Here is a 117,636-nt window from a genome sequence, read left to right on the forward strand (position 1 = left end):
GAAGAAATGAAGCCTGGAATGCATGCAAGTTCCCAGATAATGGAGTGGAGAGGAGCGGCACCAAATTAATCTCCTTATTTACAACTGAAAAACTATCCACCAGAACCAGGAAGAGAGTTTATAGTTTATAGATAATGTAGATCTTTGCTTTCACACTCGGCTGCCCTGGAAAGCCTGAGCTGTCTCCAACCTGCTGAGCTACTTCATAGCAACTACAATTGCAAGTTCAGTTGTACTAGGTGTTCAGTTTATACCCTCCTAATTGCAGTGTGTACCTGTGAACTTTAAAAAAAAAAAAAAAGAACAGTTATTTGCATCTCTCTAGGCTTTTTTTTGCTGACATGGAATAAGAAGTGATGCAATGATAGCCTGATGAAAATGACTTGGAACACACAAGTCCCCCCATCCAGCCATGAGCCCTTGTGATCACAATTACTTTATGATGAGAGGAGGGGGCAGTGCTCTCTGGCTGCTTCTAGGGTCAGTAATTGCCTCCTGAGTTTCAACAGAGAGAAACAAAGAATGGTCAGGACATGATTAGTCTTAAGTGGTCACTGATGTCAGTGTCAGCACCTTACCTGTGGAAAAGAGGCTCAACTCTCCCCAAGATGTGAACACAATACAGCTGATAGAATCTTACCACTTTCCTTTTGAATAGACTTTAATTGAGAGCAAAGTGAAAAATGCAGGTTACATTTTTAGTGTTATCATCAATATGTTGGAAGATCAACACCAAAACAGTGATACATCTAACATTTATACATATCCTAACTTTAGCTGTCAAAGAGCAAATCATTATCAGATATATATATTTACACAATAATTTCAAGCAACAGTAAATAATAAACTCCCTCCCTTAAAAAATAAAAACAAAACACACACACATACACCCAACCACCTTTAAACAATGGATTTCCTCACACCATTAAGTCTCATTTTTTTTTTTTCACATATACTTGGAGACCCAAAGTTATTTAAGTTACTTAAGAACAGTCTTATCAGTGGAAATTCTGGACCAGCCCTTATGTTCTTTTAGAGTCATTTTAATTTTTACAACTTGAAGCCACATAACCAGCATGGTCTGTATACTATAAGGACACCCCAAATGATAAAAATGAATTCCACTTCCTTTGTGTGAGGAGATATGTACATCTCTGAAGATGTATATGATTACAACTCAAAAGTCAAACAGAAACACAAAAACAAAATCTCAGATCCTCAAGCACGATTTCTTAAGAGCATTGTGCTAACATTAACAATGAATTAACTGAATGCTAAGATTCTTTTAGATATCTCTGCAGAGGTACTGGTTAGTTCTGATTCTTTTTTTTTCAGCTGCTTGAAATGCTTGAGTTTTAAAAGTTGCCTGGTCCAGGTTAGCAGCCTGCCTAACCTCCGGAATGTCGGACAGGACTCACCCCCAGTGCCTTGCTCTCTGATTTATTTCTCGCTGTTGCTGTTAGTAAATGGAAACCATGACAAAGTTTACATTAGCAGACACATCCACATGCCTGGGCCCATAAATATTCTATGATGGAAAATGGTACAATGACTCCATTCCTCTTGAAAATGAGCGTAAAGTGAGAAGGGGCAGGGGAACATCACCAACAGTGGCTCTGCTTACAGTGGAAAATCCAGACCAAATGGTGACGGGCTTTTAACTAACCGGACACTGAGAGCCACTTCTCCAGGGCCTTACCAGTCAACTCAAAGTTGGCTAAGCAGAGACCAACTCCTTTGGGCAAACCTGGTAGAATCCAGTAGTACAGGCATCTTGTCTCAGACGTTGGATGAAGAAAGATCAACCGCCGTTTCCTTCTCCGACAGGCGAGTGAGGAGGAATCTGAAAGTCAGCTTTGAGAGGAGCGCGCACTCGGTCCTGCCTGGGGCGCGGGACGGCGGCCGGTGGGGACCCCTCAGAGCGCCAGCTGCAGCTTGCTCATATTTCTCTGGTGCATGTTGTGATGGCGGACCAATTCGTCTGACCGGGCAAACTTTTTCTGACAACTGGGCCACCGACAGCTGAAGGGCTTCTCACCTGTTGACACAATGGCCAGTCAGAGACACTTGCCGTGGAGAGACGGAGCTGCAAGTTCAACTACCAGAGGCCTGAGTTAAATCATCACAAGGCACCCACTCCACATTCCCTCTAGCTTTTTCCCTAAGCTCACACATCTAGTTCATCTCACGAGGCGGCCTTGACGTGGCAGCACCTCTGGGGCCTCAAGGATTAAAATGCTGTGACAATTACGAAATGTCACTGAGTCAGAAGACTTGGGAAATGGGAGAGACGGAGCGAATCAAGGTAATGGAAATGTCTGGGTGCTTCATATTTAATCAAGGGGGGAAAACACTTGGTAAAACACAACCCCTGTCATTAGACGGTTTTGTGAATTGTGCAAACGCTTCCCGTTTGCTGTTTAAGGAGGGCACTGAGCTTAACTGGAAGGCAAGGGCCTTAGGATCATCACGCAGGATACTGTTAATGGACCGCCACCCAGTAGCACAGCTGCAACTAGAGCTTTAACATCTCTGTCTGTATACATATTCTGGACGGGCTGGGCATGTTAAATAAATCACTGACCTCAGTACACATGGTATTTGCTTCTTTTACCTTAAAGGGTTATTTAGAGAGTAATACCCATTATATAGAAGATTGGAGGTGAGGCATGGTTTCAAGATTTTTTCAAAGCTTGCCAAAAAATCGAGGCTTCTCCATCTAAGGAGGCCTCAGAAGTTTCTTCCAAGTCTCATTTTGGATGGGAAAGATAATTAGCATTTCTGAATGCTTATCTATGTACTAAGCTCTGTGCTGGGTTATCATATATATATATATATATAAATTATACATAATATATATAATTTCATGTACTCTTTCCAACAACCTGTAAGGTAAGCATTATTATCCGCATTCTACAGATGAGGCTGGAACCTCAGGTGAGTGCAGACACAGGCAAGACTTCTTAAACCTGGGTCTGTCTGATTCCAAATCCAGGTCTGTCTGTAGGACACACTTCCTGGGCCTCGGCATAATGGAAATACAGCTGTGGCTTTATCCTAAGTAAAAACATCACAGGAGCCAATTCCTCCACCTGGGGAGGTTCTCAGGATATAGCTAGTCCTTCTCTGAGAAATACTGGAAGGGATAAGCACTGAGAAATATCCCAGGGGAGGCACTGTCCCCGGGTCAGAACTGGAGGCTAATCAACTATAGCTCCCAGTTAGATATTAAACAGTCTGCGAGTGACATAGGTCATTTTGTACATCGACAGATATGCATGAGGTGGGGCGCAGGGTACCTCTTCCCCACCAAATTATGAGTTCAGGACTAAGGCAAAGAAGTGACATTAAAGGTACTCGAGTCAGGGAATGAGCTGTCCATCCCACTGACTCTGGGCCACAGGTACTCTGACTGCCTACAAGTACAGCCTGCTGGGGCTGAGAATCCAGGACTGCACGGCGGATCACGCCTCATACTTCCCTCGCCTCCCACTCACTGTCCCTCGGCCCTTCCTGATCTGGCTCCTGTCCCCTGCTCCCACGGCCAACCGTGCTGTCAAAGGTCACCTCCTAATGGACAAATCCTAACCGCTTCTCCTGTCGGTCATCATCCTCCTCAAACTCTCGAGGGAACTCAACTCTGCTGACCAGGGGGTCTCCTCCTGATTCTCTCTCCTCCCTGGGCCACAAGGTGAACACAGACTCTTTCCCCAGTAAAGAAGCAGTGGGCAGGTGGGCTGGGAAGAGACAGATCTGGGGTTGCTACTTACTAGCTTTGGGATTTTAAACAAAGTTATTTCATCATTCTGTGCCTCAGTCTCCTCATCTGTAAAATGGGGATGAAATGTTACCTATCCTACTTATCTTCTGAGGATGTTGTGAAGATAAAATGAGATAAACTAAGCATTGGTCCTCCCTCTAAAGCTAGAAAATACACAACGAAGATGGTGCTATTTTCATTCTGAATCATACCAGCCTTGTGGAGAAGCAAAAACTTTCAGCAGCTGTGAATAAATGTCTTTTCTCTCTCTACTCCTTTTGTTTGTTTATTTTTACTTTTTGGCCATGCAGCATGTCGGATCTTAGTTCCCTGACCAGGGACTGAACCAGTGCTCCCTGCATTGAAAATGCTGAGTCTTAACCACTGGGCCAGAGGGAAGGAGGGGAAGTGCCTCCCTCTATTCTACTATGAAGGAAATAATACCCACACACCAATATGAGTCTGGCAGAAACCATGCCTGCTCCTGGGGCATTAACTTTTAGCAGAGCAAAGATTCAGGTCTCTGAAAACAGTGTTATAAAATGCAGACTTTCAGGAGTACAAGTGATTGGCTTGCTAGAATTTCTGCTATTTTCCTCCAAGGCTGATTATCCTATCAAACTGAGCGATAAAGATGTGATGCAACAAACTGGGAACAGCAGGGACTTAGCTTATCTCTTCACTTCATTCTGGACACTCCTGAAAGCAGTTCTTTTCACATCTCTTCTGCTCCATACTTCCCACCCCCATTCCTTCTTAAACAATGTTATTATTTAAAGACATCCATGCACTGTTCTTTCTCCTGAATCTAAAGCTGTTTAGAACTTTTCCACTCATCTTTTCCAATCTCTCACATCACAAGCAACCCCATTCAACAGTAGTTTAAAAAAATAAAGAAAAATAAATGTGAAGAAAAGTTTACGCACTTGTTTTACCTGTATGAGTCCTGGTGTGGGTCTTCAGGTGGTCGGAACGGGAGAACTTTCGCTGACAAGTTTTACACTGGAATGGTTTCACACCTAAACGGACAGAGAAGGTCTAGCCGCGGCCCTAACCGTGTGGGGGCATAGCAAGGCCCACAAGGCCCGCTTCCCGGTGGCCTGAGGAGTTGGGCATTTCCAGCCATACCTGCAGTGTCTGGCTCGCCCTCGGATTTCCCCAACACCCCAGGCCCAGCAGGAGCCACCTAATACCGCACAGTAATCCTTGAAGACCTGTTGTCTTGGGAACAACTATTGCTTAACCACAAGTGTCCAGCTTCTCAGAGAAGTTTCAGCTGTGTCTGAGACTGAAAAAGTGAATCACACACTACAGATGGGACTTTGCTCTCCCCCCACCCGTGTTCTTTACTGACACTCAGTGTATCATCAGCAAATTGCTAGTGGGAATATCATGATTCTGTGGTTTTCAGGGGAAATGTGGGACGTTTCCTTTTCTTTTCTTTCTTCTTTTTTTTTTTTTAAGAGAAGGTAAATCCCCAGCAATTAGGAGGGAAAATTATTGGAGAAATTAAAAAATGGCTGACCCTCTCACACCCATATTGAACAATAAAAAGAATCACAAAATCAACAATGACCCAAGGGAACACACTGCCAGCAACGAGAAGGGAGCCTACAAACCTGTGTGTCTCCTTTGGTGTCTTTTGAGCTGGTCTGAACGAGAAAACCTTCGTTCACAGTCCTTGAAGTCACACTGGTATGGTTTCTCACCTTGGGGAAGATACGTATTCCATTGGAAAATGATATTGGAAATAAAGATCTCATTAGAGGCAACTTCTCTTATTGGGACTGAAAGGATCCCAAAATGCTGAAAGGCATTTGGGTGGAAGGTTTCAGGGATATGCTGTCAACCTTAGGGGGCTTCCCAGGTTGCTCTAGCAATAAGAAACTGGCCTGCCAATGCAGGAGATGGTAAGAGACGCAGGTTCAACCCTGGGTCAGGAAGACGCTCTGGAGAAGGGCATGGCAACCCACTCCAATATCTTGCCTGGGGAATTCCCAAGGACAGAGGAGCTTGGCGGGCTATTATCCTTAGGGTCACAGAGTCAGACACGACTAAAGTGACTTAGCATGCGTGCATGCCAAACCACAGGGTTAGGAGGAAGTCCCACCTACATACATATATTCATGGGCAGGAGGCATGGAATTAGGGGCTGGGTGAATAAGGCTGAGTTGGAAGCGAAGGGAACTCGGGTTCTGGAGTTTGACATGGTGGGGAATATCCAGCTCTTTCAATCTGCTGGGTGAGGTGTCGTTTCCTCACTGTGAAACGGGGCCAATAACCTGACAGCTTCCAAGGACTTGTAAACAGATTACAACAGACCAGCCACAGAAGGGCTTAGCCTAGAGCCTAGCACAGAGGCAGTGCTCAAAAAATACTGGCAGCTAATATTTAAACAAATAATAAACCAAAGCGGTCTTAAGTCCAAGACTTGAGTTTGTGGCAGAATTCTGGGATGGATGTCCCCTAGAGCTGGCCCCGTGGAGTAAGTACTTTATGTTTTATGGCCTAAAGCTCTGGTATTCTCTGCTACTGACTTCCCAACCCTGAGTTAGGTATAAACAACTCCAGGGTTGTAAGATGTTCAAATTAAACCAGGAGCCAGAGCCTTAGAGTTCTGGGTATCCCTTTACTCGAGAGAAGACAGGAATGGGATTACACAACCTCCTGCCTCACAGTGAAGCCCTGCCCCTGTCTTTGCAGGAAAAGTTCAGCCAAATCCCAGGAACTGCGCCCCCTGAGTGCACTGAGCAACCCTGGACCGTCCCACCTTCTTATGAGAATTCTGAGTCACCAGCATTCTGGGATGGAGAGCAAGCGATCCCATGATCAGCCGGTTCTTTCTGTTGTTGGGCAGTTCCTGGTTCCTTTCCAGCCTCAAGACCTCCTCTGCTTCCCTGATTCATCTATACTCCTGCTCTATAGAGCTCACCATTCCTGAACCCTGCCTTATACTTCGCTCACACTAAACATCCTCCATCCCTATCTCCAGATTCCTAACCCATCATAAACTCTATGGCACGTCCCTCTCAAATGCTGTTTCCTCTGTGATGCCTTCTTGGAAGCTTCCTGTTCACATAGAAAGCCTTTCCTTCCCTCATTACAGAATGGCTGACATGGGGCCTTGTCAGATCCACCGTCTGCCACAGACTGGAAAATCCTGAGAGCAGGAAACTTTCCTCAACTTTCTATTGATATCCAGCCTAGTGCCTTAACTTCAGCTCTTCAAGCTGGAAAAAGCAACACTTCTATCCAGTCTCATGTCTTTTTTCTGCCTTTCTGCTTATGCTCATCCTTTACTTTCTCTGCCTGACCCTGCCTACCCTTTATTGGTTAATCCAAGCCCTTCCTTCTTCAAGAAACAAACGATGCTCACTCAGAAAAATACCCTCTGAATGAATCTTTACAGAGCCTCCAGATTCACTCAATCATCACACAGTCTCTTCTCCCTTTTCACTTTTGTATGTCTTGCCTCCAAAACAGACCATCGACTCTTTGAGCAAGGGGCTTGTGACTTGGAGTTAAAAGGCATGAGTTTGAGTCTTCCCTATATCCTACCCACCGGATAATTGTTTTGTTTGTGATAATAAAATGAAATAATGAATGTAGAGAATTTGGCCCATGGAAAGTATTTAATAAAAGGTTCTTAACATAATAGTAGAGAAGACTATATACATGGACATCACCTGATGGTCATCACCAAAATCAGATTGATTATATTCTTTGTAGCCAAAGACAGAGAAGCTCTATACAGTCAGCAAAAACAAGGCCAGGAGCTGACTGTGGCTCAGATCATGAACTTCTTATTGCCAAATTCAGACTTAAATTGAAGAAAGCAGGGAAAACCACTAGATCATTCAGGTATAACCTAAATCAAATCCCTTATAATTATACAGTCAAAGTGAGAAATAGATTTAAGGGCCTAGATCTGATAGATAGAGTGCCTGATGAACTATGGAATGAGGTTTGTGACATTGTACAGGAGACAGGGATCAAGACCATCCCCATGGAAAAGAAATGCAAAAAAGCAAAATGGCTGTCTGGGGAGGGCTTACAAATAGCTGTGAAAAGAAGAGAAGCGAAAAGCAAAGGAGAAAAGGAAAGATATAAGCATCTGAATGCAAAGTTCCAAAGAATAGCAAGAAGAGATAAGAAAGCCTTCTTCAGCGATCAACGCAAAGAAACAGAGGAAAACAGTAGAATGGGAAAGACTAGAGATCTCTTCAAGAAAATTAGAGATACCAAGGGAACATTTCATGCAAAGATGGGCTCGATAAAGGACAGAAATGGTATGGACCTAACAGAAGCAGAAGATATTACGAAGAGATGGCAAGAATACACAGAAGAACTGTACAAAAAAGATCTTCATGACCCAGATAATCACGATGGTGTGATCACTGACCTAGAGCCAGACATCCTGGAATGTGAAGTCAAGTGGGCCTTAGAAAGCATCACTACGAATAAAGCTAGTGGAGGTGATGGAATTCCAGTCGAGCTATTTCAAATCCTGAAAGATGATGCTGTGAAAGTGCTGCACTCAATATGCCAGCAAATTTGGAAAACTCAGCAGTGGCCACAGGACTGGAAAAGGTCAGTTTTCATTCCAATCCCAAAGAAAGGCAATGCCAAAGAATGCTCAAATGACTGCACAATTGCACTCATCTCACATGCTAGTAAAGTAATGCTCAAAATTCTCCAAGCCAGGCTTCAGCAATATGTGAACCGTGAACTTCCTGATGTTCAAGCTGGTTTTAGAAAAGGCAGAGGAACCAGAGATCAAATTTGCCAACATCCGCTGGATCATGGAAAAAGCAAGAGAGTTCCAGAAAAACATCTATTTCTGTTTTATTGACTATGCCAAAGCCTTTGACTGTGTGGATCACAATAAACTGTGGGAAATTCTGAAAGAGATGGGAATACCAGACCACCTGATCTGCCTCTTGAGAAATTTGTATGCAGATCAGGAAGCAACAGTTAGAACTGAACATGGAACAACAGACTGGTTCCAAATAGGAAAAGGAGTACGTCAAGGCTGTATATTGTCACCCTGCTTATTTAACTTATATGCAGAGGACATCATGAGAAACGCTGGACTGGAAGAAACACAAGCTGGAATCAAGATTGCTGGGAGAAGTATCAATCACCTCAGATATACAGATGACACCACCCTTATGGCAGAAAGTGAAGAGGAACTAAAAAGCCTCTTGATGAAATTGAAAGAGGAGAGTGAAAAAGTTGGCTTAAAGCTCAACATTCAGAAAATGAAGATAATGGCATCCGGTCCCATCACTTCATGGGAAATAGATGGGGAAATAATGGAAACAGTGTCAGACTTTATTTTTTTGGGCTCCAAAATCACTGCAGATGGTGACTGCAGCCATGAAATTAAAAGATGCTTACTCCTTGGAAGAAAAGTTATGACCAACCTAGAGAGCATATTCAAAAGCAGAGACATTAGTTTGCCAACTAAGGTCCGTCTAGTCAAGGCTATGGTTTTTCCTGTGGTCACGTATGGATGTGAGAGTTGGACTGTGAAGAAGGCTGAGTGCCAAAGAATTGATGCTTTTGAACTGTGGTGTTGGAGAAGACTCTTGAGAGTCCCTTGGACTGCAAGGAGATCCAACCAGTCCATTCTGAAGGAGATCAGCCCTGGGTGTTCTTTGGAGGGAATGATGCTAAAGCTGAAACTCCAGTACTTTGGCCACCTCATGCAAAGAGTTGACTCATTGGAAAAGACTCTGATGCTGGGAGGGATTGGGGGCAGGAGGAGAAGGGGATGACAGAGGATGAGATGGCTGGATGGCATCATTGACTCGATGGACATGAGTCTGAGTGAACTCCAGGAGTTGGTGATGGACAGGGAGGCCTGGCATGCTGCGATTCATGGGGTCGCAAAGAGTCGGACATGACTGAGCGACTGAACTGAACTATTATTGAGAATAGATACAAAAAGATGGCACTCTTTCAAGAAGGGGACTTCAGTGATGTTAAATACCCTTCCCTCCTCGTCTTCTGCACGGAAGAGTTTCTTAAAGGCTCCGGCAGGTCTGAAGGTCATGGCTATCTTTCTTACTGCCTTCCCTTCCCACAGACATCTAACCCTTACTGTTTTCTAAGTGCCTCTTTTCCATTATAATTTCTACAACCATATTGCCTTCAGTGTATTCTCTTGTATTTATCTAGGCAGAATTTTACTTTATCATTTTCCTTATAATCAGATACGTTGCAAATGATCTCATTTGGGGAAATACATAACAACACAACATGCAACTTCTCATCTTCAGCTTAAAGCAGGCGGTCTGCTGCTGCTGCTGCTGCTAAAGTCGCTTCAGTCGTGTCCGACTCTGTGTGACCTCATAGACGGCAGCCCACCAGGCTCTGCCGTCCCTGGGATTCTCCAGGCAAGAACACTGGAGTGGGTTGCCATTTCCTTCTCCAATGCATAAAAGTGAAAGTGAGGTCTCTCAGTCGTGTCTGACTCTTAGCGACCCCATGGACTGTAGCCTCCCAGGCTCCTCCATCCATGGGATTTTCCAGGCAAGAGTACTGGAGTGGGGTGCCACTGCCTTCTCCGATAATCAGATACTTTTCAAATGATCTCATTTGGGGAAATACATAACAACACAACATGCAACTTCTCATTTTCAGCTTAAAGCAGGCGGTCTACTGAGTATAAACTCAGGTCTACGCCAGAACTGTAGCCTTCACTGTAGCCTTCAGACACAATGGCTTAGCAAAGACCAATGGTCTAAAGAGATCTGAACCCAGCTCATTTTCTTCTTCAGCTTCCCCAAAGAAAAGTCCGCAGTAACAATAAAACAATGAAAGTGAAAGTCATTCAGTTGTGTCTGACTCTTTGTGACCCCATGGACTATACAGTCCACAGAATTCTCCAGGCCAGAATACTGGAGTGGGTAGCCACTATTCTTCTCCAGGGGATCTTCCCAAGCCAGGGATTGAACCCAGGTCTCCCACATTGCAGGCGGATTCTTTACCAGCTGAGCCACAAGGGAAGCCCAAGAATACTGGAGTGGGTAGCCTATCCCTTCTCCACCGGATCTTCCCAAGCCAGGAGTCAAACCAGGGTCTCCTGCATTGCAAGCGGATTCTTTACCAACTGAGCTATGAGGGAAGCAATAATAAACAATAATGGTACTTAAAACGAAGAAGCTACCTTAAATCGTGGGGAAAAAATGGTACCAGCTCCCCAGTAGGAAAGCCTGCGCTTTGCCCTGATTTCCTGTAGGAAAACTCAGTCACATTCCCATCTAGTGCCCACAAGGCCAACCAAGAACAGACATTTGTGAAACTGATGTTCACATTCCCTGTGGCCAACAACCAAACGTGGCCAGTTCTTTCCCAGAGGCACACCCTGTAACCTGTGGGAAAATCCAGTTTTCTTTAAAACATCATAAAAAATCATCTTTTTCAGGGGGGTTGAAAACAAAAATTAAACCTAGAAGCCATTTTCCCACTCCTACCTGGTTGGTTACTACTAACCCAAGCAGTTAAGTTCTTCTTTGGACCATCTCATTCTAAGTCTCCAGAATAATCTTGCACATCAAGTTCCTAGAATCATCTAACTACCAAGCCCCAAGGCTAGCTCCTCTCCCGTAAGAGATGCTAATACTATTATAAAAGTTAGAGCGTTTATTCAGACTTACTGACACAGGGAACTGGAAGAGATGGTTCATATCTCTAATTCCTTTCATTCAATTTGATTTTAGAAGTTAATCTAGTCTCAACAATTGTATAAGGGAGGCTATCATCTCCATTTTCCATGTAAGGCAGATGAAGTTTGAAGCGTGGTTAGTAACTTGCTCAAGGTCACACCACCTGGTGGTGAAACCAGACTTCAAGCCAGGTCTCTTTAATTCTGTGAAATTCTCTCTCTACCTACTCTGCTCTTCCCTTTTTAAATAAAGGATAGAACTTCAGGATACATAATGGCCTGGCAGCCTTTTTCCATCCCCTGAAAGTAGTGTCTACTTTGCATTCCAGAAATCACCTGTGTCCTGACAGTGACAGCAGGAAGCAGGGCCTGCCAAGCCGCCCCTGAGCCACCAGAACCAAGACTGGACAGTGAATGCACTTACCAGTGTGCTTCCGGCTGTGCATCTGTAAGTGGGACAGCTTAAAATATCTCTTATTGCAGCCTGGGTAAGCACACATGAAGGGGCGCTTCTCACTGGTCTCAGATGCCGACCGGACAAGAGTCGGGGCCACTCCAGGCACACGCCGCACATCCTGCAAGCAGAGCGTAAGATGAACAGAGGCTTTAAGCCACATGTGAACATTCACATTGGTCCCAAGGAAAGTGAGCTTTGAAGTATTCCCAAAGGAGGGATAGTGGATGTGATGCCTGAAACCACTCCCCCCAACATCTGAGGTGCCCAAAGCAGACATCGCTAGTGGATGACAGAGCAGCACATTCAACAGTGCACTGCCCTAAGATCATCACTGCTGATCAACCAGAACCGGGACCTGAGATGAAGTCAGTCTTAGGGCTGCTGATCCAGAGCATCTGGAAAAGAAATGCTGCACACTGGGAGAGTTCCCAATCTTTCCTGTCTCTCAGCTTCTCAATCTTGAAGCAGAGAGGTCTGGAAGTCAAAGCCCCAGGTTCTACTCTATTCCCTCCCACTCGGACACCAGGCCACATGACCTCGGGCCCTATCTGCAATGGGTTGGGAAGTCCTTATTAGAGAAAAATGAGCCCCCAACTGAGCAACCTTCCACGTGTGAGTCAATGACAAGGAAGAAGAATACATCCTGGGAGGTGAGGGTTCTGTCTGTGAAGGGAGCTGAAACCACAGGAAGCCCACAGCATTGCCAGCACGATCCTTTACTAGAGACACCAGGAAGCACCGTGTGTGTGCCCTCTGCCCACTCTATGTCCATCACAGGGCATTCTGTGGATCACCTTTATCCTGTAGGAGTGTGTGTGCATGGTTTGGTCCTCCATGAGAAGAAGCTAGAGGGAAACAGTGAGGCAAATGCCCCTTAGGCTCTGGGGACCAGTGAGTCATAAGCAAAAGCAACGCAAGTGCCTGAGGGGTCACTGAACCCACCTCGTCCTCACACAGATGTGCAGGTCAGGGCCCGAGAGCACATCCACAGTTTGTCTTAAGACCTGGGACCACTTCTAAGCTTACCCACTCCTGCCCTGGGCACTTCCCCCACCACCTACAAGCATACGTTCAAGTTCCTATTTCACCTCTTGCTGCGCGATCTTTTTGGAAGTAAACATACAGTAGTACCATACGGCTGGAGAAGGCGATGGCACCCCACTCCAGGAGAAGGCGATGGCGCCCACTCCAGTGTTCCTGCCTGGAGAATCCCATGGATGGAGGGCCTGGTGGGCTGCAGTCCATGGGGTCGCACAGAGTCGGACACGACTAAGCAACTTCACTTTCAGTTTTCACTTTCATTCATTGGAGAAGGAAATGGCAACCCACTCCAGTGTTCTTGCCTGGAGAATCCCAGGGACGGGGGAGCCTGGTGGGCTGCAGTCCATGAGGTTGCTAAGAGTCAGACACGACTGAGTGACTTCCCTTTCACTTTTCACTTTCGTGCATTGGAGAAGGAAATGGCAACCCACTCCAGTGTTCTTGCCTGGAGAATCCCAGGGACGGGGGAGCCTGGTGGGCTGCCGTCTATGGGGTCGCACAGAGTCGGACACGACTGAAGCGACTTAGCAGCAGCAGCAGCAGCAGCAATACCATACGGCTCTACTACTGACGGGCCACAGTGTCTTAAGGCAAAAGATGGAATAAGTTTAAATGAGGAGGCAGCTGTGTCTGATTGGTCCGCTCTGGAGGAAAATTAACACAGACCACGACAGTAAGTCTGATAAACTGGGCTTGGTGAAAAGGAAGGGAAAAGGAGTTTCGTACAGGTCCTTTAATTCACCCCAGAGGCAGCGCACCGGGCAACAGGAAATAAAACAGAGTTGTCAGTGTCAGCCAGTCCTGGTGGAGAAGGCTGACATTACTTGTCTGACTTCCATCAGATGTCCATGTTTCTGTCACCCTCACTTTTATTCTCACCACTGGAAGGCTTGGGGATGAGGGAACACGCTGTTCTATCCCCATGATGCCTCTGGAAACATTCTTCAGAACATCTCAGAGCACTTGCTCCACACATCACGTGGGAACTTGGCCCACACACAACTTATTTCTAATGTGCTGACTACTCTGGAGAAAGTATCTCAGCCGTTACTCATGTTGTTGCAACCACAGAGTCACACGCCAAAAGGCACAAACACAAGCCCTTGGTAACTGTGCGTGGTTCTGAATGCCCAAAAGAGGCTCCGGGAGATGGCCTTCCGTCCAATTTCCATTTTACTTTCCTTTCCTCACTCTCCCTTAGCAAAGACGGAGTCTACCTTTGGGCACTTCACCGTGCAGAACAAGTCTTAGAAGTCCACAGTCCAGGTCATTAATTCAAGCTCATTTAGCCCCAACGTAAGATGTGCATAGCCTACCCTAGAGAAGGCGAATTAAACAGTGAAGGAGGAAAGAAGGGAATTCTGCAGAAAGCACCCTGGTCTGAGTGAGGCGGCTGCATGCACACCGGCCTCTGGAAAGGAGAAGACCTCCCAGCCTGCCCCAGTGGAAGAGGGGGGATCCCTGCTGACACAGGAGCCTATGGTTAGGAACAGACTTGCCAGGGCCAAACAGCCAGCAGCGAGGACGTGAGAGGCTGTTGGGAAGGAGAGAGGCAGCCGGGGCCCCGTGTACTCACCTGAATGCCCCTGAAGACGCCGTGGGTGTGTATCCGGTACTGGGCGCCACAGAGGATGGGTGTGGTGTGGTTGTCACTCTCGTACCCCGTGCCATGGCTGCAAACACAGAGAAGGGAGAACAGGACTCAGGCTGCTTCACAGGCATCAGGGCAACGCGCCTCTGCAGTGAGACAAATGTCCTTTCAGAGCCCTCGGGACAACTCGGTTGGCCTCTGCCTCCCTCCACTGGGGCTGCCCTGGAAGCAGTGCTTTGTGAAAGGCAGAGCTGCCCGATCCTTGGGTGACCCCCAGGCAGTCCCTTACCCCCGCACTCTCCAGGGCACACCATCTGGGTCCATGCCTCTCTCAGACAAGCCAGGGAAAAGTCACAGTGGCAGGAGTTCATTCCCAGCAAGTTGTTTACCATCAAGACAGCAGGGCTGACAGCTGTGAATATCTCAGGAATGAGCAGATGCCTCAAATTTCACATTGAATGCAAGGGATTTTTTGTCGGCACCTCATGACTCAGTTTTTACCAGATAGCACCAAGAAAGCGATGACGCTTACAAGAAGAGATGTCGCATCCTTAGAAGCGGGGATTACACATCTGGGGCTCTGCTCCACTTCAACTGCAGATCAGGTTTCCAGACCAACTTAACTCTTTGCAGCCAAGCCAGATCCTAGGTGGACACTTCCTCCAGCATTAGACTGACCAGTCCCCGAGCCAGAGCTCAGTTAGCCTTGGACTACTAGCGAGAGCTGAGGGATGGAGAAGGTTGGAAAGAACACCTTGCAAGGGGTGGATGCTCTGCTCTAAAAATATTCTCTCCTTTGCGTAAAAGCTGATCTCTGTTCTTCAGTTGTTTTACTTTCAAATGAGGCCAAGTGGACTTCCCCAGGAGTCCAGTGCTTAAGACGAAGGAGGAGTGGGTTTGATCCCTGGTTGGGGATCTAAGCTCCCGCATGGCCGCAGGGTGCAGTCAAAGATTACGAAAACTACAACCATCACCACCAAATGAGGCAGGGTGAGAACTGCAACCCACAGGGCAGCACATTATAATCGCAGCTAGACTCACCACGGGGAGCTTTTATGAAATGCCTCTGTAAAATGGTGAAGCTGCTTTGAACCACGTCTGGCAGTTCCTCAAAAGCTTAGATGTAAAGTTACCATGTGACCCAGAAATTCCGTGTCCAGGTGTATTCCCAGGAGAAATGAAAATATATTTCCCCACAGAAATTTGTAGCCATTAGCAGCATTACTCGTAATAGCCAAAAATGAGAATCAGCCCAAACGCCTGTCATCTGATGGTGGATAAACAAAATATGGCATATTCCTAAAGTGGAATATTATTTGAGGATAAAAGGAATGAAATACGTGATGAAGTACGTGACAAACCTTGAAAACATTATGCTAAGAGAAAAGTCAGTCACAGAGGACTGCTTGCTATATGGTTCTCTTTACAAAAAACGTCCAGAAGAGGCAAATTAGAGATAGAAAGTAGATAGGTGGTTGATTGCTGAGGACTGAGGATTCTGAAGGGAAATGGAGGGTGACTGGTAACGTGAAACTGAAAGTCACTCAGTGGTGTCTAACTCTTACAGTCCACAGAATTCTCCAGGCCACAACACTGGAGTGGGTAGCCTTTCCCTTCTCCAGGGGATCTTCCCAAAGCCAGGGATCGAACCCAGGTCTCCCGCATTGCAGGCAGATTGTTTACCAACTAAGCTATCAGGGAAGCCCGTGATTGTTAAAAATGTCCTCCAATTGTGGTACTGCTCATACAAGTCTGTGAATATACTAAAACCCCTGAATTGTACACTGCAAATGGGTGAAAGGTACACTGTGGAAATACATAAAGCTCTTAAAAAATTAAGATGGGGGAAAGGATAAACTGGGAGATGGACTGACATACACACATTACCAAATATAAAATAGATAATTAATAAGACCTACTAGGAGCTCTATATTCTGTAATGGCCTAATGGGAAAAGAATCTAAAAAGAGTAGATACATGTGTATGTATAACTGATACACTGCTATACAGCAGAAAGTAACATAACATTGTAAATCAACCATACGCTTAATAAAAATTAAAGTGTGCCAAAAAATTAAATCGCAAGTATTTATTTTTTTTAAAAATTACCTCTGGGGACTGGGGTCCATGCATTTTTTTAAGCCTCTGGGTGAAAGTTAACTGTCAGAACTGAGAACTCCCACGCTCTGCCTCTGTTACTCTAGAGAGTCCCAGGGGCCCGATATAGGAGGCAGGTAGCCCACTCCATCCAAGGCTGGCTCAACTCTCACTCACCCAGGGGAGAGAATTCCTGGAAGGGAAGAGTGTCAGGACGACGCACACGTCCACACACCCTGCGGCCACAGCAGCTGTGGCATTTCACCTCTGGTTCTGGCTCCAGGCTTTCAAGAAAGAACTGCCTGTCTCCTTCCTACAAAGCGATGAGAGCAGTTGGGGGCGGTGGGTGGCAGTTCTGCTCCCTCTAACCTCCTACACCTCATCTCCACATCCTTCAGGTGATTTTTGACATATCTGGGGGGAAATGTCCCAAAGAGCTGACCCAGGGTCAGACGACACACAAAACTGGGAGGAAATGCCAAACTCAGGTAATGTCTGCCTTTTGGAACTTTAGAACGCGTTTGCCAAAAGAAAAAGGTCCCGTCTGGCCTCCTTACAACTGCATTCTATCGACGGTGGGGAAGGGAGAGCTGATGAGAATGGTGGCTCGGCAGCAAAAAGAAGACAGAACGAGAATGGTGCTACCAGAACATTCTGCCTCCCAGGCTGCCTTTGCTTGGTTCAGCCTTCTGCACGGAGCCCAAATGTGACATACATGTTTTCTAGGGCTCAGGGACCCAACAATAGAAGTCTGAATTATTTTCAAGTTCCAGTATCAAAAGGGAAGGTCTTCTCTGGTGGCTCAGTGGTGAAGAACCCACCTGCCAATGCAGAAGACCTGGGTTTGATCCCTGGGTTGGAAAGATACCCTTGGAGGAGGAAATGGCAACCCACTCCAGTGTTCTTGCCTGGGAAATCCCATGGACAGAGGAGCCTGGCAGGCCACAGTCCGAGGGGTCGCAAAAGAGTTGGATACGACTGAGCAGCTAAACAACAATAACAAATCAAACGGGAAGAACCTGGAACCTCCAGTCTCAGCAGCTCATCTCTGGATGTCACCTGGATTCCTGGAGGTGAGAAATACGGGAAACCGACTTTTCTTAGCCTACTTGTCCCAGGAAATGAAATGTTGCCCCACTCAAATGGGATGCCATGATCCTCACAACCAGATGCAACCAACAAACAAAGGCAGCAAGACCGTACCCGCCAAATGTGCCACTAGATTCTTCTAGCAGGTCCGTGAACGAGAAAAACAGCCGGGTCCGTTCTCATTGGCCCCATAAAACAAACACACCAATGCAATTCCACCTGGTGGAAACTATGCCACCTCACACTCTTTCCAGCATGGTCCACCCAGAACACAGAGTTCAACCCGTGGGCATTCAGCTTGGCAACGACTCTCTCTGGTTAAGAAAAGCAAAGCCAGTTGAGGGGCTTGAACCATAGATTAATAGAGGCAGAAAAGTCATCTGTTCTGACTTCCTCCAGCTCCTCTTTACCAGCAGGACAACATGACTGGTGACTAGTTTTCAAGGCAGCCCACTCCACTTGTGTTCTTCCCGACCCAGGGACGGAACCTGGGTATCATGCGTTGCAGGCCGATTCTTTACTGTCTGAGCCACCAGGGAAGTCTAACTGTTGGGAAAGGCCTTTCTAAACTGGGCAGAAATCTGCCTCTTCATTTATGTCTCCTAGAGACCCAGAGTATCACTATTTTACAGCCATCTGTGTGTGTCTCCTCCACTGTACCATAAACACAGCCTTGAAAACAGAGAGCAAGCTGCTCCTTTCTGCACCTCTCAACTTTAACTCAAGTAAGGTGCACAGTCTAAAACAGTTCCTTAAGATGGACCGAATCTAACTCCTCTTCCACATGACAATCCTTCAGGCATCTGAAGACAGCTCTCCAGACTACAGACCTGGGGCGCTCTCAACTATAACAACACGAACTGGCATCTAATTTCCATGCCATCCAAAACGTCCTCTTCTTCATCCCCTTCATTTTATTAAGTCCCTCTCAAAGAGCAGGCTTAGGGTGGACCTTAGTCCCGGAGAACTGTATTTATATAAGGGACTGAGAAGGGAGGATCACAGAAGTCTTGAGAATCACCGAAGTGACAAACACCTAACACTGGAGAGCAATGCCTCACCCAAAGAAATTTCATTCCAAAATAGTTTAAGTCAATATGCTAGTCAATATGATGCATTATGCCCACCAGCTGCCAGGGCTCAATCCCTGGGTAGAGGGTCTGGGGCTTCCCCTCTCAACCTGGACAAAGCATTGCTGCTAACACACGTAAGAGCACATCCTCTCTTAGCACTCAGGTCACGGTGATCTTCTTAGTCAAATGAAATCTCCAACTCCCATCCTAGCATGTACCACAGTTAAGCCAGGTAGTCCAACCTTGAACCTGAAGGCATGATTTTTGTCTTTTATTGCAATTCAGGACCACACATTTATCCTTCAAATTCCATTCTATTTCCTTTAGAGAGTCATCCTCAACTGTTGAAATCTTTTTGCTTTGGCTTCCAAAGCATTTGCTTTCCATCCTGTTACACGTTATTTCAATATTTTAAAAGTACCTTTTCAGTGTTTTCATAAGAAGAAAGGCTCTTCCTTGTTGCTGCATATATTTACAGTATGTAAAACTGGTCTCTGATATTCAGGCAGTGAAAAGATTCTAAAAGGCCTCTCCATGAGACGACCTGAGGGAAGCTATCATAAAGAATCTAGTCATTTAGATGGGGTTAAGTCCAAGAGCGCAAAAGTCATCAGCAGGAATCAATCTGAGAAAGGGCTCAGGAAGACAGCAGCTGCCGCTGCATCAATAGCCATTGTTAAGAACCAGCTGCTCATTTAGATAGTCAAGTGAAACCAAGCTTTATCCCCAAAGAGATCAGCCAGTACAAGTTATAGTAAGTATGTTGTGGATGAACCAAACAGGAATGAGAGTAGGACTCCTGGAGGTCTGAAACCATTAAGCCTTTCAAGAAGGGCAAGGAGTTACCAGCCTAGAGAAGAGATTTCTGGGGCCAAAGATGCTCCTTTCAAGAAAGGAATCACAGAGCCCCAGAGGTGGGGTAAAAACTTGTCATGACCCAGAGACAAGGGTATTATTATTCATGGAGACAATCGGTATCAGAAGGCAGGTTCTAGAGACAGCATGAATTGCACCAGTCCCACATCTCCCTTGGGGTCGAAATGCACACACAGTGATTCCTTGCAAACCAAATAATGAGAGGAACGTAAAGGAGCCCTGGCACTACGTACAGCGTGGCACGTGACCCAAGCCTGAGAGAAGCTGGACTTTCTTAGGAAAAAAAAAAATGGTGCATAAAATGTTTTCATGCTTTGTTGCCTCGCGAAATACTCTTTGATAGATAAAATACTGGACTCGGCTGAATGGCAGAGAAAAAGGATTTGATGACTCTTTGGCCAAGATGAGCAGGGGGACGCACAGGGATGGACAGTGAGGTGTCACGAGGGCAGCCATGGGGCCAGCAGGTGAGAAGAGTCGGTGGGTCTGGTGCAGGCAGGGGACCATATGGAAAAGGAAGCTGAGAGTAACGCAACTGCTGCTTTCTTCCCACCCTGGAGCACTACACGAGAAATCACTCATCAGGCTGATAAAGACACTTAACTCCGCTCCTCAGGTTTTGTTGTTCAACTAGGCACAAATCACTCACTTAAGTACTTAGCTTATAACTATCCACCAAGACATCAAAAAATAACTATTGTGTCTTTTTGCAATAAAGATCAACTACATTAGTGACCTTCCACAGAGACTAGTAATTCTAGAAACAGACTTGAGCGTTGCCTTGTGCATGATTAACACATCTTTGTTCTAAACCCTTGTTTTCTTCCCTATGTGCTTTCCAAAATCCAGCTTAATAGCTTTACCAACACAACAACTCATGCTAATCTCACTGCTCTATGGTTTCCAGCGGGGCGGGGGGGGGGGGGGGGGGGTTCTTCCTATTTAAAAACTAAGATATTTGCCTCAGTTAAGCAAAAACTAAGGCAAAGTCTCAACTCTTCAGTCACCTCTCTCCATGAATTTCCATGATTATCAGCCAATGGTCAATGATTTCGCTAAACTGTTCAGAATATGGATTTGGTCTTTTTCCCTTAAAGCAAAGCCACAAACTCAGGTACCTACAGGGGCCAAGCAAGTGAGAAAAATAAATGACGAAGGTCCTGGAAAGAAAGATGGCATCAAACTGACAGGGACAGCCAGCCCAACCACCCCACCCCTGCCCAAAGGAGGCAGCGAGGAACCCGATCTACCAGCCAAGTACTATTGATAACATAACCCCAATGTTGCCAGATATTTCCATTCTCCAGAAAAGTCAGAAATCACAGCTTTTATGTGAGATCACTTGAGTTTTAAATTCTGGGAAATAACTGAAATTGTAAAGAACCACTGTCAGGTCAAACAAAATCTATCTCTGGCCTAAGGGCAATCAATTTGTAACCTCTGCTTTAAAGGTTGAGCAGTGAAGTTTAAACTGCAAGCTGGAAAACTCCCTCTGGATTCTGTTGCCTCCTCCTACCTGGCAACAGAATGGAGCTGGCGATGTGTCTGATTCTTTAAGTACTGAGTCATTAGAATCTTCCAAACCCTTGAAAGTTTGAAAGGATGCATACTTGAACAGCAGGAATGGTCAGTGCTCCTAGACCAAAATCCAGAAGTTATCATCTATAGGGGTCAGCGGTTTACCTCTAAACATCACTGGCCCATTTCAAAGTAGGCTTAAGCACTGACTTACAGACAGAAAACTGCAGTTCTTGCGCAGTAAGTTTAAGTATGGGGCTTCCCTGGTGGCTCAGACAATAAAGAATCTGCCTGCAATGCAGAAGACCCAGGTTCGATCCGTGAGTCGGGAGGATTCCCTGGAGAAAGGAATGGCAACCCAATCTAATATTCTTGCCTGGAAAATTCCACAGACAGAGGAGCCTGGCGGGCTACAGTCCTTAGGGTAGCAGATCTGGAACAACAGAGTTGACTAACACACATACACCCACATACACACAAGTTGAAGTGTATCTGTTTTCCACAGATGCTGTAACAAATTACCACAAATTTGGTGGCTTGAAAGGACACAAATTTGTGCTCTTACAATTCTGGAGACCAGAAGTCTAAAATAAGCTTCACTGCACTAAAGTTTATGTGTTGGCAGGGTTATTTTCTTCTGGAGACTTCAGGGAGAATCGCTTTCCTTGTCTTTTTGAGCTTCCAGAACTCACCCGCATTCCTCGGCCCCTCCTTCACATCTCTACATCACTCTGACCTCCTGCCACCTTCACCACATCCCCAGTCACTCTTCTGTAGTCCAATCTCCCTCTGCCTCCCTTTTATGAGGACACTCATTACAGTGAGGGCCCACTCAGGTATTCAGGACAGTCTCCCCATCTCCAGATCCCTAACTTAGTCACGTAGGCAAAGTCCCTTTTTGCCACAGGAAGCAACATTCACAGCCTCCAAGGATGAAGACTTGGATATCCTTGGGAGTCATTATTCAGGCTACCATACCAAAGGAACTGGATTTGTTGGTTTCTTTCAGATATATTTGACAGAGCTAAATTAACCTAGATTCTTTAGATTAACCCAAAAGATCAGTCTGAAAAAACATGGGTTTTGCATCTGAATGCCTGTGTTCCAGCCCACGTCTATCATTTATTTACTCTGTGGTCATGGGTGAATCATCTAAACTCTGACTCAGATTCCTCCTCTGTAAAATGAAGCAATAACCAATTTTATATACTTGCTTGAAAACCAAAGAGCTAAGCTATATGAGGAGCAAAAGTAAAAAATCACTCAGTAACTTTATCCTAACAAAATGTTCAGGTCTACAGTTATATGCATGAGGTTACTAACAACCCCAGAAATTATTTCTCATATGCTTCTTTTAAGCCTGGTAATTGAGATCTGGACTTCCCTGGTGGCTCAGACAGTAAAGTGTCTACTTACAATGCGGGAGACCCGGGTTCAATCCCTGGGTCGGGAAGATCATCTGTGTGTGTGCTTAGTCACTCAATCGTGTCCGACTCTTTGCGGCCCCATGGACTATAGCCCACCAGGCTCCTCTGTCCATGGGGATTCTCCAGGCAAGAATACTGGAGTGGGTTGTCATGCCCTCTTCCAGGGGATCTTCCCAATCCTGGGACTGAACCCAGGTCTTCCACATTGTAGGCAGATTCTTTACCATCTGAGCCACCAGGGAAGCCCGACTAAGATCTATAAAACACTTTTTATCCTTAGCACAATGCTAGGAGTCACTAAGGGCATCACTTGAGGCAAATGACTTAGCCTTTCTGGCCTCAGCTTCGTGCACAATGAGAAAAACAGTACTTCCCATCAAACCGTTACAAATGAGATTAGGTAAGTAAAGCACTGCTTGGTGCATGATATGCCCTCAACAAATGGCATTTAACAGTGCGATCCCCGTTTTAAAGCAAAGAATACTGAGGTTTAAGGAAAGATCGAATTATGTGCCTAAAGTCAGATAGATGGCAAGCAGCAGACAGGGCGTTTGCATCCAGGTCAGTGTAGCTCGTCTTCCTTCAAAGCCAGCTGGACAATTCTGGTGGTGCAAGCCCAACCTGGGTTCACTTCTATCATCATGACACCTGAATAATCCCTAGCTCCTTTCTCCTGGAGTATGAATGAAATTATCCATGTCTGAAGGTTTGAAAAATGCAGTGGGAGTGGGATAGGAGAATGGGGGCTGTGAGGGGCAAGTTGAAATATGTACTCTTAGCACACCTGAGCTTCTGCTTGGAGGCACAATATTTATTTGGTATAAGAAAGGGCAAAGTACGCTGAAGGAAACAGTCTGCTTGTGTGCAATAGAGCAGTTGACGGTGAACAAAATTTTTACAAGAAAATTTCTTTCTACCTAACTAGGAAAATAAACTAAGCAGAAGAAATTACCAGCAGAGCATATATCTCATGACTCCACTTTTGGCTGTGACACGGACTGTACCTTTTCCTAAACAGCTTTAAAATGCATTAAAATGTATCCTAAGAAAGTTTGCTTTTCCTAGACAGCTTTAAAATACATAATCATGTGACCTTAGAAAGTTTGTAAAAACAGGAAAATGTCCCTCATATAACACAACTTATGAGCCCTCTTCCTGCTAAAAACTTGTACACTGAGGTTCGACCCAGAAAAAACTTAATGTTTTAAGAGCAGCTTCTTTAGAAATGATTAATTTTGATATTTCACAGGCACAAGAAGATTAATAAAAAGGAATTGAGGTTTTACAGATGAGGAAAACCAGAGCTGCCCTGAAATCCCTTATCAACAGAAGAAGTTTTAAAAAAAAAGAGAGAGCCTTTTGAGGGCAACTAGCATTTGATATGCATATTCAAAAAGGGGAAACCTCCACCTGTGATTTCTCTCTCCCACCTCTAATCTTTGGCCAGGTGAATAACCCCCCATTCTTCACCTCCTTCTTCTTGTCTCTGCAGAATTAATCAGATTTAAAGGGAAACACCTGGGAAAAACTCATACTCCGGTGTATCTAGAAAATGAAATTTACTCATCAACCCTTCTGGCTCCATCTTTGCTACTTAGGCTTATATATGAGACGCTTAGATGCCTGATTTTTTTTTTTTTTTTTTTTTTTGGTGTTGAAAATACACTGTGCAAAAAGAAAATATACTTTGTTGCAAGCCTTGAGAACCATCACCCTTGTCTAGTGTGCCAGTTTTGAGGGAAAAGAGCAATGGAATCACGTTTTAAAAGTTCACTTCCTGAAAGTTTAAACATAAGAGATGAAACTGAACATACCACCATTCCTCAATTATTCTTGCCAAAAAAAGAGGAACCCAAATCTAATCAAGGCTTCAGATCTAACTACTTATTTATAGGAAAAACAGGGCATGGACATCCCAAGTTAAAAGACTTTAAGAGGAAGCAATCTGCCAAGCCTGATTGTGAAATATTCTACTGACCAATTGACCTGCTATCTTCAACAAATCAGAGTATGAGAAAAGAGAGGAGGTGGGGGCGGGGAGGGCAGTTACAGCATAAAAGAGACAAGCTGCTGCTGCTGCTGCTGCTAAGTCGCTTCAGTCGTGTCCGACTCTGTGCGACCCCAAAGCAGCCCACCGGGTTCCCCCGTCTCTGGGATTCTCCAGGCAAGAACACTGGAGTGGGTTGCCATTTCCTTCTCCAATGCATGAAAGTGAAAAGTGAAAGTGAAGTCGCTCAGTCAGGTCCGACTCTTAGCGACCCCATGGACTGCAGCCCACCAGGCTCCTCCGTCCATGGGATTTTCCAGGCAAGAGTACTGGAGTGGGGTGCCATTGCCTTCTCCAAAAGAGACAAGAGAGAACAATTATTAACAAAAAACCCAACAAAACAATAACCCTATGCACAAATGCTCACCATATACACGGACCAGCCAGAGGCAGTCGGACTTGAACTGATGAGTCCTAGAGGCTTAGGGTCAAGAAGTCCCCTGGGAAGCCTTCGTGGTCACAACAGAATGCTTGGGTTTAAAGCTTTACTGAATGAAAATATAATTTCCCTATAGCTGGAACAAGCATACTGAAAACAAAGACTGAAAGATGCAGTTTCTTTAACTAATCCAACATAGAAAGCAGAATATAAAAATGAAACAATCAAGTTAAACTTGACTGAGTTTAAAAAAAAAATAAGTAACTGATAATTTACGAGTATCAGATTTCCTCAGTAGTCTGCAAAAAACAATCAGCCATATTTTTACTTGAAAAATTTATTTTCTTCCTGCCTTCAGGTGTTTCATTTCAGTTCAGACCTCAAGAAAAAGACCTATTATTTTTTATGTGTAATTAAAATATTTGTATATCATTTTCCATTAAAAATTATACTATACTAATAATTCTTACTATTATGCTTTTTAATGAACATTTTTTCATGAGCATTAGAAAGAAGGCTCCCCATCCCGACTCCATCCTTATTTTCTATCCAGGTCTTGTACATCCCTGCAGCATCCCGCTCCACATCATATCTGGAGGGGAAGAGGACCCACTCCGCTTTCACTAAGCCTGACTTTTCAAATCCCTCGAGTGTCCCTTTATCTTTTTGCCCACCTTCCTCTGGAAAAATAGACCTCTTCTCCATTCAGGGAGCCACCCCTCTCGAATCCACCCTCAGGCTCCAGGAGTGAGTACATGCCTAGGACTTGGCCAATCAGATCACCGTATTCTCTAGCTACACAATCCTGGCCAATCAGAGCCTTCCCTGGGTCCTTTGGTGGAGAAAGACCAAAAGGGAGGCAGTCTTCTTATGAAACTGTAGGTACCAAAAACAGCTATTTTTGTCACAACAAAGAGAGCCTGTCTGAGAAGAGAGCCAACACAAAGGAGAGCAGAGGCAAAGGACAATGAAAGTGTCCTAAAGACACTGTCTCAGCTCCTGAATCCATACGCGGGGATTTAAAATACAGTAAGCCGCTAAATTTAAATTCCCTCTTTGACCTAGGCCAGTTACAACTGAAGTTGTGCCACTTGCTATAGAAAAAGCCCTGCTAATATATAACAGTTATCTAAAAGTAACCGGATTTATTTTTCAACAAACATACCAAAACACGATACCTATAAGTGAGTACTGAGAAAGGTTCTTCAAAGTATTACCTTCTGGAGAATGACCACTTGTTCCAACCATGTTAGCTATTACTACTGAAACTTGTTTGGATTCCTGTTTCAAGAGCTTCATTACAGTCACAGTTCATGTTTTCACTTTCATACAGTCTAGTCGTTGGCCACGATTTAATAGGGAATATAGGCTGAGTGGTTAATAGCCTGATAACAACGTTTGTATAAATCAGCCATTATGAACCATCAAGCTTTCCTCACCATTTGAAATGGTATACAAACCTCCTCCAACTGCCTTTTCTCTCTTTTACACTCAGAGCAGAGCTAAAAGCAATTTAAAATCTAGTTTCCCACAACAGTTTGGGGAGAATACAGCTCCCCTTCAAAAGAAATCCCACTCTACTTACTGACTGCTACTGCTGGGAAGAATATTTTTAGGCATGCTTCCTACTTCAACACATACAAACACAGGAACTCATGTTCTCACAGACAACCTCACCAGACCATAAAAGAAAGAGCTGGGTCTCCCCTTACATGTGTCTGGTATTGAAGTGCTAGTTCATCAGAGTCCCAATTTCATCTAACTCACTGGGTTCTATATTCTCAGTGCTTTGGCTCTATGGCCAGAGACTGCTCCTAGCTTCACCCTAAGAACAGGCGTCCCAAATTCACATGATAGACAAATTCTATGTGGGGAAAATTAGCAGGATCTTTTTCAGCCTGAGTTCTCAAAGGCTCCCACCCAGCTTGCTCATACACTCTTAAATTAAATCTGAAAATTTTTATTCAAGTACTCTCAATTACCAAAAAAAAAAAATCCTCTCTAAAACCTCAGAATCAAGCTCAGGGGTGTTAAGACTAAGCCCTTTCCTGCTTCTCCAGTTGAAATGGAGATTGGTACATGTGAAGGCCAGTGTACATAATTATCTCTTTCAAAGGCACCACATTACAGCTGACATTAGGGCTTCCCTGGTAGCTCAGATGGTAAAGAATCCATCTGCAACGCAGGAGACCCTGGTCTGATTCCTGGGTCAGTAAGATTCACCTGGAGAAGGGATAGGCTACCCACTCCATTATTCTTGAGCTTCCCTGGTGGCTCAGCTGGTAAAGAATCCACCTGCAATGTGGGAGACTTGGCTTTGATCCCTGAGTTGGGAAGATCCCTTGGAGAAGGGAAAGGCTACCCACTCTAGTATTCTGGCCTGGAGAATTCCATGGACTGTGTAGTCCATGGGGTCACAAAGAGCTGGACACGACTGAGCAACTTTCACTTTTTCAGCTGACATTAGTAACATAAAGTATTTCAAGGTGAAGAAACAGAAGAAAAACCTTGTAATACGTTAAAAGGAATCACACTCGTTCTCAAACAAATGTTTGAAGCCAGAAGCATTAAGATCATGAATCTTTTCAAGATTAAAAAATCTTGAAAAGGAGGAAATTCAAAATAGGGACATCTGACATACATAGAATGAGACAAGAATTGATAAAGGTAATAAGGATGGATTATTCAAAGCAGTTTGGGGATAGGACTAGTTAGAAATAAATTTAGAAATAAATTAAGGTGGAATCCAGTTGTCAAGTAAGTTCAGAATAAATTAAATGTTAAGAAGTCAATCAAAAAAATATACCAAAAGATAGAAAGTAAATTAAAAAAAAAACAACAACTTGGAATTGGAAAAATCTTCCTAGGCATAATATAAAAGCCAAAAGTTGAAACTATGAAACATAAGCTGATCATTTTTACTATGACAATAAAAATTTTAACAGAAAAACATTAATAATGTTAAAATGTAATACAAAACAGAGGAAATATTTGCCGTATATATGACAAGCAAAGGGTTAATATCCTTAGAAACAAAGAGCTCTTGGTAACCAATATTACCACTAGATGAACTATCTCAGCTCCTAGGTGCCCATGAAGCCTCTTCTCTTTCAAGGACCCTGTTCTAGCAATTCTATCCCCTCCCATCATTAATTTCACCTTTCCTGATCATGTCTCAATAGCAAACAGGCAAGTGCTTCCATCTAAATATAAATAAAACAATTTTTAAAAACCCAACTTTTCCTGACCCTCTCTCCCTACTGAGCTAGAACCCCACTTCTTTGCTTCCTTTTGCTGCAAAACTCCAGGGAAGTGTGTTGTTTTAATACAATGTCTCCAGCATGTCTCCTCCTAGTTCTAGTGCACGCATGCTCAGGCTTGTTCACCTCTTTGCGACCCCATGGGCAGTAGTTCACCAGGCTCCTCTGTCCATGGAATTTCCCAGGCAAGATTACTGGAGAACATTGCCATTTCCTTCTCCAGGGGCTCTTCTCAACCCAGGGATCAAAGTCACATCTCCAGCATTGCAGGGGATTCTTCACCTGCTGAGCCGCCAGGGATCTCTTAAACTCATCTCTATCAGGCTTCTGCCCTTTCCCTCTAATCTTTTTAGAGGCAACTACAGTTAATAGTTCAGTAAATGTTTCCAGAATTTTTTTCTCTGCAGATACAAATATACCCTAATATGTTTAAAAACTAGTTATCTCTGTGTGGTGAGATAACACATGACTTTTCTTTTTTCCTTTATAATGTTTTGGTACTGTCTGATTTTTTTCATTATATAATAAGCCTGTGTTACTTTTATAATAAAGGGGGGAAAAGCTGTTTTCATTTTGATAAAGTTACTATCTTAGCCTTAAAAACACTACATCTGTAGCTTTGCTTTTAAAGTGAAGAGTTAGAAATAAAACTAGAATAAATGAACGTGTTCACTTTCAATAGGAAAAAACCCTACTAACATAGGCAGCAGCCCCTCATTCCAGAGGTGTATTTATTTGGATGACATTTCATGAGTGCAGCTTCTATACTGATGTTTTTCTAGTTAGAGATTATAATGGGGGATGGGGGTTGATGACAGGGAGAATAATAAATGGTAAAGCAGAGGGTCTCAAAAAGGCCCATGATGGAACCATAGACATGAGAGGTCCAAAAGACTCCTTGAGGTCATGAAAGAGATCCACCATTCACCTTATATACCTTGTGAAACTCCAACACACACCTTTATCAACAGACTGGGACCCTCATTAACCCCTTCCTGCACCGAGTCCACCATGCTCCTCATTCCCAGCTGGACCCCCTTCATCACCACCTTCCTTTTGTATGATTCCCGCTCAGTTTCTTTCTTCTCCTGACCTGAACAGATCTGTTATTTATCCTTCTGTTTACAAGATAAAACTCATTCCCTGCTTTAAAACAGAATAGTTAGAAACACAGTATGGAGGCGCTAAGTCTATAAAGCCCCAAATGCTTTTTAAAGCCAAGTATTTTTAAGAGGTTGAGAATATTTTCAAAAGCACTCTCATGAAGGTCAAAACACAGAACTCTGCAATGGCCTACAGAACTACCTTTGCTGAATCAGATCTAAGTCGAAGCCAATCATTTGTTATAAAAAAGAAAAGGACACAAATGGGAAAAGGTCTGAAGGGTATGCAACATGATATTAACAGTAGTTTCATCGGGGCTGCTGCAGGAAGTGTTAATCTCCTTTCCTATAAAATTGGATTTTCTGTTCTATAAATTTATACATGAATTGAATATATGCCCCAAGAGAAAAGGGGGAAAAGATGAAAAGCTAGAGGCGGGAAAGAAGCAGCAGGGAAGTGAAGTGAAGACAAAGAAACCACTGCACCAGTCCACGCTAAAAGGAACAGGAGAGACGGGACTAAATCAGTCCTCATCTCTATCCTGCAAACCCAAGAGAGTCCCCTGCTTTGTTCTGGGAAGTCCAGCTAACGGACTCTAGCCAAGTCCAGCACAGTTGAAATGTATAAGTGTAACCATATAAAAGAAGAAATTAACAGCTTTATCCTGGGAGTGGAGGTGGAGGAGTGCCCTCAGGAATGCTGATATTCCTAGAGCCGCTTCTCTCCACCTTTGTGTTTGCATCACAAGCTCCAGGAGCCCCTGAAAAGCAAGCTATCCATTTTCGAGAAGTAAATCTCTTGGACGGATACCTTCTGTTCACGGGCTGGAGAGGGAAGGTGCTGGGCTATGTGTTGGAACTCCCAGCCAGAGGAGACAGCTATCTCTTCTGGCACAGGTTCTCAGGGATGAGACCATGTCTAGTGGGGATTTTCTCCAGATTCGACAGCCTTGGCCCTACCCAAACACGCAGCTTTGTTTTCACCATACATCACTCATCCTGAGATCTTTCATTTTTCCTTTCAAGCATCCACAGGTCAAATACTGTGTGTTCCCAACAGTCTGAACTTCTTGGACCAGCCAAGGGGACATTCATTTTGCTCAGCACTCCTTTCACATTGCTATTGTCTTCAATTTCCCACTCCCCCTACCCAAGTCCCCAGAGAATAACTTCTTCCTTGTTTTAACAACTTGGACCACGGTCAAGGTTGATGTGTTTCTCCATTTTGCAGGATATTTTCTTCAGAAGAGACAAAACAGAGGCTGACAGAGGAGCTGGGCTTGGGAGCAGCGTTAGGAAATCAGCAGGCATTATGAACGCACAAAAAATGCTTCGAAAGAAATACAAAGCAGACAACATTGCAAGGTGCCACACACAGAATTGTTCAGAAAAGTGGACTAGCGCTGAGAAAGAGTTCCCTGCCATTTTTTCTCCCAATGACCCACTTAGAAAATTTAATCTCATTGTTTGTAGGTAAGGAAAGCGGTCAGAGTGAGCAAAGTAGCTTCATAAGGTATCTTCTCTTTGACTTAAACTGAAATACAACATTCTCCCACTTGACGTCATGAAAGCAGCTCTGATCCTTACGGGCGTGCAGAGATGAACGTGAGTAAAGGGAGAAGGAGAGAGAGGAGTAAATCAGTGGCAAGATTCTTTCCTCCCCCTTGTGTGGGTGCTTAGTTGTTCAGTCGTGTCCGATTCTTTGCGACCTCATCAACTGTAGCGTGCCAGGCTCCTCTGTCCATAGGATTTTTCAGGCAAGAATACTGGAGTGGTTGCTATTTCCTCCTCCAGGGGAATCTTCCCAACCCAGGGCTCCAACTCACATCTCCTGTGTCTCCCACACTGCAGGCAGATTTTTTACTGGCTGAGCGATCGGGAAGCCCCTCCTCGCCCATGTTTCATGTTTTCTTCTTATCTTGCCCTTGCTATCCCTAAAATTCTATCCCCACCCAGTATAACACTGCTTCCCAACATCTGATGAAAGATGTCTCTGTGGACTTGCTTAGGACACAAGGAAACAAGCTTATTCTTTTTAAAAAAGTATGATTTTCAAAGAAAGAAGATGTGAACAAATATTTAGTGGGTATTAGTCTCAGGTACACAATCTTTTAATAAAAATGTGATAATGCTTCTTTTTTATGAGCGATTTAGAAATTATATCTTTTTTTCCCCCAAAACATGACTCAGACGTCCAGTTTCCCTGTTACCGATCTACGCTGTCACCTTGACTTTTCACACCACTGATTTCAGATAGTGTCCAGACACTAGTTATGGATTAATGCAAAAATACAGTTAGTTCTCTTTGTCTTTCTTTGCAGAGTATCTTTTCCCAAATTTTCCATGAACAGCCTTTTCATACCATGACAAAGGGAAACAAATTTGGTACAGAGAATAAAGACACCTACTCAGATTATGTACCCCCTGGGGAAAACCACTTTCTACTGGGATATTAGTTTCGATTGTATCCAGTTCTCAGCTGTTCATGGGCTTGAAGGAAAGAGCTAAGGAGTTGCTATTTTCAGAGCTAAAAGAGAGGCAAATTGTGGGTCATGATACATTAGTGAGTTGTAAAATCACAACCAGCATTTTTTAAGATGATGTGCAATAAAGTAGAAAACATCAGTAAGTAAAGCATGTAGTATTGTTTTGTGAAAATGTGTGTGTATGTGTGTGTTGTGTACATTCAGTCTCAGTGTAAAGGTATTTTAAACTGTGGTCACAGTCTAAAAAGTTTAAGAAACTCTAAGCTAGAGCCCAGATCCTGCAGTCAGACAGAAGTGGGTTCCAACATGGCTCTGACACTCACTCGCTAAGTGAACTTGGTTAGGTAGCATAACCTCTCAAGCCCTCATCTGAAAGATGTGTGTGACTACAGGATTGTCGTGAAAACAAAAGAGAAGTACATAAAGCCCTTCATATCTGGCCCAATAAGGTTCACACCCATCTTTAGATAAATATTCAATTCCCACACAGAAGCAAACATTTAGCTGACTTACAGTATGTGCCAAAGAGATCAAAAACCCAATGTGAGAGAAGATAAACCAGACAATTGTAACTTTTTGTTCTCCAAAGAGTTACAGTACTCTTATAAGACTATCTATTGGAGTCACTTGATTTCAAGAATCCTTTTCCAAAATGTAAACACCAGATCAATGAAAACTCTTCTAGCTTTTGTTTCTTATACAGGATTGAACAAAACAAATTTATTCTCACTTTGAACTTCATCCTTATAGCTTCTGACTCTCTAGCAAGTGACTAATACCATGTGCCTGAAGATTTTAAAAGATACCAAGATTATCTCACCAATGGAAAGACCCAGATTAAAATATATGCCAAGATTCCTTATACATAATTCTTGTAATTAAGTAAACAAACCAAGCCTATATTCCATCATGAAGAAATTAAAAAAACTGAAACATACTCCTCACTTCGCAATCATGTTCTATCTATTCTTGGCATGTAGTTTGGGGAGAGTTACTGAATTCTGAGAGGAGGAGAAGAAAAGTAAGGGATTCAGAAAGAAAGGCTGGGACCAGGAAAGATAACATAAGTTGCAAGTAGGTGGAAAGATACAATGCTGAAATTGTCATCAACCCTTGGATGGAAGTGGGGAGAGAAAAATTCCCAATAAACAGCAGACTTTTATACTTCAGATCTAGAGAAAGGAAGTGGAGATTTGGTTAAAATAGTTGAAAAATTGGAGTGTGGAAAGAAGGCTTTAATAGTTTTAGAAGATGAAAAACAACTTTGCTGATCACCAAAGGATGATCCAAAAAACAGCACAGAACCAACAAAAGAAAGAAGGGCCAGAAGAGGGAGGCTGGTTCTGGTGTTTAAGCAGAGAAAACAAAATCAAAAGAAACAGTTACAAAAATGTCCCAGGGTGCAGGCTGTAAGACTCTGGAAAACACAGATGTTTAGGAATTCTAAAAAGTCTTTGCAGAAAAGTCTGACCATAGATTTGGGGTAAAAATTAAGTTCTCCCTGAGAGATTTAAAGGTAAATAGAGAAAAGGCAAGTTAAGTATGGCTGAAAGATTTGACCGATGTAACAAGAATATGTGTAATACCACAAATTAAATATTTTTTTTGAAACATTTGCCAGGAAATGAGCAGGGTTCCTAAGGCATCATTTCTTAAGTTGTTTTCCAGGGGTATGCTGATGAGAAATGTCACCACCTCCATTTTTACCCACATACATATCTACAGTAAATAAGAGGCAGAGAGAGAGAGAGGGAAAAAAAAATGGATCACTTCTTCCCATCCCTGTGCACCAGCAGCTGCCCTGATTTCCCGCCGTCAGTCCTAACTCCTACATCACCCCAGCTGCCAGTCAACAAGGCCTACATGGTTTGCTTTGCCAGCATCGCATTGTCCACTCACTTGCTCTGCCCTTCTGTCCATTTCACTGAGCTGGAGCTCCCAGCAGCAACTCTAGAAAAGAAGAAGAGGTGGGAATGGGGACTGGAGCATGCATGGCTCTAGCAAGCCCAGATCCCACAATCCAATGAGAAGCCACTAAATACACGGAGACGAGGTGCCAGCTGTCTAGTCAAGAGTGCTGAACTGTGACCCTGATCCCACACGGGCTGATGGTGGGGGTGGGGAGTAGAAGGCCCCACAGGGATACTGGAAAGAGCCTTTGCTTTGGAATCAGAAGTGGACTTGGATCTCAGCTCTATTGCACACATGGTATGATGTGAGCTTGGGAAATTACTTAAATCTCTGAGCTTGATGAACTTCTTTGAAAAACAGGATAACAGTGCCTAGGAGGCATGATAATGCCATTGGGAAGACAGGATGAGGGGACCCAGATGAGTACCTGTTACACAACAGGGGCTTCGTGACTGTCGTATCTGACGGCCTATCCACTCAGATTCAAAACTGAAAGTGACTTCTTTCACTGTTAAGTCCCACCTTGATTTTTTCATTTCCAGGTGCAAAGCGTTGCCGCTACCTATGTTTGACTGCTGTGTTCTCTGTATTCTGGTTGTGTATCAAATGTGATAAAAGCCTCCTGAGGCAACAAGGTGTGACCACATCTGACTTTGGATGGTCCAAATCACCTTCAGATACAAGCTTAGATCTTGGACTTTGTCAACTCAAAGCATTTCTCGGGAAGATGATGTAATGATTAACCTCGGTGATATCACAAGCCAAACATAAATATTAAACAAGGTTGAATGGACACAACTTTGAGGAACTCTAAAACATTCAATAAGGAAAGGCCATATGGAGTTTTCCCAGTATTCTCAACCCACACATTCTAGACAAAAACATCCCCTAACCATATTCCTAAAAATTTAATACTGAACAAAACTGACCAACTGGGAGAAGGAGGCAAGCATCCTAATTCTGTAGAGAGCCACGCCTATTCTACAACTGTGCTGTCTTCCCATGGAATAAGGACCTTGAAAATGGTTCAAACAGGTGTAAGTTACTGTTGACGGGAAACAGAGTAGAGAACTTACCCCTTCAATGTGGCTCCTAAGTTCATCTGATTCCAGGTCATGCATTCAAGTTGGGAGGTCATCTGGTATAAATTGTCACTGTCAGAAAAACGTCCAGAGTTAGAAATTCATAGTATACAACATATATATATGTGCAATTTTTTTTTTTCCAAAAAGCAATAGACTTTTAACTTTTCTTTACAGTGAAAGCCTCCATATTTTCCAGAATGGACAGAATACATGAGTCTAAAATGATTTTCATTTCATCCCACTGATCTCCATGTCATTCACTTCACACACAGCAAGAAAGGATGTGAGAACAATTTGGAAGCCTTTAAAAAACCTTAGTAGAGCAAACACTGAAGTTTCTAAAGAGGTATTAAACCTCTGAAGGGAAGAGGCTAAAGGGAGTGAAACTTTGAAAGGCAACACAGGCTGGATAGCTCAACATTAAAGTTAAAAGCCTGGAGCTGAAAGTAGAAAGACAGCAGATTAATTATTCGTGAAAAGGCCATTAACTTGTTTTAATCAAAAGGATAAGTATCATGTGGATTATGAGGGCCTGAAAAGTCAAAGAGTGATGGGTGATGGATGGTCTAATACTCAAGGATGTGACAAGCAGAAGGAAGAGGATGATAAACTCTAGATACAACTCAAGGAATCATTCTCTATAAATTTTATGGTCATGGTATAAGTCAAACGGAGTTTTTTTTCAAAGGCCCCAACCCAGACCTTTATTATATAAGGGAAAACAATGGCTGATCATTTACATTAAGATCCCAAAGGAAAACTGTATCACCATATAAACCAACCAAAACTTATTCTCTTTTTTTCACATACAACTTTTAAAACCATGTTTATTGCATACGTCTTAAAACACTTCTCTAAATGCATTATAGAAAAGCGTATTTATTTCCTAAAATAACACTCTTCTCAAAAGTATCCTGCATGGTATAACTCAACATCTTTATTACATGCTTTTATTTTTACTAATTCATTAATTTCATATTTATCTCCTTCCTAGAAAATTAACATACCAACCGATCACCAGAAATCTCCTACATAGCCAAGTTCTATTAGGGATACATTTAGTCCTGAAGTAAAATGGTTAATTATGAAATTTGAGGCCCAAGAGATGAATGGTTTTGTCTGGGAACCTTTGGTCTAAACACATTACAGACCATTTCCATTCCACCTTCATGGCAGAAGGGAAAGAAGGTAAGAAACTTTCAGTATCTAATGTGTGTGATACCAGATCGCAAATTCTGGACAATCTCCACCTTGTCACCGCATTCCTTTGGGCTGCTTCATCCAGCGGGCAGAGGCAACACCAAGTTTAATTAAGAGAAGGTTTTGTCAGGCCAGCCAAACAGGGAACCTGTGGAGGGGTGAGGGAAGTAACAGCATGTATCCCTTGGAATAAATGAACCCTGTGCTCTCTCTCAACATCGCTTGATAAATCATGGTAGAGTCCATCTGCCTCTCATAGAATGACTCTGAAAATTATTTGGAACTCCTTAGTGGCGGGCACACAGAATAAGGAGGAAGTCAGATTCCAGGAGGGAATTTTACATATGAAATGTGAAGTGACTTCAAACTCCAAGTATGTGCAGTTTCATTAGTCAGTGCCTATCTGGACCCCATCATTCATCCCCATGTCCAACTGGCTATTATGCTACTACAATATACTACATATCAATGAAAAAAAAAAAGATTAGTTTCTCCAGCAGCTTCTCTGTTCGCAGCAGCGGCCGGTGCTGGTCTGTGCCACTACATTTCGCAATTCCACGAATTCTTGCTGTAAGGCCAGTGTAATTAATTCCTGAAGGACCCCAATTTTTATTAGAAGTGCCAGCCTGCTGCATTTAACACAGGAGTTTCTTGAACTTTCTTTGGGCTGACAGTTCATTAATAAGCGGCCTCCTCCACAATCTCTACTGGTTTTTGTTCTCCTGTGCCTTTTCATCAAGCAATCCATTTATTAATCTTGCCATTAATCTCAGCCAACCGGTATTGTATTCCCCAGGCAGCTCTCTGTTTTTGTCACTGATTTTTTAAAAATTGTTCACCAACTTAAATCACTCAGCCCCGGATGACAATTTTCCTAGGTCCTACTGGGATTGGGATCTTTCTGAAATTATTTCATCCTTGCATAAGACTAACAACACTGTAATTTTCAAGAGGTCTGAGAAGCAAGATGGGTGACAGGAGTTTACACATATGGGTCAATGAGTCCCAAATATCTAACTTTATGATTCTGGAATTTTCTCACAGACTTAAAAAATAAGTCCAACAGATTCCTAAAGAGAAAATAAGTTTTTAAGTACATTTTCTTGGCCCCCAGAAAGCAAACCTTCTTAAATACAGAATCTATGCCTTATATATGGCTGTTTAGAACCTGAAATATGGAGAGTGCCACAGGCTGAAATAAGAGTTGGGCTTTTGGGGTTAAATAGAATATTTTTAAATTTTCTGTTTCTAATTTTTTAAATGTGGCTACTGGTAAACTTCAAATTAAGTAGATGACTTACATTATGTTTCTATTGAACAGGGTTCCTCTGAAGGTTTTAGGACCTTGAGCAAATCAGTTCAAGTCTCTGCACCTCAGTTTTCTCATCTGTTAAATGGGAATTTTAATCTCAATCAGTCTAACTTTACAGGGATGTTGTGAAGCTCTGACAATAACTCTTTCAAGACTACACAGATAACATATTTCACTTTTTCTAATCCATCAGATTTTGTACAGTCCACTCACACATCACCGATATTCATCACAACAACTCTGTGAGGCAGGCATAACTGTGACTGCCTTATGGTCGTCATTTATCAGAGGAGGACAGAGGCTCAGAGACTTGCCTAGTGCTGACCTGCCTGATGCCCCCACCTCTACTCTGCCCTGCCCCTTTAATGGCTTCTTGGCATTATTTGAGCTCTGAGCCTTGTTCTCTCACTGCTATTTAAACAGCAGTAGAAACAATACGATAATAGTGCAGACAGGAGTCTGGAGGTGAAGGGGATAGTGTGCCAAGGTCCCAGGAGGACCCCACTGCTGGATTTCAGTAGTCCTGACAGTTCAGCCTGCAAATCCTCTTAAGAGGACAGAAGGTGGAAAGGGTCCCAAGGAGAAGGGCTTTCAGAAAATTCCCAAGCCAAAACCAAAAAAAAAAAAAACAAATAGATTTCCTGAGGCTGGCCATAGAATCAGAGCACAATTTTAACCACATCCTGCCTTCTGCTGGCTGGGGCTCCTCAGTGGCTCAGTCAGTCAGCTTGGTTGGCACCATCTTCCAACTGGAAGTCAATGACAGTAATGACAATAGCTGCTGCTGGGAGAGGACAAAATGTGAATCTGAGCTAAAAATACCAGGCCCAAGCTCTGATCTCTTCAGGCGATCGGTCAACACCCAGCTCTCATCATGAAAACCCACAGAAAGAGGCAGCACCAGTTAAGGAATATATGACCCCTGGCAAACAAAGCATCTAATTACTAAATAACCACTGGAGGTGTCGACCACCTCGTTCCCAGAGGAGATCAGATAAGCAGGTGGTTTGGCTCACAGCGACCACAGTGGTCACGTAGGCATTTCAGCTCCCCATCTAACTCTGTCTGCTCGGAAAGGAACGCTGAAATTGCCGGCTGCCAAAATATATTCCAAAATATATGGTCATGGTGTCTTTTATATTTTCTTTCAAGTAGATCTTGAAATTAAAAAAAAAAAAGTTACTGGTTTCCTATGTAAGAAATGTTTGAAGTTGGAAGCAAGGGAGAGAGGAAAGAAACTTCTATAACTGGGATTAATGCAAGTTGGAGTAAAATAAAAGGAAGTCAGTCCTAGCAAAAAGGGGAACTTAAAAGGAAATCAGTAGTAGATCATATAGAGTTTGTTTTGGCCTGGACTCCAGGATTACTGAGTTCTCGACCTCTGCACAAAGAGAAAGGAAGAGAAAAGCTCTCTGCTATTATCTGGACCAGAACTCCCTCACTCTTCAAATGTATGTGTAATTCAAGTACATTTTCATCTTTAAGTGTGTTTAAGTATATTCAGAAGAATGAGGTAGAAACATTCTTTTTGCCACTGGAATAGGGCTGCTGAAGACTGATTACGACCGGAGTTGCCTCTGCCAGACGGCGGTTGTTGTTTAGTCACTGAGTCGTGTCTGACTCTTTGTGACCCCTCGGGCTGTAGCCCACCGGATTCCTCTGTCCATGGGATTTCCCAGGCAAGAGTACTGCAGTGGGTTGTCATTTCCTTTTCCAGGGTATCTTCCTGATCCAGGGATCAAACTCACGTCTCCTGCACTGCAGGCGGGTTCTTTACCACTGAGCCACCAAGGAAGCCCCCTGCCAGATGGTTATCAGCTGGCAAACCAGCATCTTGGTGGAAGAAAAGTGTTTCCCGGGGTGAAAAAAAAAAATTCCCAATAAGAAAAAGGCACATGTAAGTGGCATCTGTGCTCAGAATTCATGTTCCCAGAGTTTTCTGTAATAGCTTTGCCCCAAACTTCTACCTGATAACCAAGGCCCATGCACAGAGGCTGCAGATAAATTTCCACGCAGACCTTTTCCTGCGTTCTTCCCTCTGAGGCGCCATGGAGGCGGCCTGTTCAATAATTTCTGCCCAGCAGGCTATGGTGAATAATCATTTTACAGTCAATCTCTTGGTATTGTCATTTCTCTCTAGCTCACCAGTGAACCAAAGAAAAACCCACCGGGACTTTAACTTCTATTCATAAACACTTGATCAGCACAAAAGTTGCAGGAATATTTGAAACTAGGTTTTTCCCGCTCCCTGGAGACAAGTTCAAGTCAAACCTTTCTTTGATAACACTGCCCACCACCCTGGAAACCACTTCAGACTTTCTGCCTTCATGTCTACCTATATGGGAAACAAGTATTGTCTTAAGTGAAGCTTGTACAGCATATCAAGTATTTTTAGACGTACATGTAAAAAGAGACATTATTAATTATGATTTTATTTCTTCAGGTGAGCGCTCTTCTCTGATTTAATTCTACATTGAAGGCCAACCTAAATGGCAGATCATGTACTTCCCACTGACTGGATTCCCCAGAAGCTCTATAAGCTGCTAGAAGCTTCTCTCACATGAAAGACAATCTGCATGGTAATAGACTCCACTGTCAACTTCATCACTGGTGAATCATCACCATTCAATCAAAAGTATTCAAATCAGCAACTATTGCTTCTGCATTTGAAGTTTTACCTGACAAGGGGCCAAAGGAAATAAGCATTCTCATTTAAATTGGTAGCACAGTTACTAAAAATGTATACACAAACCTAGTAAAAGAACAAAATGAAAAGGAAACTATAATGTCTAAAAAGATTAGTGCGTGTGGGAATATTTTTCAGGCCCAGAACTCCTTTTCAAAGTAGCTGTGAGAATCAACCCATGAAATGGGCATGGTCAAGGACTGCTGGCTTTAAGGGGCTCAGCAAGCAGCCGAGAGAGGGGACTTGTGGAAGAGGATTCAAGGGAAGTGAGTAGGGAAAGCCCTGCTAGCTGCCTGTTATAGGTCAACATCAGGAGAAAACTGTGCTTAGTGCAGTTGGACTTCACTATTTCTTCCCCTCATAGGAGCATGAAGGTCCCACCTTCCCTGAGACCTTGTTCTGGGCAAGCACAAATCAGGGTGGCCCTGGAAGCTGTTGCTCCCCCTGGGTCTGGATGGATGAAGAGAAAGGTCTCTGCCCTCAGCGTGTTTCTTTAGGTGCCTGGACTGAACTTCAGTAGTTCTCACTACTGGTAAAGGCAAAGCTGGAGGAGTCGGGAGTTTGAAAGACGGAGGCTTGGTAAGTTAAAGACTTTTTGGAGTGAAAGCTCAAGTTAGCTCTTACAATACTGACTGATGAAAATACTGCCTCTGATCCACAGAGCGATTCTGATTGCAAACTATGGGTAAAACCAAAGGATAATGGGGTTTCTTTCACAGATGTGAGGAATAAAGACCTTCCTCGAGCAAGACCTAGGGCAGACAGCACCTTTGGAAAGGAAAGCGCCCTTAAGCATCAGGACAGGCAGCCGGGTGCCAGGAGAGAGGATGGATGCAGAGCCTCACACCTGTTCTGTCCCATACTGCGTCTCACCAAGCAAATTCACCTCCAAAGGCCTCAGTTTACCCCCCTGCAAAATGGGGGTGATAACCTACTGAAACTCTCAAAAAGTTTCAGATTAAATGTAAGTCTTACATTTAATTACAGATTAAATGTAAGATTAAGTGCTTAGAATGGTTTCGGGAGGTAGTAAGCTTATATAAGCATTTGCTTTTATCAATTATTAGCAAAGGTGCTATACAAGGGGAATGTTTCAGGTGGAGGACAGTGAGTGACCTGGAATCCCTGTGGGCTTTAAAGACAAGAGAGACTGAGAATCAAATCCTAGTTCTGATTCTCACTGCTAGGTAACTTGGGCAAGTTACTTTGAGTCTCTGAATCTATCTCTTCTTTAGCAGAGTGGGGATGGGAGTATCGACCTCAAAGGTAATCAGAAGAAGTAAATGAGTCAGTTGAATGAAGCTGTAGCACAGTATGCCACAGCATAAAATATGCAATAAAGCCTAGCGATTATGTAATCGGGGCTTGCATGATCTCTGGGCTCCAGAAGGGCTGAAATCTGGCTCCAGAATCCTTAGTGACCTTCAGAATAAGCTCTGCCCACCCTCAATATGAGGGATGAGGGGGGCAGAGAAGGATGGAGAAAATGATCTCTTAACACTTTCCAAAAGTAGACTGGGGTCATTTTTTATACACTACTCATCCCATCTGTATATAGCTGTACATCCTCAGATCTGTTACCTGAAAGAGAGGAGTCACTTTACCGTTCTCTCCAAATAGAGAATTTTGAGAATTTTCTCATAGCAAATTCACATTGTGTGGTGCTTATTTAATGTCAGTGTATATACCAAATACACTAACCCCAGGCTAAATCCAAGACTGGGGAGACAGAAGGAGCTTTGGAAGGGCAGAACAAAGAGTCCTGGCAGGCTGCCTTAGCAAGTGCAACAAGGCAAACAAAATACAAATTCAAAAAATACAAGCAAGCCTTTCCTAGGAGGTCCCAATTTTAGACAGAAAAGGGAACAGAGCCAGGGACCAGTAGAAGAACCACTGAATATCTAAGTGATTAAAGTTTAGTTGTGTTTCCTATGTTTTTCAAAAACTGTGTTCACAAAAGCATTTAAATAACCTTTCAAACTTTTTTAGAAGTAGGAAAGAAGGAAATGACACAACAGCAGTAATGTGGATGCACATATTCTAAAACATCCCTACACCTGTACATCCATCATTACTGCAGGAGAAGTATCTGATTTTGAAAGGTGATTAGAAACGTTGTGAATTTAGGGTGGATGGAGCTTCAAAGACTCAGGCAGCACCAACTTCAAGGGAGCAAAGTTTTCCTACAGGGGTCACAAATTTTTTTTTCAGGAGATGTTATTACTTAGAAATTTTTCTATAACAAGAGAAAATGGTATTTTTATGACATTCATACAAAAGTGAGCAAAGAAGTTCCAATTATGTAGAAAGAAGAAAGGAATAAGCAAATAACTCTGAAAGATGAACCTGACAAAAGTGCTTTATACAGCAGCCAGTTAGAAGATGGATTCGAAAATGTGAAATTTTTATGTATAAAATGCAATCCAAGTGACTTTTCCTACTTTCATAGCAACCACAAATTCAGACGCAAGTCAAAATCCACCACAGGGACTCAGTTTGGAGAACTGCTGTTAAGCCAGAGGTTGTGATCACTTTATCCCAGACTCCTTTCTAGGCTGTTCAGCCCCTTCTTAGAGACCCACAGGGTGGACTTAGGCTTGAAAGAGGGGGGAGTAAGAAACGTGTGTAGCTGTGTCACTACTGAATCAGACTCCAAAGCCCCCCAAGTCCCCAACCTCCAAGGAGGTATCCCAGCCCATTTAAACAGCACCCATTCCAGCATCAAGGTCTTCCTCTCTGCGTGGGGTGAGGCATCAACCAGGAGCCAAGGAGGAAGGACTGGGCCAAAGTCATCCCACCAGGAACCATTCCAAAGCCCATCCCACCCCAAGGCTAGAATAAGAGCAATGCCAATCTGGAAACAGGCAGAAGCAGCTCCTTAAAAAAGATGGCAATGATCCCACCATCTCAGTTTTGCTTGGGGAGGTGCTTTACAAAGAGATTTCAGATTCTGTACCCATTCCAGTGAGCTGAACCACCAAGGGCAAGTGCAGAGATGTCTGCCAGGAGCAGATCCCTGAGCCTGCTGTACCAAGAACAGAACTGGGTTCTGCCAGCTAGGGAGGGAGACAGGAGAGTGAGAAGGTGTGATCATTCAATCTCTACCTGGGCAAGTGTTAGTAGCTCAGTCGTGTCCTGACTCTTTGCTACCCGATGAACTGTAACCCACAAGACTCCTAGGTCCATGGGATTCTCCAGGCAGGAATAGTGGAGTGGGTTGCCATGCCCTTCTCCAGGAAATCTTCCTGAACCTGGGCAAACTGCATGATTTTTTTTTTTTTTTTTCCCCTGCCCTCTCCCTCTTAAAAAAAAAAAAAAATCTAGTGGAGGTCGGGCGTAAAAAAAGAAAAAAATAAATAACAAAACGTGATCTTAAATCCAAGATCAGATTAGATATGCCGGATTTCCCCAGTCAAAAGGAAAGGTTTCCGAAGTCTGTGTACTCTAGGCCTAGAGAGGTAGGTGGGCTGGACCCAGTCCTTCCCCAGAATGGGAGAATCAGACCAGTGTTCTAGGCTCGGTTTCCTACATACTCCGGGGCGTTGGGTTTGGGATGAGCCGCTGCGAGCTCGGAAACGAAGACCCCTTCCCCTCCTCCACCTGTGGGACTGGAGGGCCCCCAGGCGCGGCCATTCCTTCCACCAATCTCCCAGGGCAGGCGCTTTTCCTTCCTTCATTACCTCACTACCTCCTTCCCTTGACGTCAGCCCCGGGTCTTCCAGAGGGGAGGGAAGATGGAGATGAGTCTGGGGCAGTCGGTATCAGGATCCCCGCAGCACCGGGTCGGGGGTAGGGGTGGAAAATGAGGTAATGCGCGCCCAATCCCCGGCCTCAAAAGGCCGCTAGCGGCCACTTCCCTCCCGGCTCCGGCGGGTGTAGTTACTAGGCAACCCTATCGGCGACGCGGGATGCCGGCCAAGTTCACCCAAAGTTGAAGAATAAATTTGGGGGAAGAGAAGGTGGAGGGTGGAGCAAAAGCAGAGGAGGCACGAGGGGCAGGAAAAGAGCTTGGAGGGAGAAGAAGCTGGTTTTCCGCCTCCCAGGATCAGGAAGAAGGGCGGGCGCGGAGGCACCGCAGCCGCCCGCCTGCAATCCCGCATCCAGTATGGGGCAGCGGGGCTCTGGGGAAGACGCCCCCAGGGCGCTGCCGCACCCGAGACTCTGGGGGACTGGGGTGGGGAGAAGGTGGTGGCCCGAGTGTACGCGCCCTGGAAATGGTCCCAGAGAAGGCTGGCGAGTGTGTCCAGCGCGCGAGGAGGGGGCTAGAAAAGGGAGACAAACTGGCTGACTGGGTGGGAGTGGACCCCGGGTTTAATCCTTGATCCCGAGGAGGCTGAAGTCCTCCTAGCAAAGAGCCCTTACCAAAAAATAAAAATAAAATCCTCAAAGTTCTGCTCTTCAGCTCCAAACGGTAACCGCCCTCATTGATATTCAAAGTAAGACCACCAGGAGACCGGGAAACCTACGTCTTTCAGATAGGAACCAAGAGATGGGCTTTAATTTGCTTCAGGAAGCCCAGTGGGTTCGAGGCGCCCGTGGCCTCCAGGACTCGCAGGCGGGGCCGCCCGGCGGCGGACACCGCCCTCCAGCTCGAGCGCCCCCTCCGGGGTCGCGGGGACCCAGACCCGGTGCGGAGCGCCTTCCTACCTGCTGTAGGGCGTCCTCAGCAGCAGGGCCTGGCTGCCTGTGCAGCTGTCGGTGGGCGTGTGGCAGCCGTAGACTGGGGGCGGCACGGAGTACTGCTGCTCCCCTGCAGAGAGCCAGGAGAGCCGGGTGAGAGCGCGGAGGGCTGGGGGTGCGGGGCCGCGGGGGGGTGGGGTGGGGGCTGGGCCCCCAGGCTGTGCAGGGCGCACGGGGGCCTGGATGCCGGGGCCGTGCCGAGAGACGGGTGTCCAGATCACAGCGAGCTAAGCTTCTCCCTTTACCTTCTTTTTTAAGCAGTCACCGCACAGAACACGGAAAAAGACCCTCTGGACATTCGCAGTGTCGGCGGAATGGGGCTAACATACTAGGGAGTGGGAGAAAACAATCTTTTCTTTTGAGATTAGGCTATTTTTAAAATTCTTCTAGCTGTCCTCTTCTCCCTTCCCCAATTTGCTGTGAGTTGTAAAGTCCTGGGGAGGCAGGGGTGGCATGGAAGAAGGGGAGAAGGCCCCCACCCCCACCCCGGCTTACCCAGAGAGCCCTGCTGGCCCATGGGGTCCTCGTGCTTGAAGGAGTGGTTGGGGAACTGCGCCGCGTGGTGCGAGGGCGTGTGACCGTAGCTGGGCGTCCCGTCGAAGGTCACCGTGCTGTATCCTGCGGACAAGGCCGAGAGAGAAACAGCGTCACCGGGGAGTCAGGGACCCTGTGAACCAGAAACCGGGCGAGGAGCACCCAGCCCCGCATTCGGATCCCGAGTCAATCAGCCCCCAGGGAAGCCGGGCCCAGTGTGACCTCGGGACATGCTCCCCGCCCTTTCCCGAGTAAAATCCAGACCTCCCCAGAGTTTCCCAATTTATTTACGCCCTTGTCTTTCACGACGTCCGCGGCTTCTGCACCGAACCTCGCCAGTATGAAAACTTTCAGCCGCTCGGCGGAGAAAGTCGTTCTCCCCCCAAAACAAAACAGCTCGGTTCTCCCGCAGGGGCAGCGGCGGGCGACCAAAATGGATCTGCTCGGCTGACCCGGCGCTGACTCGGAGCCGTAAATCAGAGGCCCGCGCACCAACTTTCATTAATTACTCGGGGCCAGTTAAACGGCCTGGGCTTTAAATGGGGGAGAGTAATTACTGAGTAATGTTATCTGTCTGAGGCTGCGCGACCCGACACCACTGACACCCAAAGCCCTCGGGAAAGCTGGTGAGGGGCAAAAAAGAAGTGGCCTTTCAAGTTGGGCCTGCGGGCCTCGACCCTGCGCCTTCCTCGGACCTAGCTCGCGCCCTGAGGATCGGACTGTGACCATCATTGCAGGGGCCGACTTCCTCGCGTCCCAGGCCGGGAAACCTGTTTGTTTCAGAGTGTGTCTGACAGTGTACCTCCCTTTCCCTACATGGTACGCACGGGGTCCAATGCCTCAGTTTCCCTGCCGAGAAACCGAAGGCAATGTCGCGGCATTCTTCCCCAGCTTTTCGAAGGTGGAGGGGGGGGGGGCGGGGAGAACACGTGTTGGTGGTTGAAAAAAACGTAGTCTCCTGTGATTACTGTCACCAAAGTACTTAAAATATTTACCCCACTGACTTCTGCAAAACTGTAGCTGCCTCTGGGGGAAAAGCATCCTCCAGCTAAGATTAGGATCAGTTCTGAGTCCTAAACCCAATGGTGGGGTCCTTTCCTGTGCGCAGGCTCCGTAGTCTCTGAACTGAGGTCCTGGCCAAGTGAGGAATCATATTAGTCCAGAAGCTCACATCGGCTCCCTGCAGGGCCACTGGGCTGAACCCAGTCCCCCCACCCCGCCCTCGCTGGGCCCCGCCTCCTGCACTGAGCTGAGCCTCCAACCAGCCCCCTCCTCAATTCTTGGGAGTGGGGTGAGTCAAACAACCCCCATTCTCCAACTCTTGGCCCAGGCATAATCAGGGCTCTACAACAAACGTCCCTGAAGACTTAGATTGAACAGTGAAAGGTAATACCCACGTCTTTTAAACGCCCCCCTACCACCCCGCAAAAAAAAAAAAAAACAACCCATAACCAAGCTTCTACAGTCCACTTCGGGGAATGTGATGTGTTAAAGAGTCGGAGGGAAGGTTGGAGCAGGTCTTATTAAACGAATTGTACAAGTCTCTCGCACCAATTGGCGCCACAGGTTGACAACTTAAGAAGCCACCAGCTTTAGCAATTTGCATGACCCCAGAGGCCTCTATTTCTGGCCTGCTAAGTGGGCAAAGATAACCCCCGGCCCGCTAGCTGTCAGGAGTGGGTGAGCACGCTGGCGCTTCCAGGCACTTCCTTTTGGGAACGGAGGCCGCGCTGTTTGAGGCCTACCAATCAGCTGACAAGGGAAATTTGGCTCGGAGCGCCCAGTTTTACAGGAGGAAGGCCGAATTTTGAAAGAACTGTTTTTTAAATAAAGAGGAGAAACAGGAGCGACAAAGAAGTTGTCTCTAGATGAACCCTTCTCCATTCCTTAGCCGGTGGCCGGAGCACCGTGCTGTCCCCGGAGGCGGCCCCCCGCCACCATCGGTGCGCGGCGAGGGGCAAGGGGTTTTGGGAGGCCGCTCCTGCATGGATCGCCTCGACTCCGCGCCCCGCGAGGCTCCCAAGCCCCCCCCCCCTCTCCGGAGAGGGGGTGCACATCGATAAAAGCGCCCTCATAGAGGAGGGGAGAGGGCCCTTTAAATTAGAAGCTTATCAGATGCGGGACTGATTAGAGCGCGTGGTCCCGGGGCCTTGCACTGAGACAAGCGCGGAGAGCCCGGAGGCGGGGGCCGGGGGCCAGGGGCCGGAGGAGAGACAGCTGCCGGCCAAAGGGGACAGCTTATTCAAAGATTCCTTGTATTGTTACAGGCCTTAGAGGGAGAGGCTCGAGCGGCCAAGGTAGCGCCTTTCCCACGGTTCCTCTCGGCCCGGCAAAGCAGCGCAACCTTGACCGCGTGGAGCAGCGACACAGGCTCTGCGCTTCTCTCCCCCGCCCGCCGCAGCGGAGGAGTCCGGGAACAGCCTGGCTGGGCCAGGCCCCCGCGGGAGCTGACGGGTGGAGGGCACAGCAGGCTCAATCAGGAAGGTGGTCCCCAAGGGCTGAAAATGATGACTCCGCAGCTGTGGCAGCGGCAGCGTATGGGGAAGGCTATCTAGCAACGAAATACCCTCTCCAAAGCGACCCGAGGGGGGCGCCCTTGGCCCTAGGGCTGTGCTGGTGTCCCCGTGTGACACTAGGTGGCCCAGTAATAACCAGGTATCCTCCAGGGACAGGGTTCTGCGCGCCAGAGGGGCTGGGGAAATCGCTCAAGACTCTCAGGCAGTCTTCCTCTTCCCTTCCCAAACTTCGCACTTAAGTTTGGGAATGCATGTCCTCACCCTCCTGACAAATTCCCCAACGGTCACACACAGACTACAGTGGGTTCGGTGCCCGTCCAGCAGAGAAGAGGAAATCCATCTCAACAGGGGGGCCAAGATCCCCAGAAACGGAGGTTGAAATAACCTAGAATGGTCTGGGTTTGAGTCCAGGTTCTGCCAGAGAGAGATCTCCCGGACACCTTATCTCTTAGAGTCTAGATTTCCTCCAGTGTCAGGCTGTGAGCTTCTTGCAAAGGCTAAGACATTCTCTCTTAACATTCAGTCTCCAGTGCCTGGCACAGAATAAGTGCTCAATAAATGTTTCCTGAATGAGTATTTATAAGCAAGATTAGAATACCAGGTAGTATATTTAAGAAACTCGAAAAAACCCCAACTGAGGTATGATACCTTGGAGTGGGGGGATATGCAAGAGTGCCAGCAATTGTCTACTCCCCTGAGCCATTAAAGGTTGCCCTGCCTAGAGACTGGGATCCAGAATCTTGACTCCTCTCCCCTGGAACTGGCCTTGGCCAGCTGATGGGCTGTGGGGAAGGAACTCTTGCCCTTGCTTTCCCCAACTCACGCCTCCTGCCAAGACTCTGCATTTCTAGGGGAGCTGCAGGAAGCCCAGAAATCAAGAGAATAAATCTGAAATCTCAGGGCCCAATCTTGTTGACAACGCCAGGGCTGAGCCATGAGTGGCTTCTGACATTCCACCCCAACTCCCAGCTGCCAAGTGACTTACAGAGACTGGGCGAGCATGACCCTTTATGTTTTTATCACAGGAGAAAACCCAAGCCTAAAGACAGGAACCAGCTTACAGGCTGTGGCCTGGGTCTGTGGCCTCTCTACTGAGCAACTTCCCAGGATGTTGGGGCGGGGGAGGCTCCTTTACCTATTAGTCGTGGTCCCCAGCTCCCAAGCCCCTTCTCTTTGACATTTCAGGCCTATCCTCTAGAGAGGAATTGAGATTTTATTCCCCTTACGTGTAGTGCTGGCTGGCTAGGAAGCCCACAGTCTCAACCCTGAGACTTGAGTTGATGGAATTCTGGGCATCAGATGACCCTGTAGAAGTTTGGACACAAGGACCCAACCAAAGCCAAAGAGTCCTGGTTCCAAAAACCCTACAGAACCTAGATGGACTCAAAATGATAATGGTATTTTGCACACGGGGTACTTAAATGGTTTCTAAGGTGTCTTCAAATAGCTCACAACCAGAGACTCACTTATCTCATACACCTGCCTGCCAGTCTTGCCCTTTTAGGTCCAGCCAAGTTTAAGCGGCTGCTGCCTTCTGTGTTTAGAATCCCGGTTGGGGGGGCGGGGGGCGGGGTCGGACTTATGTGGCATAGAACTTCAAACCAGAGTCAGACATCAGGTTGGGCATCTTATAAGATAGAGAAACTGAGATCTGGAGATTTACCAAAGGTTACACCAACGTGCTAATTAGAGGTGCTACGATCAGAGAACAAGAGACTGCAATCCTCACTGAACTGTTCCAATACTCCATGAGTTCCAAACACTAGCTTTCCTTTACGAAAGACTTAGAGTGGAGGGACCTCATGGGTGGGTTTGAGGTTTGAGGACATGGATCCCAGATTCCCCGAACGAAGAGAGGAGGGTGGTTTCGGTTTCGCCAGGGCTTCTGGCGGGCCAGGTGCTCTCGGCTGGGTGTGAATAGGGTCGCGCGAAAGAAGATACGCGTTTAGAACTTGCGCGGGAAGACGGGAAGAACATCGCCCTTCTTCCGCGCTCCTTGGGCGCCCCAGAACCTCCTGCAAACAGAACGCACTCTTCTGCTCCCAACCGAAGCATTCCAGAAACAGACTAGTCCTAGGCCCGAGCGAATTTTTGCTCTAGGAAAAGCATCCGCTCCTGCGTTTTTAAAGCATTTTCTAAAACATCGAATCAACCAGAACTGGTTTAGGTTGACAACAGCGCATATGTCTAATAAACAAAATAAAATGCAGAAGTTCGGCGTAATTGATTCTACTTTGGTCCCTGAGAAAAAGCCGGCGACGGCTCAAGAAGAGAAACCTACGGCTGTGTCCCTTGCTGTATGAGGACTGAAAACGGAAAATAAACCTCTCTTTCTTTGTTTTAACTTTCAAGTCTTGCAAAAACCTTTCTCCAGCTACAACCCGGGTTCAACGACTAGGAGGCGCCTGAGGCGGGCTGGAAGGAAGCCGGCGCTCTGGCCTCATTTCATCGCCTGTGGTAGGACCCCGTCGCGCAGGGTTTGGAATCGGATAAACGGGGTTCTCCTCCAGCCCTGGAGCCCGCGTGGCCGCACCTGACCTGGCACCCAGGAGCTATCCACTTCTACACTACTATACACTAGAGCCAAACGCAAACAGGGACATGGATCTAGGAAAGCCACTATTTTGTCCCCAGCTCATTCATTTACTCATCCTAGGGCTCCAAGGTACTTATGGTGCCTCCATTAGGGCCAGAGGGGCTCCTGGCATTTTTGGCGGGCAGACGCAGCAAGGGCTGCTCACCACGCGCTGGTCCCACTCCGAATCCAGGGTCTTAAAACGCCAATGCTTGCCGACAGTTTGGTGGTGCCTTAGGCGACAAAACTTCTTCCCGAGGTAGAGCCAGGCATTGAACGGGTTCCCGCTTCCCATCCCCACGGGGATCTGAGAATTTCCTGGGGTCCAAGGACCCCCAGATGACCTCCCGGCTCAAGCGAAGGGTCCGGTTCCCCGCCCTGGAGGATGTCGGGAACCCACGCCGTGGACTTCCTCCTCTCCCCGGGCCTCCTGTCTCCCCCAGCTGCGGCTTCCTCTACCCTCACAGTCCTTGGGGAGGTGACCGGGTAAGAGCTGTGGTCAGGGAAGGGGTAGGACAGGGGAGTGCCCTGTCCTACCCCTAGCCCAGCCGCCACCGCCCCGCGTGTAGGGGGCGCTCCCCAGCCCGCTTACCCTGGTTGCGAATAGCGGGCTGGCTCTCGAGGCAGCTGGGCAGGTAGGGCGCGTTGGGGAACATCCTGGCCTGGCCGGACGACGCCTGGCTGGGCGGAGGAGGACCGAAGGGCCCGTAGCGACAGGCTCCAGCCGTGCCGGTAAACTGGCCAGAGAAGTGGACGGTGAAGGCGCTCAAGCACTGCTCCTCGTGCGGCTCCGCGCCTCCCCAGCTCGGCTCCTGTTTGATGAAGGAGTGAGGCGGCGGCGGCGGTGGGGGTGGCGGCGGAGCCGGCGGCGGCGCAGGGCCGCCCAAGGACCCGTAAGCCGAGGCGCCCGGGGGCGCAAAGTCCAGCACTGGCGCCCACTGCGCCGCGCCGCTCACGGGCAGGGCGCAACCGCCGCCGCCGCCCAGCGAGGGTACGGCCGGCAGCAGCGCGTTCAGGTCCCGCACGTCGGAGCCCATCTGCTGTGACTCAACCCCGGACGTTCCGCGGGCCCTCCGGCTTTGCAGACGCTCGGCGCTCGACTCCGCCTCGCCTAACTTGGCCCAGATGCCTTCCGGACCCCGGATCCCCGGCAGCTGGGGCTGCTGAAGGCACCCAGGCCCGGGCCGGAGCGTGTGCGAAGACGCCGGCTCCGGGGCACACGTGGACGCCGGCTCTTGCCGCAGGAGGAAGTCCAGGATCGCGGCGAGGAGGCGGCGGGGCCCCGGCTCCTGGGCTGCCGTCCGGGCTCTGGGTGGGTGGGTGAGTGAATGAGTGGGAGGGAGGGAGGGAAGGGGGGAGCGGATAGGCGGTCGAGTTGCGAGAGCCCCCGAGTGTGGGCGCTGCCTTGAACTCCTTACCCCAGCTGCCTGGCTGCCCCCAGCTTCTCAAAGCTCAAATAAGAGGGGCCGGCGGCGGGGGAGGAGGAGGAGTCAGGAGTCTCGGCGGCTCCATTCACACCGCAGCCCTAGCGGATCCAGGCAGGGCGCGCGACTCCTTGGGGGCGTCCTCGCAGTGCGGGTGGGGGGCGGGCCAGAGGGAGCGTCCCTCTCAGAGACACCCTCCTCTCCTACCCGCCACGCGCTCTTCGCTGGCCTGTGGGACACAGGCCTCCCCCCCACCTCCCCTTCTCGGCCTTCGCGAGTGTGGGCGCCTCGGGGCACTGGCGAGCCGCTCCAGGTGAGCAGGGAATGTCCCCCCTGCATCCCTGTGTGGTGAGGGTGGGGATGGGGTTGTTAATCGGGGAGGGCGGGTTGGAGGGAGGGGCAGGGGGCTCCACGAGGGCGGAACTTCGGAATAGCTGCAGAGAACTTTTCCTGGACTTCAAAAAGGAGGATTCCTTGCTTTGCGCCCGCGAGTCCGGCTCTTGCTTCTAGAGCCGTCAGACTGGACTGGTGGTCATAATCTCAGAGTCACTGGGGAGCGGGGTGGCTTTTTGTGGATTCCAGAGGCCAGACTCAGGCGTAGGTGGGTGACCTGGAGGTTGCATCAATTTAATAAACGGAGCGTAATTCCATTGACTGGTGACATGGTGAGGTTTGCGCCCAGAGAAGGGCGGTTTCCACGTACCTGAAATCGGTGCCAGCGACACTTCGTCTCCCTTTCTAGTGAGGAGTATCTAACTCTTCGACGGTGACGCCGGGAAAACAGAATGGCGGCTAGTTTGGGAGGAAAGAAAACCCTTAGGGAAATGCCCAGATTCCGGTTGGAGAATCCTGGCGCCGAATGTGGAGGGTAGGGGGTGAGGAAGGTTTGGATACAAGTCCTTGGAGGTGAGATTGGCTCCCGGGGCGGCTCCTGCTGAGCTCTGCCTCCGCTCATTCCAGTCGGGAGTACCACTCTGGATGCGCGGTGACTGCCCAAGAGGCACAAGCCAGGTTAAGGGGACGGAGAACCTCAAGCGGCCCAAGGCAGGGTTCTTACCGTTGGGAGCTCCCAGAGCCTGGCGCAGCCAAATCAGGTTCCTGGCTCTACCTAGTCATTCTTTGGGAGTCCCGCGCCCCAGAACAGGTGTTTGAGGTTTTGTTTAGTTTTGTTGGTTTTTCTAAAATAGCCGGCTTCTATCGGAAACGAGACCCTAGGCTAGAAGCGCCGGGAACCTGGATTGGAGTGCGCTTCAGGGGCGCGTGGAAACGCCCAGGAGGCAGCGGCGACGGCGCAGCCTGGGACTGCCAGGAGCGCCGGGCGCGAAGCAGCCGGGTGCCGCTTGGCCTCTGACGTGAGACTGGCCGCGGATGGGGCCCGAAGATTTTCAGCCAAGCTCTCTGCAACAATCAAGGTGGTTGCAGTTTTATAAAGAACCTGGGCGTTTTTAAAGCCTTGATTTACTCACAAGGAGCTTTGCTTTTAATTAATTCGCACTAAGTAAAAGCCAGGAGTTCTGGGTGCGGACCCGCAGCGTGTGTGGCACCTACACGCTAAGTACAGGTCCTTCCTCTGGAGGTCGCTTGTCCTGGAGGCGCAGGAAACCTTGAGGGCAAAGGTCGGGAACAGGCGCTACCCATTTGATGGCCGGACCACGTTCGCAGTGATAGACACCTTTCTGCGCGACTTTGGTGCCTGACTTTTCGAAGTTTGCGCTCAGAAGCTTTTTCTTTCTTTTCTTTTTAAAGAAGTGAAAAGGCTGTCGAGGCCAGCTCCTTCTCGTCCACACTCGTTGTGGGCCGCCCACTCCTCTCCCGCACGCCGCATCTGTAAACCTGAGCGGGGCTCCAGCGCTGGGCAGAGGACATGGGCTTTATGTCTTTTTGATGGAGAAAGGCCCCTCGCGATAAGACTTCTCAGGCCAAGTTGCCCCCTAGGACGCCCCAAACCTCTGTCTCACACCCTTCGCTCTTACTTATACTTCGAAGTCGTTTTTTCTTCAGGAGGACTCGCTCTAGTGCTGTGAGGGAAAGCGAGCCATTTATGAAAAGCCAGGGATTTCCACTTCTAAACGGGAAAGCTTGAGATTATTTCTTTTTTTATCCTTCTTTGCAGTTTGTTGGGGGTATTTGGAGAAGGGTGGCTTGATTGTGACCTTTTGTGGTTTTGAATCCTAGAGAGAGCAAGGGCGCTTAACTCTCTAAGGGGGGAAAAAAAAGTTTTTGCCTGGGGGTGTGGTGAAAGGAAGGGGAGGGGGGGCTAGGAAATTTAGGACTCTACTTGTTGCCTGAAAATTCTTGAGGGAGGGAAAAGCAGTGATGCGATCCCCATTTCGACTCTGGGGTACCCCCTCGCCCCGACCTTGTAGTCCGAAGCGGTGGGAGGAGTCCCCTGCAACCCACAGCGCAGAGAAATAAGTGCTGTGCATCCGAAGCCGCAGCCTCCCCCGAGATGAGGTCTTCGAAGGTCCCTCGGCCTCGCCCGCGTCCGTGCCCTGAGCCCAGGCGCCCCGGAGCCAACTCTGGGAAACCCGCAAACTATTGCGCTCAGCCGGTGCCCTACGCTCTCCACTTCTCCCTCCGCTAGACAACGTTCTCAGCGGGCGCTCGGCGGTTCCCCAGGCGGACGCGCCCGCTGGGCTAGCCTCCGTGCCCTGAGCTGGGCAAGCAGTCTGGTGGGAAAGAAGGTCCAGCCTCTGCCCTCCCCAGCAGGTAGGGCAATCGGCGGCATCTCCAGCAGCTCGAGACCCGCCCAAGGTCCCAGGGATCTGAGGGCTGCGGAGACCTGGCCACTTCTTTCTCTCACACACCTTCCCAACCCCAGATAGCGAGGAGACCTCTGGCAGAGGATGTGGTCTGAACCACCGATTGGCAGAGCTAGAAATTCAACTCCTGTTCTACAGAAAAGGAAACTGAGGCCCAGGCAGAGGGAGGAGAGGCAGCTGTGGCGTGCAGTGGCGTGCAGAGCAAGGGATTGGTGAACAGAGAAAGGGATCGCAGCTCCCCACCAGGTAACCAGCAGCTTGAGGATCATAGACGCGGTCTGTAGCCGCTGGGAGCCTCGGTTTCCTTAGTGGTCACATGGAATAATGAGTTAACAGTACCCACCCTCAAGGGGTCTTCAGGAGTAGACAGAAAACAGTGTTGGCCTACGTCCTCGATGAACATTACAGTTTCTTGTTATTATTGTCCAAGGACATTGAACAAATTAGTGGCAAAACCGAGCTGGAACCCAGGTTCCTCTCAGAACTTAACCCACCACCCTCTGCCTCTTTAGAGCTAATGGAATGGGGAGTAAAGGAAAGGAGATGCTGGAAACCTACGTGGCTTTGGTGTCATTGGTAACGTTCATCCTGGCCTGGAAGGGGTTTAATTATTCCAAGATTTTAAAATCGAGGCTGAGTGGGAGGGGGAGGGAGGTCTTCTAACTCCCATCCCTACCCCCACCCCCACTCTGACCCCGGCGCTGTCAACTGGATCTGACCAAGCGCCCAGCCTGGCCCTGCAGCCGCGGCCCCAGGGACCAGACCGTACTCCGGAGCCGCGCTCCGGGCGTCACCCCCGCGGCCGCCGACAACTGAATAAACACACCGAGTCGCTGCGATCTGTCAAGGGCTGGGGCCGCCTGCCCGCGCCCGGGGCCGCAAACAGCAAAAATGAGTGGTGGGCTGCGCGGGAGGAACCAGCGCTCGATTTTAGCGCCTCGCGCAGAGGCCAGTGCCAGAGCTCCACGCGTCTGACCGCTGCTCCTCTCCTCCCCGCCGACTCCAGCTCTTAGCAGTCTGCCTACCCCAGGCCGCGGCAGGCGCTTAGGCTGGTTTCCATCCCCGCGCCGGCGGTGGAAATCCCAGCTTCATTTATCTAAATTGAAAAAAAGAAAAAAGAGAAGGGCTTTTGTTATTGTCTACCCCCCGGCTTCCTCCGTTCATTTGAAAATTAACTGGACTTTTTGGCCAATCCACCATCTCCAGTTCAGACTCAGTTGATTTGGGGTCCCAGGACCGGTGCGCGCTACCGGGTACGCAGAGCAAACTCCCCTTTCCTCCACCCCCGGCTCGCAGTGTCTAAAGCGCTCAGGGTTACCCGTCTGTTCTGATGCCACCGCGAGAGGGTCCCCAATGAGAGGATTCCGCAGCGCTGCCTCTATTATTATACCGTAAATCTTTTTAAATTCTGGAACTAATTATATAGAGGATATGTCTCAATTTGTTCTGCATTAATGCCACAGTGGGGATGGAGGCCGGGCCGTGGCCAGAGCAGATACGCAGGCCTATGAAATTGATGAGCTGAGAGTTGCTTCTAGTCCTGAGCGCACCATCTGGAATTCCAGTCTGAGGTTACAATTAGAACTCCTGACCCCAGATTCAACTTTGCAAACAACAGGAGAAAAAAAAAAAAAAATGGGGAAAAGAAAAAAGACCAAGAGGAAAAAAAAAAAAACCCCAAACTTACTCTGCACCTGTAAAAAAAAAATATCCTCACACAATCTTAAAATCTTCTCATCTTAGAAGATTCTTTCCAAGAATTTCTTTTAACCTATAAAAGATAATGGAATATATTTTATAGATTGGATTTTATCTTATCCCCTTTCCATCTCCAGGCTGCACTCGATTTTAATAGTTGTCAGTTTTCCCTCAATGTTGGATTTAATTATATAGGAACAAAACTTTCCTTAGTAAATTAGCTTGCTAAATATTCTGTCACTTTTGTGATTCTGCCTTTGAGAAATAGCTTAATTACGGAAATCTATCTGAATCTAGGATTCTTTTTTTAGTTGCCCCACCTTAACTGTAATCAGAGATGTTATTTGTGTTGTAATTTTATTTGTGTTCTAAATCAGTTGTGCCAATTTCTTCCTTCTTTCTTTAGTAACACGCTGCTTTATTTTCCTCTCACTTTGACCCCCTGAAGAAAACGAAGGACCAGGCAGTAAGGGGGAATCTGTTAAATTTATTAGCACAAATACTTAGACAAAACGAGATATAAATCATTCAGATGAATTAAGCCATAAAATATCCCAATGAACTCAGTCCCTCGCCAGGGTCCTGGTGTATAAATGTTCATATAAAACAAGGTATCGGTATTATCTTTCAAACTGAATACGTTGTAAAAATATCCAAATGTTAAGCAAGGAATATGGGGGCCATGGCAGGGCACGAAGGGAATATTCTTTAGAGAAGCCTGTTAGCACTGTGGTGCTCAAGATGTGTGACAGGAAGGAAAAATCTGAACAGTTTGCATTTGGAATATTCAAAAAAGACGTTTTTTCTTTTTAAGGATATATTTGATCAGAAGCACAGGAGTAAGGAAAGAAGAGATAAAGAACAAAAGACGTTGCTTTCTATAGAATGTTTAGCTTCAAAAAAAAAAAAAACTGCTCAGAAAGGCACTGGCTCTTTATACAGATAACGGATGAGCCATTAGTGCAGAGCCACCTGGGCCTTCGTCTGCAAACCCGGATATGCAGCTGGTCAGCAGGAGAAGGATGTGTGTTCACTAGAGGTCGACTGGGAGAAGAGGTGTGGGGGAGCGAGGGAAGGGAATTGCCAGAATTCCTAGCAGAGGTATACCCAAGACAAAAATCGATAAAATGTTTAAGGAGCAGTGGCTTGAAAAACCCATAACCAAGGCTCTCTGTAAATCTTGGCAAAGCAGGGCATTTTGTTGTTGTTTTGTTTTCAGAATGATTGCTCTGAAGCTTTTTTTTTTAAATCATGGAGTCAACCAGAAAAAAGGAATAATCTCCCCTTTATCTCCAGCAGGGGCATCCTTATCCTTTCATTTCTATTCATTTTTTCACCACACAGCAGCTATTCATTGGCACATCTTATATGACAGGCATTGTAGCAGGGACTGAGACTAAAGCAATGTGGGGACAAGGTCTGCCTTGCTCCCATGGATCTTACATTCCAGTAGGAATGACAGCCAAGCTGCAAGTCACGTGCTTTCATATCGTGATAACTGCTATGAGGAACGAGGAGGCCTGGGGATGGCAGCACCAAATCACTCTCCCTTCATTCTGCCCTCTACCCACACTGCCGTATTTTAATGTGCTTAGTAAGTATCCCACCCTATTGCCAAGACACAGGGAGATTCTGAAGGATTTGGAATACTTGGTCTAGATAAGTTTCTGCCTACCAGGCGGCTGGACTTTGCGGAATCAGTCAGGTAGCTGTTTAGGTGGAGCTGCATTAAAATTGTCAGCGCTAGCTGAGGGACTGAAAGGTACTGAAACTCTGAAAAACTTGACTTTCTCCTTTTCAAAGGTAAAAATAACAATACCTATTCAAGTTGTGAGAACCAGATGAGATAAGGCGTGTAAACTTTTTAGCCCATAGGAAGCACTCCATAAATGGTGGCTGTTATCTATATTAACATACAGTCTGGTTTTCTTTTGCTTTGCCTTTTGCTTCTAACTATGAAGAACTAATGAGTTCTAGACTTAGAGCTGGTGTTGGTGTGAGTTAAGAAAAGGTAGCAATTTTTGGTCTTGTTGGATCAGGGAGAAGGCCAGGAAGGGAAGCCCTTTGCTTAAGAGTCTGATCTCAAGCAAGGATGTTGCCACCTTAAAGTAAATTGAAATCATTGTGCCCTACATCTGGGCCCTGAAACGAGAAATATGTAACTTTCCTTCAAAATCAACTTCTCTCCTTTCAGTACAGAAGGCTTAAGGCTAAAGTCAGCTTGAAAAGTTTAGGATTGCCTTCTTGTAGTCACATTTCAGGTATGTAGCCAGGTCCAGAATAAAGAATCCCAGGCTAGCTACAAGAAAACCTGGACTCAAATCCTGTCTCTGCCAATGACCATGGCCTTGGAGAAATAACTTAGGCTCTTGATTTGTCAGTACCCTTATCTGGAAAAGGAGGATGGTGAAAACAATGAAATAGAGTATGCAGGGTGATCTGAAAACCGTGAAGTGCTAGGCAATGCACAGAACTATCAGGGTGATCTGTAACATGAGAACTAACAGGGAAAGGAATACTCTTGGAAGCACTGGGGCCCATCATTTGCTCTCATGTTTTTCTTCATTTGTAAAGTGAGCCTTTCTCTTGTGTTTGTTGTGAGAACTCAATGAGATACGTGTACACAATACTTGGCAGAGAGTGTGTGCTATGCGGATGCTGCTGGTACTGTTATTGTTACCCTTCTCTGGTCATTTTCACAGGCTCAGAGGTGAGCCTTATGCTTTCACAGCAGTAGCTTCTTCCCTGGAAGCACAAACTAGTATAAAGAATCTGGCTTACGGATAAGATGGCTGGGGCTTAAGTCCTCCTCTGCTACTTGTTTTCTGTAGACTTTGGGTGACTTTCGTCTTCTCTATGAGCATTCACACAGAAACAAATTCCTATCTTCTTTTAAACTACCTGGGGCTGCATAGATATCTCACTCTTTCATTTGTGAAAGACTTTGCAGTCAAGGCATTGACAGTGTTTCCTTTTTGACTATGAGATCTTTAGGATAAAAATTAGAATTTTATCTGGTTCCACTGGGATCTTTGCAGAATATCTAACATATATCAAAGATGTTGATCATCCCATGCTTTTTCAAAATAAGCAGGAAACTGTTTTCAGCCAGTGGAGAGAAAAAGCAGTTTGACTGTCTTCCTGGAGTTACCACACAGCATTTATTAATAGTTCTATAAACAGGCTTGAACATAGTATTAGCTGGGCTGCTCAAGATATTATAAAAGTTTATGAGAAGTTGCTTAGGAAAAACAAGATAGAGTCATTAGAAATCTGATACTGGTCAATAGTGCATTTAATTCCAAGTCTCCATAAGTCACGAACAGATGAAACTTCTGTTGTGATCACTGTTCCAGATCTGAAGGATCCCCCTCTTCCCTTTTGTAGACATTAAATAGATTAAGAATGCCTAAATTTTTTTCCCTCTACTAATATAGAGGCTAATTACAACATTTCCCAAGGGATAATAAATGTTAAACTCTAATCAACAGATTGACACATGATAAATAAGAAAGAAGCACATAGCTTTGACTTTCTATTTAGGGCACATGTTTATCTTTAATTATCCCCAATCTGGGAATGGAGTAATTGCTGTTATCTATTTATTATGTGTTTCTAGAGTGACATCACATTTTGATTTTGCCCAGGGCAGCTTCAGTTTAAGCTGTTGTCCCAGCTTAGTTATTATTTTCCCTTTACTTCCAAAAGCATCCTGGTTTTGATGGTAAGTGATAAGGACTCCACTTGCTTAAAATTTTATTTTATAATAAAGATGGATTTAAGAAAGCTGTTAGAGCAAAGGTGAAAGATAAGAGTTAAGTGGAGCTAGTGAGAAGGAAAGATTGGATTGATGTTAGAAATGAAAGAATGAGAATAGCTACTGTAATTGAACATAAATCTTAGCTCTGAGCTTCCTGACAGCCAACTCAAAAAGGGAAAATAAAACTAGTTACATATCTCTCTTAATGCAATAGAAGGAAGAAACCCAGTTTTTCAGAAGAGACCAACTTTTTTAGCAACAAAAGGAGCTTATTATTTAAGAGGAACTTATATCACTGAATTTTCTGTAAGAGTCATCAGCAATGGTTAATAATTTCAACAATAATGTTTCTAAAGTTGCAGAGACAGTCTCTAACTTGTGGCTTCTCATTTCAACTCAATAGTGTGGTATTAAAATTATAGTTCTATAAAGATTTTTCTAAGAGGGACAAGGCAATAATATATACTCCTATTAAAATTTTCTGATATCTAACTTGATTCAAATTAACCTAGTGTTAATTTTTAGAAACTCCCACTGATAATTTTTAAAAACATCTTTTATTCATTAATCATCACATAACTTAGAACATGAACTAAAGTACTGCTAAGGACCTGATCATTGTTCTCCAGAATCAGTGATCTGATTTGGGAAGAACTGTAGGGCAGTGGTTAACTGAGGTGATTTGCCCCCCGCCGGGGGTTAGGCTGAGGGGAAAGGACAGTTGGCAGTGTCTAGAGACATCTGTGATTGTTACAACTCTGTGGGAGTAGGAAGGTGGATGCCACTGGCATCTAGTGGGTAGCTGCCAGGGATGCTAGTGAACATTCTTAAATGCACAGAGCATTCCCCCCGCGACAAAAAATTATTTAGCCTGAAATAGTAAGTGCTGAGGTTGAGAAATCCTGCCCTAGAATATTATCAGTAGAAGAGATCGTTATTTCTAGCTGGGATAGAAAGGAAAATTCTTCGTAGAGGAGCGGGCCTTGAACTAGAGTACCCCACCCCACCCTACCCCAGAGGAGCTGGAGGATCCCTGTCCCCAGATTCAGGAAATGGTGGCAATAGAAATAGGCAGGTAAGAATGTTGCGAGTTGAGCCATGTTGTAGAGATGCCATCTACAAAGGGAATTGTGGGTACACTGATTTGGCTAGAAAAGAGAGAGAATCCATGTGGAGCAAGTAAGAGAAAGCCAGAGAGTACATGCAAATTTAGGGCAAAGAGTTTCTATTCTAATGTTATGCTCCAAGATCCCTAAATATTGCGAGTGCATTTTAAAAGCCACACAAATCAGAGGCAGCATAAACTTTTATGTTCACGAAGATCATCTTTTGGACACGGGTGTATGGTGTATATATAGATAGGCACATGTCTGCTGCTTCTCCCCCACATCATTTTTCATCATTTACATATTAGAGATTCCTTGGAACTCAGTTTTATATCACATTAAATTTTTTAAAATGGGTGCCTGTTTATTAAAAATACAACCCATCAAGGCACAGAAAATTCTGAACCGCTGCTGTAATTAATAGAACACTGCAGGAATCGCCATTAAGAAATACTATTCTGACCTCGTTTGCTGTGTCACGCTGCAGATTGTCCTTTTCTTAAATCGTGGAGCAATTTGTGAGAAAAGACCACAAAGCTGGGCCCCTCGATATTAGCCATCTCAGCCCTCAAAAGTTCAGCCAGGAGTGGGACAAAACCCTCCTTACCGTGTCGACATGTTTATTTCTGGCGTAAGAAAATATAGATGTTCCCCAAATTTGGTTTTCCAGTCCATTCATTTGCCTGAAGTCATATATTTTATTCTTTCCTTTGATGACTTGCAAATAAATTAACATGATCTGCTAAGGTCTGCCAACATATATGCGTTATTGGAGAAATCTAAGATGTTGAAAAATGATTGCAGTTTATCCTATCCCAGTACTTTCTTCTTAAGGACCAAATAAATAGTATCAGCTAGTTTATACACCTGACATGTTTATTGCAGTATTCCCACTGAGTACTTCCCATTGTCATGTGTTCTCACACATTGTTTTCACAAATTGTATTTTGAAAGAAGTCAAGGGAAATTCAGGCCAGAGAAACAAGATGTTATCTTTTGGAAAGGATGAGCCCACTCTAATGGAAGAGGATAATCCATTCAGAGGTTTAGAGAGCCAGTGTCCTCCGGTGGGTGTGATAAATCCACAGGATCTGAATCCAGGATTTTGCACTGGGACCTTGAAGTCAGCAGGAACAGTTTCATCGTTGTCCAAATAAACACAGTGTATCATTATTATTATTGGAGAAGCATGAACATCTGTTAGGTCAATTTAGCCCCATCTCCTCAAGGCAGTTGTATTTGCTAAACACAGTTCTAATTATGTCTATCACAGATAGATCTAAAGTGGATCTATTAATGCCATAACTGCTCCTTGATCATCTCTGTTTGAGGCTGGATTTAAAAAAGAAAAAAAAAATTCACCTGCTCCTCTCAGATAGGTTACGTGCATGGAGAACTCCGTAGAGACTTCAGTTACCTTGTGGAGTCTATCAACAGAACCGTTTTCAAAAGATGAGAATATTTGAGACAGCTGGACTTTTTCATGTTGCACGTGCTTTAAGTAATCATTTGGGGCAAGAGGAATCTAAATATCACCTACTAAGAAGTTTTTCACCATGTCCTTTTCCTAACTCAATATGGTGCCTTACCAGGTACCACTCATTGCATACAGGATATGGAAGATAAATTCTCTCTGTGGTAAAGCAGCAGTTTGCGGCAGGTTCCAGCTGCAAGGAACTTTAAAAAGCTTCTAGCCCTACCCCTTATTTTTCAGATAAGACATTACATAATTAACCCAAGATTACACAGCTAAGTAGTGGTAGAGCTGTCCCCAAGGCCAAGCTGGTGGTGGATGAGAACCATCTTTGTATAATAGCATTCACTCATCCAGGGCTTCCCAGGTGTTGCGGTAGTAAATAATCTGTCTGCCAATGCAGGAGACCCAAGAGACATGGGTTCAATCCCTGGGTCGGGAAGATCCCTCACAGTAGGAAATGACAATCCACTCCAGTATGCTTGCCTGGAAAATTCCATGGACAGAGGGGACTGGCAGGCTACAGTCCATAGGGTCACAAGGAGTTGGCCCCGAGTGAGCGATTAACACGTATTATTTATTATCCACTCATCCACACTTACTGTGTGCCTGTTATGGGCCCAGCAACTGAACTGGCAAGACACAGTTCTTGCTCTCAACTTGCTCACTGGCTATGCTGTAGGACTCAATCACAGTGGAGGCAGGATGTGGAATTTGTACTATAAGAAGTCTCCTTGTAACAGGTCTCACTTAGATCAAGTCCAAGAATTCTGTTAAACTCCTCAGTATGGTGATCAGGGAGACTAAAGGGCACTTTGTTGGGTTTTAGAGAGAGGGCCTCTAGTGGCCTGTGACATAATTAGCTAACCACAGTATTATTAAAGTTAGGAAAGCATCATTGTACTTTAAGGAGGACTTGACAAGATACCTAATATGCTGACAGCATCTTTTCACTTAAATGTAGTCAATGATGCCTCATACAGGTTTAGAAACAAAGATACCCCAAGGGGGAGCTCTTCTGGTTTGGAACTGAATTGAAGTGAGTGGCTGATCAAATGCCAAAGCACAACAAGCCTCTTTCAGAGTTGCATTTGGTAGCATAGTCAAAGGAAGATAACCAGGAAGCCACAAAGAAACCATTAAGTCTCTCCACCGTGTATTTTGATATTGTTGCCTATTCAAAGCTGATGAAATCCTGATAGCATTTGGAAGCAAGGAGCGGCGGTGGGAGGGTTGATTGTTACACAATATGCAAACATCACAGACATTTACCGTGGATCGAAGATCAAGTTCCAAGATACACATCAAAATAAAACAAACAAACAAAAAAGATTTTCTTCTAATTTGAATCCCAAAGGACCTGAAAAGCATTGCAAACGTGTTTAGTAAGGCATTAAAAATAATTATCCCGAAGAGTAATCACTCCCTTGGTTGTTTTAATGTATTTTTGTCCACAAGCAAGAGCTTTCTAAATTGCTGCATTGGCTTACTTTGCAAGGTCTCTGGAATAAAAGTACTTTGGGTGACCCCAGGATACCTGGCAACAGTCACTAAGGATGTGGATGAGGCTGAGAAAGATAAAAACAGATGATGCACTTTTTGATGTCAGACCTGAAATATTGTGTAATTACAACTGAATAAAATGCTGAAGCTTAGAAACAAAGAAATAGCTCCATCAGGGAAATTAGCAAGCTTATTTAAGAGAATGTGGAACACGATTTCTTTAAAGGGTACTATAAAATGACTCTTATGCTCCCCAGATGGCCCTCTGGGTGATTTTTTTATTTAATTAGTTCTCCACCTCCTTCCCCTCTCCATCCCTCCTCCTTCCCTCCTCCTCCTCTCCTTTGCATAATAGTTATTATCTGCCATCATTTATGAAGTGCGTAGGCTCTCTCATGCTTCTCTGTATTTTCTCATAACACCCATTTTAATTAGCAGTTATTATCACCATGCCCAAGATGAGGATATAGACACCAGGAAGTTTGGGTTGTCCACGGTTGCCCGTCCAGAAGGCTGTATAACCAGGGCAATGGTCATCGTTCTGTACAGTCTAACTTCTGAATACTGGAAGGAAGTAAAGTGGTTAAACCTCAGGGATCCACTTTAGCACCAGCGCTTGGCACAGAGTTTATCCTCAGAATCAGACTTCATGTCCTAACCAATAATGACAAGATCCATGGGCCAACGTAAAAATAAATATTTTTGCCACAGAATCTGTTTCCACCACACAGTGTCAACTAAAGTCTGACCCACCCACTTCCTGTTTATGTCAGACTCTGGCATACCCTGCTTCATACAATGGCTGTGTCCCTGAAATTAATTCTTTTTGTTACATACGTGAATTAGTGTCAGTGTACTGTGAGGGATGTGCTATTTCAAGAAATGTGCTATTTCAAGGAGTCTCAAATTGATTTTTTTTTCTTTGCTGAATCACTCCTGTCTTCCTCTTTGTTTCTCTCCCTCTCTCCAGACTTGACTTTTCATATGCCAGGATGGATGGGGAGCAGAGGCGAAATGTGGGTGCACACCAATACTGTCTAAATAAGGCAGGCGGCAGCTATACTGAAGAATCTACCTAAGTTTTCAGCAAGAAGACTCTCAAAAGATCTCAGAGCTAGGCTATTTCTGGTGATCACAGGAAGAAGAAAATGCACCTATAGAAACCCAGAAGCTCGTATGTACATTTAGCTATTCACACGAGCATGCTTACACACAGGCACACAAACGTATGCACGTTTCTGACATTTACAGACCTGGGCTTTCTCATTTTTACCTCCCCTGAAAAAGCAACTTCTGTTTATACCTCATCTCCGTTCCACACTCCCCTTCACACAAACAATCCTCAAGTCTTGAACTAAAGGAATATTACAAATTTAAAAAAAGAAGATGACTTCACAGGGGCAAATTGGGAACTTGCAATTACACTAAAAGACAGAACTGCATCAAAACTGACTTTCTGGAGGTTATCATACGTTGGTAGAAGAGAGGGGTTAAGTATCCCAGGCAGGGAGTCAAGCCCTCAAAAGGAAGACAACCAGAACCCTCATCCAGGTATTCGAGATCACAACTCTGCTGAGAAATACATCGTGGTTTCAGTTTCCCCTTTACCTCTGGCAAAGAACACTGTGGTCATGACCTGGGAACAGTGGGCAGAACTTGGAGCCAGGTGCCAGAGGATGCCCCACCCTGCCCGTCAGAGTCCACCTCTCACCAAAAGCAAGAGCAGCCCTCTCAACCCAAACCACACTTCAGGGTTGGGTATGTGGGTCCCTGTGTGGTTCCATTTCCTTTGGCATCCCTTCAGGATTCACAAGGGAGGTTTTGAGGCTTATGAGGGTGGTGTCTCTGCCCTTTGGGTCACTTGGCCCTTAGAAGTATGGGCAACCTTTGGCAGGCTAGACATGGCACATGGCTAATAATTAATAATAACTGCTTTTACTGTGCCTGCATGCATGCTAAGTCGCTTCAGTTGTCTCTGACTCTGCGACCCCATGGGCTGTAGCCCGCCAGGCTCCTCTGTCCATAGGATTCTCCAGGCAAGCATCCTGGAGTGGGGTGCCATGCCCTCCTCTGGGCAATCTTCCCATCCCAGGGGTCAAACCCACTTCTCTTACGTCTCCTGTATTGGCAGGTGGGCTCCTTACCCTAGTGCCACCTGGGAAGTCCTCATTAAATGACTGGCACTGCAATACATTTTTTCCTAGGTTGTTTCATTCGATCCTCATAGAAACTGGGAGGTAAGTCACATAAACATCCCCATTTTATCTATGAGGCATGGAGAGCTTGTCACTTGTCCAAAGTCCCACAGGTACAGGATGGCAGAGCTGGAATACATATCCAGGTTGACATGATGCTGAAGCCTTTCATTGCAAATATACTGCCTTCAAGCAATGAGGGAAACCATCTACTGTCATCCAGGCAACTGCGTAGGTTGGGGTCCTTCAGGAAACAGGGCACACTCCCATGGGGTAATTGAGGAATGTCTAATGAAGAGTCTATTTAAGAAGGTATGGGCAGGGTTAAAGGCAAACCAACAGGGGCAGGGAAACATCCCAACCGTAGTCACTGCAGGGATCCTGTTCCCATCCCCTGGGGCTGAGGACGGCGGCAAGCAAAGAGAGTGGTTCCTCGAACCCAGAGAAACTGAAGTTGTTGCAAAGAGTGGAGAGGCCCACCTTTCATGAACCCTGGCCTTGGGTAAGGAAGCCAACCTGAGCTGACTTGGCAGGGAAGGAGCGGGGGACAGAAAACCTGATCTCATCTTTCTCCCTCCAAGCTCTGCGAGGACTTTCGATTGACCAAATCCTATGAGAAATGGAAGGTAAGAGAGCCCGTTCAATTCAGTTCAGTCGCTCAGTCGTGTCCGACTCTTTGCGACCCCATGAATCGCAGCATGCCATGCCTCCCTATCCATCACCAACTCCCGGAGTTCACTCAAACTCACGTCCATCGAGTCGGTGATGCCATCCAGCCATCTCATCCTCTGTTGTCCCCTTCTCCTCCTGCCCCCAATCCCTCCCAGCATCAGAGTCTTTTCCAATGAGTCAACTCTTTGCATGAGGTGGCCAAAGTACTGGAGTTTCAGCTTTAGCATCATTCCTTCCAAAGAACACCCAGGACTGATCTCCTTCAGAATGGACTGGTTGGATCTCCTTGCAGTCCAAGCAACTCTCAGGAGTCTTCTCCAACACCACAATTCAAAAGCATCAATTCTTCTGTGCTCACCTTTCTTCACAGTCCAACTCTCACATCCATACATGACCACTGGAAAAACCATAGCTTTGACTAGACGGACCTTTGTTGGCAAACTAATGTCTCTGCTTTTTAACATGCTATCTAGGTTGGTCATAACTTTCCTTCCAAGGAGTGAGCGTCTTTGAATTTCATGGCTGCAATCACCATCTGCGGTGATTTTGGAGCTCAAAAGAATAAAGTCTGCCACTGTTTCCACTGTTTCCCCATCTATTTCCCATGAAGTGATGGAACCAAATGCCATGATCTTCATTTTCTGAATGTTGAGCTTTAAGCCAACTTTTTCACTCTCCTCTTTCACTTTCATCAAGAGGTTTTTTAGTTCCTCTTCACTTTCTGCCATAAGGGTGGTGTCATCTGTATATCTGAGGTTATTGATATTTCTCCCGGCAATCTTGATTCCAGCTTGTGATTCTTCCAGTCCAGTGTTTCTCATCATGTCCTCTGCATAGAAGTTAAATAAGCAGGGTGATAATATACAGCCTTGACATACTCCTTTTCCTATTTGGAACCAGTCTGTTTCACGTCCAGTTCTAACTGTTGCTTCCTGACCTGCATATAGGTTTCTCAAGAGGCAGGTCAGGTGGTCTGGTATTCCCATCTCTTGAAGAATTTTCCACCCGTGGATGCAGTCAATTCAGGTTAGCCTCCAGGGGCTCAGGGTAGGGAGAAGAAAGGTGGAGATGGACTTGGACGGGGCTTGAATGTCTGCAAATAATTTAAATCTAGCTTTTTCTTGACTGATATTTGGCTAGGTAAATAATGATAGGTTGGAAATCATTTTCCCTTGGGATTTTGAAGGCATTGCTCTTTGCTTTTTAGCTTCTAGAAGTTGTCTTTGGGGAATCCAAAGTCATCTGATTCTTGAGCCCATGTATGAAATATGCTTTTTCTCTCTGATGGTTGGTAGGATCTTCTCTTCAGAAATCCCCCAAGCTTCCCGGTTCAATTCCCAATAATCTTTGTTTAAAAGAATCTATCTATTAAATAAATTGTCCCAACAATTATTTTAGAATGACAATTTAAAGAGAATTTATAAAGACAGAAGAACTGTCTTACCCTTTTTCATAGAAATCCCTTTCCCCTTAAGTAGCATCTAAAACCCAATCTAACATAGGTACTGAATTATAAATTCTGTTTTAAAATACATATTCTGGGCAAATAATGTTCAGAGAAGAGGAGAAAAAATTCATGGTAGTGGGAGCATCCAAAATCATAGTGTTTCTATTCAGCATCTAAAAAGGCCTCAGTCACTCTAGCCTTACGTGAGAACTGCTGTTGAATAAGAAAGGCTGAGGCTAGCACTGAACTGTGTGCATTTCTTCAGTAATAACCTGAGGCCACCTATGCTCCAAAATGCAGATTTATCAGGCATTTCTCTTAGAAAAATGATCTGTTTTATTCTTAAGGATCTTATTGTTTTACATGAGGATATTATAGCTGGAAGAAGAGATTGCCCTGTTGTAGAAAGCACCACCTGATAAATCGTGACCCCCTAGCACAGAACAATTGGTGACAGAAATTCTTCTGTGGGTTGTAGTCTCCTGATGGAGCCAGAGTTGGTTAGCATGAGACGATTTCCACGGTCAGTTGAGCACCAAAGATGAGACTGGCTCTTGGCCACAAATCAGACTGCACAGTCAACAAGACCTGTGTCTGTCAACCCAAGGCTGCTCTGACTTCTGATTTTTTTTAACAATAGAAATGAAACTGCCACAGGGAGGAGAAAGAACAATGGTGTTTTGACAAATGGAACAAAGATAGGGCTTGGCTGACCATTCAGGTCAGAAAGAAAATGAAGGCACAGGAAGACTGATGTTGGTTGGCCTCCTTGCCAAGAAGCAAACATTCCGGGGGAGGTTTCCACCGACTTGACCAACAAGCTCAGCGGTGGCTATTTGGATCTGGCGATTTTGTTGGCTATTTTCTGGCAAAAGAGCACTTTTTCTAGGACTTCAAACAGAATGAGAGTAAGAAGTGCACAATTAACACATATAGATGTAATATCCTTGAGACTTAAGGAAGGAGGATCTGGCGAGAGCTTAGAATCACTGGAAAATGTTGTCCTATTTCCTTAGAGAGCCTCTAGAATGGTTCGGATGGAATTCTGGCCTGTGGAAGGGTGAAGCTAAGAAACCTCTAGTTGTCCTTGCAAGATTTGTAGTCCTCAAAAAAAATGGAAATTAGGAAGCATTCATTCATGACTTTGAAAACTTGTTTATAAAAGCATATTATAATGTACCAGTAAAATGAGCTGAGAAGAGGGTTTATGAGAAAGTTCACGTGAGAAATGCAGCTATTAGCACGCATGCCATTCCCCACCTTGACCCCAGCAGGAATGTGTAAATGGTGACATATGGAATGTAAGCGTCGGTTGAGATGTTTCATAAATCTGCCCAGCAATGGGCATCACAAGGCCCTGGGTGAGAACAGGCCCCAGAAAGGGAGAGACGGTGAGTGTTGCATCTAACTTTAAGCTACTAATCAGCCTAGAATCTGCTCTTTAATTATATTGATTATTTTCTGACGAAGTGATACTTTTTCATGGGACCTACTCCAGGAATAGGTAATATGTTCTTCCACCCATCCATCCATCCATCTACCCATCCACCCATTCATCCAGCCATACACCCATCCATCCAGGAAATACCTACTGAGAGCCTTCAGCATGGAAGGCAGCATGCTGGGTACTGCCGGTACAGTGGAGGACAAGAGAGACACTACTTTGCCATTGCAGAACCTGCTACATGTTGGAAAACAGATATAAAACAAATAATAACACAAGCGATTTTATAATTACAATTTGGATAACTGCTATAAAGGAAGACAATAGCTTATACTCATAGTACAGTCTTCCAAACCTTCTACATGAATTATCTCATTTAATCCTCATGGTGATACTCTGCAGTAGAAGCTGTCAGAGGTATGGAGGTCTGCATGTCCTGCCCAAGCTAATGAGAGATGGGCCTAGGATAGTAGGTCACAGCAGTTAAGTCCAGGCCCCAAGTTTCTGACACTACCCCATGTTTTATGACCTGAGTGGGGAAGGGGTGCTGATTTAGATTTGTGGGTTAAAGAAAGTTTCTTCCAGGATATAATTTTAGGCTGAGCCTAAGAATATGTAGGAATTAATTGGACACAAGGAGGTAACAAGAGTATTCCAGAATTGGGGAATGGCACATCAAAAGGCCTTGAGGCAGAAGGAGTTGGACTTGGAGGCTGGATTGCTGGTAGGGGGAGTAGGATAAGAGACAAGACTGGAGAAGAGGGCAAGGCTTAGAGCACAGGGCACCTTTGCTGAGAATCTAGAACTATATCCTGAGCAGAGTGAGAGCTCCTGAAAGACCTGACTTTATCTGGGACTCAGGCTGGTATTGTTCTAATCCCAGCTGCTACAGCTGGAAAAGGAGAGGTATTCTCCTCGTGGAAGAATGAAGCTGTTGCAAGGCTAGCAACTCACCCCTCCTTCCCACTGTCTTCTGTAGGAGTAAACGGATGCAGCACACTTGTGTTCTTATCAGACCTCTGTCCCCTGGTGCAGTTAAAAGATAGCGATGTCAAGAAAAGACTCGCACTATGGACTTAATGTTTGTGCTCCCACCCCCACTCCCAAATTTCCTTTGTTGAAATCCTAATCCCCAACGTGATGGTATTCGGAGGTGGACCCTTTGGGAGGTAAGTAGGTCATGAGGGCAGAGCCCACACAGATGTGATTAGCGAGAGGCCAGAGAGCTGGCTTGCTGTCTTTTCATTATGTGAGGACACGATGAGAAGTCAGCATTCTGGAAGAAGGCTCTCACCAGAACCGGACACTGATCTCCGTCTTCCAGCCTCCACCACTGTGAGCCATGCGTTTCTGTTGTTTATAAGCCACAATCTATGGTAACTTGTTATAGCAGCCCAAACTGGAAAAGACTCTTGCGAGTCCCTTGGACTGCAAGGAGGTCAAACCAGTCAATCCTAAAGGAAATCAGCCCTGAGTATTCTTTGGAAGGACTGATGCTGAAGTTGAAGCTCTAATACTTTGGCCACCTAATGTGTAGAGCTGACTCGTTGGAAAAGACTCTGGTGCTGGGAAAGACTGAAAGCAAAAGAAGAAGGGGGAGGCAGAGGATGAGATGGTTGGATGGTGTCATTAACTCAATGGACGTGAGTTTGAGCAAACTCTGGGAGGTAGCGAAGGACAGGGATGCATGGTGTGCTGCAGTCCATGGGGTCTCAAAGAGTCGGACATGATTTAGTGACTGAACAACAGCAAGCCCAACTAATTAAGACAACTGGTAAATCCAGAAATTCATTCAGCACTGAGGTCTGCTTCATATTAACCTCAGTTTACCACCATAAATTTTGGCATTGCCCAAAGTGTGGGACCCCATACAAGTTTTTTAAAGGTTCCCTCCAAATTTCCATGTTAACAACAGAATTTCCTCACACTCTTAAGACAGATACTCTATTATTCTATGTATTTTTTTTAATCAGCTCATTCATTCATTCATCAAAGATTTGCATATTTGTGATAGAAGTGAAAGATATAAAAGCAAAGAAGACTGAAGTTCCTGTGCCCACACTGCTAGAGTCTGGTTTCAGGGGAGCACTCACACCACAAGATGCCATCATTCCCCATTGCAGGCAGGATAATGGCATCCCAAAGAAGGCCACTGCTTAATGCCTGGCACCTTTGACTATTACCCTACATGACAAAAGAGACTCGTAGAATGATGAAATTAAAGATCTTGATATGAGGAGATTATCTCGGATCATCCAGATCAGCCCTATGTAATCACAAGGGTCCTTTTAAAAGTGAAAGAGGGGGACTTCCCTAGTGGTCCAGTGGCTAAGAATCCATGCTCTCAATTCAGGGGGCCTGTGTTTGATCCCGGGTCAGGGAACTAGATCCTCTATGCCACAAGGAAGAATGAAGATCCTGATGTGTTGGAACCAAGACTTCACGCAGCCAAATAAACTAATAAAAAAAAAATTTTAAGCGACAGAGGCAGAGGAGAAGGGCAGAGTCACAGAGAAGTAAGGATAGAAGCAGACTGAGAGTGATGCAATTCTTGGATTTGGACCACAAACCAGGAAATGTAGGCAGCCTCTGGAAGCTGAAAAAGGCAAGGAACAGATTCTCAACTAGAGAAGAACCCCCAGAAGGAGTACAGCCCAGCTCATGCCTTGAGTTTAGCCTAAGGAAACACACTTGGGATTTCTGATCGCTGTGACTATTAGATAATAAATGTGTGTTGTTTTAGGGCACTAATTTGTGGTAATTTCTTGCACAAAGAAACAAACGCACTCCCCACTCCAGCCATGACTTGGCCCAGGACAGACATCTCTAATCCCTCATAGTTTCCCACTGGGTCCAGATGTAGCCTTGTGATCTTTCTCAACCCAGCGGCCCAGGCAGTTCCTCCCAATCAATCAGTGAGATGCAACTCACTTGCCATCCTGTGGGGTCTGTATAAAAATTTACACCTGCCTGTGACCCTTCTGTCATTGTCACGTATGTAAATATTAATCACTGGGTATTTCTTTTTTGGGGGGGGAAATATGTATATTTTTTAATTTATTTATTTTAATTAGAGGCTAATTATTTTACAATATTGTAACTGTTTTGCCATACATTGACATGAATCAGCCATGGGTGTACATGTGTTCCCCATCCTGAACCCGCCTCCCACCTCTCTCCTCATCCCCTCCCTCTGGGTCATCCCAGTGCACCAGCCCTGAGCACCCTGTCTCATGCATCAAACCTGGACTGGCGATCTGTTTCACATATGATAATATACATGTTTCAATGCCATTCTCTCAAATCATCCCTCCCTTGCCTTCTCCCACAGAGCCCAAAAGACTGTTCTATACATCTGCATCTCTTTTTTGGGTATTTCTTGATAATTCTTTCAGATTGGATTCCTAAACTAGTTCCACCACTTAACTGTTTTGTCCTTGGGCAAATTACATACATCTCTGTGCTTCAATTTCTTCATCTCTAAAGTGAGAATAATCATATTTACCTCTAAGGTTATGAAGATTAAATGACTCAGATATTTAAGCATTAAAAAAAAGTACCTGAAATAGATAACTAATAAGGAACTTCTGGCGGAGAAGGCAATGGCACCCCACTCCAGTACGCTTGCTTGGAAAATCCCATGGATGGAGGAGCCCGTTAGGCTGCAGTCCATGGGTTCGCTAAGAGTCAGACATGACTGAGCGACTTCACTTTCACTTTTCACTTTCATGCATTGGAGAAGGAAATGGCAACCCACTCCAGTGTTCTTGCCTGGAGAATCCCAGGGACCGGGGAGCCTGGTGGGCTGCCGTCTATGGGGTCGCACAGAGTCAGACACGACTGAAGTGACTTAGCAAGCAACAAAGGAACTTCTGGATAGCAGAGAACTCTACTCTATATTCTGTAATGACCTATATGGGAAAAGAATCTAAAATAGAGTGTGTGTGTGTGTGTGTGTATAAATAGATTCATTTGCTATATGCCTGAAACACAACATCGTGAACCAACTATACCCCAATAAAAATTTTTTAAAAATTGTGCCTGACACAAAGTAAGTGTTCAACAAATTTTAACAATGCTGCTCGTGATTGTTATCGTTATTCCCTACAGGGGTTAACATGAAGCTTAAAAGTCCTTTGCAGTCATTCTGCCTACAGTGTGAGACATAACACTTAACAGCCCAGAGTGGGTACAATATCATAGGAGCTAACTGAGGGAAGACTGAATTAGAGTGAAGATGGTCAAAAGGAAGAGAACTGTGTAGACTTGGAGATATTGCAGAGGTCAAGATATTGTAGCAGCAAGGTCAGTTGATGAACTGCATTTAGGGGCTAAGGATGTGCCAAGCATGACAAAGTTAGAAGCCTTACAATGGCCTGCTAAAACAGCATGAAATAAATCCTTATTTTGCTTTCTGCTCTCCCCACCCTCCATCTTTTCCTACTGTGATGCCTCTTTCCTTTCTTCCAATAAAGAAACATCAGAAAAAGAAAAACTAGGACCAAAAGGCATCTCCAAGTTTAGCAGGAGTATGAACTACTTGGCCCATATATAATAAAAGTAGGATTTTTATTTTCAAAATCAATCTGGATTTTGGCTCTTTGGTGTCCATATGTCAAGAAAGCATCATATTTGGGTAGGAAGTGGGGGTATAAGACAGGAAAGAAAGAAAAATTAAATAGAATTAAGATGTCTGAGTTGATTTTTAAATAAATGAGTTAGCATAAGCAAATGGGTTTTTTATTTTTAATGTCTGTAATGAAGTTGAGCTGAGGGTGTAGGCAACAGACAGAGGAGAGAGGGGGCCTGGTGGCTGAGCAGGGTGTGGGATGGGGCTGGGGGCTGAATGATGAGGAAGAGGGAGGTATCCTGGAGCTGGAGTCAATAGAAATCCTTTCCAGCCCTTTGCCACCAATGCACATTCGAGCATGGCGCCTACTTTGCAAGGATTCTGTGGGCCAGCACCTGTGTTCATGGGCTCTGTAAAGTTGTAGGGAACTGTAGGGTAGGATTCCCCGGGAGAAGCCCATCTTACTGACATGTAAGATGCCTCAGGCATCTCAAGGGCCCCACCAGCTTAAGGGTGGCTAGAGGGAAACACCTTCCCCTGCAAAAGACCTTCACACCCTTCTGCCTTGGCCTCCCAAAGTGATTGCTATTAAAGACAGCGTTTCTGAGCTGGCCAGCCAGGAACTGCTGACCAGTGGAGTTTATTTCTGCATGAAACAAAACATGCCCCACCCCCACCCATCACTTTCTTTCCTTCTGCCTGAGTCTATGACTTGGCTGTGCTTAGCAGAAGGGAGGCAGGAAAGGCACACTTGAAATTGTAGCGAGCATTTGAGCAGACTGAATTCAATTTTGGATACAAATGTCAAGGAAAGGGTCCTTTGACTCCTGCTCCTTGTTTACTGAGGCGCAATGCAACGCTCCACTGAAAAGCCTGCTGAGCTGGCCAGCATGGGTTTGATGATGATACAGCACGGGGAGCCGGAGAAAGATGACCTTCCTGAGGATGCCTGGAAAGGTGCTGCCCGGCTTCTCCGTGCTTCCCGGGACCAGGACAGAAGGCAAGAGCCCAGGAGCTTCTCAGGTCCCAGCCTGGCCACAAATAAGCTACATGGCCTCTTCCCATAGCTTTGGCTTGATCGTCTTGGGACATAAAATAAAGGGACTGGAATAGATGATCCCTAAGATCTTTTTCATGTTTTATGATTCTGGCATTTCAAGTATTTACAGGTGCTGACAAGAAATGACAGCCAAAAATGTAGGATAAAATTTGGCGTAACCATTTGGGAGGATAATTTGGCTTTAGCGTTCAGATTTTTTGATGTATATACCCTTTGGCTCAGAAGAGTCAATTCTTGGGATGTATCCTATGGAAATAGTAGCATAATAGGCAAGCACAGATATTTATAAATGTAAAAAAACATCAGAAACAACTTATGTGCCCTTTAGTAGGGAAGTGATTCAATAAACTACTACACAAGCATTATTTAAAAAATACAGATCCTCATGTAATGAAAAGGAAAAATATCCAAAATACAACTTTAATTGAAAAAATAGATTGAATAAAATATATAGCACAATTTTCTGAAATTAAATACAGATATGTGTAACATACATATGTGTGTTAAATTATACATTTATGTATATGTGAATGGAGACAAAGTGAAGAAGGTTCCACACCAAACTCACAGTGTTTCCCACAGGACTATGTGCTACAATATGGTAGTTACAAACACATATGGCTACTGAGTACTTGAAATGTGGCTAGTGAAATAGAGGGATCGCATTTTTAATTGTTATTTCATTTTAATTACTTCAGATTTAACTTAAAATCTGGTACTTCAGTTATTGGAAAACTTTGTAGTGTTTGCAACAACTTGGATACGTGAATCTTTTTCAGCTGTATATTTTAAGACACCTCAATCCTAGGTCGTTTTTCAATGAAAATTTAGTATCCAAATTGAGTCATAAGTATAAAACATATACCAGATTTGTACCAAGAAAACTTGGTACAAAAAATAACGGAAAATATCTCAATCATTTTTAGCTCATGAATAATTTGATATTGCTGATTACATGTTGAAGCAATAATATTTGGATACATTAGGTTAAATAAAATATATAAAACTAATTTCACCTGTTCCTTTTTACTTTTTCAATGTGACTGCTACAAAATTTTAAATTGCATGTGTGGCTCATGTTACATTTCTGTGGGACAGGGCTGCTTTGGGTACTGGGAGAGAGGAGAGGGCTAGACTTTAACTTTTTACTTGATATACTTTTGAATTGTTTGATTTTGCTATAGTAAGCCTGGGTAACTTTCATGATTTACAAAGAAAGATAGTTTTAAAGTATTAAAGTAAAAAGATAATTTCCAGGATATATTTTGATATGTAAAGAACATTCTTGAGAACATACTCTTAATTTGTTTCTTTGGGGATGGAGTGTCAAGGTCTCAAATATTTTGCCATCAAGTTCTTAGAAAATGGAACTTTCACTTCAGTGTCTCTGTGATTTACCAGCATCTTCTAATTGACTCTCTTTTTGGATGACTGCTATCCTCAGCCAGGATACCTCTGCCTGACAACCATCCCAGCTGTGCTGGCAAAGGATTGTTTCTTGAGAGTAGGAGTTAAGCCCAGGAGGGTTAGAAAAAAAAGAGAAATAACCCTTAAAATAATCTCCCTTCTTCTCTCCCGCTGCCTCCTCCCGTATCAAGATTTCCCAAGGCTTTGGGGATCTCGAGTTCTAGGCTGAACTTCCTACCTCACTAAATGACAAGGCCAGGATGTTAATGTTCCCCGTGCAGACACGTCTGCGTTATACATAAAGATGTCTGTGTTACACATAAACACGTTATGGCTGTAGCAATATCACTTTCAAAGGAGCGTTAATCCGCTGAAGTCATCGAGTCAGAAAACATTTGCTTCTCCATGTCTTGTGTCTGAACTGTGTGTGAGAGAGGAAGTAGGAGGGAGCGAGGAAAGGATGGAGGAAAGAGAGAGAATGCATTTTATAGAGCCTTACTTTGCAGAGGTCATTTTTAAAACTATTCGTCTGGTTTCTCACTTGTCTGCTATGGTGTCACTCTCTTACGCTATTTAGTCTCTGTTAAAAAAAATTGATTATCATCTTTTCTATACAAACTTACAGATACACAGATAACCCCAATCAACGTTTTGGATATGAAGTTGTTGAGTTTAAATGGATGCCACAGGGTGACATGAGTGAAGAAAAAAATCAGCTGTGGTTCTCATAAAGCTCAGGAAATTGCTAACTCAGTGCTTCCCTAAAACCTGTATTACGCTCATGTCTCCCTAGGACGTATTTGCCTGTTTTGATTTGTCTTCCTTGCTGGGCACCTCTATCTCCAACACCTAGCACAAGGCCTGGCAAATACCAGGCTCTTAACAGAAATCTGTTGCTTGACTGAAGGAAGAAATGAATGAACCTAGCATTTAAGGGTCAGCCATTATCTAAAACATTTATAAAATTAGAATATCAGCTCGAAAATGGACTTGTAAAAATTTTCCATCTTTTTGACATTGTTTTATTAAATGCCTATTATAGACTGAAAGCTGACTAAACAAAGTCAGCTGTTAAACACACATAAACACACACACAGGGTCCCTGCTTTTGTGAAGTTTACAACCCGGGGAGAGGGGAGAGATAGGGGTCCGGCATAAATACATAAAGTCACAAAGTACAAATGGTGATAGGTGTTCCCAAGGATACTATCAGGAATGGTGAGAGGATAAAGGGTATGGGGGAGTGACACCAATTTAGCCAAGTCCATTTGTCTCTTCTCTGAGTAACTGACATTTAAGCTAAAGCATGGGGAATGAGAGTGGGACTTCCCAGGTGGCTCAGTGGTAAAAAATCTGCCTGCCAGTGCAGGAGACTTGAGTTTGGTCCCTGCATCTAAAGATGTTCTGGAGGAGGAAATGGCAACCCACAGTAAAGCGTCTATCTGTAATGCAGGAGATCCAGGTTCGATCCCTGGGTTGGGAAGATCCCACTCCAGTACTCTTGCCTGGAAAATCCCATGGATGGAGGAGCATGGTAGGCTACAGTCCATGGGGTCGAAAAGAGTTGGACACAACTGAGTGACTTCACTTTCACTTTTCAGTATTCTTGCCGGGATAATCCCATGGACAGAATACCCTGGTCAGCTATAGTCCATGGGGTGGCAAAGAGTGGGACACGACTGAGCACACACACACACACACACACACACACACACACACACACACGGGGATGAGAAAGTGTCAAATATTAAGCTAGTAAATAAGCACATTTGGGCAAGGCGGGGGATGGGGTGGGTGGTGGGTGTGGGAGAGAAGGAAGAGCCTTCCCCACACCCCGGGGCAGGGTCTGCTGCTTCTGTGACTCTCTACCCAATGTGCTACAACATTCAAACTTGATTTGATTCATTTGGAATTTAGAATCCATGCTAATTTGCATGCTTGGCTAGGTGTCAGTGTCTATAGGAACCCATGTGTTCAAAGTGTAAAGAGGGTGATTTCCTTTATGTGAAGTGGCATATGATCATGAAGGAATGTCCTGAGAGTGGGCTAGGTGGTGGCTGGTGAGTTGTATTCGCTTCTCTTCAAGATTGTCTGGGGCCTCTTACCATTAGCTTCCATATTTCAGATCTGCTCTGTCTATTCAATTTCTCCTATATATATATATTTTTTTGCTGACAGTAGTTACATGTGGGGGGCGGGGTCTGAGGATTTGCAAGGAGAAGAGTCTTATTTTTCATCTTATTCTCCCTTTTGAATATTTTTAACTATGAGTTTTTTATAACTTACAAAACTATTAAAATTGTAAACTACAGATACACTTCTGTTTAACACGCCACCTTATGACCATTGCTGGGAATTAGTTTTCTTTCTTGTTTTCTGATTATTAAGGCAGTACAAGCACAATGCAATTAGTTTGGGAAAACTCAGGAAAAAAAAAAAAAATTTGTCATAACTGAATGACCCAGAGATTACTACCAATATTCTCTTGGTATACAGAAGTCCCTGCTTAGTCAAGATTTCACTTCCCACAATTTATGTTACTCATAGTCAACCACATACCAAAAATATTAGTGGGAAATTCCAGAAATAAACAATTTATAAGTCTTAAACTCTGTGTAGCCTGATAAAACTGGGCCCAGAGCTCGGACATGCCCTGGATGAGAATTATCTCTGTGTCCGTGAAATCTTGCTCTTTAGTCACATAGTAGGCATCTTGGTTATCAGTCCAACAGTCAGGCATCACAGTGCTTATGTTCAAGGAACCCCTACTAGTTAATAATGACCTCAAAGCTCATTAGTGTAGTGATGCTGGCAATTTGGACATGCCAGAGTAAAGTGATAAAGTGCTTCCTTCAAAGTGAAAAGGTGAAAGTTCTAGATTTAATAAGTAATGGAAAAAAATCTTTACCATGCTGAAGTTGCTCAGATCAATGGTAAGAACAAGTTTTCTATCCATGGAATTGTGACGAAGGAAAAAGAAATTTATGTTAGTTTTGCTGTTGCACCTCTAACTGAAAAACTTAGGGCCATAGTGAGTGAGAGTGCTGAGTTAAGATGGAAAAAGCATTAAATTTGTACACTAGGATATTTTGAGAGAGAGAGACCATTCACGTATATTTTTTTTTACAGTGTGTTCTTATAATTGGGGCTTCCCAGATGGCTCTAGTGGTAAAGAACCCTCCTGCCAATGCAGGAGATGTATCAAGGGCTGGATCCCTGGGTTGGGAAGATCCCCTGAAGGACGGCACGGCAATCCACTCCAGTATTCTTGCCTGGAGAATCTCATGGACAGAGGAACCTGGCGGGTTATAGTCCATAGTGTTGCAAAGAGTTGGACACGATTGAAGTGACTTAGCATGGATGCATTGTTATAATTATTGTATTTTATTATTATTGTCCTTAATGTATTACTGTACCTTATATATTTATAAATTAAACTTTACCACTGGTTTGTATGTACAGAAAAAAAAAGTATATCTGGGATCCAGTACTATCCACAGTTTCAGGCATCCAACTGGGAGTCCTAAACTGTAACCGCCTTGGATAAAGGGAGAAAACCGTATGTCTTTCCCAATGCCTCTTAAAAAATAGGATCCGATTCTACTTGTTCATTTATAACCAATTTTTTAAAACTTGGTATATGTAGGCACCTTTCTATGGCAATAAATCTCAAGCTTCTGAATGGATATATAATAATTTATAATTATATATATTTGGATGAGCATTTAGATTTCAATTTTCAGCACATAATTAACTTTTAATCTGAGTTTTCATGAAATTTTTTGTATCAGCCACCATCCTAGGATTATACTTGATTCCTCAAAATTCTTCCAACTTGATACTTACTTGGTAATCAAGAAACAGAATTTTCTTTGCAGGTATATGTTCCACTGGGTGCAAACTTGATACATGAAAATCTAAACTTCAAAATTATTCCTTAACTTCACTAAACAATTTAAATAGCAAATCTCACATCTTTTACTCAAAATGCCCTTTCGAAATGTATCAGCTTTTCAGAAGTTTGGCAATGAAGGTAGGGAGGGATGTCTCGTGAAATGTCTAATGGTTTATTTTAAGACCACCTCAGGTATTCTGTGCAGAGGTGGGATGGGAGGGGCAGGGGGCGAGAGTGCACTGATAAAGGCCAGTGCTCTGATCACAGGTGTTACCAGCTGACTTGGCAAGTCAGACAGGTGATGGGGGTGGGACAAGAGGCAGAATTCCGGGTATCAGAATCAGACGTGGGTAGGCTGGAGGGATTCTAGCTGTGGAAGCCCCCACATACTTGGACTTGGAAAAGGGATCCTCAGCCAACTGTGTGTATGTGTGTGTGTCTGCTCAGTCATGTCTCCTGCGACCCCATGGACTGTAGCCTGCCAGGCTCCTCTGTCCATGGGATCTCCCAGGTAAGAATACCAGAGTGGGTAGCCATTTCTTTTGCCAGAGCATCTTGCCGACCCAGGGCTCGAACCCGCATCACCTGCACAGGCAGGCGAATTCTTGACCGCTGAGCCACCAGGGAAGCCTTCCTCAATTACTCTCCAGCAAAACAGAACAGCAGCCAGGGCTGGACTGTCTTCATGCCAGATCAGCCTGTCCGTCTCCAAGTCAGCAAATACACAAAGATCCATTCCACACTCAAACCTGACATTCCCCTTAGTTACAATCCTGTGATTTCCAAAAAGATTATTTTCTGTTTCTTTTCAGCTATAGCAACCTGCTCTCTTAAATAGCTTCTTTATCTGGTGGGGCAATTACAGCCTGTGACTAACAGCTGCAGTTCATAAACATGAGTTTCACTGTTTGGGTCAGTAGTTCTTAGTGTTTTCTGAATGGCAACTCCCCCAGCTGATCTTGGCGTTAAGAGAAGCACCTACCATCCGCACTCCGGTTGGTACTCAATAATGCAGTTTACTGTTGGAGGATTCTGTTTCCCCATTATAAAAGACGTGACATTTTTATTAAAGGTGAAAGACCTTAAATCTAATACCAAATGTATTTCTGTATGTTGGTTTGACTGGTGATTTTAACTTTCCTCATTGAGTTTTTCCTTATATTCCAAATGATCTACAATAGGCAGGTCTTTCTTTTTTTTTTTTGAAAAAAAATGCCCTTTCAAAAAGTCATTCACAACTATAAAAATTTTACGAGAAAATCTGCAGGACCTAGGACTTGATAAAGGGCTCTTAGATATGACACCAAAGGCACAGTTGATAAAAGGAAAGAAATCTATAAATTATACTTTGCTAAAATTAAAAGCTTTTGCTCTGTAAAAGATATTGTTAAGAAGATGAAAAGACAGGCTCCAAACTGGGAGAAAATATTATTTGCAACAACTGCACGTTAGCATCTCAGAGGATGGGAAGCGCATTTATTGAGCCCTTACGATGTGGCAGGCCCTGGACCAAAGCCTTTACATTTATCAACCCGTTTCAGTCTCACAGCATTTCTATCAGGCAGGAGCTGTTACCATTCCTATGTTAAAATTTAGAGGCAGAGGCTGGAAGTTTCAGGGTCTAGTCCAAGACCCTATCCCTGGGGCCAGGATTCAGTCCAAACCTGTTCATCACCCAAGTGTGCTAAGAGCCTGCCTTCTGGAGCCAGACTTCCTGGGTTCAAATCCTACATACCTCCTTGGTAGCTATTTGACTTTGCCTCCATTTCCCCAACTGTATAATGGGATTAATAATAATACCTACCTCATAAGGTTGTTGTAAAAATTAAAAACATGAATCTGTCTGTGGCTAAGAGCTATGTGCTTGGCACATAGCAAGGGCCATGTGAGTGATCACTATTGTTATGCTGGTGTTATTATTTTACTGACTCTTAGGAGAAAAGTAAATGACCCAAAGAGACATAATTTCATGTTGTCTCAAGAGATTTCTCCTGGCCAAGTAACACAAGACAGGCTGCCTCCAGGCTGCTGCTCCCAGCCCCAGGGCTTTCAGCAAAGTGAAACCGGCCATTTCCAAAGTCAAATTCTTCAGGGCAGCATTAAGTCTTTGTCTTATCGGGAAAGGCCTGAGGGTAGGAGAGGACAACTCTTTTATGTAAGAGCCAGCAATGGATTTCCTTTGAAGAAACTTGCCTTTTACAAGTATTTGTTTCGGAGTATTCAGTGATCTTATTTTGTATATCTCTGTTGCCGCAACATACCATGGACTGTCAGTATCCCCTTTATTACAGAAAATACAGTCCTTAGTGCCTTTCAATCTAATCAGATTAAAGAAACAATTCAGAAAACTCATCTTTATGATTCTCTTCTTCTAGAACAACTCAGGTACCTAAAATTACCAAAAGATAACAAGAGACATCACCTGCCTGACAGTGGTTATAGAAGTAAAGAGTCCAAGAGCTGAGGCTTTCTTAACTCCTCCAAATGGGTCACAATTATGAGACAAATGATGTCTTCAGTCAGGGCCAGGGAGTTCAGTTTCAACCCCAATCAACAGTCCTATGAAAGACTTCTCTTTGAGAGACTCTGAGGTTTCCTTTTGAGATGGGAGCTGAGGGAAGATGGAGCCCAGCTTAAGTGCCCTGGGTGGGTCTCATAGAGCTCAGGGGGATACCAGTAGAGCCCTTTCTGGGCAGAACACTGGAAATGGAACTGCTGGCATAGCACCCTATGCCAGATGTATATCTTGATGCAAACTCCAGGTTATCTTGGCCTTCAGGAAGAACAGGGCTTACAGCTGATTTAGTTTAGGAAGGAGCTCTCTCACCAGGATCCCTGAGTACAAAGAACACCTGATTTGGGGTGAAAAACCCACCCCAGGGCTGGTGTCCTTGAAAAGTCCCCTTAGAATCTCTAGAGTTTTGTTTTCATTTCTATAAAGACTCATAAGTCTTTAGGATTTGGAAACTTACCTGGATATGATTTTATCAGCATCCTTTATCCTATAGGTGGTACAGTGGTAAAGAATCTGCCTGCCAATGCAGGAGATACAAGAGATATGGATTTGATTGGAGATATGGATTGGGAAGATTCCCCTGGAGAAGGAAATGGCAACCCACTCCAGTATTCTTGCCTGGAAAATTCCACAGACAGAGGAGCCTGCTGGGCTACAGTCCCTGGGTTTGGAGAGTCAGACATGACTTAGCGACTGGAAAACAACAATACACTAATAGAAGGCACTAAACTCCATATCCCAGTCACCTCTTTGAACTCTTCATTTTATGATGAAGAAACTGAAGCCCAGAGTCACACAGCGCTATAAGGGCCTGGAACCCAAGACTTCTGACCCCAGCCTAGTTCTCTACCCTCTGAGCCACCCTGCCAAAATGACAATTTAAAGGATGACTTCCTGATCACTCCTTCTCTCTTTTACAAGGCCACTGGGTCACCACACTGCAGATAATTCACTCCATAAGCCAACTCAGAGCTGTAGGGAAAGAGCAAATTAGCCAAGACAGCAGTAGTCAGGCTCTCTCACCCCCACGGCCTCTCACTCTTGGCCCACGTTTTGCAAACAATGATTATGTAACAGCTGAGATCATTTGTATAGCACTGTGCCGTCTCATAACCTATATAAGCACCACCTGAAATGCTTTTGTAGTCAAGTTGTGTTGAGTCGAGTCTCATAGTAGTCGTTGCTGCTACTGTGTCAGCCATTAGAGGGTAAAGCATGTCTGCTTTGCCAAGGTGACTTAAGAATTTCTGCAGTTCCTATGGCTCCTCACATCTTCTTCCAGCTCCGCCCTGCCTGCCCTGCCAGTGAGACAAGAGCACTCTGAAGCATGTCTCATCATGAACCAGGACTTCGGTTCAAATGGAGAAAGAGGATTCAGCGAGTTTTGGGGGGTGCGGGGTTGAGGGGGTACTGAACTCATTAAAAGACACTGCAGAACAATCCTGCTGATTCAGAATGACGAAAGAATGGTCTTTCTGATTATCCAGTGGTTTTGCTCATATTTATGGAATGAATGAATATATGGAGCTTTGAAATGTAATACCAGCCATTCTACTGAATTTAATTCCATCTTTCTTCCCCTGGTATGTTAAGGTCATAATGAGTATGGATTTCCACTCTGGAGAAGTCAACTGATGAAGAACAGGGGTTGGCAATCTTCCCGTTGGTGTATTTTTGGTAAATTGCTGACTCTGATGCAGAAGGTGAGGATGATCAAGCTGACTCTTCTCTCTCTCTCTCCTTTAAAAGTAAATCCCTCACATCAGTTTGCTTATCTTTCACTTATCCTTTTCTCATAAAAATATCTTCGGGAATGTACACACACACCCAAGTCAAGTTATCTGATCTCCTGTTGACTGGAACATAGTTACCTAATCAATAGGACCATCACACACAGGATTATGTCTTAAACTTTTCTCTTGAATTCCTGGTTAACAAGGCTGAAGATGTGCCATGGGGCACTTGATTCTTTTTACTTCATTTAGGAGCATGGATGCTGAAGCCAAGAAGCAGAAATCAGCCAACTGACAGAAGTGGCAACTAGACACAAAACAACTTAGTGATGGGTTCAAGAAGATGGGGTCAATTTAAAATTTTTTTAATTTATTCTTCAGTTACAACTGAATATATTTTTGAGCAGGCAATGAATTAAAACACAAAGAACAGTAAGCAGAGAAACATATGTTAGGTAAATTACAGAGACTTTTTAGTGAAACTATTTTTTAACTTACTGCAATTCAACTCAAGATAATATTTTTATATTTTCAAGTTAATTTTTACATCACAAATCAAGATTTATCTATGTTCAGATAGGTTCTGCTGGCTTATGTCCAAAAGGCTTTGCTCTCTGGAGAGAAGTATTCCTTGCTTTTAAAGCACTTATTAACACTTTTTACTTGTCAGGAATTATGCCCAGTATCAAGGCTATGAAGGACTAGACACAGCCCCTATCCTGGTGGGGTGGGGAGGGATTGTCATGGAGACTATATGCTCAAACATTTTCCCGCCTCACCATCATTTTCCATCTTACAATGCCACCAATCTGAGCTTTATAGATAGTTTCTCTGTACAGTTTCTGTACATTTGATAATGATCCTTAATTCAATTCACCTGACCTCTCAAAATCTTGCCATGCTTTATTTTTTCCTTTCTTTAACTTCTTTTTTTCCCCCTGGGTTCGTTCTTCCATGCCAGCTGTCACTGTGACACAATGAAGAGCTAAACTGAGAAGGTTCTGCTCACCTCTGATTTCCCACACTGGGCTCAAACAGTAAGAGTTTTGTTATGAACTATCTTCCCAAATTTGCCCTAGCCCATTTATCCCTAGAGTGTTTTCTTTTATGTTAATAAACCATCATTTTATGTGTGCATGCTAAGTTGCTTCAGTTGTGCCTGACTCTTTGTGACCTTATGGACTGTAGTCTGCCAGGCTCCTCTGTCCATGCGATTCTTCAGGCAGGAATATTGGAATAAGTTGCCATGCCCTCCTCCAGGGGATCTTCCTGACCCAGCGATCAAACCCATGGCTCCTTCGGCTCCTGCATTGCAGGCGGTTTCTTTACCCCTGAGCCACCGGGGAACCCCTCACTGTTATATGCTGAAGCATTATTTGTAATAGTTAACGGGAAAAAAAGCACAGCAGTTGCCTATATCTCCATCCATGGAAAGGGGGTTAAGTAAACTATGGAATAGCCATACGATAGAACCCTCTCCAGGCTTTAAAAAGAATAGAGGGAGGCCTCTAAAAAAGCTGAACTCATAAAAGCAGAAATTTTAAAGTGGTGGTTGCCTAAGGTTGGAGTTTGAAGGAAATGGGGAGATAGTCATCAAAATGCACAAAGATTCAGTCCTGCATGATGCATAAGTCCTGGAGATCTAACGGACAGCATGGTAACTCTAGTTACTGTATTGTATTCTTGAAGTTTGCTGAGAGAGTAGAGCTTTCCACCACATAGAAAAATATGCTAACTATGTAAGGTAATGGACATGTTAACTAGCTCAGTTATGGTAACCATTTCACAATGTATATATAAACACCAAATCATCATATTGAGCCCCTCAGATACATACCACTCTGATTTGTCAAGTGTATCTCAGTAAAGCTGGGGGGAGGGAATGAGAGGTCGGTTGGAGCAAGTATCTATGATACATTATAAAGTTAGAAAAAGGCAAGTTGCAAAACTAGGTGCAGTGAGACTCGGCTTGAAAACACATATGTGAATCTGTATAACATGCGCCTGAATACACACACACACAGTATTAAAGGGAAAAACTATAGGAGACGCGGAGTACGTGACTGGGAGCTGGTGAAGTTTAGTGGGTGAGTTAGGGGAGGAGCAGATGAAAGGAGAAATGTCACTTTCTCATGCTACACTTCTCTATCAATTATGTTGACAATAGATATACTTTTGCAATAACTGAATAAATAGGAGAAATATCTTATTTTCCTAGACATTTTAAAACCGTACATTCTTCTAGGATCGCATAGCTGTTGAGTTTCCACTCCTTTTGATAATACACTTATCTCTTTTATGGCTTCAGGGAATTAAGGCCCCAGACGGACAAGTCTGTGCCCTCACTTTCCTATTTGCCCCTTCTGCGGGTTCTCCAGCCCCTGGGATCATGAGCGATTCACAATTACTCACAGCTTCCAGGTCCCCTACGAGTTTTGTAACTATTCTGCACTTGTCCTTTGAAACCAATGTCATTTTAAAGCTTCAGAGTCTATCTTCTGCAGAGCTCTGGAGCATTCCTGGGGTAACAGGGTGTTAGCAATATTTCTCTGGGCTCAGCAGTCTGCCCTTCCTGTCCGTGAATGGGAAACCTCTCAATAACTCCGGCTGAGTTATTACACTGTTTAATATAAGGGGCTTGAGCATCCGCTGATTTTGGCTTCTGCAGAGGCTCCTGGCACCAAATCCCCACGGATAACGAAGGCCAATTGTATTTCGTTCAGGTGTATCATTCACTGTTTCTTGGTCACATCATAGGTGGACTTGGCCCTGGAAAATCTATCCACCAGTCCCTGAAAGCAAGCTAAAGAGGGATTATTCTCATCTCACAGACCAGGAAACAGCCATCCAAGGTTGACTGGGGCTGCCTAGACCACATGGCAGGGTGATGGAAAAAATATTGGGATTAAAACCTAGAGTCCCAAGTTGAAGTTCTCGGCATACTATTAATATATTGGGTTGGCCAAAAAATTCACTTGGATTCTGTAATAACTTATGAAAAACCTGAATGAACTTACTGGCCAACCCAACATTTTCTTTAAGCAAAATTTGAACTCCCTGAGCCTCAGTTTCCTTGTCAATAAAATAAAAATTATAAAACTTGCCTTCTATAGCACTGCTGTTACATGAGTGTGTATACAATGTTCTGCATTTTGTAAAGTACATATTATTTATTATATAATTACATAAGAGGACCAACAACCAGGAAATTCTATATGAATTAGTTATATCTTCGAGGCTGCATATCCAGCTAGGTTTCTGTCGGATTTTCTTTTGCCCAAAATAGAAATTTAAAATTTTCTTTGAAGCATCTTAGAAGCCATTCCTTTACCTTGAATAGTCTTGTTCTTTAAATTCAAGTGTTTTTTTATACTCTAAATATTTCTCTAAATGGGTTTTAAAAGGGGCACAAAAGTATCAGTTCCAGGAAGAACGCAACAACACTCTCCCAGAATGCCATGCCAAATTGCATAGCACTCTGAAAGCAGATTAAAGTTGTTTCAAATGCTTCAAAGAGAAGAAAAAAATCTAATCCCCCAAGGTTCCCTTTAAATCCATATTCCTTAATTTCAGTAAATTTCCCAAGTCTTTTAAAAGACCCAAATATCATTTTACAGTTTGGAAGTAGTAATGGAGAACAGTTCCTAATTTTTTAGAATGTTCTTTTTTTCCCCCCCTTTAAAAAGTAAAGCTCAGTAAAGCTGGTCTTTCTCATAAAGGAGCCGGCCCAAGTTGAAGACAGCCCGCCTGGCTTGGGGGGAGTGGGCGCAGCCATCTCCAGGGCCCTGAGCCTGGAGTTTATGGCTAATGGCTACCTGGAGAATTCCTTCAAGAAGCAGAGTCAGGCATTTTCCCTGTTATTTCTGGGCGAGATTTGCATGTCTGTCATTGTGGGAAGAACGCCCAGTCTCCTCACTGTGTAACACTGAAGGAAAGAAAGTTTCCAAATGAGAAGAAAAACAAGCCGGGCTGCAATAGAGGCTAGCAGGACCATTTTCACTGCTTTGGAAAAACTGCTCTTCTTAAGCCATCTTCACCTGCCAGGAGAGGCAAACTGTTTTCCTGAAACACTTTTTGTAATTCTTCCCTTTCTGACCTATGAAAACAGTCATAAACGCCCCAATTACCACAATGAGTATTCATTGAGATTAACACGTACCAAGCACTGTGCCAAAGGTCCCACATGCTGTATTTCATGAGATCTGCTCAGCAGCCTTGAGGCAGATACTATTATTAGCCCCATTATACAGATGAGAAAGTTGAGGTCTAAAGAAATAACTAAGCACTCAAGTGACACGCAGAGGCTTAAATGGTTGAGCAGGGACTCCAAACCAGATCTTTCTGACTCCAAAGTCCAGGTTTAACCAGAATAACGCACTGCCTAAATACAGTCCCAAGCCAGTGCAGCCCCTAGTTCGTGTTGAACACGTCTGTTCTACCTCAAATCTGAACTGTTATTTTAATTAACAATAGCTGCCTGTGTCCAGCTAAGTGGTTTACATGCCTGGTCTCATTTAAGGCTTCCCAGCAGATTCAAATGATATTAACTACCCTGGAAATACTTTCTGCCTCTTCTGTCACTCTCTTCTTTTTCTCCTGTTTCTTTCTCTCTCCCTCTTCATCTCAGAAACATCGAGTGCCTTGGGTTGTATTTTCACCTTGCCTTCAGCCTGGCTTAAAATGCAGACTGTGCAGTGAAGGAGATAGGTGCATCTTTTCAGGTGCTTTCCGCTTTTGTTTGAGGGGAAGTTACAAGTGCCGGTCGCTGCTCTCCAACTTCAGGACACCTCCGCGTGGATGGTGCCAGAGTGGTGACCTCAGACCACAGCTTGAACGCCCGATTACAAGTAATCCAGCTCCAGAGGTGATAGCATGACCTCTCTTTTAAAAAGGAGATAAAAATAGCCAAGAAACAACACTTTACTCAGTTCTCTGAAAGGCTGGCATCCTTCCAGGATAGACTTATGTACTTTTTGTACTTGGAGGAAAAAAAGAGATGGGATTTGATCCAAGAATGGTCCTACAAACGAGAGAAATATGGAGCAAGCAGCTGGAGCAGAGCAGCCAAGTGGTACCACCAGCTGCAGGCCCATTAATTAACATTCCCTGGTATGTAGCAGCTCCAGTGACCTTGATTCTTGTTGAATTCACCGAGATAACTTTCACAGAGTCTCTACTTTTCTCACTGCGGTGTATTTATCCAAGGAGTACCTTGCATATTTCCCCCCATCTCTCCAAGCAGTAAATTTATTCTAATTGCAAAGAGATACAGTAAAAGCCTGATTGAACGCTTGGCAGTTTATAGAGATTTATTTCTGGGGCTTAAGGGGGTTTTTAGAGTGTGTGACTAGAGCAGGGTTGAGGGGAGCTGAGGAAAGGAGCCCAAGAGAAAATGTAGATTTAATGGATCTATAAAATGACCCCGCAGTAGATAAATGCTTGTTCCAAAGAAGCTTAAACAGCCTGACCCAAACCAGGGTCTGTGACAGCCAGTCCGACACGAGGTGTCTGAAGCATTGCATATTTCTCTTTGGGTTTTCAGGTTTCCATATGAAATTTGTTATTCCCCAGGCAGAGGTGAGAGAGAGGGGAAATCTGTTTTCCAGAGGGAAGAAAGCATATTTAACGGCAAGTTTCTAAGTACTGAAAGCTATGAAGAAAGTAAACCTCAAGCACCTGCCCTTAAAATCACCTTGCCTTTTCTCTAACTTTCTGGAAGCTCAACTCTGAATTTTCAGCCTAGGATCCTAGAAGGTGGATCATGAGAACCTGTCCTTTGTAGCAAGATTTCTGCATAGGAACCAGCAGCTTTCCAAAGGGCAGTTATCCCAGGCACTTTCAGCTCATGGTGAGATAGGGGGCCACTATCCTTTGACAGAGCCTTCAGCTTAGAATAGGCCATGCATGCACATATTGCTAAACTTTTCCACGAAATCCTTCTAGGCTTTTGATCCCATGAGTGACATTCATCTTTTTTGCAGCTGCTTTGCAAGTTTCACTGAGGATGAATTTTAGGACTTTCAACTGTTGAATTTGTTATATTGTAAATCTAATCATTACTAAAATGGAGACATCTGTTCTGGGGAAAGAAGCAAAACAGAAAAAGCTCTATAGTAGACACCAGTGGGGAAGTAGTTTGGAGAGTGAATGCACTGGTCTCTTTGGCCAGGGGCTAAACAGGGATTGGGTCAGCTTCTTGGGGTTCCCTGTGTCAGCTTTAATAATATAATAGCACCAGTTATTTGGGGCTTCCCTGGTGGTTTAGCTGGTAGAGAATCCTCCTGCAATGCGGAAGACCTGGGTTCAATCCCTGGGTTGGAAAGATCCTCTGGAGAAGGGAAAGGCTACCCACTCCAGTATCCTGGCCTGGAGAATTCCAAGGACTGTATAGTCCATGGGTCACAAAGAGTCGGACATGACTGAGCGACTTTCACTTTTCACCAGTTATTTTATCAGCAAAAGTGAGTTTTTTCGGTAATAGCCAGAGGAATTGCAACTCAGAGTATTAAATTGTGGAAGACCGTAGGCAAACCCAGGGAACAAAGAAGGGAAACTAGCTTTTATAGGGGAAAGGGGAGACTTGGGAGGGAGGAAGCTGGGAGTCAAAGCGTGGAAGCTTCTCATTGGTTGGACTGCTCCAGTCTGGGATTGGCTGCACAATCCTTCAGGGAGAGAGGTTTTTTCCTTCCCGTTGGACAGTGAAGTAGGCAACACTTGCCTGTGGGAGATGTAGGAGAGCTATAAGGGTAGTCTCTTCCTGTTTGAGGTAATTAAGGATCCCTGGAGGGCATGAGAGCGCCCCCTATAGGCCTGAACTGCCACTAATTGTAGCTGAGTTTTCTTTTAATTCTACACCAGCCTGTTTCTTTTTCTTCTTCTTTTTTTTTTTTTTTTTAGGAATTGGCATAAGGGAACCCTAGGTGGAAGAATAAAACTTTTTGAATGTTTAACACTCATACAAAAAAGCATTTTAACATGTTGTTTTAAAGTTAAAACCCAAATCAAGAAGTGTAATATTGTGAATTCTCTCCTCATAGCATCTCTTATGCTTCTAGAGATAACCACTATCAGACATTTTATGGGAATCATAGCTTTGTTTTTTAAGACAATTATTTAGCACCTAAGTATGCATCTACATAGAACAGAGTTTAATTTTATGTGTTGGAACTTGATAAATGGAATTAAGGCCTTGCTCTTTTTGTTCTTTTGCTCAACCTCGTGTTTGTAAGAGTCATCCAGGTTGTATGTAGTTATAGTTCGTGTTTATTATAGCACAATATTTTTCATTTAGCCATGTACCATTGATGAACTCTCTGGGTTATTTCTAGTTTGGAGATGTTGATAATGAAGCTGCTGGGAGCATTCTTGTGCATATACACAGGGAGCATGAGAATTTGGTCAGCTTGCCTGATTAATGTCAAACAATTCAATTTAAACACATCTTGAATCAAGGCTTGTCCGAGGTTGAATGGCAAAATGGACAAGATTTGTCACTTGCTCATTCAGTAAATACAAACCAAACTTCTGTTGTAGGAATAGGAAATATATGACCCAGGCTGCCTCTCTTCCCTTCTGTGCTCAGAGCAGACATCACTAGTTTATAAGAGTGTGCTTTCCTGTTAAGCCTGGATGTGGCTTCAGTCATAGGCAATGTGGTCCTCAAGGCACATTGCTAACGATTGAATGTGAGGGGGTGTGATGGTTAATTTTCTGTGTCAACTTGGTTAGGCCACAGTACCTAGATATTTGGTCAACATCATTCTAGATGTTTCTGTGACATGGAAAGAGCAAGAGAGTTCCAGAAAAACATCTATTTCTGCTTTATTGACTATGCCAAAGCCTTTGACTGTGTGGATCACAATAAACTGTGGAAAATTCTGAAAGAGATGGGAATACCAGACCACCTGATCTGCCTCTTGAGAAACCTATATGCAGATCAGGAAGCAACAGTTAGAACTGGACATGGAACAACAGACTGGTTCCAAATAGGAAAAGGAGTACGTCAAGGTTGTATATTGTCATCCTGCTTATTTAATTTATATGCAGAGTACATCATGAGAAACGCTGGACTGGAAGAAACACAAGCTGGAATCAAGATTGCCGGGAGAAATATCAATAACCTCAGATATGCAGATGACACCGCCCTTATGGCAGAAAGTGAAGAGGAACTAAAAAGCCTCTTGTGAAAGTGAAAGTGGAGAGTGAAAAAGTTGGCTTAAAGCTCAACATTCAGAAAATGAAGATCATGGCATCCGGTCCCATCACTTCATGGGAAATAGATGGGGAAACAGTGGAAACAGTGTCAGACTTTATTTTTCTGGGCTCCAAAATCACTGCAGATAGTGATTGCAGCCATGAAATTAAAAGATGCTTACTCCTTGGAAGGAAAGTTATGACCAACCTAGATAGCATATTCAAAAGCAGAGACATTAGTTTGCCAACAAAGGTCCGTCTAGTCAAGGCTATGGTTTTTCCTGTGGTCATGTATGGATGTGAGAGTTGGACTGTGAAGAAGGCTGAGCGCCAAAGAATTGATGCTTTTGAACTGTGGTGTTGGAGAAGACTCTTGAGAGTCCCTGGACTGCAAGGAGATCCAACCAGTCCATTGTGAAGGAGATCAGCCCTGGGATTTCTTTGGAAGGAATGATGCTAAAGCTGAAACTCCAGTACTTTGGCCACCTCATGCGAAGAGCTGACTCATTGGAAAAGACTCTGATGCTGGGAGGGATTGGGGGCAGGAGGAGAAGGGGACGCCAGAGAATGAGATGGCTGGATGGCATCACTGACTCGATGGATGTGAGTCTGGGTGAACTCTGGGAGTTTGTGATGGACAGGGAGGCCTGGCGTGCTGCAATTCATGGGGTCGCAAAGAGTCTGAAATGACTGAGTAACTGAACTGAACTGAGATTAATATTTAAATCTTTGAATAAAGCAGCTAACCCTTTATAACGTGGGTAGGTCTCAAAAAAGATTACATGGGTCTGTACCACTGAGTTGAAGGTCTCAATAGAGAAAAGACTGACCTTGCCCAAGGAAGATGGAATTCTGCTACCAGACTGCCTTTGGACTCAAACTGCAGTTCTTCCCTGGGTCTCCAGCATATGGCCTACCACCCCTGCAGACTTTGGACTTGCCAGTCTTCATAATCATGTGAGCCTATTCATTACAATCTCTTTCTGTGTATACACGGACATCTTTTTGGTCCTCTCTGGAGAACACTAATACAGGTGGCATACTGTTTGCACAGGACTGCCTGATGGCACAGGAACAAAAAGCCTGTCAAGGTAATTTAAATAAAGGAGATTTACTGTTGACAGGTATAGAACCTCTGAGGATCAAATACCAGGAAATAATTTTAATATTTAGTAGTACCCCCTTCAAAACCAATTCATTATAACACTACTTATATCTGAGATATTTTCCAAAATAAAATTGCAGTGGGTGTCCCAGTTTTTGAGGGTCATCAGTTGCTGTCAGCCAATGAGATCTAGAGCAAAGGAGCTTTTCTGAGCGTTCTTAACACAGTACTGTGGCTGCTTCCAGCTGGTGAGCTGAGTTGCACGGGTCCTGCAGTGTATGTTGCGTATTCTGTTCTGGGCTCCCTTTCTGCCATTGCTTTTGTGTTCTGGCAATGTTATGACCCGGACTGGCTGACCAAAGGAGCATAGGTGATAAGACTGTGTCTACTGTAAAGAAATAAAAGGGAGAGTATCATGCTAGATATTAGAACACAGATTTTCACATGTATCCCGATGTTCATTACAGCACTCTTTACAATAGCCAGAACATGAAAACAAACTAGATGTCCATCAACAGATGAATGGATAGAGAAGTTGTGGTACATGTATACAACGGAATATTATTCAATCATAAAAAGGAACGAATGTGAGTCAGTTGAACTGAGGTGGATGAACCTGGAGCCTGTTATACAGAATGAAGTCAGAAAGAGAAAAGTAAATATTGCATGCTGCTGCTGCTGCTGCTAAGTCTCTTCAGTCGTGTCTGACTCTGTGCAACCCCGTAGACAGCAGCCCACCAGGCTCCCCATCCCTGGGATTCTCCAGGCAAGAACACTGGAGTGGGTTACCATTTCCTTCTCCAATGCATGAAAGTGAAAAGTGAAAGTGAAGTCGCTCAGTCACGTCCGACTCTCAGCAACCCCATGGACTTCAGCCCACCAGGCTCCTCCATCCATGGGATTTTCCAGGCAAGAGTACTGGAGTGGGGTGCCATTGCCTTCTCCGAAATATTGCATATTAACGCACATATATGGAATCTAGAAAAATGGTACCAATGAACCTATTTTCAGGGGAGGAATAAAGATGCAGATGTAGAGAATGAGTTTGTGAACACAGAGGGGGAAGAAGAGGATGGGACAAATTGTGAGAGTAGCATTGCTGTGTGTGAAAGAGAGAGCAGGAGCTTCCCTGGGGGCTAAGTGGGAAAGAATCTGCTTGCCAGCGCAGGAGACTCGGGTTTCATCCCTGATCCAGGAAGACCTCACCCGCTGCTGAGCACTAGGCCTGAGCACTACAACTATTGAGCCTGTGTGCTAGAGCCTGGGAGCCACAGCTACCGAGTCCACATGCAGCAACTGCTTAAGCTCGCATACCCTACAGCCCGTGCTCCACAAGAGCAACCACCACAGTGAGAGGCCCATGCACTGCAACCAGAGAGGAACTCTCACCACAGCCACAGAAAAGCCCACGCAGCAATGAGGACCCAGCACAGCCCAAAATATGTACAATAAGTAAATTTTTAAAAAATAGATGGCTGCTATATAACATAGGGAGCCCAGCCCAGAGCTCTGTGAAGAAGAGAGGGATGGGTTGGGTGGTGGGGGAGGCTCAAGAGGGAGGAGATACACAGACACACACACACACACAAATATATTTATGGCTGATTCACATTGTTGTATGGCAGAAAGCAACAAAACTTGTAAAGTAACTATCCTCCAATTAAAAAAAAAATTAAAAAAAATGAACACAGGTTTTCCAGACGGTGTAGATTCTCCAAGTTGGGAAGTTGACTTACAAATAGTACTTATACTACAGAGTGCTAAGTTCTGTAATATCAAGGTATGCAAATGTTATGGAAAAAATAACCATAGACTGAGGACATTGAAGAGTGGATAGAAACTTACCCGAAGAAAGGGTGTAGAGAGGACTTTTCAGGCAGAGGAAACAATATTGGCAAAGATACGGGGAGATGAAAGAATGCAAACTACTCTTTGGCTGTCTGGCTACAGCAGCGCCTTCTTTTCGTGTTTTGATTTCTCCCAAGGGGCAACAGTGAGGCTCCATGAGAGAACCTCAGATGCTCTGGGCTCAAGCCTCCCATTATTTCCACAACTATGGGGAAGGTGTCACATATTTTGAAGCCAAGGAAAATATTACTTTATAGTAAAGGGAGAAAGAAAAAATTTAGAGGAGGTTAGAGAATGGAAAATTGAAGCACAGAGTCAGTGATAAGAAGTCAGTTTTATATGACACGTAGCAATTGCTCCTGGAATCATCAGGAGTAATATTTATAATCAGGATAAGCTAATGTTTTGGATGGGTTCCTGCGATTCTTCTGTTTCTGACAAGCCAGGTTACCTCTGTCTGCTGCAAACCTGAGAGAAACTTGTCCTCACATGGCAAAGACTTGAGAGTAGGGATGACATTCAAAACATTTAAGCAGTGGATAGTAGATACCTGAGCCAGTTGGGGATGATTGGAATGGCCAGACCCAGTGCATATAGGCTGAACTTCAAACTTGTCTTAGGGACCATTGAACCCAACACTTGTTTTACAGAAGAGATGGAAGGATTTACCTGAGACAATGTAGTGGCAGGGCTAAGAGTAGAACCCAGGTTTGCTATATTCATCCCCTAACCCTCTCTACTGCGACCTGAGGCCTCAAAGCCTGGGTAAGACCAGCGGGGCGCCTGTTGGTTTACCACAGACTAGACTCACACCCAAGGCTGCCCTTGGGAAGCATGTCTGAAGCTTTGTACCTTCACTTTGAGAATTACAGCTCTTACCCTGTTCGTGAGTGGGGCTTCCCTGGTGGCTCAACTGGTAAAGAATCCACCTGCAATGTGGGAGACCTGGGTTCAATTCCTAGGTTGGGAAGATCCCCTGGAGAAGGGAACGGCTACCCACTCCAGTATTCTGGCCTGGTGAATTCCATGGACTGTATAGTCCATGGGGTCACAAAGAGTCAGACATGACTGAACAACTTTCACTTCACTTCACTTCACCCTGTTCATGAGTAATGTGCTGAAAATTCTTTATCCAGTAGTCAATAAATATCTATCGTTTATTTGCAAATAAGTTACATTTACAAATATGATATATTACATAACACATTACAAAGGATTCAGGGAAATAGTTTTAAAAAATGCCTAACAAGTGTGCAAGATGTTGCTATTATTTTCCTTCATGCTTGTGCTCAGTCCTTCAGTCGTGTCCAACTCTGCAACCCCATGGACTGTAGCCCTCCAGGCTCTGCTGTCCGTGGAATTTTTCAGGCAAGAATACTGGAGTAGGTTGCTATTTCCTCCTCCAGGGGATCTTCCCAACCCAGGGATCAAACCCACGTCTCCTACATCTCCTGCATTGCAGGCAGATTCTTTAGGGCTAACCCACTGGGGAAGCCAAATCAGCCTAATTCTAACTCCAAGTCCCCATCCTGCCTAGTCTATGAGAAAGGTAGCCACCTCCCTCTCTGCAATCCACAGGCTCATGCAGAAGTCCAGGTTTTTATGCAACACCAAGGCCTGACCTTATCATCATCATTCATTTACTTAACAAATATTTATTGAACACCTAACCACATGCTAAGACCTGCTCTAATTGCTGATAAGTCAAATCCCTGCCCTCTGATCCAGGCCGACCAGGTACTTCTGTACTTCCCCTGGGGCTCAGGAGGGACTCCAGGGGAGCTGGGGTCCAGCCTCCCTGGGAACATGTGCAGCCCCTCCCCACCAGATGCTGACCTTCCAGACCCTGCCAGGAGGCAGAGGATGAATCCCCTCTAGATGATTCTGCACTTTTTCCTGACAGGGAATTTCTTCTTGCAGACTCATCAGTTCTCAAAGACATCCTCCCTCTGCCCTCTCTCTCCAGAACATCCTTCATCATCTCTTTAAAATAAATGTTATGTTTGGGGCTTCCCTGGTGGGTCAGTGGTAAAGAATCTGCCTGCCAATGCAGAAGACGTGGGTTCGATCTCTGGGTCTGGAAGATCCCCTGGAAGAGGGCATGGCAACCCACTTCAGTATTCTTGCCTGGGAAATCCCATGGATAGAGAAGCCTGGTGGGCTACAATCCATGGGGTTGCAAAGAATTGGACAGGACTGAGTGACTGAGCACACACACATTATAATATTTTTACATTCTTTAGTTGCAGAGCTTCATAATAATATTTTTAAAGATTAGTTAGCAGATCCATATAAGAACTCTTGTTGGCCAGTTGCTAAGTTGTGTCCTGACTCTTTGCTACCCCATGGACTGTAGCCCACCAGGCTTCTCTTCCACAGGATTTTCCAGGCAAGAATACTGGAGTGGGTTGCCATTTCCTTCTCCAAGGGATCTTCCTGACCCAGGGATTGAACCCATGTCTCCTGCATTGCAGATGGATTCTTTACCACTAAGCCACCAGGGCAGCCCGTATGATAAGGATGTTTATAATATTAGGTGTAAAAAGCGTGTAGTAATTGTGAGTGATGTTCACTGATATTTCCAGTTCTCCTTCCTAGGCACCTCCTTGGAGTTAGGTGTGGCCGGGGGGAACTTGCCTTGACTAATTAAAAGTGAATGATGTGGGTCACTTCCAGATGGAAGCCCATAACAACCGGAGTATGAGTCACCGTATTTTCTCGCTCCCATTACAGGATTGATGTTCTTCCAGAGAATCAAAGCCCCATCAGTCTGAATCCCTGAGTACGGATCCCATGGAGCAGAGACGGGACTGACTTGGGATGGATGTGTAGCATAAAAAGAAACAAACCTTTGTTTTTCTAAGCCACCGGAGATTGTTTTTTGCTGCCGCATAAGGTAACCTATGCTGACTGATTCGAAGCAGGAGGTAATTTCTGGCAGTATAGATAACTAGATACTCAGAAGCCCTTCCAAGTACAAAAGAACTGGATTTTTTGTTTGTTTCTCTGTTGTTGTTGTTGTTTTTCTTTGCTACATGGCTTGCAGGATCTCAGTTTCCCAACCAGAGAATGAACTCAGGCCATGGCAGTGAAAGTGCTGTGCTAATTATTGGACCACCAGGGAATTTCCTGGATCACTTTTTAAATGGACTGTTGGGCTTGTAAGTAGTAAAGTCATTGTCCAGGGACAGCTCTTATCCTCAAATATGAGCTGAAACCAGAACTGGGAACCAAGAGGGCTAAGAAAATAAGAATACTGGGTTATCCTAAGGGCTGGAACCATTGCGGCACAGCATGAACCCGAAAGTATCAGAAGAACGGGAAGCCAAGAGCCTGACACTTCCTCCTTAGGCCAGGACCCTCTAAAAAGGGTGAAGTATGTTCTCAGGTTGGTGTTTTCCTTCTGTTCCCAACAGAATCAAATACTCAGTGGGAAAGCCAAGAGTCACCAGGTATGAGTTTGAATCCAAGATCACCAAGCACAGAAGGAGGCAGACCACCAAGAGAGAGTGAGTCACTGGAAAAACAAGCATCTAGTTTAGACCCCGAGAAATTTGGATGTATATTTTCATTTATGAACGTGTTTAGAGCAATTATTAAGTGCTGGCTTCCCTGGTGGCTCAGACGGTAAAAGCGTCTGTCTACAATGCGGGAGGCCCAGGTTCGATCCCTGGGTTGGGAAGATTCCTGGAGAAGGAAACGGCACCCCACTCCAGTGTCCTTGCCTGGAAAATCCCATAGATGGAGGAGCCTGGTAGGCTACAGTCCATAGGGTCGGTAAGAGTCGGACACGACTGAGCAACTTCACTTCACTTCTTCAGTTAAGTGCTAGCTCTGTTGTAAAGTTTTTTTCCCAATTTTAACTTACTTAATTCCCATAACAACACTATGAAGCAAGTACTACTGTTATCCCCATTTTATAAAGGAAAAAACTGAGGCACAGGGAGACTAAGTAATTTATTCCGGGTCAACTTTTCTTAAATGGTGTGTGTATGCTAAGTCGCTTCAGTCATGGCCAACTCTTTGCAACCCCATAGACTGTAGCCCACCCATCTGTCCATGGGATTCTGCAGGCAAGAATATTGAAGTGGGTTGCCATGCCCTGCTCCAGGTGATCTTTCTGACCCAGGGATCGAACTCATGTCTCTTATGTCTCCTGCATTGGCAGGTGGGTTCTTTACCACTAGCACCACCTGGGTAGCTTTAGTGGTAGAGCTACAATCTGGATTCAGACAGTTGGTTCTAGAGTCTGCACTCTTCCCACTACATTCTGTTGACTTACTAACATAGAATGTCTACATTTGACAAATTTAAATAAATAAGAAGTGGAAAACCAAAGATAAGAAAACAACAAAAGATGATTTGGAAAAGAATAAAAAAGAGACAAAATAAAATGGTTGAAAGTAAACATTTAATGAACATGTTAAATATCTGAAGAGATAATTGGCGAATTCAAGAATATTTGAAGAAAACATTCAAAATGTAGCACAGGAAAAAAGGAATGGAAAATAAAGAGAAATTTATTTTGATTCATTTTGATGTTTGGCAAAAAAATTTAAAAAAAAAAAAGAAATTTAAAGATATGGAAGATAGAATGAGATGTTCTAATAATTTAATAACCTAATAATTAAAATTTTAATTGCAGGTTTGAAAGTAGAGAGTAGAGAGGCTGGATAATATAATAATATCTGAAACAAAGATAGCTGAGAATTTTTCAGAACCAATAGAAAGACCTAGGCTTTCGAAATACAGTACATCCCTAGAAAGATAAATTAAAAAGGAAATTTATGCCTTAGATGTGTTATAAGGCAACTGGGGAACTCCAGAGACACTGAGAAAATCTTAAAAGCAACCTGCAGAGAAAAGGACTGCAAAGGACTAACAATTAGACTGTCAGGCTTATCAAGAGTTATAGTGGATGCAGGGAGTCTGTGGAATAATTATTCAAAGTGTTGAAGAGAAATAACTATCCATTGCACATCCAGAAAAGCCACATTTCATAATGAGAGTAAAATAAAGTTCGTTTCAGATAAACAAAAACTAGCACACATTTACTGAAGAAACTCACATCCATCTTTCAAGATTCATCTCAAATGCTGTTTCTTCCATGGCACTCTCAACTTTGAATCCCTGTAGCATTTTTATTTGAGCCTTTCTCATGGTTGTTCCCAAATTCAGACATAGACTGAAATTATGCATGCCTTTTTATAATTGTCTCTTGCCCTTGCCACTTCTCTGACCCTGCTCCACTCCCAGAAATGCCCCAGGACCTCTTTGGAGTCTAACTCGCCGTAACTTTTTGTATAGTTTCTATCATGATGCATGTAGTCAGGGCATGATCAGTATTTATTGAAACCTACTGGCCAGTCTTCTCCCATGTGTTTCATGGACCATCAATTCCAAAAGATCCTCATTTCTAAGGGGTTTTATAGCCAAACCTTCTCCAGAATGCTGAAATTCACAATTTAATTAGTTTAACCCCACACTTCCCCAAAGTTTTGCCCACAGTACAACTCCTTCCACTCTACTCCGTGACTATCCCAAGAGACTGGTGTTTCTAGGAATACATTTAGCAAAAATCTGCAGAAGGAAATTACTTGTTTGAGTGTCCAAGGCTTGGAGTCAACATCTTGGATCCTGCTTCTACACAGCTAATTGTTTAATTAGTTCTAAGTCATTTATCCTCAGATTCCTTATTTATGACTCCATTAGCAGGTGACCCCCTCTAACTCTAAAATTCTATGAATTAAAGGGCATTACCTTTTATAGTCAATTGGTCAGTCATTCTACACATACTAAATTCGTACTAATGCCAGTATGTAAAAGGCTGGGCATGCACTGGTGAACAAGGTTGGCAGTCACTGCTTTCATGGAGTTACATTGAGAATGATTTTTAGAGCTCACTATTAGAACATGGTTTTTGGATTTCCAGAATCAAATGTCTTACAGTTAAAAGCTGGGAATTTACTGCTTCATAAATTATGTACATCAGGCTGTGGAATAAATCTTTAGAGTCTTAACGAGGCTTATAATTCTGTTTCACCTAGGAGCTCCATTGTAAGCATCAAAAACTGAACCGGATCACTTAGATGTATCTAGTCTTCAAATCTGCATCTTTAACTTTCCTTTAAAAGGCTTAATCCTCTATAGTATAAAAAGCAATTCTAAATGACAGAGCATCAACTGAGCACTGTTGTATATAGGCACCATTCTAGGCCCTTTACATGTATTATCTCATATAATCCTTACAAGAAACCCAAAAACCAAGTACAAATATTATTCCCATTTTATAGAGGTTAAATAACCTGCCCAAAGTTACACAGCTGGTAGAACTAGGCTTTGACCTCAGGCAGTATGGATTGGCAGTCTGTGCTCTGAACCTCAACTCTAAACTCTTACTATTCCTAGTCATCAAATACTGTTCAGTAGGTTTTCTGCTGAAAATTTAAGGGTTAACATTGCTGAAGAGCTGAACAATCATATGGGATTTTTAAACGTCTAACTCCAACCAGGTAGTGTACTGAGGAGGTAATGAAAACTTAAAAAAAAATTTTTTTTTTTTGGCTAAGCACTAATCTTTGTGATTGTAAGTGTATCCATGAGCCAGAGAATATTGAGATAATAAGTTAACATAAAGTTGGTGGTACAGTTTTAAACCTGACAGCTCTGTGTGTCTGATACGTTTTCTGAAAGTAATTTTAAGATAAGACTCCACTCTCAAACTTAAAATTCATTCTTCAAAGATTGCCAATACCACATAGTATTTATGGTATTGTATCAATTACATAGAGAAAAACTGTAGTGCTAGGAGTAGAGGATGGTTTTAATTGTAAAATAGTAAAATAACAAAATACAATCAATGAAACGTGAACCACACAGTGTCAGTGAGAATTCTTGGCATTTAATTTTAGAAGCCATTTTGCATGGAAATGGGTAAAATATAAACACAGTGCTTTATCTAGGATATGACAAGAAACTTCAAGATTGTAGTGTGCATTAAGATAACATTCCAAACCTATCCTTTCAAGTTTTCAGCCAAGAATTTGTTTTTATAATTTCTTTGGCAAACAGCTAACCTCTACTTGAGAATATCAATTTTCATGCTCATGGTCCCAATCCCATTGTGTGTAACAGTTAACTTGCTGTGTGACCTTGACTAAATCACTCCCCGCCAACCCAACCCAAATGGAGGAATGGGATCTCTCCGGCCCCTTCCGGTTTTAAAATTCTGTAGTTCTAGCCTATGGATCATGACATAAACACCATAAAAAGTGCTTGCTCGAAGATTGGATTTTTTAAAATTTGTTTTACTTAAGCATTTTTAAATGAGCAGTCCTATAGCCAGCTGTAAGGAGACTATGAACTTGGGCAGCCAGGGCCTATGGGTGGTTTACTCAGGTCTGATGCTGGTTGGCAGCAGCTGTGCTATCTCAAGTCACCAAGCACCTGGTGGAGTTCACAAAGACAGTCCATCCACATGCTTCCTAGACTCCCCCAACACCAATGGGGTCTGAGAGATTCTGGGCAAAAGAACCGCCATGGGCAATGAGACGACCTTGGGCACCCTCCAAAGACGGAAGAGGTGTGGCCCTCCTGACCCCCTGCTCAGATCCCTGCCCTGAAGACCCAAGTGCTTACGCCCCCAGCTGCTACAAGTGTTGGCTGCTGCTCGCCCCTTCAACTGAGACCCTCTCTGGAGATAGCCCTTGGCTGAAGAGAGCTGCTCTGCCCAAACCCACACTCCTGTTCGGAGCAGCCTACATCCAAGGACGGCAGATTCCGCCAAACAGCCAACCTCTTGCCCCACTGAGGTTTAACGCTGGTGGGCCAGGCCTGTGCTGGAGCTCCTGTAGGGTGGCCTTGGCTGCGGCCACAGGTGCTGCATAATCGTGCATCTGCTCCCTCGGCCAACAGATGTCGCCCCCGAGCACGCCCCTTATACTTCCGGTTACCAAGATCTGTGTCTCAGAATCGGCTCCAGAAATCAGAAACGCCACAGGGACTTAAAGACGTGAATTGGATGTGCTTAACTGTGGGTCCAGGAGTAAATGTCTTTTCCAGTAAAACGGAATAATAACTACCTCATAGAATTGTTTATTATATGAATACGAAGAAATGAATCCAAAGCACGTTAGTGAGTGACTAATAGCAGCAATTTAGCATTTATTAAAGGTGAGATGCTGTTTTATGTACTTTACTACGTAAGAACTCTATGAGAAAGATAATGTCCCTGATTTACAGATTAGACAATGGAGACATAGAGAAGTTAAATAATTTCTCCAATGTCACGTCTAATAAAGTGAAGAATTCAGACTCAGGCTACTGCAGAAACCACATTCTTATCTAAAAACTCTGCTGCTTCCTACTGAGAAAGGAAAATTGTTTAAATATTTGGATGATGGTAAACAAAAGCCCAATAATACTCCCTGATTCAAGATGTAACTTGAAAACAAAGCAATAATAAAAGAAAAATTTTACAAAGAATTTCTGTACTCCCATTGTTTATTATTATTATATTTAGTATTATACTATTAATTGTAATTATTTATTATTATATTGTTTATATTTCTGTGTTGCTATAGATAATTTATTTTTGCTTCAGATCAGTCATTTTTCATCAAGAGAATGGGTAAAACAGGGTGGGGGACCTATCTGATGTGACAATGGTTGCTCTATACAATAATATCTTTGTGCTATCTGTTTCTATTTTAATGAAACATGTACTGAGTTTCTAATTTAATGAAATGTGCTAGGTGCAAAGTCAAAGAATAAATAAAGCAATGATATGTTTCACTGTTAGATGGTAATTTTGTATACTAATAGGGTTTAGGTTATATCATATTTCCAACAATTTAAAATATCCCCCTCCCTTGGGTCCTTATAATGAATATACATTGTCACAGAGGAGATGGGCACTGTGACAAAGGACCCTGCTGTGCCCCTCCTGATCCCTCTTGGCAGTTCACACTCGAATTCACTTCAGACTGGTTGTCTGTTAGCATCTGATGGAAGGCATTTGTTTCACATTTCACTTCTAATCCAGAGGAATTTATACCATAATTTTTATCTTAGAGGATAATGTGTTAACAATGCTTTTTGGATCCCTGTTACACTTCTCAGGTCAGGAAAGTCTCTTTTACTCTTTAAGGCACAAGTCTGTTAAAGCTTTTATGATTTGCAAACAAAGTGTTTTTTCATCTGCTATTAGATAACTAAGGTATAAGAGAGTTCCTTCTACACCAAATAAATTAAACATCTAAATAATTTATAGCTCCAGGTATGTTTGCCAGACTAGCATAACTGAATAAAGCCAACAGATTAAATGTTCCCTTGGCAATCGGCAAGGGTATGAGATACAGCACCTGGGCTGCCCCATTGGGTCTCATTATTAAATCACAGCAAGAGCTCAGGATCCCAGGGTCCCAAGTGACGGGTAGGAGCAGACTGAAGGACAGAGCTTTTGCTGCCCCCAGGTATCATAGCAGTCATTACTTCTGATCCTTGGAAGTGAAACACTCTTAATACAATGGAGATAAAGGAAGGGTAGGGCAGAAGAAGGGAGGAAGAGGGACAGACTGACTGACTGCATGTTTCAACGAAGAAAGACTAATTACTTACATAACACCAAGTTGTAAACTCATCAACTTAACAGCATTTATTTGCACCATCTCAGAGCAAAAGTTAAAAAGCGGGAATACTTTGTATACAGGACCACTGTTTATCACTCTCAAGGGTCAGAACAAGAAGTACTTTCAAAAATAGACTGTATTTCCCTCATTCTTCTTTCCAGGTTTTGACTAGCACCCGCCTTTGTATGGAGAAGGAAGGTTTGGTTTCCAGAACTGATGGCAACAGCAGAGAAACATTAGAGCTCAGGATTTAGGGAGTTATGTGTAATATCCAGTCTACTTCTTGGGAAAGTTTTACATGCCAGAAACCAGTCATCTCATCTTTAACAAAGGGAATTTATTAATCAGAATATGGTTTTAAATTTGTACATTGAATGATGGGAGGGTTCAGATGATGGGTGGAAAGATTAGGTGGGAGGCAGTAAATGTATATTTAGTGGAAATCCCAATTCTAGATCCCGTTCATTGCACCTGGTAGACAAACAGGGTCCCATTAAAACTAAATAAATACATCACTTTCCTCTTGAAAGGTCTCGTGGAAATCTAAATGCTTTAAGAAAAATATAGAAGGTAGAACTATGCTGATACTTCTTAAATATTGTTTGCACAGCTTCTCTGAAGATGAATGAGATAGAGAAAAAGAAAAGACCAAAACATTCCCGGTATATTGTATACTGAGACCTCCAGTTATTGCTAGACTTCTGCTCCTGTGATAGTCCCTTTGTGAGGGGTGAGAATCAGAGGGTGAGAGGATAAAGATGGTGCGTGCGATGATTTAGAGTGCCTAGCTTCCCTAGTGGCTCAGACGGTAAAGAATCTGCTTGCAATGCAGGAGACATGGGTCCAGCCCTTGGGTCGGGGAGATCCCCTGGAGAAGGAAATGGCAACCCACTCCAGTATTGCCTGGAGAATTCCACGGACAGAGGAACCTGGCAGGCTACAGTCCATGGGGTCACAGTCAGACACGACATAGCAACTAAACAACTACAACAACCTCCAAAGTATCTAAATTTAAGGTAAAACTATTCTGTTGTATTCATTGCTGAATTCTCGCGGAGTACACTAACCTTTTCCTTTCCATTTAGGAAGAAAGGGTGGGAAAGAAGCTTTGCCTAGTGCATGAATATGGCCTTGAGAATGTCCTATTGTTGAACTATTGTTGTCTTGTTGAGTCTGCAGCCAGGAAGGCAGAAATCACTGTGGCAAAGCAGGTGTGAACGTCCCCCCACTTCAGAGGCAGCGCTCTTTGAAGCTGGAAAATCAAGGACACTGGTACCTTCAAGGAAACAAGGATATAATTATCACAACACCCAATTGGCCAGTGGCCTTCCATTCCTCAGGCCTGCCCTACTCCCTTCGCTGGCATCCGCCCAGGTCCTCACAGACTGAGCTCTGTGTCCCAGATCGCTCAGCCGGAGGAGCAGCCCACTCCCGCACCCTTTGAAAGTGTTCTTAATCTCTTTCTACTGCGCTGCGCTTGCTGACATAAATCCGCCAGCCCAGGGGGCCTCCAAGCCCCCCACAGAGGGAGGCCCTTCAGGCCAAGTGGAGTCTGAGCAGCAGAGGCGCAGAATTTATGCTTCCTCTCACCTGTGCGGTCTGTCTGCGGCCCCGACTCTAGGCGATTTTTGAAGGTTTGATTAGAACCTTCCAGCTCCTCGCCAAGTCTGCCATCATCACCTTAGTCACAGAAGCAGACTTCTCAAGGCCATTGGAAGTGAATAACAGGGACTGTCAGCTTCATTATTATATTTGAAATGTTGAAAGCAGAAGCCTAATAAAATAAGTTCAGAAAAACAAAAAGAGCCATAAATTGTCATTTGAATGGAGTGGCTAAAGAACTCCTTTACTCAAAATACCTGGGGGCTATTTCTCAATTATAGCAATAATCCAGTATTTGGTTTCCTTCCCTTCACTGTGCAAGAGCCTTGGCTGTGTTCTCTTAGCACAGATTCTTTTCTGCTTTTGTGATCAAGTGTCTAGAATCAAGAGTTACACAACAAACACTCCCTATCCAACTCCTTCACACTCACACACACACACACACACCCATACTCCCCACCCAGCCTTGGTCCTAAAATGTTAAGTCGCTCAGTTGTGTTCAACTCTTTGCAGTCCCATGGACTATAGCCCACCAGTCTCCTCTGTCCATGGAATTCTCCAGGCAAGAATACTGGAGTGAGCTGTCATTCCCTTCTCCAGAGGATCTATCCGAACCAGGGATTGAACCCAGGTTTCCTGCACTGCAGGCAGATTCTTTACCATCTGAGCTGACAGGGTCCTTAGGGGTCTACTGAAGTGTACTAATTCTTTTTGATTGCAAAGAATTTATCCTACATTATTAACAATCAATACTCATCACAAATATACATTTTATTTAAGGGTAGATTTTTATTTCCTTCACTTCACAAAGACTACGTATGTTAAACTGATATATTTAATGGAAAAACATTATAATGGAAGCATTATTTTCTGTAAAATCAGAAGCGAGCTAGGGATACCCGTATCACTGCTACCTTTACAGAATGTTTTGGATATTCTAGACCGGTGGGTCTCCACTGGTGGCAACTTTGCTTCCCAGGGGACATTTGACAATGTCTGGAGCCAATTTTGGTTGTCACAACTTTGGGGAAACTGTTGGTCTAGTGGGTAGAGGCCAGGGATGCTGGTAAACGTGGTACAATGCACAGGACAGCCCCCCAACAGGGAACTCTCCAGCCTAAAGTATCAACAGTGCTGAGCTTGCAAAACCTTGTTCTGTACAACGCAGCAAAACATAAAACATAAATAAGAGAAATAAAGTTTAGAAAATAACTAATTTTTATTCATTGCAAATTATGTGTATCACCTAGAAAAGCAATTAAAATCAATAAGCACACAGTATTAAAATTCATAAAATAATAAATAACATAGCTGGATAAAATATTTTCCATTATGTGAGAGACTAAGAGTCTTTAAGTTCTCCTATGGGTCTATTTATCTATACTATAAACATTTTCCAAGAACAAAAGGATTAGTTTATAAAAGAATATTCATAAGATATAAGAAGACTTTTGCATTTCAAAACTATGGAAACAACTAAGAAACTTTTAATAATCTAGCCTATAATACTGCAATACAAAACATCATAGGAAACCGAAGTGGACATGTCTTCCCAAACCTTAAGCTGGACTTAGGGACTTTTTTAAAAGGTTGTCTAGAACACGAAAAAATGATTTGAGGGCAGTGAATACACACACACACACACACACACACACACACAAACACACACACATGCTCCTTTGGTAGATAAAAAGTTTCCCAGTATTCTTAAATGAGGACAGTATTCAAATACATCACAAAAATCAAGACAATCTGTAACAATAGATTATTATGATTCAGCAGATCATATTGTAGGTAGATGAAAGTTTCTTGAGAGACAGACCCGTATTTTATTGATTTTTCCATCTTCATAATTGTAAATTAATGAAATAAAAAAATAAAAGCAGTGAGAGATGATCTTTGAACTTGCTAGTAAAAAGTCAACTTACAACTCAAGCAGTTGTAAATCAGCATCTAAGAACCCACATCTGAAAGGCTGAATGAATAGTCAGCATTTTAATGTAAGGTTTTGTCTCGTGTTCTAACTGTAATACATATATATATATATATATATATATATATATATATATATATAGTGAGCCAACAGGAATCAACCAGGGATGTTTTACTAATAACAGTAAACTCAAGTTTTAAATGTTGAAGACTTGAAAGAATCTATAAATACTACATGATATATCTAAGTCTATCAAATATTTTCCTTGATCTCTCAGCTCATTTTCATAAGCCTTCAAATTTTGAGGAGTAGGGAGGGAGGACACAAATAAAGGAAGGCCGGATGAAAAGTAACAATTGGGAAATAATCAGAAGCCTTCACTTTATCCCTTCCATTCGATCTCATAGCCTCTCCCTAGAATCCTTGGTCCTGAATATATTTAAGAATGTGTATTCCATAGTTCCAAGAGGACAAAAGTCTCACAATCCAGCTTCATATAAATCTCACAATCCAGCTTCATTTGACATGATGTAGTGGGACAGGTTCATGGTCCAGGAAGTCCCAGACAAGCTCACAAGGGAACGTATTCCAAAAGGTCATTGTCCTTTTTGATAGAAATTTCGAAGCTTAGGGACATGAAAAATAATAATTACGGTTCACTGAAAACTGTGCTAGACATCTTCTTAAAGATGTTTTAAATTTTTCTGGGCTAACGCTTTTTACAGCCCTCATCTTCTGATGAGGAGACAGATGTTATGGAGGGAACATGGGCAGGCCACCCATGCCTGAACTGGCAGAGCCAGGATGGGAATCCACACCTAAATTAAGTCTAAGTTCTCTCCAGAGGGTGTAGGTGGGCTCAGTAGTTGCTGCACTGAGGCTTAGTTGCCCCAAGACATGTGTGATCTTAGTCCTCCAACCAGTCCCTCAAAACCAGCTCCCTGCATTACATGACAGATTCTCAACCACTGGACCACTAGGGAAGTCCCCTGGAGGTTTCTGACATTTTCTGTCGTGGACAGATAAACAGGTTCATCTTCCTGATGTGTTGAAAATAGACTGAAATAATCAGGATGAAACAAGGGCGAACAATGATGGGAATATGGTAATAATCAGGAAGGAGATGGTTATAGCCAAGGGGTAGCAATGATAATAATTCATTTAAAAGGGTCTTATTGGCTTGGATATATTTTCAAGGTATAGCAAATAGGATTTCCAAGCAGACTGAGCAGGGATATAAGAAAAAAATATAAGACAAAAAGCCAGGAGACAAGAGAAACCCTGAAGTTTTCTGCTCCAGCAAGTAAAAGAATGGAATTGTCACTAATAGAGATGGATAGAGAGGTTCAAAATGGTTGTTACACTTCAAGAAAAGGTAGAGCAACCTGGGCTGCAGGTATAAATTGGTCTCAAAGCCCATGCGCTAGCCAATAGCTTAAGAACTTGGAATTTGAGAATTTCTACCTGTTTATGGGTGTGAAAGGAGAGCTTTCTAGAAGTTACAAGAATGAAAAACCTAATTAGAAAAATCTCCAAAAAAGTCATGGTTTGAGTTATGATTTTTAAAGTCCTGATCCAAGCTTTTTCTTATAGGCCTTTTCCTAGCCTGCCACCTCAAATTAACTCTGTATGTGCCCAAGTTGGTTCTGGCCATCACTCCCAATTGGAATGGAGGTTTCCACAGTAAACTTTAGAGAAACTGTGGTTCTTTGCTTGTTGACACTCTTTCAGGACCACCAGGAACTCAGGCATTCCTTCCACTCTTCAGTTCATTGGGCTACTGGCTGCCTTGGACCTCTTGGCCATTTCAGAGTTTTTCTAGGTTGACAAAAGAGGAAGATGGCAGGTCAACCCAACCATTCAAATAACTCCGCGATGTGTCAGGAGATTCATCGGTGTCCTTATCACTTGTGTTTTCTTATCTTGGTTATAAGTCAGCCTATGAAAGGGAAGAAGCAGTTGATCATCGTAGGAATAAAAGACTGAGCTAGACTCAAGAGCAGATGTCTTTTCTCATGAATGTAGGAAGTTTCCGCTAACATCTTCAGTACTTGTTGCTTGGAAGCTAAATATGAGATTTGGATTCAACATTTATTGATCTCCTACACAGCAGAGATTAAGAGGCCTTCTTTGTGTTACTCTGATTTAATCCTCATAACACTGAGAGGTGGCATTACCTATATTACAGTGGGAAGAAATGAGGCTCAGAGAGGGTGAGCAACCAGCCCAAGGCCACGCTTGGGCCTGGAAGTGACAAGAACTAGCCTTCCCACCCAGGTCTTTAGGGGCTCTTAACTCTGTGCCACATTTTTCGCCTTTTAACGTGAGCAAATAGTGAAAGGTTCAAACCCAAAACAGATAGTCTCTAAGCACTGCTGCTGCTGCTGCTAAGTCGCCTCAGTCGTGTCCGACTCTGTGCGACCCCACAGACGGCAGCCCACCAGGCTCCGCCGTCCCTGGGATTCTCCAGGCAAGACCACTGGAGTGGGTTGCCATTTCCTTCTCCAATGCATGAAGGTGAAAAATGAAAGTGAAGTCGCTCAGTCGTGTCCGACTCTTCGAGACCCCACGGACTGCAGCCTACCAGGCTCCTCCGTCCGTGGGATTTTCCAGGCAAGAGTACTGGAGTGGGGTGCCATTGCCTTCTCCGAGTCTCTAAGCACAGTGGTAGGCAAAGATGATTTGTCTTCTCTTTAGAAAGGAAATATCCATGTGGGAAAAATTTCACCTTTGAATATGGAAATTACACTCTCGTTTGCAAGAGAAAGTAGAAAAACCCTTTATTCATGCCTAAAAGATGTGATAACAAAGACTGGAATTTTCTTTTTACTATTTGCTCAAAAGAGTATCCAAATTCACAACATAACATAAGATTGTGTGTGTGTGTATCTATGTGTGAGAGAGAAAGAGAGAGAGGGAGGGAGGAAGGGAGGGGGAGAGAGTAATAAATGCTTACTCTGGGTAGGTACTTTGTTAAGCATTTTCCAGACTTGATTTCTCTTAAACTTTGCATCAGTCCTATGAAGCAAATACTATTATCTCCCCTGTTTTACTGATGAAGAAAGTGTCTTTCAGGGTAAGGTTTGTGTACCTACCTGTACTACACGAAGCTTATGAGACCCAGGATTCCAACCCTAGTGAACATGAGTAACTCCTCATTTTCTCTACAGCCCAATACATACCATTTGAAAACTGTTGAAATGGCTACTCTCAAGTTTCTCTCATGAGCATGTAAATTGGTATTTTCCAGTCTGGTGCTTTTGATTCAATCATAAAAGTAAACATATTCTTTTGGCCCAACAATTTCATTCCTAGGAATTTTCCCCAAGAAAGTAATAAGGTGTCTGTGTGCCAATATTAATGTGTAAGTTCTGTATGTTGTTATGTATTTATCATTAAATTATTAATATTGTTACTATGTTATTTGATTCAAATGTCTAACAGGAACCAGGCTAGATCCATTATGGCACATCCCAATTAAAATAATATGAAGTCATTAAAAATCAAGATACATTGTGAACACAAGCAAGTACTATCTAAATTGTGCAATATATATATATATATACATATATATATATGGCGGAGAAGGCAATGGCACCCCACTCCAGTACTCTTGCCTGGAAAATCCCATGGATGGAGGAGCCTGGAAGGCTGCAGGCCATGGGGTCGCTGAGGGTCGGACACTACTGAGTGACTTCACTTTCACTTTTCACTTTCATGCATTGGAGAAGGAAATGGCAACCCACTCCAGTGTTCTTGCCTGGAGAATCCCAGAGACAGGGGAGCCTGGTGGGCTGCTGTCTATGGGGTCGAACAGAGTCGGACACGACTGAAGTGACTTAGCACCTTAGCATATATATATGGTATATAATAGGGATTGAACACACACCAAAAGAAATACAGTAAACTTTCTGAAAAGACATGCTGCTGCTGCTGCTAAGTCGCTTCAGTCATGTCCGACTCTGTGCGACCCCATAGACGGCAGCCCACCAGGCCCCCCCATCCCTGGGATTCTCCAGGCAAGAACACTGGAGTGAGGTGCCATTGCCTTCTCCCTGAAAAGACATGACCTCATTTAATTTGGCTTAAGGCTGGCAAGAGGCTATTTTAGCCAGAAATTCAATGTAGTGTCTTTGTGAGGTTCTGTAAGGATGAATACATCTTCCCACTGCTCAGGGAACAAAGTCCAGACTTCTTAACTTTTGGGCTGTATAGCCCTTAAATAACTGGTCTCTGATCATCTGTCATCCATCTTTCTGCATTTCTCACTATGCTCCATGCACACAGGTCCTTTTTCGTTCTTTTGTTGTACCTGCTCAGTCCTACTCTGATGCAGGGCCTTTGCACAGGCTGTCCCTTCTGCTTGGAATGATTTTCCCCTTCTTCTCATGGCTGGCTTTTTTCTTCAGGTCTCAGCTTAAACGTCACCTCTTCGGGGAGTCTTTCTTTAACTATGAAGTGTAGAGTCAGCATCTTCTGCTATTGTTCCCCACAGCCTCCTGCTCTTTTTCTTTTTTAGCATGTGTTTTATTTGTTCCATGTCTGCCTTCCCAAAGAAGCTATGCCCCGCGAAGTTAAGAGCCACCTCTGTTTTGTTCACCACTGTATACCAGATGCCTGCTCAGAGGTTATTCATGGTAGGCACTCAAAGACTTGCTGAATGAATGAATAAATGAACAAAGTTAACAGTAAGTTATTAGCCTCTGATTCTGTATCTAGCAAAGTGCTGGGAACATAGAAACTTATTGGCTAAAGAAGACAGGGACAAGGTAACAGGTGGCTGATAATCAATGTGAATCAGTGTAGCACACAGGCTATAGGAAGTCATGCAAGGAAATGCTTCACTTATTTCTAAACCATTTTCAAAGAATGGCTCGTTGGATCTGAACTGTGTCCTGCATCCTAGAAGAAATGTGAACTGGAGAGCAATATCCCTGAGCACAGATCTCCCACTTTCTAAAAGAATCTAGGGCCAGGCACATAGACTGATGCAGAGTCATTGCACCACTTTGCATGGACTCACAGCCTCTTTTGCCTCACACAGTCCCTCAAAATCTGACTTCCTCCTCTATGTAAAGAAAGACGACTTGCCGTCCTGCAGTCTGAGGGACTGTGTCCAAATCTGTCCAAATCCTGAGAGAGTGATTCACAAGAAGAAGTCGTGTCTCCTAAAGAACCACATGAAATACACTAAAATAGTGGGGGGCGGGGGGAAGAGCAAGCACTTTGTGTTGAAAGAGAAACTTTTATATGTAAAATTGTGTAGGAGGCTTAAAAACAATTATAGGAAAAGCAAAACAGATAATCCTACATATTAACTGAATATTTTCCTCCCTACAGATTTGAAAATAGCAACATGTATCTGATTTTATAAACAGAACACATAAGGCTAGCTTAGGGCATCAGTTTCCTAGGGAGTGCTGTCTTCAGATATGAAAGTGGGTGTTTGTGGTGGGGGCTGAGATGGCATAAATATTTTCCAAGCCCTATTCAAATAGCAACTTCTGTCTGTTACCAAGCTATCAATTTTTCCAACAGTTGATTGCAAATTCACCTCATAAATCAATCTGTACAAGAGGTCAGAAGCCAACCACAGCCAATTAAAACCTCTCAGCAATAATTCATCCAAGATCTGAGTAAGGATTTTTTTTTACAAGTCCTAGGAGGCTCTTGTTTATTCTAATCAGATCAGTAGAGGAAGAACTAAATTGGGTAGGACCCGCATTTTTCTCTTATCCTGGGACACAAACTCAGATGTTTTTATAAGGAAAGGAAGAGGAAGAGGAGAATGATATGAGGAAAGAGTGGGCTGAAGAATTTAGAACTCTTTCTCCACACAAAGTAGTGTTCCCAGGGCTCTCCCCAAGGCTTGATCTGCTTCTGGTTTCCCCTACTTGACCTGGGGAGCTTCTATTCCAACCTCTTTGGGGTCTGAGTCCTGTCAGTAATGTGTCCGACAAATAAATACAGCTAACTACATTTAGTGAGGGGCTGTGATACATCAGACCCTGTGGAGGACTGAAGGAAATGCAGTATGCTTGCTGCTTTTTAGGAAACTTCAGACCAAAGAGGATTAACCAGGTGTGAGAAAGTGCTGGAAAAAGTAGGAGGCTATATGTGCTCGTGCGTGTGTGCTAAGTCGCTTCCCTTGTCTCTGACTGTGCAACCCCATGGACTGTAGCCCACCAGGCTCCTCTGTCCATGAGATTCTCCAAGCAAGAATACTGGAGTGGGTAGCCATTCCCTTCTCCAGGGCATCTTCCCGACCCAGGGATCGAACACAGGTCTTCTGCATTGCAGGCAGATTCTTTACCATCTGACCCTACAGGGAAACCCAGATGAAAGGAGAGCTTTGCCAAGCACTAACATGCTCTCGGCAACCCACTCCAGTGTTCTTGCCTGGAGAATCCCAGGGACGGTGGAGCTTGGTGGGTTGCCGTCTATGGGGTCGCACAGAGTCGGACACGACTAAAGCGACTTAGCAGCAGCAGCAGCATGCTCTCTGGCCCCTGACGCCTGCTCAGTGTTGGCTATATATAACTAAGAGCAATACCAGACTCTAGGCCCTGCCATAGTGCTCCCTGCTTATCAGCTCACTTTGGTTTCAAGATGCTCCCTCCAGTTCCAGGTCTAACCAGACTCTTGATTGATCACCCGGGGGGTCTGCAATGACACCTACTGGAGGTTAGGCCTGAGGAAGTGCAGGCTCCCACAGTCCTGTTGCCCACAGCCTCCTTGGCCTCCTCCCTGGGGTAGCACAGCCCATTGGGCAGCCCCTGCTCTGTCCGAGGGGCTCAGTGAGGCTCAAAACTCTTCCACCTGATTAGCAAGCCTCTCATTTAATCCCCACTTCAGCCAGCCTCAGATGCACAAGCAAACCTTCCAGCTCCTTTTTATAATAGAATGCTTTATTTTCTAATTATAAATATAAACATAAAAGCTTATTATAAGAATTTGAACAGATGTGAAGGGTATAAGAGAAAAATTAATAATCTCCCTACCTCCACCCCCTTATCTCTCTCCTTGCTACCCCCATCCTAAGGTAACAAGTGGAAATTATTCTGTGAATGTCCTCCCATGACTTGTAAATATCATAAAAATACTTTTGAAGTGTTTATACAAACACATGCAATCATATAGTTTGATGATTAAGTATTACATCTGCAATATTGCTTTCTTTTCCCATACTGTCCAAAATATTTTGGACATCTTTACCTCCCTGGTGGCTCAAATGGTAAAGAATCTGCCTGCAACACAGGATCCCTGGGTCTGGAAGATCCCCTGGAAGAAGGCATGGCTACCCACTCCAATATTCTTGCCTGGAGAATTCCACAGACAGAGGAGCCTGGCCGGCCACAATCCATGGGGTCACAAAAAGTCGGACATGACTGAGTGACTAATACCTAGAAACTCTAGACAGCGCTGTGAGTTCTTTACCCACAAGTTCTGCAGAACATTTAAAAAGTAAATAGAAATATCAGCTTTGTCTTCCTGGTGACTACCTCTTAGGTTTCAACCTCTTCTGTCCAAGGCTTTAAATTCCAAAAACCTGTGAGATGGGGGAAGTAAATCAAAGAGTCATAACTTTTATTTCTCTGTAAAACCAGAGTATTTGTGGCTATTTACGGTCCATTTCCCTGTCCTCGAGTTTCTCTTGTGGCTCAGCTGGTAAAGAATCTGCCTGCAATGCGGGAGACCTGGGTTCAATCCCTGGGTTGGGAAGATCCCCTGGAGAAGGGAAAGGCTACCCACTCCAGTATTCTGGCCCGGAGAAATCCATGGACTATCTCTGAGAGTCACTCTAGTAGCAAGTTTGAAAGTTATTTCTGGACTTCCCTGGTGGCTCAGACGGTAAAGCATCTGTCTACAATGTGGAAGACCGGGGTTTGATCCCTGAATTGGGAAGATCCCCTGGAGAAGGAAATGGCATCCACTCCAGGACTATTGCCTGGAAAATCCCATGGACAGAGGAGCCTGGTAGGCTACAGTCCATGGGGTCGCAAAGAGTCGGACACAACTGAGCGACTTCACTATAGCCCTGTCCTCAGATATTCCCTTTGTCTTCAACTTTTTTGTAGATTTGGAGACATGTGCAAAGAAAAGCTCGCAGCAAAAGACACTATCTCCCTCTCAGAGATCTCTGCAACTACCAACACATGGTCCTACCTGAGAATGAGGAAACGAGTGTGCAGACAAGTTTTGCCCACTCTGTGGTTACCCTGATCCAGCCCTCAAACTCATCAGCCAGGAGCGCAGGGCCCTTCAGAAAAACACATCACAACAAAC

General features: G+C 44.3%; 1 protein-coding gene and 1 long non-coding RNA gene across 5 annotated transcripts; one reads left to right on the forward strand and one right to left on the reverse strand.

Moving 5' to 3' along the window:
• Positions 1–643: 643 nt before the first annotated feature.
• On the reverse strand, positions 644–51,668 carry WT1 (WT1 transcription factor). 4 transcript variants are annotated; one of them, XM_015474834.3, is made up of 10 exons: positions 45,576–46,127; positions 45,246–45,368; positions 44,718–44,820; positions 34,864–34,941; positions 33,776–33,826; positions 14,507–14,603; positions 11,857–12,007; positions 5,380–5,469; positions 4,687–4,779; positions 644–2,038 (listed from the first exon to the last, which is right to left on the reverse strand). In XM_015474834.3, the coding sequence occupies exons 1-10, from the start codon at positions 45,784–45,786 to the stop codon at positions 1,917–1,919; spliced, it is 1,119 nt and encodes a 372-aa protein (XP_015330320.1). In that variant the 5' UTR covers positions 45,787–46,127; the 3' UTR covers positions 644–1,916. The 4 variants fall into 4 exon arrangements, with proteins under 4 accessions (XP_015330320.1, XP_059731139.1, XP_059731140.1 ...); XM_059875156.1 differs by lacking the exons at positions 44,718–44,820; positions 45,246–45,368; positions 45,576–46,127 and adding an exon at positions 43,751–44,533; XM_059875157.1 differs by lacking the exons at positions 33,776–33,826; positions 44,718–44,820; positions 45,246–45,368; positions 45,576–46,127 and adding an exon at positions 43,751–44,533.
• Positions 51,669–51,713: 45 nt separating this feature from the next.
• On the forward strand, positions 51,714–104,985 carry LOC112441650 (uncharacterized). Its single transcript, XR_003029496.2, has 4 exons — positions 51,714–52,112; positions 84,901–85,010; positions 98,920–99,082; positions 99,603–104,985. It is a non-coding gene; the product is annotated as an uncharacterized lncRNA (long non-coding RNA).
• The last annotated feature ends 12,651 nt before the right edge of the window (positions 104,986–117,636 follow it).

This window comes from Bos taurus, chromosome 15 (genome assembly GCF_002263795.3).
Source record: "Bos taurus isolate L1 Dominette 01449 registration number 42190680 breed Hereford chromosome 15, ARS-UCD2.0, whole genome shotgun sequence".
Classification (NCBI taxonomy): Eukaryota; Metazoa; Chordata; class Mammalia; order Artiodactyla; family Bovidae; genus Bos; species Bos taurus.

Coding starts and splice junctions, on each gene's coding strand:
- WT1 (XM_015474834.3), bottom strand. CDS start 45,786: ATGAAAGTTGGTGCGCGGGCCTCTGATTTACGGCTCCGAGTCAGCGCC. Junction 33,827..34,863: donor TTAGGAGCCACATTGAAGGG/GTAAGTTCTCTA, acceptor CTTCTTTTCTAG/AGTTGCTGCTGGGAGCTCCA. Junction 12,008..14,506: donor GCGTCTTCAGGGGCATTCAG/GTGAGTACACGG, acceptor CTCTGCTTGCAG/GATGTGCGGCGTGTGCCTGG.